At 44.0% G+C, this 104,463-nt stretch overlaps 1 protein-coding gene across 1 annotated transcript; it reads left to right on the top strand.

The window, feature by feature from the left end:
* The first annotated feature begins 28,569 nt into the window (after positions 1-28,569).
* Positions 28,570-104,191, top strand: LRRC1 (leucine rich repeat containing 1). Its single transcript, XM_064145812.1, has 14 exons — positions 28,570-29,125; positions 46,539-46,656; positions 61,178-61,256; positions 64,303-64,392; positions 77,402-77,458; positions 79,465-79,528; positions 80,857-80,931; positions 83,099-83,243; positions 86,981-87,099; positions 88,380-88,463; positions 97,337-97,452; positions 98,887-99,059; positions 100,991-101,127; positions 102,940-104,191. Exons 1-14 carry the CDS (start codon positions 28,967-28,969, stop codon positions 103,096-103,098), a joined length of 1,575 nt encoding a protein of 524 aa, XP_064001882.1. The 5' UTR covers positions 28,570-28,966; the 3' UTR covers positions 103,099-104,191.
* The last annotated feature ends 272 nt before the right edge of the window (positions 104,192-104,463 follow it).

Here is a 104,463-nt window from a genome sequence, read left to right as displayed (position 1 = left end):
CTGTTGTCAAAAAGACCACAAATGGAGAGTATTTCTGTGCCTGAAATTGGCAGTTCAGGAGGAATAGAAACCACTTTCCCCTTCCTGCCACAGTGTGTGTTTTATAGAATTCAGGAATGTTTTCCATCCTGTTAGTGGCTGAGCCCAAGAAAGCTTAGCCTGACTACTCTTCCACTTAAAGGATGTGTGATCTTGCCATTTAATCAGCATCTGTGGCAGGAGGAGAAAACAGTTCTGAGGTGAAGAGTTATCATGCACCCCTACTCAGAAAGCATGTGAAGTTCCAGTAGATGTTCAAATGCTAGGTTAAGTCTTGGGCCAAAGCCAGCAAGGGGTTTAGGATTCAGTGTGGTCCTGGGAGGATATGGAGACCTTGGTGAACTGCTTTAGGTGTGTTGATGTGAGTTATTGCTGTTCCAGTGATCAGTATTTCAGGTGCTGCTGAAGCAAGACACAGCTGTCATCCCTGTCAGCAAGGAGCATGTTGCAGCTCTGAGCATGGTAGTGTTGGCTGTCCAGTACCTGGAGCTCTCTGAGGATTTCTGGTAGCCTCAGGATAATCTCAGTAGAGGGAGAAGAGATCCCTTCACTCTGAAAATCTCAGCCTTGCTATCTGAAGGCTCACAAAAATGTCTTTGCTAGGATTGAATGTGGGAGAACTTTGAATTAATAAGTAGAAAGACATTTCTAAACATGCTGGGTTTGGAGGCAAATCCCTCAAACCAACCATCACACAATAAAAACAACAACAACAAAAACCTCCACAAAACCAAACAAAAAGAAAACCTCACCCAAACCAACAAACAAAACCCCTCAACAACAGGAAAAAAACACACTTGCACACACAACCTAAGAAACCAAACCCAAAGCAAACAGCAAAATCTCAGAACAACCAGTGCAAGTTGCCTGGTTCTTTCATTTGCTGTCTGTTTTGTTTCCTCCTCTGCCCTTACTGAAGATAGGAGAGGTCTTTGAGTGGGTGATTGAAGGTCTTGATTAGACAGCCTGCTGTTCCCCTTGGAGCCAGCTGCAACACTCAGCATAGGTTTCCTTCCTCCCACTGCCAAAAGCAGTATCCTCAAAAGAACTTACTCAGGATCTTTTCCCTGCAGTTGTAACAAGTTATTTGCCCTGGAGGAACAAGTCTGGTTCTCTCCAGGTCTGTAATGCCTGCCTCTGGCCAGGGAAGACAGAGTAGCTTCAGGGAGTAGTTCCTTTCTCTCCTGGTTCACTGTCTATGGGAGAAATGGTCTTTTTCTTGTTTCTTGAAAAGCTGACCCTTACTGTGGATGGTTTGGGGTTTTTTGCATTGTCACAGATCTCCATGTGAGTGATTCTTCCCTCCAGCCCCTCAAAGTACTACTTTCTGCTCTGCCAAGCCTCCTGGGGAAAAAGTTGGTGATGTGTGCTTGTGATTAATCAGCTTTGATCTGCTGCATGGCTGAGCTCAGCCTTTCTTAGTGTCATCATTTGCTTCTGAGGTTGCCACCTCTTGAGGTGCCACTGTTTAGCACTGAAACCCTTTGGATAGATAGGTGCTGGGATCATTCTCTGTAGCTGTGCTGCTTGGCATAAGAATGGGAATAAATATTATTCCTCCTGCTTAATAGAAGGGATGTGCAGTGTAGTGAGATGTATTGCTCTCCACTCTCCTAGAGTTTCTGGTACATTTAATTATTGTGCTTCTTAAATGGTTTTGCACACTTGTGAGCTGCATCCTTACACAACTGTTGGATATTCTCCCTCTCAACTTCTTCAGAGGGCTGCACTACATTTTATTGTGATACAATCATTTCCTTTGGATACATGGGTTGGTTTTAAAACTGTAACCTTAATCTTCAGCAAAAAAAGGGCCTCTCTCTAACTGCACACGTTTTAGAGAGAATTGCAGGCTTTTCAGAAAATAAATATCATCTCTGCAGACTTGGGGTCTAAACCAAACAAACCCAGATGAAAATCAAACATTTCCAAATGTACACAGGAATGTACTAATCCTGGAAAACTTTTTGAGCAGAGAGACAAAATCCAAGTCTCTTATGGCCTAAAACCATAAAGATCAAGAGAAATGCTTCTCTAAGATGAAGCATCCAAGTATCTGAGGTCTAATGGTTCACACCTTGAGTATTGTGTCCAGTTCTGGGCCTCTCAATTCAAGAAAGATGTTGAGGTGCTGGAGCATGTCCAGAGAAGGGCAACAAAGCTGGCGAGGGGCCTGGAACACAAACCCTATGAGGAGAGGCTGAGGGAGCTGGGGGTGTGCAGCCTGGAGAAGAGGAGGCTCAGGGGTGATCTTATTTTACTGTCTACAACTACCTGAAGGGACGTTGTAGCTAGGTGGGGGGTGGCCTCTTCTCCCAGGCAACCAGCAAGAGAACAAGGAGACACAGTCTCAAGTTGTGCTGGGGTAGGTCTAGGCTGGATGTTAGGAGGAAGTTGTTGCCAGAGAGAGTGATTGGCATTGGAATGGGCTGCCCAGGGAGGTGGTGGAGTCACCATCCCTGGAGGTGTTGAAGCAAAGCCTGTCTGAGGCACTTAGTGCCTTGGTCTATTTGACTGGCTAGGGCTGGGTGCTAGGTTGGCCTGGATGATCTTGGAGGTCTCTTCCAACCTGCATGATTCTGTGATTCTATGTGCATTTAACTTTCCTCCACCATGTGACCCTGAACAAAAATGATACTAATAGTAGAGCTCGGAATTGGCAGGGTTATAGAGTTATGTACCTGTCATAGTTTATCAGAAATTAGGAATCAATTACTCAGGAAATTACCAAATATTTTAAGGCATAGAAATGTAGTTTTAGAATCCAAGTGTCTTAGAAGAAACTATACAGGTCAAGACAGTGCAGAAGGTTGAATGGTGGTTTTTTGCTTGCCTTTTTCTTTGTTTTCTTCTCAGATTGCAAGGCTTGAAAATCTCTGCTTTAACTGTGAAACTAGAAAGTCACAAACATCATCATTGTAGCTTAAGCACTAAATGGTGGGCTTGCTATGGGAAGTGCTGTTGGAAGCCTCCAGCAACTTACACTTTATGAACTCTGTTTACAGAGGAGTTGCCTCTTCTTGTCCCTGGTGACAGATCTAAAAATGGCACTTGCTTAGGGAGAGGGTTGAACAGCTCTGGAAAATCTTATGTAGCTCTCCTCCTGCAGAACTGCAAGTGGGTATCCAAGCAGTAGGCAAAGCTCTTTAACACTTCTCTAGGCCCTATCCATTAACGTGTAAGAAACTATTGAGGTTGCAGAAGAATGGATGCTGCTTGCTGAAGCCTGCAAAAGTGGGAAAGTAAGGGGCTTGGGCAGAAGTGAAGAGGGCTGCTGCTTTCCTTTGGAAGAAGGACATTGTCTGCCTGCAAGAGGGGAGAAAGCTGCTGAGAGCCAGATGGGAAGCAATATTCTTTCTTTTTAAGATGCTGAACTCTAAGGAGAATCTTACATTCCTGCCACCTTCTTCTGTGTGTTTCATAAGTTCCATTCATTGGACAAGGCATTTTTCCTACAGATCTTCCCAACACTCAAGGAGTTATAGGCTTTTCTCTCCCATGGATGTGCTGTAGCCAGGTTTCTGCAAAACACATTTCCCCACAGTTACCTGTGTTGATGTGCTTTGTAATGCTTTCAGACCTTTCAGGCTGAAAGATAATTAGTCTGTCTGAAATTTAGATAAACACTGAAGGGGTGCACTGAAGCATGATTTTTCAGAGCATTAGTATCATACTAGAGCAGTGTTGACAGCTGAGTTGTGGCCTTGGGCATTTAGAAAAGCATGAAGAGAATGAAATGTTGTAAAGAAGTCCCAAAGGCCTATGCTCAAAGCAGTTTTTTCAGGTTTCTAGGAAGCTTGAGACCTGAGTTTGCTTCTGCAGCTGAGGGGTGAACACTAGAGACCCTGAGCAGAGGTGCTGCCTCTGCAGGGAAGGAGAAGAATGCTTAGTATCTCTGGAAATGCAAAATCAGTGGATTGGGGAACTCATAAAAAGGAGCAATCTGCCCTATGCCACAATGATTTGTTGTGATCTGGATGTTGGTCACTGGCCAGTTAAATCAACTGGCATAACTTCAAATTCCTTTCTTTGGTTAGGGGGCATTGCATTATGAGGAGGCGAGGCTGACAGTCTCTCTGACCTTTATTACCGTAGCAGAAATGATGCAGTAATTTAAGAAGGGCAGAAACATGAGGACATAAGGGTTTATGTTGCCTCTTGAGCTCCTCCACTTCTCTTTAGGTCTAGGGAAGTGTGTATTTTCTGAAGTCTGTTTTCCCAGTGATTATTTGGACCACAAACTCTTCTAGAACAGGCAGAAACTGGAAATGTAAAGATGTTGCTTGAAGTCCTAATAGGTTCTTACTGACCCTTAGAAGATGCTAAAATTTAGGCTCTCAGAAAGGTACTAGTCCCTAAGAAGGGAAATGTCCCCAGCTTCTATTTAGTTTTCCTGAAGTTGTCTGATCTGGAGAGTTGCATTAAGCTGTACCAACACTTCCCCTGCTGTTTGGTGTAGAAACACATTTCTCATTCCTAAGGGCACAAATCTCTTTGGCCTGCCTAAAAAGAGAGGCTTGGGGGAGACTTCTCTGGAGAAAACCTTGGAGTGGTTCTACTATGAAGTTATTTAATCATGCAGTGTTATCAAAACTGTCAACACTAAGATGACAGCATATCTTCATTCTCTATAATCTGTGGAAGAACTCATGCATGATGCATGAAGCACTTAACCAACCAAGACAAGGCTGAGCTATATTTTGCATACAAGTCAGTGTTAAGCATTGAAAACACAATATAATTATCTTAACATTAAATGCCAATTTAAAGCACAGAAAAGATTTTTCTGAGGATTTAAGGGGAAAAGGAAGGATGTGACAGACCCTGTTTTTGGTGCCGCTCTGACTAGCGCAGTGTTTAACATTCTTCTTCATTCTCAGTAGTTAAAACCCACTGAGATCTTGAGCTTGTACAACAAGTTGTTCCAACCACTATCTTTCTGCTTGCTCTGGAACAGGAAGCTTCATCCCTTTTCCTTCATTTGTAATAACATCTTGAACTATATATGTTAGGGGGAGTGTGTCCAGCAGATCAAAGGAGGTTCTCCTTCCCCTCTACTCTATCCTGGTGAGACCTCATCTTGAATACTGTGTTCAATTTTGGGTTTCCCAGTTGAAGAGGGACAGGCATCTGCTGGAGAGGGTCCAGCAGAGAGCTACGGGGATGATATGGGGACAGGAGGGCATGGCTTATGAGGAGAGGCTGAGGGACCTGGGTCCTTTTAGTCTGGAGAAGAGAAGACTGAGAGGGGATTTGATAAATATTTATAAGTATCTGAAGGTTGGCCAGGAGCTGGGGGACAGGCTCTGCTCACTGCTCCCTGGGATAGGACAAGGAGCAATGGGTGTAAGTTGCAGCACAAGAGGTTCTGCCTCAACACAAGGGGGAACTTCTTTACTGTAAGGGTCCCAGAGCACTGGAACAGGCTGCCCAGAGAGGTTGTGGAGTGTCTTTTCTCTGGAGCCTTTCAAGGCCTGTCTGGATGTGTTTCTCTGTGATCTGTGCTAGATTGTGGGGTCCTGCTCTGGCGGGGGGCATTGGACTTGGTGATCTCCTTGGGTCTCTTCCAACCCCTAATATCCTGTGATTAGTTGGTTGCCTTTTCCTTTCAGTGCTCTGATGTAGATCCTGTTTGCCTGAAGCATGCTTGTACTCTCGTTTCCAGCAAGCAGAATTTGGCAAGAACTTGGCAGCAGAGCGCTAACAGTGTCACCATAAGAGCCCAGTCCTGAGGGTGATAAGAAGTCAGGTGGGTGCTGTGCATCCCACCTCCTGTTCTCCTTGGAGCATGGCTCCTGTCCCTGTTCATCTCTCCCTCTTGGCAGCTGCCCCATGGCCCAGGAGGGTTGGTTTAGAAGGGCTCAAGTGCTGCAGGAAGTGATGTTGAGAACTATGACCTCCTGTCCTGAGAGCTATTTCCTCCTGAGGCAGGGTACGGTTTGGCTATGTAACTCCCTTGGGCTATTACGAAAGTGTGCTGATTTGAGGCTAATTGAAATATTTTACTGAGGGAAATGAAATCCTTAGCTGTGAGAAGAAAGGAACAAAATATCAGTACCCTATATCCCTCATTCTTCTGCTGAGAAACACAACTAGTCAAAATACAGATAAGGCACTCACTTCTCACAAACTTCTCAGTTCTGCTCCTTCTCTCTGGTGGGTCTGTCTGGTTTGCTCTGCCTTAACTCTTCAATCCAACCTAACCCTTTTTCCTCTAACCTCCTTCTCATCTTTTTGGCATCTCACCTCAGATCTCTCCAGATTTATGACATGAGATACATGGGGATTGATCTGGTTATTTCTGAAGGGAGGGAAAAAGGGAGAGTGGAGGAGGTTTGAGTCGGGAGCCTCCTGGGGAATCTGATTGTTCTGGGAAGGGTATGGTGTTTCTGTATTACTTTTAACTCCTATATAACAGTAAATATTGTGTATATATATGCTTTTAAATTGTGCTAAGTTGTAAATATAGCTTCATTCCTTAAATTCCAGCTGGCTGAGTCTAGTCTAGGTGATTTCGTTGTGTGTGGGGGTGGGTAACTCCCAGACCATCACAGAAACTTATGATCCAGTTCATTCCATTTTAACACCCTCATTCCAAGCACACTGACATGCAGCTTAGAGGTTGGTTGGTTGTATTTTTTCTCAAGATAGATGCTAAGCCACAAGCATGGGCAACCTTAAAACTCAGAGAAACATCAGGCTAATCCCAAAATGCAAGACTGAAAATGTCATTAAGGTTTTGGGTCTATCATCCAAAAAGCTAATGTAGCTGGGATTGTTTAGCCTAGAAAAGAGGAGGCTCAGGGGTGACCTTATTGTTGTCTACAGCTACCTGAGGGGTGGTTGTGGCCAGGGGGAGGTTGCTCTCTTCTCTCAGGTGGCCAACACCAGAACAAGAGGACACAGCCTCAAGCTGTGCCAGGGGAGATTTAGGCTCGAGGTGAGGAGAAAGTTCTTCCCTGAGAGAGTCATTGGACACTGGAATGGGCTGCCCGGGGAGGTGGTGGAGTCGCCGTCCCTGGAGCTGTTCAAGGCAGGATTGGACGTGGCACTTGGTGCCATGGTCTAGCCTTGAGCTCTGTGGTAAAGGGTTGGACTTGATGATCTATGAGGTCTCTTCCAACCTTGTTGATACTGTGATACTGTTTGCCTTGTCAGCTCTACCTGCAATGGTGACTTTGGTCCTACTTCTGTTGAAGCCTGTTGTTGTTTCCATCCTCTCTTTAGAAACAAAAGGCTCATTAACCTCTGCTGTGTTGTTAGCCCAACCCTGGCACCACCTCTGTGTGACCAGTTCTTGCAGTCTGTCCTTTTTTATCACAATCCTTTCTCCTTCAGCTCCTAATGCAACCTGACAATGTAAGGCCACATAAAGGATCATCTCTGCAAGATGCTCTTGTGTCTGTTATGCCCTTTTGTTAGGTTGTTGTGTTGCACAGGTGTGCTTTGTTTTTCTCTCCAACTTCTAAGTGTGTTACCTTTGTTCCCACTGATAATATTCTGCTGTTCCTCACTGTGGAAAAAATGTAGACATTTATGGTGCCTTTTTTCTTTTTTGGAGCACTTCTACAGGAAGTTAACTTTTCCTTCTTTCAGAGATGCAACTGTTCCCTGCTAATGTTTCACCAAATCATGAGAATGCTGTTAACATGCTTGCAAATGAACATCTTAGAGTCTTTATTCATACTTTTGGTCTGCTATTTTTTTTTCCACGCTTTGAATTGCTGACTTGTTGCCAAGTGTTAAGTAGGTGCATCTGTTCCTGAAATGAGATGTTTCAGAAAGTCCAGTTTTGATGCCTGTGTTTGGAAATGGGACTTCTTAAACAGAGCTGTTTTCCTACCCAAAACCTGACTTGCTCTCAAGCATTGCTCATTTGCAGATCCACTTACAGGCTCATATGACAAGTGGGCTGTGCCTGTTTGGAAGCAAGTAGATAAATGTGCTGTCCTCTGCTTACCTAACTCTGGCTCCAATGTATTTTGGCAGCTTTTTAAAGAGACATTCTTTAGTTTTCACAGAGGAAAAACTGGTATTTTATCTCATGGAAACAAGGTACTTCAGAGCAGCAGAAGCTGTGCTGATCTTCCTACAAGACCACACATGGCTTAGTTACTTGGAGGTGTGGTGGCCTTGGTGCTGCAGCCTACAAAGATCAGAGATCAACATCTGAGCTCCCTACTTTAATCAGATGTCACTACTTGCCCTTGTTTAAGAGGGAAAATCTTCTTGAGTGCTTTCCAAAAGCCTCCATGCTTTTACATCTGAGCTACATAAAATCTGTCCTCTTGTCACATCAGCCCCTACAGTACAACCCAGTGGCTGCCAGCCACACCACAGCAGGCAGCAAACCTCCAGCTTTCATTCGGGATGAGTTAGCAATTCGCATGAGAGTGCTGCTAATGGCCTGCCACTCCCCACTACGCAAATCTAAGTGTAAAAGGTTGAAGGAAAGTGGCATTGCTTTCAAGATATGCTGCAGCACATTTGTGAGCAGGCTGTAAGGCTTGCTTCTTCTCTTCATGGGGAGCCCAATCAGCTCTTTATACCCATCCTCTTTCCACCTGCTCTTAAATGGCAAACGTCATCTACAAATCTCTTGCTTGCATGACATCCTTATAGCAATAATAGGTGTTCCAGAAAGTTAGAGGAACCTGATGCTGCCAGAAGGCAGATGTGGAAATACTTACTTTATAGGAATGTTAATAGGAGTTATCAACATAAATCCCTCAGACTTTGACTGGAGAATAAATCTGAGTGGATATGTTGACTCTTAACATTGCAGTGGATGGATGGGTGGGGGAAGGCATGCCAGAGTGAACTCAGGAAAACTTAATTTTCCATTTGGTTGGATAATCCCTTCAAAATCTGTTTTCTGAGCATCCTATCTCTTTATTAATGGCTGTGTAGTGCCTGTGTTCGAGCAGAATGGATATCAGCAGATGAGTAGCCATGGCAAATGCAAAGGCTGTTTCCGTACCCACTCAGCAGTGGATAGCTGTGAAGCTGAACCATACAAATCTGTGCTAACACTAACCACTTGGCATTTATTGCAGAACATTTATGATGGAACTTGAGAAATACAGGAATGGCAATATCCACTCAGATTGCCAGATGAATTGCTCAGCTTGCAATATTCACAGTCTGTTAAGTCAAAGAAAAAATTCCACTGCCACCAAGGTGGGAAACCAAAGTTTTGTGGTATGCATCTGTTATTTTTCAGTATGGTAAGCATGGCTGTATTCACTAGGACTTCAAAATTGCAAACCACTCTCTTGGAAGTATAGCTGAATCTCTTCAAAGCACAGTATACATTGCCTCGTTATTTTCAGCAGGAAACAGCCAGCAATTATCTGCCTTTTATTTGCTGTCTTATTACAGACAGCTGGGTTTGAGCTGGATCACTGGCTCAGGCTGACACAGAGAAAATGATGGTGGTGTAGCACCTAGTTTGGTGAAAAGGGAGAAAGTGTAGTGTTTTCCTTGTGCTTTTTATTTGCAGAGGATGAGGTATAGGTACTACAGAACTTTTGGAATGGTTTTAACTGAGTCATTGGCTACTGGAATGGGCTGCCCGGGGAGGTGGTGGAGTTGCCATCCCTGGAGCTGTTCAAGGCAGGATTGGATGTGGCACTTGGTGCCATGGTCTAGACTTGAGCTCTGTGGTAAAGGGTTGGACTTGATGATCTATGAGGTCTCTTCCAACCTTGGTGATACTGTGATACTGTGAACAGTTTTAATGCCACAGAGGTGGGAGGGGGAGTATGTAATCACCTCCACAGACAATCTGAGGTTGTTTCTACTGTCAGTAATGGCTAGTGAAATGTTGTACTTTGGGGGGTGGGAGGAAGTATTTGCTGTGCTTTTTTACTTACAGCACTTAGGCAGCAGTGTTTTTTCCGTTGCACTTGAAGTAAAAAAGAGAATGTTTTTGCCCTTGTGCCTCACAGCTGAAAGCAGGCATTTGAAAGCAAATGAAACACATGAGAAGGAACTAATGTGGTTGTTTTGTCACTTTCAGCCTGCATACAGTGGGTTTTCTCTTTGATAGATGGGTGAAAGGAATGGAAGGATTAATTGCTTGTCACCATATAATCTGTCAATATATAATTTGTCAACATAAGACCTGAGGCAGGCTCTGGAGAAGTAAGTATATGCTTTGCAGCTGCATTCATAATGAATTCAATGAAATGCCTTGTATATGCATACCTTAGAATCATAGAATCAAACAGGTTGGAAGAGACCTCCAAGATCATCCAGTCCAACCTATCCCCCAGCCCTATCCAATCAGCTAGACCATGACACTAAGTGCCTTCTATAAAGGCATTACAATCTAGCCATAAGACTAAGCCAAGTGAAAAGATCTCTCTCCTTCCAGGATGAAGTTCCTGTGCACTGCTAGGGGCTTGACATCAAAACATATCCCAGTGCTGTTGTAGAAAGAAAAGAGTCCTGAAGGTCCTGATATTGATGATAGTTGCTTTGCCAATTTTCTTGCAATACAGCACAGGTTGCAACAGCTCAGGGAGCTCCAAGCCAATCTTCCCCACCTGTCCCTGCCTGTTGTCTGTAATTTAACTGCTCTTCATGATGTGCTGCATGAAGGTTATGTAATTAATTTGGGTGGTTTTTTTTTTTGCAGAGGAACAAAGAGCAAAGTTGGATAATTCACTTTGACTGGGACCCATGGCTTGAGTTTGCTTAGTGCACTGACTGAAGCCTCTATTCCCCAAACAATGTAACTGTTACCAAAAAATACATGCAAATAAGTAGCTGAGTATGACACTAATGACCCAGAAAAGATATATTAATATGAGAGGCAGTGGGGAAAAGACAACCTTATTTTCTCACACTCTTTGCTGCCATATTACAAGTGAAAGGCAGTAGGAATTTATGTACTGTTAGCTAGCAGGCATAACCACTCCAAATGCTGCCTGCCATACAGGAGGCATAAATGCATAATGAGGTTCTCGTTCTGTTCTTCATGTGCCTGAAGCCAGGCAAGATGAATGTGCTGTAATCCTGGAAGTGTCACTCCTTGAAAACTACAGCTCTTCATTCTAGAGAGCAAGTCCCTGGGAATGCCTAGCATGCTCTTTGCTCACCAATTAGATTAGTTTTTTTCTAGTGAACTCTAAAAATAGTTCACAAGTGATAAAGCTGTAAGTTCTTTAAGGTACAGCAACGTGAGCTGATGAGAACTGCCGCTGCCACAGTTTCACTCTCTTGCCATATGTTCCTGGCCTCTTCTTTGCACCAAGCTGAGTGCTTTTTTGACCTAGCAGTAAGCCAGACTGGTAAAAATAGACTCCCAAACTGCTGATCAAACATTCCCACCTCCTTTCTTTATACATGACATGAGCATTATATTTGACTAGAATCATAGAATCAAGCAGGTTAGAAGTGACCTCCAAGATCAGCCAGTCCAACCTAGCACCCAGCCCTGGCCAATCAACCAGACCATGGCACTAAGTGCCTCAGCCAGGCTTTGCTTCAACACCTCCAGGGATGGTGACTCCACCACCTCCATGGGCAGCCCATTCCAATGCCAATCACTCTCTCTGCCAACAACTTCCTCCTAACATCCAGCCTAGACTTCCCCCGGCAAGCAGGAGAGCTTGGCAGAGGAGAAGCAAAGGATAATAGCATTTGTTTCAGCAAAAGCCTGCAACAAGAGAGGTTTAGACTGAGGAAGCTGATCTGAAGCCTGCTGAAAGGTGGTCCAGACAATGCTTGGCTGCAAGAGTACTGGCAAAGCAAAAGAGAATTGTCTTGCTGGGGATTTTCAGGGCTGCACCCTCTCCTTTACTGGTTCCTAACATAGGAACCAAAACACGTTTTTGAGTGAGCTGAGAAGCAGGTTCTATCTGGCCACAGGGGGAGCCTTAATCAGTGAGTGCAACTGCAGACAGCCTGGATAGGACAGCAGTGAAAGCAAAATGGGGACACTGCACAAGTTTCTGCCCTCAGACCTGCATTGTATGCTCTGCACTGAAAAGGACTGGTGGTGGTCTGGAGCACTCTTATTCCTTCTGTTTTCATACTTGGCTTTGGTGGTGCAGAGCTGTCAATTGCGTGAAGTCTACCTGGCAAATCTTCAAGAGATTACTCTGGGGCAGAAAAGAGCAGAAATGCTCTTACCTTCCCTGAAAATTGATTTGAACTGCTCACTGGCCTTACCTGGCTCATCTTGGAAACTGCAATTCAGCACAATTCTGTGACCACCAGCTGCCAAATTAATTAGGTGTCTAACACTGGGTTCATGTTTCTTAGTGCAGGTAGAGATAATGTATGACTGTTACCCAGGAGAGATCATGGCCTGTAAATGTGCAAAAGCTCCAATGACCCATTTTTTCTAGATTCATCCATAGTATCATAGAATGATCTGGGTTGGAAAGGACCTTCAATGTCATCTAGTTCCAGCCCTCCTGCCATAGGCAGAGACAGTTTCCACTAGACCAGGTTGCTCGAGCTCTCATCCAACCTGGCCTTGAGTACACCCAAGGAGGGGACATCCACAGCCTTCCTTGGGCAACCAGTTCCCATGTGTCACCACCCTTACTGCAAAAGATTTGTTTCTAGTATCTAGTCTGAATCTACCTTCCTCTGTCATGGTTTGGGAGTTTCCCTACCCCCCACTAGATTAACCAGACTGACTTAGCCAGCTGGAAGTTAAGGAATGAAGCTGTATTTACAGCATGCACAAATATAAAAGCACACACACACATATATAATAGTTACAGATATGTACAATTATATACAAGTTAGAAGTAATAGAGAAATAAAAAATCCCTCCCAGCCAGACTGCCCAAGAGGGCTCCTGACCAACCCCACTTCATTTCCACCCTTAGAAATAACCAGCTAAATCTCTGTATAGCTCACGTGATGAATCTGCAGAGATCTGGGGTGAGATGTCAAAAGCCAACAAGGAGGTTAGAAGGAAATTATTAGACTGGGTTACACGGATTTTGTGCAAAGGAGTTGTGGTTTGAGTGTTACCTGCCCCCCCACACTTTGGAATCCAGTCACCCAGACTAGACTCAGCTGGCTCTGGAAATTGAATGAAGCTTATTATTTACAGCTTAGCAGAATATACAAGCAGATATTTACAGTACATGCAGTTATAGACAGAAATAGACAAGGTAAAAGGTAATACAGAAACACAACAGCCCTCCCAGAAACCTGAGTCCCCAGGAGGGGCTCTCAACCACCCCTTCACCTTCCCCCTACCCTTCTCAACCTTACCCCAGTCCCAAGGAAGAATGGAGGTTCAGCCAGGGGGTTAGGAAGCAAAGTGGATTAGTCCAAAAAATGGAGGATGAGGTTAGAGAGTAAGATGCAGCTTGGAGCTTGCCAGCAGCAGAAGTGAAAGTGGTTATCTGTGTTTTTATTACTTGTTCTTATACATCTCAACAAGCCTATGAGGGAAGTAGGCATCACCCTTGTTTTCCTTTCACAGCCTGTAATCCAGTTCTTCTCACCAAAGCATTGTAGCCTGCTTCAAACTAGCACAGTGATAAGAGCTTCTAAAACTCACAGCCATGTTTGCTTTCTGTCACTCAATGAAAGCCTTAGAGGACAAACTATAGAAATGTGATGGGATTTGAAAGGTTTAGTAGTTTTTAAGATAACTAAATAAAAGCATGAGCCTATCCTCTCTGGCAAGCAGGGAGAGGTGAAGCAACATTCTAGGTATTACTGGGTGAGACTTACTGAGTGTGCTTCACACTGCTTGTTAACAGCCTTCAGCCCTTTAATTCAAGTGGAATTTATCCCAATGCTGAAGGCTTCTTTAAAAGTCTTTACGACCTACTTCAGGTCTTTGCGAAGGGCAGGAATTTGGCATAACTGAAGAGTTTCTGCCCCAGACAGAAATCCTCCATGAAAGTCCCAGTTATAACGTTCAGCCACTGGATGTCCTCATTTTCCAAGGTCTGCAAAGGTTGAGCAGCTGGCAAGCCGCCTTGTTGACAGTTTGCACAGCCTTGCATAAAAATACTCTGTGTGTACTGTGTATTGCCAAACTCCAAGCTTACCACCCATAAAGGAATGGAATCAGTTTGGTTTCTCAAGCTAATTAAACTCCTACTGGATGCAGAACATGTATTTAATCTGCTGCTTTCTCCATAATTCTCTTTTTTTGATGACTTGACTAATTTATGTAGCAGCTTGTTTTGCAGGGCTCTTGCATTCCTAAGCAGAAGAAGTTGACTACATTTTTCTAGTGCCACATTGTGATGGTTTGGGTGTTCCCTGCTCCCCCACACTTTGGAAAATCACCCAGACTCAGTGGCTCTGGAAATGAAATGAAGCTTATTGTTTTCAGCTTAGCACAATATACAAGCAGATATTGACAGTACATACAGTTATAGACAGAAATAGACAAGGTAAAAGGGAATACAGAAACACAACAGCCCTCCCAGAAACCTGAGTCCCCAGGAGGGGCTCTCAACTGCCCTTCCACCTTCCTCCCATCCCTCTACCTTAGGCCAGACCTTGCCTTATGCCTAAGGTAGATTGGAGGGTCGGCATGGGGGGTTAGGAAGCAGGTGAATTAGTCCCACAGATGGCAGGTTAGGTTAGAGAGAGAGAGAGAAGTTCAGCCCAAAGCCTTGGCAGAGACTGTGTTATCTGTGTTTGTGTTCTTGTTCTTATACATCTCATCAAGCCTATGAGTGAAGTAGACATCACCTTTGTTTCCCTTTCACAGCCTGTGGTCTAATTCTTCTCACCAAAACATTGTAGCTGGCTTCAGACTAGCATACACATTCAGTGGAATTTATTGCAGTTTTTACTGTAGATTCTGACTGCAGCTTGATTTTTTCCCAAGTTCCTACAAGTTCCTAAGAGCACATCCCTCTGTTTGCAGGAATCCTGAGCTGATCTGATGAAGGTGATCACATTATGCATGTAGCTACACTTGCTCAGAGGGCTTCACTTGGCTTTTTCTCAGAAGCCAGCTTCCTCCTGCAGATCATAAGTGATCACCACCTGCCCTTCCTTTGCTGCAGGGTCCCCTGCCTGCACTGGCATGGAGGGTATTTCTCAGCCCAAGTCTCACCTGCAGCTAAAGCTGTCATGCAGCCTCCCTGTTTTTGCAGCTTTGGTGGAATCAGCCACAGTGCCAAACATTCCTGTCTCCTGATTGTGGTTTGACATTACATGTCAGACACTCTCCAACAACTTATATAAAAGTCTGAGCTGCCAGAAGGACTGGCAAAGGGCTGTCTGTAGCTGCATGCTCAGGAAAGGTGGAAAGCATTGCATTGGTGGGTTGCTTTTTGTTTGGCTTTGGTTGGTTGTTTTGTTTTGTTTTTTTTTTTTACCCTCCTGTCTGAACTTCTAATTTAAAAAAAAACACTTCTATTTCTCTTAGCTTTCTGCCTTTTAATTTCTCTAATTTAAACATCTGCTAAACCATGTTGCCTTTTCAGCAGTGAGGCAGCTGGGGCTCTATAATTTCTGTTTGAAATCGTGAATGCAGGTTTTGCCAGAGGACAAACTCAATAGAAAAACTAAGGCTAAACTTCTTTCCTTCTCATGAAGGAAACTTGCTTTCTGGTGTAAATGGGCATACTTACCCTAGATATGTACACTTCATGTTCCAGCATGGTAGTTTCATTCCTACCACACTGGTCCATGAGGCTTACCTTCAGCAGCAGCTTCTGAAGATGCTGAATTCTCCTAGGGTGACTGGGGCGAGGTATGCATTTATATATCTACCTGCTAACATCTCTTTTCAATGGTTCAGCATTGGATGAGTACTTCAGAAAGTGGTGAGCATGTTATCATTCCACATACAGCTCTGCAGGTTTGTTAGATGTGCATGGAGACTTGCTCACCCTCTGTGCATGCCATTGGGCCAGTTGTGGAAGGGGAAGCATGCCCAGAGCTGCCCAGATGGACAGAAGCTTGGGTGCTGCTGATAGCACTCTTGAATCCCGGGATTTGCTCCCATGTCAGTAACCATGCTGGTTTCCAGGCTCAGAAACCTAACATTTAAGTGAGTGTGGGGAAAATTTGGAAGATGGAGGACAGAGTGAAAAACCACTGTAGCAGAACTGGATGGCACAATGCTTGTCACAGCATTGATACCTTAACCCCAAGTATGTGCTGATGTTTCTGTAATAGAGAAAGCTTCACTGTGGTCAGAGCAGGCAGCTTGAGAAGAGGTTGTGTGTTGTAGGAGTTCTCTCACTCTGGGAGTGCTGGCAGCTGAAAAGCTGGCCATGGTTGAGCATCCAAAAAGCTGGCCATGAGTCACTGGAAAAAAACTGTGATACTATCTGGGCTAGGGGAGCATATTAAATATCACATCTCCATCCTGGGAACTCTGATAGTGCTGTGAAATTTGCTTGCCTTAGGCTAATGACACTGATGGTGCACCTAAAATATTGTCTCTTGGAAAATTAATCTTCTGAGCTGCTTAGGGACTGGTGACAGCCTGCAGTCTGCTCAGCCTTTGCTCTCTTGGAGAAGACTTATTGATCCTCTTCTGCCATTCTGAAGGGCATTGTGGGCCATGGTAACACTGGTGGCAAATGTGGATGAAGGAAAAATGGTTTTGGAGTCCAGTAGCTATGTTCTAAGTTTAGCAAATGTGAGGCCCATCTACAAAAAGGGCTGGAAGTAGGACCCTGGGAAGTACAGGCCTGTCAGTCTGACCTTGCTGTCACTGAAGGTTATGGAGTAGATCCTCTTTAGTGCCATCATACAGCATGTGCAGGACAAACAAGCGATCAATTCCAGTCAGCATGGGTTCATGATGGGCAAATCCTGCTTGACTAACCCAATCCCCTTCTGTGACAAGGTGACCCACTTCATGAATGAGGAAAGGTTGTGACTGTTCACTAGATTTTAGTAATGCTTTTGCCCCTGCTTCCCACGTCATTCTCCTGGAGAAACTGGCTGCTTATGGCTTAGATGGGCTTATATTTCACTGGGTAAACTGGCTGGGTGGCTGGGCACAGAGGGTCGTGGTGAACAGTTAAGTCCACTTGGCAGATGATCACAGGCCACATTCCCCAGGGCTCATTTCTGTTTGATCTCTTTATAAGTTACCTGGATGAGAGGGTTGAATTCAGCCTCAATAAGCTTGCAGATGACACCAAGCTTGGTGGAAGTGTTGATCTACTTGAGGGTATGAAGGCTCTACAGTGGGATCTGGACAGTCTGGATCAGTGGGCCAATTATATAAAGTACAACAAGGCCAAGTACCAAGTCCTGCCCATGATACACTACAGACTTGAGGCAGTGTGTCTGGAAAGCTGCCTGGCCAAAAAGGACCTCAGGATGCTGTTTGACAGCTGAACATGAGCCAGCAGTGTGCTCAGGTGGCCAAGAAAGCGACAGCATCCTGGCCTGTACCAGGAACAATGTGGCCAGCAGGGTCATGCCCCTGTGCTTGGTACTGGTGAGGCCATACCTGGAATACTGTGTTCAGTTTTGGGCCTCTCACTACAAAAAAGACACTGAAGTGCTGGAGAGTGTCCAGAGAAGGGCAGCTCAGCTGGTGAAGGGTCTGGAGAACAGGTCTTTTGGGGAGCAGCTGAGGAAACTGTGGTTGTTTAGCCTGGAGAAAAGGTGGATGTCTGTCTGTTCTCCCAAGTAACAGGACAAGAGGAAACAGTCTCAAGTTGTGCCTGGGAAGGTTTAGTTTGGGTATTAGGAAAAAAATTTCTTCCCAGAAGGGTTGTCAGTCACTGGAACAGGCTGCCCAGGGAAGTGCTGGAGTCGTCATCCCTGGAGGTGTTTAAAAGATGTATAGATGTGGTGTTGAGGGACATGTTTTAGTGATGACATGGCAGTACTAGGTTAATGGTTGGACTTGATGACCCTAAAGGTCTCTCCCAGCACAAACAATTCTCTTCTGTGATTCTGATGTCAAGCACTGTCACTTTTCACTCTGGTCATCCATGGAGAGCTGAAGCCCACTTACGATTTCGGAGGAATTTACCTGCTCTTGTTTCTTACAGCTTTTGAAGAGCTCTTTGTGCAGTGTGGGATGCTGCTCTTAGTCATTGTGAAACTGGAGAAAAGAGATTAAAGATTTTGCAGGCAGACACCCCTAGATTTACAGAAAACACAGAGGTTTTTCTTCTGCTATACAAAAGCCCAGCTGCAGTTCAATAGTTGAGCTATGTCCATGTAGAGATACGTCAAAATTCATGCAGCCTATAAAACCTTATCCCTGCATGCACATTTTCCTGAAGCAGCTTGTACTCAGGCTGCCTGCAAACATATCTGCTTATCAAGCAGGCAGCACTCAGTCCCTTCTAGGAATGAGATGGGGCCATCTTTTTCTGCTGGATGCCAAGAGGAGGACTGACAAGACAGATGGAAGCTGCTGAACTGCCACACAGCATGGTAGAGAAGTGCAGAGCTCTTGAAAGCTCAGGGTGCAGCCAGGATTTACCTCTCTCGAAATGGCAGCAGTTTGCAAAGCATGTAGCTTGCTTGGGCAACAAATTTGCCTCAAAATAAGCAGCACAGATGCAGCCTGTAAGGCTGAACTCAAACTAAACCCCGGGTTGTTTTTTTTAGGTGGTGTTTTGGGGTTTTTTTTTATAGCTAGATGCTATAATATGGGTCAGGGCTGAGGAAACATATTGTGGCTCCCATTGGGTGCTCCATGTCCCAGATCACTGAGTGCAGCTACCCCAGTCTGCGGGTCATGCTCCTTTGTTCCCTATATAAGAGAGAAGAATTCCTGCTATGTTAACGACATTCTGCAAGGAATTTTGGTTCTGCTTCAGCTGGTTCATGAACCGGCGTCTTGCTCTGGTGCTGGGCGAGGGAGATACCTCTGCAACACGAGTCATCCTGAGAGCTGCAGGGTCCTGCTGGAACCCCACCGTGGGGAAGAGCCCTGGGATGTGCCCAGGATGTCATCTTCTGCTGGAAACCGAGTTTTGGGGAGTATCAGCCCCCTCTGCCACCATCAGGCCTAGGTTGCATCCTTCCCCAGGAAGGAACTCCTGGTATCCACCTTGGAGTCCAGCTGTTGAGGACACTTTAGGGTCTGTATCTGTGAGGAGTGTGTCCTTGGTGGCAGCAGCCGTCTTCTCTGTCTGTGTCAGCAGGGACAGGCAGGTCCCCTGCCTCAGGCCATTCTGCTGCTCTCGGAGAAGTGGCATGTGAGCAGCATCATGACACAGAGCTGCCTGAGCCCCCAGAGGATCTGGGGAGTTTTAGCTGTTAAATATTAGCTTCGTTAGGTGCACATGCTGCTGGTGAACTCAATTTTTCTTTTCAGAGTAATTTTGGACAGCCTTCACGGCTGTGGCAGCAAAAAGCACACTGGTGACAGGAGGCTGAGCTCTCTGCTCAGTGGCCCTTTGCTTTCCCTTTTCTTTTTTTCCCTCCCCCAAAGCAAATTATCACAGTAGCAAAATTACTGTGCATCTTTTCAAGGTCAGGTATAGTAAATCTTCTGGTGCATTCTTAGAACCAGCTAATGGCTTTTGCTGAAACGTCCTTAAAAATACCTGAGTCTGACTCAGACGTATAAGGCAGAAAACATTATCCTGACAGTTGGAGTCTGTGGAAGTTGCAAGCAAGGAGAAACTGGATCTTATAAAAGGAAGTGCTGGGCCTGCTAACGATGAAGATTATCAGCTCTACCCATCGCTGCTGTTGACAGAAGGAGAAAAGGTGCCCTTCTGCTTCCTAGGGGGGTTTCCAAGCCTAAAGAAAGGGGCTTTGTCTAAGTCTAGGGGCATTTCAGAATAGGAAGGTTAGCAGGAAAATGGACAAAGATAGGAAACCTGCAGCAGCTGGACATCATCTGCAAGAGGAGAAATTGCCTGCTTGGTGCTTTGTGTGTCTCAAGGAGCTAGAAAGCCCAGCATACTTTTATTTTTCACTTAATTTATAGCTGTTGTGTTCTTCTTACTGTTTCCTTAGAATCATAGAATCAACCAGGTTGGAAGAGACCTCCAAGATGATCCAGGCCAACCTAGCATGCAACTCTAGTCAGTCAACTAGACTATGACACTAAATGCCTCATCCAGGCTTTTCCTGAACACCTCCAGGGACGGTGCCTCCACCACCTCCCTGGGCAGCCCATTCCAATGCCAACCACTCTCTCTGGCAACAACTTCCTCCTAACATCCAGCCTGACACAACTTGAGACTGTGTCCCCTTGTTCTGTTGCTGGTTGCCTGGGAGAAGAGACCAACCCCCACCTGGCTACAGCCTCCCTTCAGGTAGTTGTAGACAGCAATGAGGTCCTCCCTGAGCCTCCTCTTCTCCAGGCTGCACACTCCCAGCTCCCTCAGCCTCTCCTCGTAGGGTTTGTGTTCCAGGCCCTTCACCAGCCTTGTAAAGGCAGTTTGCAGCCCATAGGTTAATTCAGACTACAACACTGAGATTCCTACCATCCAGAAAATAAACAGTGATTTCACATGAGGCATGTGCAAGATCAATAGGGAGGAAGAGGAAGAGAGAAAATCAAGGGAAAGCTGCACGGTCTAGCCATATCTGTGCTAGTATCAACATCTATATCCTGGGATCAGATTTCTGTTGAGATTTCACTGGAGGGCAGCTTGTTCTTCCTGCTAGGAAGAGACCATGTGCCACAACATGAGCATAACTCTGCTGGGAAGTTTGGGGGAAAGCAGTATGTAGGAAAGAGGACCTCAGGTGAGCTTAAAATTTCTGTGGAGGGCCCTGTGTACCAGCAGCATTTTCACCTAGGGACAACTCTATCTTCATGGCTCCTAAACCTGAAAACAATGATGTGTCTGAAAGGCCTAAGCAAAGTGAGCTCATGACAAGGAGGGGGATTTCAGATGGATGAGAAGTTAAATCTGTGCCACAAGCTGAGTGCCTGGTGCTGTGCTCAGCAAGGCAGTATGGATGTGTAGGCTGCAAAACTGCAAGCTGTTTCTTGCCAACTATGTGGCTGCAGTGAGCACACTGAGGGAGACTGGGTTTCCCTTTCACCCTGTGCATGGATGAAGCTCTAAAAACTGGGAACAGAAATGCAGAATGAAAAGCTTGAATAAAATGTCCAGATTCAAGATCTGTGTTAGCATGCTGGCTGAAGAACTAGTGGGCACTTTGTAAAGAGACCTGAGCAGTACCCACAGCACATGATGATGCTTCCATGAGAGGATTCCCACCAATGGGCAAGACCAGATACTGCATCTGGTTAGCTATAAGAAGCCAACTAACTGTCCAGCAGTATCACCAGATTCTTTATTGGTCTACACGTTTTTAAGTGGTTTTGGTCACCTCAAATCTTGACACAATCAATTTATTCTCAATATTTTCTTCAAATACAAAACACTCTTAAATGAACACATTGGTACCTGGTGAAACCTCTGCTTTCATAAGAAGACCAAAGAGAGGCTAGAATAGTTCAGATGGCTGAATTCTGCAACAATCATCTAGTCCAACTGCTGCAGCCCATTTTGCTCCAAGCCATGTCTTGCTTTCCATTTACTCCTTCTGCTGGCTTGCAGAGGTTCTGAGGAGGTGCCTGCATGAACTGTGCAGTTCACCACAGTATGTCTGTTTAGCAGTTGAGCTTAAATCCTTTTGAAAACCATCATTTGTGACAACTGTAGCACAGGCTTTCCAGAGCTGAGTAGCTGTTTGATAAATGCTGTGTGACCTGGACACACAGGCTCTGTCTTTTTGTTATCAACAGTACAGGTAGTTGCTTTTCTATTTGGGATTTTTTAATGTTAGTTGTTTTCTTAAACTTTTTTTCTTGTGTTTTGGTGGTTTTTTATTGGTTTACTTTTAATAAGTAGAAGATGTTGTGTATATGTTCTAAACTGGTAGTTTACTTTTCAGTCCTCAGGGTTGAGGTATTTAATTCTGAAGAGAGTTGTGCTTCTCAGTGAATGGTTACATCGTACCTGGTAACTCATTTGATTCGGACATCTGCTTGTAACGTTGTTTGTTACTGTGACAGAAAGGCAGAAAACCTTTTTTACCCTTTTTACCTGATGCAGCTGCATGCTGCAAAGCCGGAAAAAATGCTCGGGGCTCAGAATCTATCCATCAGCTGCTACAGCCAGCTCAGGAAGTGGGAGGGGGAAAAACAAAGAAGTAAGGTAAAACTCCTATCCTGAGCGCCAGAATCTCTCTTCTCTTTACATGCCAGTACCTACCACTTTGTTCTTCTGGCCCATGGAAGTTGGTGTGAAATAAGGAAACCATGGGACACAAAACAACCACATATTACTGGCCACTCCTTCCAAATCAAACTAAAGCAAATAGGATTAAAAGAGAGCAATGCCTCATGTGATTACAGCTCATTGTATTCAAATAAAAGCTGACGTTATCGTGAGCAATTTGTTTGAGGGTGGGGGTGGAGCAGAAAGGAGATGCTACAGCTTTTTCTCACAGTGATTGCTATTTATAACACTGTAAAACCACAGTGAATGTGTTAAACTCACTGCCATAAGCATGTGCTGATTCAGCGTGGTAAGAACTCATTCATAGAATCATAGAATCAACCGGGTTGGAAGAGACCTCCAAGATCATAGGATGATCACAGGATCACAGGATGTTAGGGGTTGGAAGGCACCCAAGGAGATCATCGAGTCCAACCCCCCTGCCAGAGCAGGACAATCCTATCAAACACAGATCACAGAGGAACACGTCCAGACAGGCCTTGAAAGGCTCCAGAGAAGGAGACTCCACGACCTCCCTGGGCAACCTGTTCCAGTGCTCTGGGACCCTTACAGTAAAGAAGTTCCCCCTTGTGTTGAGGTGGAATCTCTTTTGCTGCAACTTACACCCATTGCTCCTTGTCCTATCCCAGGGAGCAGTGAGCAGAGCCTGTCCCCCCCATCCTGGCAGCCTTCAGATACTTATAAACATTTATCAAATCCCCTCTCAGTCTTCTCTTCTCCAGACTAAAAAGCCCCAGGGCCCTCAGCCTCTCCTCATAAGCCATGCCCTCCTGTCCCCATATCATCCCTGTAGCCCTCTGCTGGACCCTCTCCAGCAGATCCCTGTCCCTCTCAAACTGGGGAGCCCAAAACTGAACACCGTATTCAAGATGAGGTCTGAGCAGGGGAGAGTAGAGGGGGAGGAGAACCTCCCTTGATCTGCTGGACACACTCCTCTTAATACACCCTAGGATCCCATTGGCCTTCTTGACCATGAGGGCACATTGCTGGGCCATGGGTAACTTGTTATCCATCAGGACCCCCAGGTCCCTCTCCACAGGACTGCTTTCCAGCAGATCATCCATCTTTCCAGCAGATCATCCATTGCATCTCTTATGTGTGCTTTTATGCTAACAATACGTTAGAATTCTGTATCAGTTATTTCAGACATACAAAAACTTTGTAAATGTACCACTCATGGTGATGTAACCATCATTTGTAACTGTATTTGTAGCTCTGTGATCAATATGGGTACCCTTTGTAGTCACATCTGCCTGCTGCTTGTACAACCCTCTTCTAAAGAGAACCTGAAGAGTGAGTGTGATTGGAGTCATCAGCCAGCAAAACTGAGAAGTATGGCAGTGCTAATTACCTCCAGCACCCTGCCAGGCTTGGCTCTCAGCAGCTCTGCAGGCTGTAGTATGGTTACTGCCGGTTAGGTAGTGTTCCCATTTAATTTGGTCAGCAGGGGTGGGTAACTGCTCTTCCAGCAGCAGTCGAGTGCTGGTTAGATTGCTATTCCCCAGGCTCTGGTACTTGGGTCTCCCTCTCTTCATGCTCTCCTGTTTTGCCCCGGCTTCTCTGTGATCTATAACTGCATCTCTTTCTGTCTAATGAGGCTCAGGAAATACAACTGGGGGAGGGAAGAAGTCCCGAATGCAGAATAAGTTTCAGGAACTTGGTCTGCTTTATTTTTGTCATTATTTATTGTGTTGTGATTCTTTCATTTTTTTCCTTTAGTGTTAATTTTAGTGGGTTTTGAACTATGAGCTTTACAATCTACTTAAACTATGCTGATGCAAAATCTATTTTCTTCCATTCTCTTTTTTCCTCTCCCTGCCCCAAAAGGGAGAGGACTTAACTTTACTGTTAAGTTCTGATGATTCTGAATATTACTGCTTGCTTTGTAGCAGCACTGAAATCCTCTGTCCTCACCCAAACCCGTGGATATCCTTGTTCTTGGGCTTTTAAAAAGAATCTCAGCTTAAAATTTGGTGGTCTCTGGTGGAATTGCCCTTTGACAAGTTAGAAAGCAACTCTGTCTGAAGCGTGCTGAGGAGGGAGAGCTGCAGTATGACCTTGCTGCTGTTTCTTTCAAACAATTACTTCCAGGAATACTCCTGCAATCAGCCCAGGCTTATCTATATTTTACATTTAATTGTCTGAATTCCTTAACAGTCACATAAACCTGTTTTTTTTCCTCAGGAGAACACAAAATGAGGGTATCTAGAAAGACAAATTGAGATTTTGAGCACTGAAGTTCTTGGCTATGTACCCTAACCAGACTAGTAGTGATTGAAAGACAAATGTTTGTTTGGCAGACTCTGACATACTACATTTTTGGTCACAACGTGGCTCCCAGATCTCAACTACTATGTGACTGTGTACATAACTGCTTTCCCTGCTGTCATTCCCAACAGAGAGCCCTGGAAGCATTGATCTGTTCAGCAGGACCTTCCATGCAACACATGCCTGCTGGCAATCTCGTGCAGGACAGCTTGTTCTTCTCCTGTTGTGTATGTGTTGTGCTGCCTATATGGACTTTTAACACTGTTTAATGGGGACAACAGTGACTGCCATAAAACCTGCTGTGAGTTGCCAGATCACAATGTGAGAGCAGACTTTATTTGTTCCCATTTGAGGCAGAGTTATTACAATCGTTCACTCAGGGCTCAAGAAAGTGGCCTGCTGGAAAAAGAAGCCTGAAGCTTCTCCCCACACTCCTTCATTTCTCTTGCAAAATGGTTACCAAATGGCAGTTTGGAGCCAGGTGATCCTCTGCAGAACTGGGAGAGCCATGGACATTGCTTCCTTCTGCACGCGAGCCACACCTTGGCTTGCCATGGAAATGTGCAACACAGCAGGGGTGCTGCTATCAGAGGGCAATCCTTATCCTCCCTCTGGGGATATTATTGCCCTACGTCAGGTATGTGTTAGTACAAACCCTGGCAATTTGCTGTCCTCTGCTTGCTCACAACCTCTCCTGTGTGCCTGGTTATAGATTCTATTTATTCCATTGTATCACAATGCTTCTTTTCCCACCTCTTTTCAAACACTTATCCCACCAAACTTACCTTGATATGAGGTCATTCCTTTGGCCGTACAGGATACAGAAGTGGTCTCTTCTTTGTTTAGGGAAGGGTTATTTTATTGCTGCTATTTGTTAGCATAGTAGAACAATAGAGACTAGTAACTCATTAAACTGACTAAAGCAGAACAGGTTTAGCTGCAGGAAGGTCCTTTTTTTGCTGTGAGAATACTGTTTCCTCAACAAAGATGCTGGTTTGCCTTTTGGCCTCTCTGATGCTTATTTCCATACCCTAGCCTCAGGCTGTATCTTCAGGTGTGCAGTGGGTCAGGGCCAATAGCACTGATTTGATGTCCTAAACTCCCAAGGATTTTATCAAAGACAGTAGCTGTCTATCTCAGAGAAAGGAAAGAGGATCTTTATTCTTACATTGTCAGCTGGTGAAGGCAGATTTCAGAAACAAGTATTAAGCTCTTTTGCCATCACTCTGCCCCCTGGACTCCCTGACACTCATGAGAAGCATGCAAATAGTTTGCCTCATTCTTCATTCAAATACACAGACTCATCCAATAGTCACTGTCACCCTCTTGCTACTGCCTGGACTTGTCACAAGGAGACCTAGTCATGAGACACGTGACAGCATCCACTGAAGTGACACCTCATGCAAAACTTCATGTCCGTGTCATGTAAGAAAGGCTCAAACTGTTTACAAGCCTCTGAGATGGATCAGTATGCTGGGATTTGAAACCCTCTTTGTCTGGAGGGTGTGTTGGGCATTTCTCCAAAATGACACAGAAGACAGTGGGATAGAGAGCACTGCAAACAGGCATGGAATCCAGAGGCCACCACTGGAGCACTTGCCTGGTGTCAGGTTAAGCTGTAGGACAATGTGGATGTTTCTAGCTGAGCAAAAGGCACACAGGAGGTCCTGAAGTACCACTCACAAGCCTATTCTTAAGAGATGGAGCTTGGGAATCAATGCATTCATCCTTTGGTTTGGCAAGTAAGCACGCTACATTGTTCTTCCATTTCAAATGTTTTGATGCAACCCCATCTCTATGGTGCAACCTCATATAGGACTGCATGCTGTATGCATACTGGGGGCAGTCAGCTGCAGCTTTTACTTGTTCACCTCCCCTGAGGCATGCTTTCTTTGCAGTACCACCGAGGAGCTGTAATGATCACTGAATTTAGGCAAGGTAATCTTGGCAGCAGATCTCAGCTAGTCTCTGCTGAAACTGTATTTCTTGTGTCGGGTTCAACACCTCCTGTGTTAGAGCTTGGGTTGGAGCTGTCATGTGAAACTCTTATTTTCTGAGCTTGGGCCCTCTGCTTGCCTTCAGCGAGGACCAGCCTCACCAGCAGCTGGAAGAAGTCTATTGATTGGCCACCAGCTACCACCCATAAAATGTGATGGAGATGGGCCTATTTATTTCCAGCTCTAAGATCTGCTGGCCAGCCTCCTGCATCCCCACCTTTGAAAACTCTGTGCTGATGTGCAACACATTCGTTTGATTTTCTCCTGTCTGGTAGTTATCTAAGCTCCTGCCCCAGGGCTGGGAAGGCCTGAAAGCACTGGTGCATGCCTGCCTCATTTCCAAACACATGCAGATGCATTCATGAACGCTTTCTCTATGGGCACTGTAGGACCTGAGGAAGACTTTGCCTCAAAATAGTGTAGATATGTTGACAAAACATAATCTCTAAACCCTGCTCAGAGTAGCATCAAGTAGTCATCTTCCTTTCAAGTGTAGGATGAAAAAGATCAATCACAGCTTGCTTTATTCATGTGCAACAAACACATCATATACTTGTAGGAGGTGAAAATGATGTTGGAAACCCAGTTATGAACCTCTGAGATGAAATGCTGAAACTTTTGCTCCAACACACATTTCTTAATTATGGCATGGTCAGAAGTCAGAGCATTTCCTGTGGCTTTCTCTAAACTCACTTTAGTTCGGTTAGTATCAGGTCAGTGACATTTACTGTTCCTTCCTTGTGGGCTGGAAGATTTCTTTACATACTTTATTTAGACATGTTGGGAAGTTCCACGTATTTTGTTAGTAATTACTGAAGAAAGAAGCTGTTGCTTTTGATTTTTATTTTTTTTTAAGGTACTCAGAGGAAAAATGGTCAAGCTTGTTGTTGCTTTGTAGGTCAGCAAAGAGTAACAGCTCCTTTTTAAACCCAAAAACCTGGCAGGTCACTGCAGTTTCCACAGAAGTTAAACGAGTAGTTAGCAAAATTGATTAGCTGATTTGAGAATACATTGCAACTTTATAAGATTAAATCTTGCCAGTATTGTGTAGGGACCTAAGAACAGAGATAACTACAATAAACTCTCCCCTCTGTTGCTGGAGCTGCATCTAGTTATTATTATTACGCAAGAAATTAGCAACGTTTCAAGAAGAGCTCTGATGTTATGCGCTTGTTTTCAAAAGTATTTTATGTCACTGTGTAGGTTACCAAATTCCTATTATGCAACCAGAGAGATGAGAGCCTCTTAGACTCTTTTCTGTGGCCGGAGCTCAGCACATCGCGTTGCTTGCAGAGGTACAAGGAGGAGGGTGCTGGAGCCCGGAGCTGGCAGATACTAGCAGAGGACTGCTGGCCTGTGTTTACCTTTTGCTGACCCTTCTGACCTTACAATCAGCCCTTTCTGAAAGTGGATCTGATTTGTATTTATTTATTTATTTAGGAAAGCCTGGGGTGTATATATATCTTCTTTTCAAATCACAGCAGTGTAGCTGTGAGGAAAAACATCAGCAATGAGCACGGTACCTGAAGAGCGCCTTTCAGTCCGTTACTTTGCAGTCAGCCTTGCGTTCTAGCGATTAAAACGCGGTCTTAGTGGGTTCGGTCTGCGCACACACCGGGTCGCAGCTCTTTGCGAGCTTCTCAGGTCAGAAACGGCACGTTCCAAACTAGCTAAAATAGTGGCCAAACCAGTTCACGGCGTTCCAAATCATTCCAAACCGTCTTACACCGCTTGACCGAAAGCAGACCCCGCATCGCGGCCCGCAACGATAGGAAACGGCCTGGAGCGGCTGCCCAGCAGCTGCGGATGCTGAGCCCTGGGACCCCGGTCAGCCGCATTCCCTCTGCCTCCGGGCAGAGCTTTACATTTGCAGTCCGGGCAGCCTTGGTGCCAGTGCGTGTTTCTCGTCGGCAGAAAGTTGTACGGCCGCCCACCTCCGACTGCCCCGGGGAGCCGCGGCGCCGGTGCCGAGGGCGGGGAAAGGGGGATGCGAGTGACTGGCCGCCTCCCAGCGCAGGCCGGCGGGCCGGGACCAGGGCCGGGCCAGGGCGGAGCGGTAGGGCCCGGCCCCGCTGATGTCAGCCGGGACGGGGGAGGGGGGGAGGGGAAGAAACAGGGTGGGGGAGAGAGGCCGCCCGTGTTCCGGGTCAGGCGCGGGAATGCGCGGCTGCCTCCAGCAGCAGACCTGCGCCCGGCGCCCCGCGATGCTGCTGCGGGGAGGGCAGCGGCCCGCCGAGAAGCAGTAGGGGAGCGCCCCTCGCCCCGCTCCGGCTCCCGCCCATTGTTCTCCCGGGGCCGCCGCGTTCGCCCGGGGCCGCTTCCCGCCGCCTGCCGCGGCGCGCTGGATGCAGGTTACCGCCGGCGACTCACCGAGACCCGCGCTGCGCGGCGGCGGAGTGGGGCAGCAGCTCCTGCAGCGGGCGGGGAGGAGGGGGCGGCGGTGAGCGGTGGCACCGCCCGCCCCGTGGCCCCCAGCGGCACGGCCTGCCCCCCCACCCCCCCGGCGGGGCGATGTTCCACTGCATCCCCCTATGGCGGTGCAACCGCCATGTGGAGTCCATCGACAAGCGGCACTGCTCGCTGGTCGCCGTGCCCGAGGAGATCTACCGCTACAGCCGCAGTCTGGAGGAGCTCCTGCTGGATGCCAACCAGCTCCGTGAGCTGCCCAAGGTGAGCGGGGAGCGTGAGTAGCTGGTCCCGGCCCCGTCGCCGGCCTAGGGCGGGGGTGCGCAGGTGAGCCGCTCCGGCAGGTGCCCGTGGAGCTCCGGCGCCGTCGGGGTGAGGCCCCGCGCAGCCCCCTCGGGAGTGCTGGACCGGGCTGCTGGACGAGCGGTGTGCCGCCGATGGGGCCGGCAACCGGCAGCTGGTCGGGGCGAGTCCAGGAAGCAAAGGAAGAGCTGGAGCCCAGAGTTAGCCTTTAGTAGTTCAGGGTAGTTTAATGGTAGATGAGCTCTCACGAGTAAAGCCTGGAGATCCACGTCCTGCGGGAGGAAAAGTACTGCTCGGAGGGGTGAGGCCCCGAGTCAGAGGATGAGCATATATGTTGTGATTAACTCTCACGTCATCGGAATTAGGAGAACTTGGAGAATATTAAACCTTTCCCCCTCTTCCCACTTTTGATGGATGTTCTCCGTACTAAAACAGCAAGACCCTGTAGTGGGTAACAGAGTTGCCGTTCCTGCCTGGAAACTTAGTCATGCAAAACACGAGACGCGAAGAAGCTTTTGCTTTTTCTTGGTCTAAGTCCCACTCACTTGTCAGGGTTTTGCTTCTTGTGCGAAACGCGTGGCTGGGTTTTTGTGCATAACACTTGGTTGGGTATTACTGTCACAGGTGAATTCACTCTCAGTTGAGCGTGGTTTTGAGCTGTCGAGGTGGTACCTGCCAGCGTGGTGTTCACTAGCTGGCACTCGCTGCTGTTGTCAGAGCACTATCAGGGATGCCAGCGAGGCAGTATTTGACTCCGCGGGTACAGAGCGAATGGGAGGCGTGCTTGACTTCTGAGCTGATGAGCTAGGGATGTTTTCCAGTGTTGTTTCTTTAAACGCTGGACATTTCAGGAGCCGTTGTGATTGGTGGAGTTTGTCACTAGAAAGGAGGACATGCGATTTAGAAGCTGCCCCTTTAAAGTGTGTGAATTGCCAGCTTGGAATCCAAGAAACCGAACTCGCTAGGCAGAGAAATTTTCAAAAGCACCTTTGTTATTACCCGAGTCAAAGTTGGTCTGTTCGTACAAAAAGAAAGTAAACACTCTTGCTTTGCTGCTTTAAAAAAAAAAACTTAATTCTCTAGTATAAAACTTCTTATTTCTTAGTTTTTTTTAACACTTAGGTGGTAGGGAGTAATCGTGGCAGGGAGTGATCATGGTGGAGATGTTTTTCTATAGACGGTAGTAAAGATATTCCATTGAGATGACGTATTAAATATGGCTTAAAAATCCTAGGAACAGATTTGCATCTTGTTGTGACTGAGCTCTTTATCCTTCTGAAGTAGAGCAAAACTGGTTTATGTAGCCTCTGTGGGTGCTATTTTTACTTCCAGCAGTTTCTGCTAGGGCACAGACCAGACTTGGAAGTCTCTTTCTTTTTGTACCAGGCTTTTTTTCTTAGTGTTGGCTTTCAGCCTTGTACTCTGTTTATTGCAGGGGCAGGGGTGTTGGATGTAGCTGAAATCCCATTGATTTGCTCTGTGCTTGCTAAAGAGAATAAGAAATCCATTACAGACTGATTTCTGGGTACAAATGTGTATGGTGATGTCTGTTATTCTCATGGTATTTGTTTCTGGAAATAGATTGCAACTGTTGCTCATGGTATTACATAGTATTTAGTTCTGTACGTAGAGTGCAACTATTCCTTGTTTCTTCTCTTCCTTGACCTGTAACATATGAAACAGACTTTTTTTTTGTCGTGTGATGCCTAAAAAGGCTGCTTCTTCCTATGGATTTTATGTGAGGCTATGTTAAGCCACATAGAATCATAGAATCAAGCTGGTTAGAAGAGACCTCCAAGATCATTCAGTCCAACCTAGCACCCAGCCCTAGCCAGTCAACTAGACCATGGCACTAAGTGCCTCAGCCAGGCTTTTCTTGAACACCTCCAATGATGGTGCCTCCACCACCTCCCTGGGCAGCCCATTCCAATGCCAATCACTCTCTCTGCCAACAACTTCCTCCTAACATCCAGCCTATACCTCCCCTGGCACAACTTGAGACTCTGTCTCCTTGTTCTGTTGCTGCTTGCCTGGCAGAAGAGCCCAACCCCCACCTGGCTACATCCTCCTTTCAGGTAGTTGTAGACAGCAATGAGGTCCCCCCTGAGCCTCCTCTTCTGCAGGCTGCACACTCCCAGCTCCCTCAGCCTCTCCTCATAGGGTTTGTGTTCCAGGTGCCTCACCAGCCTTGTTGCCCTTCTCTGGACACCTTCCAGCACCTCAACATCTCTCTTGAATTGAGGAGTCCAGAACTGAGGGGGGTAAAAAAAGTCACCCAGGCTCCTCGGCATTGCAGTGGAATCAAGTTAGAGGATTTTCATTTCTTATGCATTTTAATATTTTGGATCAGGTTACAGGAATTCATAAATATACTGCAGGGATATGTTTGTGGGTTTTCTGCTGAACTAGGAGGACTCAAATGAAATACAACTGCAGAAATGTAGTTAGTATCTGTCCTGACTACTTTGTGCCTTGTCAGCAATGCAAGGAAGGCATTTTTATTAGGGCTTCCTGCAAGGACTTATGAACTCTCCTTGTCAGTATTGTTTTCTGATAAATGTGTGCTGTCATCTCAGGTAACTGTTGACTGTGCTGTCATCTCAGGTAACTGTTGACTGTGCAGGACTTTCAGGGACAAAATTCTAGCTGCCATCCTGGATGCAAAACTGATCTATCAAAGATGGGAATGAACAGTAAGAGTCCTGTTTAACATTTCTAACGGCAAATAGTTTTCAAAGTCCTACTGTAGGAACCTGGCTCAGGAGAGTGGTGGAAGGTCTGTCCATGGAAGGGAGCTACAGGGTACACTGTTCATTCTCTTTACATTAGAAAGGTACTGTGGATCACAGTATCACAGTATCACCAAGGTTGGAAGAGACCTCATAGATCATCAAGTGCAACCCTTTACCACAGAGCTCAATGTTAGACCATGGCACCAAGTGCCACGTCCAATCCTGCCTTGAACAGCTCCAGGGACGGCGACTCCACCACCTCCCCGGGCAGCCTATTCCAGTGTCCAATGACTCTCTCAGTGAAGAACTTTCTCCTCACCTCACGCCTAAATTTCCCCTGGTGCAGCTTGAGGCTGTGTCCTCTCGTTCTGGTGCTGGCCACCTGAGAGAAGAGAGCAACCTCCTCCTGTCTCAACCTCCCCTCAGGTAGTTGTAGACAGCAATAAGGTCTCCCCTGAGCCTCCTCTTCTCCAGGCTAAACAATCCCAGCTCCCTCAGCCTCTCCTCGTAGGGCTTGTGCTCGAGGCTTCTCACCAGCCTCGTTGCCCTTCCTATGCTCCAGCTTGCACCCATTGCCCCTTGTTCTGTACCACTGGACATCACTGAGAAGAGCCTAGCTCTGTCCTGCTGATACACACCTGCTGTCCTGCTGATACACACCCTTCGCATATTTACAGACATTATTAATGCAAAGTACAGATACAGCTCGAGAGAGGGGCACCTCCCCCTCTTCTCTTCCCTTGTGGGACCACACCTGGAGTAGTGCATTCAATTTTGTGTTTCCCAATTCAAGAGAGACAGGGATCTACTGGAGAGAGTCCAGCAGAGAACTATGTGGATGACTGAGGACTTGAACATCTTTCTCCTGAATAAAGACTGAGAGAACCAGAGCTGTTTGGTCATGAGAAGGGAAGGTTGATGAGATCTTATCAGTAAGTGCCATGGTCTAGGTGACTGGATAGGGCTGGATGATCTTGGAGGTCTCTTCCAACCTGGTTGATTCTATGATTCTAAATATCTGAGGGGTGAGTGTCAAGATGAAGATGGCAGTCTCTTTTTGGTGGTGCCCATTGACAGGACAAGGAACAATGGATATAAGCTGGAACGCAGGAGGTTCCACCTCAGTATCAGAAGAAACTTCTTTATAGTGAGTGTGACAGAACACGAGCAGACTGCCCAGAGAGGTTGTGGAGTCTCCTTCTCTGGAGATTTTCAAAACCTGCCTGGACACATTCCTGTGCAGTCTGCCCTCGGTGATCCTGCTTTGGCAGGGGGTTGGACTTGACAGTCTCTAGAGGTCCTTTCCAGCCCCTAACTTTACGTGATTCTGTGTTTATGTAATTGGAAATAAGTACAAGAAGCTGAGGCACACCATATGTTCCGCAGAGAAAACACCATGGGAATCATTAGGGTGCATAATTAACAAACTGTTAGGGCAACATAGATCTTAGTGGTTGTTACACCCTTAATCTGGTATAATGCATTGTATTAGTCTTACCTCCATAAAGCTTCTTCTCTGTGTGCATAAAAGCACTAACGCAAAGCCAAACTGTTCTGGGACTGGGTCAAGAGAGTCAGCAAGTCAGGAAACTTTTATAGCTCTTTCAGCAGCTGGTTTGATTTTTCCTGTACTTGAAGTCCTGAAGTTTGCAGTGATCTGTGATGATTCCTGGTGAATCATCTGTGTAGCACTGATAAGCTGTGTTGCTGAAATGGTTGTGATCCTCCTTACTCTAAAGGCTCACTTTGAAAGAGTGAGGAAGAATCTCCCTTGTAGACTCTGTGACTTGAAGCAGAAGTTGCCAAAATTGAATGGACAAGGAAAACCCCAACTCTGATGCCCTGCTCTTCATTCTACACACTGTTAGTTTGGACCTTATCTCCCCAGATGTCTTTCACAGAAGGCAGGAGGTCTTGCAATATTACTCTTAAACCAGGTAGAGCTCTTTTTCCTGCTTTGCTATGCAGCGAGTCTGAGACAATGATAATGACTTTATCTCTAGACATCTGCTTTCCTTGCACTTCTTTTTTTCATCCTTTCAAATGTAAAGCTTTGTGTGGCATGTTGAAATATGTGGACTTGCTGCCTTTCACTCAAGCTCATGGAGCAACTTGTGTTGGATGCACACACTTGCTCCCTTCTCACCTGTTTCTCCCTGCCCCCATTTCTATTATGTAGCAAAGTTGTTCTTTGGTTGGTTTACTACAACACACCAGTAAAAGAATACACTCCAATACACCCTAAACTCTCTATTTTGAGGTACAGAAGTAGTCTTAGGCTTTGCTTAGTCTGCATTTTTTTTTGCTAGCATACTTAAATCCCCTTTTATGAAGAGGACAGTAGAGCAGGGAGAGCATGGCACGTTTCTTTTTTTTGGTGTGTGTTAGTGAGAAAACCCCATCAGAACAAACTCCAACAAAAATCCCTTCAAAAGACAGAATACAGCTTAAAAATTGCTGTAGGGTCTTGTTGGGAAGGGATCAGCAGAAGGACTCAGCCATACTGCTTCCCCGTGTGCTACAAAAGTCATCTGGAGTATCCTGAGGAGAAAGAAAGAACTAGACCAAAATGATTCTATGATTGAGTGATTCTAAGAAGGACACTTAAATTATGTCAAAAGAGTTACTTTGGTTTTATCTGTGTTGTGTTGGCTGGTCAAAATGCATGGTAGAATTCCTCACCTCTTCCTATGGGCAAAGGAGTAGGAAGAGTTCATCTGGAAAACACCTGACAAGAAATGTCCAAAAAAACAGAGGGAGAAGTTTTTGGCTCTGTTATTTCCACTCCTTCCTTTGTTTGCTTTCTTGTGCATTAATATATTTATATATATGGACCAGGACCAGAACTCAGGTCTTCTGATGACTTTTTTTTGTGGGGAGTCTTTTGTCTTGGGATTTTTTTCTTTCCCCTGAAGCTGTACCTGTCAGCCTTTCAGTAATGCAAGTTTGCAAGATAATAATTTGTACTTCTACAGCAACTTACATATTTTTTAATAGGATTTTTGCCACTGCACAGGGATCCTTCTGGTTTCCCACGTCAGTAAACTGATTCTTTCCCCAGGTCTCCTTAACTGCTCTGCTGGATCCCTTGATCCCTTCTTCCTTCCCTGCCCCCTCAATTATGTGATGCAGAACATGTGCTTGTGTTGACAGCGAGCTTTCTCCACTGTTACCACTGGTGTCCCAGACTCCTTATCCTGCATGTTCATATTTTTCCATCCTCCCACGTCCTTGGTGTCTCAGGATCTTGCTTACTTCCTCTGACCTAAACAGAGACAGTCCTCTGTCTGCCTTATGTTTCTGATTCTTTGCTTTCTCCCCTACCCTTTCTGTGCTGGATTCTCGATTGCACTTGTAAAGAGTGGAGGGTTTTTTGTTTGTTTTCTTTGCACTTTGCTTCTTCCTCTTCCTTTCTTTTGCCTTCTAGGCTCCCTCTTCTGCTCTTACTCTTCCTTCAGGAAAAGCCAGCCTAGTGGGATGTGCCGGAGGAGCAGGCTGTGTGCTATTAAGCTGCTGGTGGTTTTCCACAATATTGAGGTCTCCCAAGCCTTTGCTCACAGATGTGGCTCTTTTCCCACAGAACAGCAATTTCTACCTGTCAGCATGCTTCTCAGCAGTGATGCTTTGCAATACAAATGAAAGAGCTGCACCCTTTGGTCTCAAAAGGAAGGGGATTTGTATAGGGCCAGTGGTGGAGTGGGGTTCTTAACTTGCTTAAATAATTCCTTCTTCTGTGCTGAATCCTAAGTGGCTTCTGATGAACATTTAGTGTATCTGACTTAACTGGGAAAAAAAAAACCCGTAGTATGTGGTCACCAGGGTGCATAGAGCAGCCTAAAAATGCACTTTCAGTTTGGTTTGTTTTATTTTTTTTCCTGCAGCTGGACCATTTTTATGTTTCTTAGGAGTGAAAACTTGAAAGCCTTTTCAGCGCAAGCTGTAATGTGTAGTATATCATTTGCTACCCTTCAAAAACTATACTTCACTGAAGAGTAGGCTTGCTGGCAAATTGCTTTGATGGAAGAAAATAACACATTCTGCATGGTGCATTTCAATAGCTTCTGTAATGAAAAACATCAGCTAAAATGCTTTCAATTCTATAGGTCAGTCTGTAGATGTCGAAGTGTTTCTTACTCCTGTACATTAGAATTTAAGTGTCAATATCTCCTGTTAACAAATTCTCTGCACATGGAATTTGCTGTGCAAAACTGGATCTCTTCCTATTTCTTTTTTTTCTCACCACTGGTAACAAAATAGAAATATCCTAGGAGCCTTTGAATGTGGTATTATGTTCTGGCTTTTGTATTAAATCACTATCATTCTTTGCATTGGTGGGTGGTGGAAGTAATTTGTAACTCTTGTTTTGCTGCTGTTTTGTCTTGCTGCTGCTTGGTTGTTTCACTTAAAGGATAAAGACTACTTTCCCATGAGACTTTTTGCAGATGTTGTTTATGTGAATACTCCAAGGACCAAAAAAAAAAAAAAAAAAAAAAGAATTCAGAATTTTATGTATGCATTTAGTTTAGCTGAAGAGTCTGCTGGGCTCTTCTTTTGGGAATGATTTTTATATAGCGCTTGTAAATGCGATCTGATGCAACTCTGAATTGTTTAACTTATCTGTTGGAGTTTACAGTTTGTATCTGTCACCTGTAATTTTTCTTCTGGGCATAATATGCTAAAGCTTTTCTGTAGAGGTATGTGATTGATGCAAGACTTCTCCTCCTTAAACCATGGCCATCTCCTACGCTCCTGTTCCTGTGTTAGAGAAGCTGATGGTGTGCTGTTGCATGGCGTTTGGATTAGGCAGTGTCTGTGTCTTTATTATATGTGCTGTTGAACTCCAGGGTGCTGTTATCAACTCAAAATCTTGTGAAAGCTCCTTCAGGAAAAATCTCTCTCTTCCTCCCATGCCACACCTCTTTCTCAGGGAAAAAAACCCAACCTTTTAGACTAAATTTCAGTGTTCTACTGTAGTTCCTCCCATTGTGCAACACTTGATCAGTGGCAAACCTGCTGTGGAAACAGGTGATATACTATACAGCTCTTTTATATTATTATAGTATATTATAGTATTATATTACAGTATCATCAGGGTTGGAAGAGACCTCACAGATCATCAAGTCCAACCCTTTACCACAGAGCTCAAGGCTAGACCATGGCACCAAGAGCCACGTCCAACCTTGCCTTGAACAGCTCCAGGGACGGAGACTCCACCACCTCCCCGGGCAGCCCATTCCAGTGTCCAATGACTCTCTCAGTGAAGAACTTTCTCCTCACCTCACGCCTAAATTTCCCCTGGTGCAGCCTGAGGCTGTGTCCTCTTGTTCTGGCGCTGGCCACCTGAGAGAAGAGAGCAACCTCCTCCTGGCCACAACCACCCCTCAGGTAGTTGTAGACAGCAATAAGGTCACCCCTGAGCCTCCTCTTCTCCAGGCTGAACAATCCCAGCTCCCTCAGCCTCTCCTCGTAGGGCTGTGCTCAAGGCCTCTCCCCAGCCTCGTTGCCCTTCTCTGGACGCGCTCAAGCATCTCAATGTCCTTCCTAAACTGGGGGGCCCAGAACTGAACTCAGTAAATCGTGTTTATGGGTTGCAGCCATCCCTTCTTAAGGTGGAAACATTTAGAATCTTTATTGGCAATTTTTTCTTTTCCAAATGTATGGATATTGAAATCACAGAGATGTACTGGGATGTCTCACCTGGCTGGAGTGCTGCACTGGGTAAATACAGGCTCTTTAAGAATGGCAGGCCAGGAAGGCAAGGGCAGGGAGTTGTCTTTTGTGTGAGAGCATTAAGGGTATGTGAAGCTTTGCCTTGGAATGAATGGTAGATCAACTGGGAGCAGGTTGGGATTAGTAGGTAACTTTGATTGGGGTGTCTGCTTTAGGTTGCCTGATGAGGAAGAAGCAGTAATTGGATAACTGGAAGAAGTCTCATATTAGCAGGCCTAGGTTCTTGTGTGGGTCTTTACCCACCCTGACATTTTCTGGAAGGACAGCTCAGTGGGACATAAGCAATCCAGGAGTTATCCAGGGTGCACTGATGATTTCTTAGTGCAGGTGACCAAGGAGTTGATAAACAGAGGTGCTCTGTTAGACCTCATAAGCAAGAAGAAAGCGGCTCAGACGTGAAGGTGAGAATTGCAGTGGCTATAGAGTACACGGTCACCTTGACTACAGTGATTGTGAGATGGAGGAGTTCAGAATCCTGACAGGAGTGGAAAGGGCAAAAAGCAGCATCACAATCCTGGACTTCAGGCTCTGACCTGTTTATGACTCTGCATGTATGTTTATGCTGCCATTCACAGGGACATGTTATGACTGATAAAACAGGCAGAGAAGAGTCTCATGAAGCTCAGTAAAGAGAAATATAAGTCCCTGTATTCACTTGGGGAGGAGTCACCCTGTTCTCCAGTACAGGATGGATGCCAACCATCTGGAAAACAGCTTTCAGAAAAAGGCCTTGTGTGACCTGGTAGAAAAGGTGATGGTGAACCAGCAATGCTCCCTCAGGGCAGAGAATACCAAAGGTATCTGGGCCTGCATTAGGAAAAGCATTGCCATTAGGTGATGTGTCTCCTCTCTCCAGCATTGGAGGAAGTGCCTGGAGTGCTGTGTCCCGGTGCTGGGCTTCCCAGAAGAGAGTCACAGTATCACAGTATCATCAGGGTTGGAAGAGACCTCACAGATCATCAAGTCCAACCCTTTACCACAGAGCTCAAGGCTAGACCATGGCACCAAGTGCCACGTCCAGTCCTGCCTTGAACAGCTCCAGGGACGGCGACTCCACCACCTCCCCAGGCAGCCCATTCCAGTGTCCAATGACTCTCTCAGTGAAGAACTTTCTCCTCACCTCAAGCCTAAATCTCCCCTGGCGCAGCCTGAGGCTGTGTCCTCTTGTTCTGGCGCTGGCCACCTGAGAGAAGAGAGCAACCTCCTCCTGGCCACAACTGCCCCTCAGGTAGTTGTAGACAACAATAAGGTCACCCCTGAGCCTCCTCTTCTCCAGGCTAAACAATCCCAGCTCCCTCCTGCAAAGGGCCACAAAGACTGTTAAGGGCTTGGTGCATCTGTTCAGGGAAGAGGCTGAAAGAGTTAGGCTTGAGAAGAAAAAGGCATGTGGAGTCTTACTGATGTGTATAACTACCTGATGAGAGACTGCAAAGAAGACAGAACAAAGCTCTTCTCAGACTTCCCTGTTAGCATCCCTGAGGTCGTTGAGAGGATTTTGAAGTCTGCTTGTTTTGAAATATTTTCTAATGTAGAAGTTTTTGCAGTCACAGTCAATTTCTGATTTTCATTCTCAATTGGAAGTAATTTGATGGTTACATTTTAACACCTGTAACTTTTTTTCCCTGTAATGTGTATGTTTTTGTAGTAAATTGGTAGCATTCCCCCTTTTTTGTGTGATGTACACAGTTAAGTCAAGGCTTGTGGGCAGAGATTATACATCTGTAGCTCTACAATGAATTTTATGATTGTACATAGAGTTGTTTTTCTAATTATATTAGTTCTAAAAAAAAAGATGTTTCCTCTTGCCAACAGTCTTGTACACTGGAAAAATGGATACTACAGATTCATTAGTGAGATTGAAAGTGAGGGGGTTGTTGTTGTTGTTTGTTTCTCCAAATGGCAAATGCATTTAACTGCAATGAATCCATATTTTGTTGCAGCAGATGGTTTCTGCTCTCTCTTAAAGGCAAAGATAGCCCTTCCCATTGCTGTACTCTAATAGCTATGTTGCTTCTACTTAATCAGTGTAAAAGGGAAAGTGAATGCTTGCCTGCCACAAAGCAGCATGAGGTAGCAACTTGTTCAGTGCAGTACTCGGTAGAGCAGTGCTTTGATTCAGTGCTGCAGTGCTTTTTGAGAGAGGGTAATCTTTCTTATTTTTAATGGATGGTAACAGTTGAAATAAGGACCTGCAGTTGGCCCATTGTTGACTGAAGTTGTTCAGAAAATGGTAGGTGCATTGAAAATAGAGACCAGAAACATAGAGGGTAGATGCTGAATGGTGGATTCAAGTGAGGCATCTGTTACAGATTTTGCTCTGTCTCCTGTAAACCCTTTCCTCACAGCCCTTCTGCCTGAGTGATTCTTCAGATTGGGCTTCAAAGCATCCATTGGAGGGGGAGGTGGCAATTGCAACACCTGGTTCTGTTTAGGGTACATGCCCACGAACTGGGAGATGTGGTATTCTTATTCAAGTTTTGTGTGGATTTCTATTTCAATGTCTGCTGCTGTCCTGTCCTCCAGTAATATTCATGGTGATGTACTCAACACTGATCAGGCCACACCTTGAGTACTGTGTCCAGTTCTGGGCTCCTTAATTCAAGAGAGATATTGGGGTGCTGGAACGTGTCCAGAGAAGGGCAATGAAGCTGGTGGGGGGCCTGGAACACAAACCCTATGAGGAGAGGCTGAGGGAGCTGGGAGTGTGCAGCTTGGAGAAGAGGAGGCTCAGGGGTGACCTCATTGCTGTCTACAACTACCTGAAGGGACGTTGTAGCCAGGTGGAGTTGGCCTCTTCTCCCAGGCAAGCAGCAATAGAACAAGGGGACACAGTCTCAAGTTGTGCTGGGGTAGGTATAGGCTGGATATTAGGAGAAAGTTGTTGGCAGAGAGAGTGATTGGCATTGGAATGGGCTGCCCAGGGAGGTGGTGGAGTGGCTGTGCCTGGAGATGTTGAAGCAAAGCCTGGCTGAGGCACTTAGTGCCATGGTCTAGTTGACTGGCTAGGGCTGGGTGCTAGGTTGGCCTGAATGATCTTGGAGGTCTCTTCCAACCTGCTTGATTCTATGAAGTTGGTGGTTAAGATGCTTCTTGAAAAGAAGTATAGCTTCAACATATTCTTCAAACATGGTTTGAGCATGTGAAGCAATCTTTCACCATTGAAGAAATCTGTAGCAGTTCTGATTTCACCATGGAACCTGTGAAGACAGACTCCTCAACTGTATGGAGCACTTGTCCATGCCACCTAGCAAGCAGACAGAGGTCTGCAAACTGCAGCTCATCACCAGATGCTCCTGCATCTTCTCATGCCTTGAGAAGCTGCTTTCAGTAACACTTTGATATAGAATCAGCAACTGCATGATGGCTGCTGAGATGCACTGTGAATTAGTCGCTGCCTTCAGAAATCATTTCTGTATCTCAGTCCTTTAGTTCAAAATGAAGTGTTTGGCCCAAAGGATCACATGGGATCCCTATTTGAGAAACCATGTTGCCCTCTGCTCTCAGCTGTGCTTACTTACAGGTGAAACCAGACAAAATGACTTGAGCTTTTGCTGTTGATAGCAAGCTTTGTGGAATATGCCAAGCTCATAATGTCCATACTAGACTTCACTAGACTCTGCTAGGACCTCACTTCGTGATTCCAGAACAGGATCTAGTTTCCTCAGCATTTCACTGTGCAACTAATGTGGATGTACATCTAGAGGGAGGTGTCCACTTTAATTGCTGTTGGTGGTCTTCCTGAGTTGTTCTGCTTGTTCTTCTGTTGGGTATCTCTAGGATGAATTTTAGGATGATGATATCAGGACTACATCCCAGAAAGATATGTGGTTTTTTTTGCTTACAAATCAGTTGTGGCTTTTGACTGGGTGTTTCTTGCAGCTTGAGTAGAGGACAGGATGTGCTATATATCATTGTGTTAGTGTGTCCATGGTTCTTCTCAACTCTAGGCTGTATGTCCACTGGCTGACTCAGGAGTAGAAACAATGGCTGAAATCCCATCAGCTGGTTAAGGTAGGGCATGGAAGTGTCCTGTCCTCTTGGAATCTTTATCATTGAGTTTCCCCTGTGGATGCTCTTCCAAGAATTGACCATTGATGAGTTTTACAAAAGGAAATGGAGAAGGACTGATGAAGAGCTTGTACTTTCCTCTCCACCCTTGCTCTTCTGACAGGCAGGAGGGGTGTCTGTGTATGTATGCCTGTGGGAAAGCCTGGTTATTAAGTGCATCCCTGGGAAACAGAACACCTGAATTCAATGCTACTTCTGCCTTACATGATTGAATACTTGTTCTGACCACCTACAAAGAAGTTTGAGCTCTGTCTGTACCATTGCATGGTTTCTTCATGGAACCGTGCAATGGTGCAGACAACACTTTCCATCCCCCCTTCCCCCCTCCCCCAGACCTGCAGGGGCCAAAAGTAAGTAATTCTGTAGCCTAGTAATTTGGGAGCTTGCTGGGGAGCTGGAGAGTGTTGTCAGCTGTACTGCAAGGTTATGTAGTGGATTCGATGCCTTATCTTGTTCACTGCTTTGCTTATCAAAACCACATTGCAGCTTCTGCTTGTGCTTGCCTGAAGAAAGACTTTTTCCAAAGGTCTTTCTGGGGCAGCATATGTATTTTATATATATACTGGTGGGGGAAGATTTGATTTCACTTTGTCTTACCTGGTGACTGAAGGAGGATGTGTAGCTCTTGAATGAAAGCAGACAAATAGAGCAAAAGCTTCCCCCATCGGTTTTTGTTTACAGTGGAGCAGAAGAAAAAGGAACTTTGAAACAGGAATGCAGTTAGGTCTTAAGCTATGTTTAAATTGCTGTGTGCTGCTTTTTAATCCTAAAGAACCAATATCCTTAGCTGCTCTGTTAGAGATTTGGTAAATGGGTGAAGTAAATATGAATGTCCATAGAAATAGGACTTAGGCAAAGACCCAGTGTGTTACTAATTCCTGTTTGGATATAATACTGTCATTTCCTGAAGAAGCCTGAAAAGATGAAAATCCACATTGGTGTCTGAGGGAAACTTGACATAAGAGCAGATACTCACAATTTTTTAACCTGGTCAGCAGCAGTTCAAGTGCCTGCACAAAAAACTCAAGCACCCCCCCCAAACAACCAAAAACTCCCCCAACCCAACCAACCAACCAACAACCCCACAGCCTTCCCTCTCCCCCCAAACACTCCAAACCCAACCAAACAAAACCCCCATCTCTTTCTGTCCTGTGAGGCTGTAATCCTGAAATCTGAGTTCATTTGCAGTTTTCTTCCTCCCCTCCTTCTTGTTCCAATTTGTGCTGCTCGTGCTGCAATCTCAAAAATTAGGTAGTGGATTTCATTAAAGTTCCTAATTTCAATTTTCTTTTTCTGGTAGTAGTGTCCTTTTTGTGGGAAAAAAAAAAAAAGTTGTTAACACAAAATGTTTTGCTACCTGTGCCAAATGGGTTTGGAGTTTGACATGTCTCTAGCACTGGAAAGGCTCTATAAGTGAGACATTGCTTTTCTTCATGAGCTGCATTGGCTGCAGGTGACATCTTCATGTCCTCCTTTGCTTTTTGTTTCAATTACTTATTGTCTTTATCTGTTTCCCTTTTTATTCCCCTCCCTCATGTCAGGAAAGGTGAAGAAGCATTCAGGCAGTGTTCTTGGGCACAGTTTTCATTGCAGGAGTGAACCATTTAAGGAAAGCTAGAAACACGTGGAGGAAATCTTGAGTTTTAGGAATAGCAATAGCTTGTCTTAATTCTGCTAACTCTTATTTGTAGACTCAAGAATGCTAGTTGTGTTGGTATTCTTGTTTAAAAACAAAACAAGCCCCCAAAACTGTGGGATTGCTCTGTCTCTTGATATTTTTTTGGTGAGTCATGCACTTACCTATGTACATTTTTGCCTTCCTCTGGTTGGCATCGATCTAGTTTTCTCAGAATGAAGCTTTAAAAAGATATGTGGCTGCATGCAGGAGAAAGGCTTGGTTGGTTTTCCAGTGCAAGAAGGGTTTTAGTCCAGATGTGTGCTCTGAGAAAATCTGTGTTAAGAGAGACCTGTACCTTCTTTGATAGCAGGAAAAGCTCCAACTGAAAATCGAGACTTGCTGCCACATAGAAAGTTGTAGGCTTCTTTAGTGCTGATGCTCATGGAATCATTTGTCTCGTTGAAGCACTATTAATTAGGCTGGCTAAATTAAGCAGCACTGAAAATGTTGCCAGGATACTTGCAGAGACATTGGGTCTGCAATCAAAACCTTCCATTTCAGCGTGCTGGGTGGGTGTGATGCTCTGGCCAGCAGCCTCCACTGCACTTTGGTTCACGCTGAAGCTTTTAAAGTAGCAGCTAATAGGCTGAGTTAGGTACACGTTGCTGGTTGAGAAGTGTTTAGGAAGTTACAGATATGGAAATATGTGTCTATATATTCACATTTGCTGACCTCTATTCAATAAGCTCTTAATTCTTTTTCTTCCCTGTGGCCAAAGGAGATGCTTGCCTCTCCGGTGCTGTGCTTTAGAGCACCGATGATGTGCCTTGGGTAAAGGAAGACTAATTATGGAAATGAGAGTATTATGTACTGAACTTGCAGGAGTGACTAAGTTCAGTAGTTTAAAGGAAAGAACCAAACAAAAAGTTCAAAGAAATACCTTTCACATCACTACAGTTTCTGATTTTTATCTAGGAAATGTTGTCATTCATGAAAAATTGTTATGCAAACTAGAAATAAAGCTGCCAGATAATTGTTTTCTCTTCAGCAGTCAAAGAAAGAGGAATGCCTTTAAATATGGTGTACTTTTGTTTGTTGCCCATGTGTGCTCTGCACATTCAATAAATACATACAGCACTGGTGTGGTGAGGGCTCTCAGACCTTCCTACTGATAGCTTTTTGACATTCCTCCTGTCTTTTCTCACTTGCTACTATGGAGCATCTCTGGCAAGGAAAACTGCTGCTTATGAGAAGGTTTGTACTAGTAGGCTGAAGGTGAGCCAGCAGTGTGCCCAGGTGGCCAAGAGAGCCAATGGCATCCTGGCCTGGATCAGGAACAGTGTGGCCAGTAGGACAAGGGAGGTTATTCTGCCCCTGTGCTCATCACTGGTCAGGCCACACCTTGAGTGCTGTGTCCAGTTCTGGACCCCTCAATTCAAGAGAGATGTTGAGGTGCTGGAAGGTGTCCAGAGAAGGGCAACAAGGCTGGTGAGGGGCCTGGAACGCAAACCCTATGAGGAGAAGTTGGGGGAGCTGGAGAAGAGGAGGCTCAGGGGGGACCTCATTGCTCTCTACAACTACCTGAAGGGAGGATGTAGCCAGGTGGGGGTGGCCTCTTCTCCCAGGCAAGCAGCAATAGAACAAGGGGACACAGTCTCAAGTTGTGCTGGGGTAGGTATAGGCTGGATGTTAGGAGGAAGTTGTTGGCAGAGAGAGTGATTGGCATTGGAATGGGCTGCCCAGGGAGGTGGTGGAGTCACCATCCCTGGAGGTGTTCAAGAAAAGCCTGGCTGAGGCACTTAGTGCCATGGTCTAGTTGTCTGGGTAGGGCTGGGTGCTAGGTTGGACTGAATGATGTTAGAGGTCTCTTCCAACCTGCTTGATTCTATGATTCAGAACATTAATATTTATAAGCGTCATCATAGTTCAGCAGCTCCACATTGGCTGAGGAATGCTTTTTGGCAGGTATTTATTTTGGGCAGCGTTAGGACAGATTGGGATCTCTTCTGTGTTTTCACAATAGTGTCTTTAAGTGCTTTTTTGCAGCTTCTGATGGATTCCTGTTTTAGTCTTAGCAATAAATATTTAGCACAAAGGGGTGCATTTGGTTTAGAAGATAGAAAAATGTTAATGATATGAAAATGCAATCATGGTTCTTATGAGGGCAAAGAAGGAATGGAAAACACCCCATTTGTGGCTATTTTAGTTGTAATACATGTTTTTAGGCATATAGAAATATGGGATTGTAAATGGTTTTTATGTTTCTTTTAAAATTTCAACTGTTTTCAAAGGCTTTTAATACTGAGGGGTGAGGGTGAAGGAGTGCCACTGACTCAAAAAATGCCTTTGCATTTTCACAGTCAGATCTAGTGTATTTTTTGACTGTTTGGTGTTAGAATGTTTTTAAAGTGCTCTTCTCTTTGGTCCCTAAAAGGTGGTGGAGTCACCGTCCCTGGAGGTGTTCAAGCAAAGCCTGGCTGAGGCACTTAGTGCCATGGTCTAGTTGAGTGGCTAGGGCTGGGTGCTAAGTTGGCCTGGATGATCTTGGAGGTCTCTTCCAACCTGGTTGATTCTATGATGTTAAAAAAAACCCTCCCTCAGTATTTTCTAAGTCCTCAAATCTACCTAACTGCTGCCTTTCTCATTCAGTCATAGGGCACTTAGTGCCATGGTCTGGTTGACTGGATAGAGCTGGGTGCTAGGTTGGACTGGATGATCTTGGAGGTCTCTTCCAACCTGCTTGATTCTATGAAGAAGACTTTGGCAGCCCTTCTGTGTGGGTTTTCTGGATCATCCTTTAGAAGTGTCCCTCTACATTACACACTGAGGTTCATTAGGAAGTTAATTAGGATGCTTTTAATTACCCTGCTGGGTAACCTCACTCCATTAATGATTTTGAAGCAGGCGCTCTGGATTTTGGTAGTGTCTGCCTGCTGTGATCTTTACTAGTGAGCTTTACAGATGTCATTTGGGTGGGGTTTTTTTGTTAGTTTGTTTGGGTTTTGTAATAAATATTTTATGCAAACCAGATTCTGGTCTGTCTACAGGTAAAAATTTAAACCATCTTCATTTGAAAGCAGGTCTGAAGGGTCTGCATGACTGATTTTGAGCGGTCACTTCAGCACCAAGTTTGAAAGTGGCTTTCAGTTATTGCTTATCATTTATCATGCTTGTCTGTGAGTTATGTGAATATTTTCTGACCTGGGGGTTGTTTTATTTCTTTCAGCCTTTCTTCCAACTTGTGAAGTTACGGAAGCTTGGACTTAGTGATAACGAAATCCAGCGGCTCCCTCCCGAAATAGCAAATTTCATGCAGCTGGTGGAACTTGATTTGTCTCGAAATGGTATGCTCCCATCTTAATTTGTCTGATTCTCTATATGGCATGGTCTATAACAGTGGCTTAGGAGGGGTTTTCTGTCTCTGAAGTTGCTATCTACGTGCTGCAGAACGCTTTGCTCTGTAATTAATGGATTTGTGTGTAGTTCTAGGCGGGGAGGAAGGAAAGGGCAGAGGAGAGGTGGTGGTGGAAATACAGTAATAAAATAATGCTTGACTGTAGTTCTGCCTTTCTGAGGGCCTGCTTTATTTTCCAATTAAAAACAGAAGTGATATATATCCTATTTTGTATTTGTGTCTGTCACGGTGTTGATTTCTTACCCCAAGCTGTCTGAAATGCCTAGAATGTAAGGGGGAAAAAAAGGGTAAGAAAAAAAGCTGCTTTCTGTTTAAAAAAAAAAGAGGGAGCCCTATGAGTTAGAAGTCCAGTTCTCTGTTTTCCTCTTTATCTGTGACTAGCAAGAGGCAGAATGCTGGTATTTCTAAGTGTACTCTGGAAGAAGAATCAGTCTGTGTGTCACCTGCAGGGAGAAAAGTCAGAAAAAGGGGCTGGGAGAAAATATCTCTTAAAATGTGTTTTTGGAAACCCATGGGCTTATCGTTCATAGAATCAAGCAGGTTGGAAGAGATCTCCAAGATCATCCAGGCCAACCTAGCACCCAGCCCTAGCCAGTCATCTAAATCATGGCACTAAGTGCCTCAGCCAGGCTTTGCTTGAAGATCTCCAGGGATGGTGCCTCCACCACCTCCCTGGGCAGCCCATTCCAATGCCAATCACTCTCTCTGCCAACAACTTCCTCCTAACATCCAGCCTAGACTTCCCCCAGCACAACTTGAGACTATTGCTGCTTGCAATTGAACTCTTACAGGCTGCCTATATTGTCCTGAGCTGTGATGGAATAAAAACAAATATTGGAGGGTTTTGGTTTTTTGTGGTGGCCTGGTGAACATAGCAGTTCTGCAGGAAGTTCAGGGGCTGGTGGGTCACCTCTAAGCAGCCTTATGACCCAGTGATCTAGAAACAGTGAGTCTGTGTTACCACATCAGAGCAACTGTCAGCTATTTTAGCCTCCTTATGTGCACTGCATATGCACAAAATGCTCTCTGAGGTGTGATGGATGGAGTGGGAGAAAGGTTTTTTTAACCTTGGAAATAACTGAGGGATGTAAATAAATGTTCAAGAGAAGAAATAATGTAAGGAGGAGCCTTACATTTAACTCTGCATTGGCCCTTTGCCACTGAAGAATACTCAGCAGCCTCTTCACTTTCCTGTAACTATGTGGGATTTGGATCTCTCCTTTTTTCATTTGGTGCTTTTCCTGCCATCTTTATTGGAGGGTATAATTAATGAAGTGTAATGAGTCTCCAGGCAGTTGCTGAAAAATTCCTGTGAACCATATCATTTTATGCACATTCTAAACCTTTGTAAAAGAAGAAAACTGGAAAAAAAACCCCAGCAGAAACACATTAGTTAAAATCTGTTAGAAATAAACAAGCATTAATCAGCCCAGTATTTTGGCTACTGAGTTTGGCTGGGTTGGGTGCTCTGTGTGACAGACCTTCTACAAAAGGAAACACTCTGTTGGCTGAGTAATTCTCTGTGCAAATGAGTAACTAACTGCAAAAGAGCTGGTGGATCAGAGCCATGTGAACTCTTGTCAGCCTAACTTGGAAGTTGGCTGGAGAGCTCAAGTGTAAGGAGAACAGATGGTGTGAACATTTATGGCTGGGGAGATGCTTGTGTGTTGTTAGAAGTTACTGCATAGGGAAGTCATTTCTCAAGTGAGGGGTTGGACTAAGGCAGGTGGCAGGGAGCAGTTACTTTCCTGTATTCAAGGATGATTGTTAATGGCCCATTTTATTGCGTTGCTTTCTCTTCTCTGTGGTTCACTGCAGGTGAATGAGCTGCTTTGCTTAATCATGTCACAGTTACTGCACGACTTGAGTGCTGAAAGGAAAAATACACTGTGTGAGGGGACACAGGGGAGCCAAGGCAAAACATACCCGAAGTTACTTTCTGCTCTTCGTTCATGTTATGGTTGTCTCTCAGCTCTTCAAATTAAAAGGCAAAACACAAACAGTCTGGGATGCTGCAGGGGAAATTCTCACCTAAGAGTTTGGAGATTGACAGTATTTTCATTTCTCAGCTTTCTGTTTTGAACCCACTTCCCAATATGCCAGATTCTCAACCTGCCAAAGAGTTTTTTTTTTCCTGTTTGGTGGTTTGTACTGCACCAGTTTTTGTTTTTTTGTAGCTACCAAAGTACTTAGAGGAGAAAAGGGAAAAAAAAAAAAAGCAACTCTTTGTATTCCTTTCAGGCAGAGGAAAACAGCCCAGCTTTTCAAAACGCAGCATGCTGCATGAATAGGAAAGTGTGATGGTGACGTCTGAACTGGGGAAATAAGAGATCATTGTTCTGTGGTTTTTGTTGTTCTAGCTGTCTGGTTCGGTGCACTAATTGCTTTCAGTTCTGGCCATTCTGTTTCCTCAAGAGCTTAAAAATGCAGATATAAATTCATGTAATGTCCTGTGTACAGGAGGCAGCCCTTCATGTTTTAACCTCTGCTCACAGGAGGAGGAGTAAAGGGTTTTGAATGAACAAAGTATCACAGTATCACCAAGGTTGGAAGAGACCTCATAGATCATCAAGTCCAACCCTTTACCACAGAGCTCAAGGCTAGACCATGGCACCAAGTGCCACGTCCAGTCCTGCCTTGAACAGCTCCAGGGACGGCGACTCCACCACCTCCCCGGGCAGCCCATTCCAGTGTCCAATGACTCTCTCAGTGAAGAACTTTCTCCTCACCTCAAGCCTAAATCTCCCCTGGCGTAGCTTGAGGCTGTGTCCTCTTGTTCTGGTGCTGGCCACCTGAGAGAAGAGAGCAACCTCCTCCTGGCCACAACCACCCCTCAGGTAGTTGTAGACAGCAATAAGGTCTCCCCTGAGCCTCCTCTTCTCCAGGCTAACCAATCCCAGCTCCCTCAGCCTCTCCTCGTAGGGCTGTGCTCAAGGCCTCTCACCAGCCTCGTTGCCCTTCTCTGGACGTGCTCAAGCATCTCAACGTCCCTCCTAAACTGGGGGGCCCAGAACTGAACACAGTACTCAAGTACTTCCATTTCTCTAAATTAGTAATAATGTCTTCCTTTCTCCTCCTTTCTCATCCTTTGTTCAGTGTATGAGCTTTGAAGCCCTTTGAGGAGGTGCCTTTATCATATTGCTGGACGTTGGTATGCTTACAGACTCGAGTGTCTAGCTGTGTGCTTTGCAGTGGTGAGGTGCTGCATCTTGAGGTAGGATTGATCTCTCCAGGCAGGATTGCCCCTGACTGTGTAGAGATAGCTCTGGATACCTGTGTAATGTGTTATGTGCTGCATAAGTAATCCTCATTCTTAGGCATGCAGAAAAGGTGAGAAGGGAAACTCTTAAATATGGATTTCTTAAATTCCCAGGTGTTTTAAAAACATAGAATCATAGAATCAAGCAGGTTGGAAGAGACCTCCAAGATCATCCAGGCCAACCTAGCACCCAGCCCTATCCACTCAACTAGACTATGGCCTCATCCAGGCTTTGCTTGAACACCTCCAGGGACGGTGACTCCACCACCTCCCTGGGCAGCCCATGCCAATGCCAATCACTCTCTCTGCCAACAACTTCCTCCTAACATCCAGCCTATACCTCCCTCAGCACAACTTGAGACTGTGTCCCCTTGTTCTGTTGCTGCTTGCCTGGCAGAAGAGCCCAACCCCACCTGGCTACAGCCTCCCTTCAGGTAGTTGTAGACAGCAATGAGGTCCCCCCTGAGCCTCCTCTTCTCCAGGCTGCACACCCCCAGCTCCCTCAGCCTCTCCTCATAGGGTTTGTGTTCCAGGCCCCTCACCAGCTTTGTCACCCTTCTCTGGACACCTTCCAGCACCTCAGCCTCTCTCTTGAATTGAGAGGCCCAGACATGCCCGAGACATGCTAAATATCTACATGATCCTTTAAGCAATTTTTGGTTAATAAGTGAATCTAGAAGCACAAATATCTTTTCAAGTGAAACTTCAGCAGCTGTCAACTTGATGTGTGTATGATTTTGGGTGTACGTGAGAGAAGAGTAGTGGGGAGGGTAAGGTGAGAGCCTTAGTGGTGCAGAAAGATAAGGATTTGAGGAAGGACAGGAGCTACATCTTAACCTTTTTCTGGATTATTTGCATGTTAATGCTAGTTCTTATTCCTCTCTGAGGCCATGTATTCATGCAGATTTTCCAGGAAGCATCCCTACCGTGCTTTTCTAGTCTGGCTGAAGGTGCTATCTGAGCAAAGGTTGAATGGATGAATCGAGCAGGAACATCAGAGGGCAGGGGAGCATTGTCAAGAAAACAGCACGGTGCTTTGAAGGCTATTTGGTAATGCAGTTTATCTCTGCCCCTCGGTCTAAGATTGCTCAAAACCCAGATGTATTAGTTCTGAGGCTAAAGAAAACAGATTCATAGGATTTCAGTGGTGGATGCCTGAGCTTTTGAGTTGCTGATTAAAGCATGTCTGGAACTTGGAGTATTCCCCGTAGCATCTTCTGAAATAGATGCTCAGCTGCAGAGTGTCTGAAACTGCTGCTGATTGCCTAAGACTGTTCAAGCTTAGGTAAGTCTTTTCCTGGATTTTCACATCACTGCTGAATTTTGTAAGGATATGAGGTCACAGGAGCACAGAACCAGGATCACAGTATGTTAGGGTTGGAAGGCACCCAGGGAGATCACAGAGTCCAACCCCTCTGCCAGAGCAGGACCACAGGTCACTGGAGTGTCCATGCTTGACATCCTTGAATTTTGGGTAGGGCTTCTGTGCTTTGCATTGAGTTTTAGTATGAGTCTTTGGTCTGCATGTAGAGGAGAGCTGCTGCTCTAGGTGCAGCCAGCAGCACCTGTGTGCTGTTTGTTTTCCCATAGCACTTGGGTACTCACCAAACAAGTGTCAGAAGACCTTATGATTCAGAAAGGAGTGCAGTCTCTAGAGGAAGAAGGATGTATAGTAGATGAGGTTGTTGCACTTCAGTGCATGCTTGCATGTTTTGCTGTCTCTTTGTGATAAAAACCTGGCAGGCTTCTCTGCTGCTGCTCCTTTTGCTTTTGTTGAATATGCCTACCAAGGACTTGGTCATGCAAAACTGTAGTGTCGATGTAGTTGCTGTGTGCTGGCAGGTTTGTTCTGTCTCTGGTGGCTCTCTATCTGGCAGCAGATAAAGGGATCAGAGTTAGCTTTCTCTTCCATGCAAGTGCTCTGTAACCTTGTGGTTTTGTCTTGTGTCCAAGTCTCAAACCAGTGGAAAAGATGCAAGAATGTGTGCAGTGGGAGAATTAAATGGATTTTGATAATCTTTATGGATGGATTATGCTGCTTGTGATGCTGACTCTGCTCTGAGCAGAGCTGAGATCTGTAGCTTTGTGAACTGAGGAGCAATGGGTTTGCTGTAGCAGCTACAGAAAATCTATGTGTGGGCAGGTCTTGTTAAGCCATATTTGCTGCATGATGCTTGATACCAAAATCTGAATGTGGGTCTTTACTCTGATATCCAATAAGGATAATACCATTTGTTTAATATCTACAACTTCATGCCTGTGTTAGAGATGGTATCTGGCTACTTGATTGCTATGTTAATTACTACCCCTTTCTGTAGTTTGTGATTAAGCCTGAGCTTAGAACTACATTGGTAGTGCAGTTGTTCTGAATGCAAGTCTTGCAACGACAGGATATTCTCCCTCCAAACTGCTCTTGCCATCTCAAGGCAAGTATGCTATAATTTATATGAGAAGAATCACACAATTCACAGAAGAAAGAGGTATTTCTTCAGGATTCCCCTACCAGTAGAGAGGGTTTCTTGGAGGCATCTCAATAGTCATAACATTAGTGTAAGGAGGGAGCTGCTGCTGTGCAAGGCCAATGGCCTGAACAGTGTGCAGGATTCTGGAAGTGGCTGGACTGTAGGCCAGTGTCCTGCATTATAGCATCAACCAGGTTGGAAGCAACCTCCAAGATCATCCAGTCCATGAGCCTTATTTTCACTTTTTTTTTTTTTGCTTCCAGAGTGGATTGTAATTGCAGATTTAAACTTCTCTTTTATGTTGTCTTCAGTTAGCAGAGTACTTTCAGCAACACTTCTTCTTTCAGTTGCAGGCAATTAGATATTACTGCTTTTTATTCAAAGTGTTTATTCCTTTTATCTGTTTTACAACTTGATTAAAAGTCTCTTGAGAGACTTTAGTCATCCTCTGGACACTGCATTTGTTGTGTATTGCATCATAGGTGCATTATATTCAACATGTCATTTAGACCTTCCTTAGAAGGCTGAGTTTGAACACAGCAGCTGACCTGCAGAGCATCAGACCATGCCACTGAAGAGCAGTGTGTAATCTTTGATTTGCTCTCTGGGGCTTCAGCTTGCTTGCTTGTATCAGCGCATGCACACCAGTGCTTTGCCTTTTTAATTCAGCTCTCTGCTCTCAAAGAGGTATCACAGTATCACCAAGGTTGGAAGAGACCTCATAGATCATCAAGTCCAACCCTTTACCACAGAGCTCAAGGCTAGACCATGGCACCAAGTGCCACGTCCAATCCTGCCTTGAACAGCTCCAGGGACGGCGACTCCACCACCTCCCCGGGCAGCCCATTCCAGTCTCCAATGACTCTCTCAGTGAAGAACTTTCTCCTCACCTCAAGCCTAAATCTCCCCTGGTGCAGCTTGAGGCTGTGTCCTCTTGTTCTGGTGCTGGCCACCTGAGAGAAGAGAGCAACCTCCTCCTGGCCACAACCTCCCCTCAGGTAGTTGTAGACAGCAATAAGGTCTCCCCTGAGCCTCCTCTTCTCCAGGCTGAACAATCCCAGCTCCCTCAGCCTGTACCTGCCATCCACACTCTATAATTACTCCCCTTTTGCCCACAGAAATGGTTCACTGTTTGCCTTTTCCTCTCCCCCACCAAAAGCAAGATAACTCAGTGTTTTCAAACTAGAAATACTAACAGAGGAAAAGCTTTGAACGCTTGTTTCAATTCAGCCTGGACTGGTGACCCAGCAGTTTTACAGGGAGGACATGAGCTAATTAGGCAGAAGCACTCTAGGTCTTCTGATCTTGTCCTGCAAGTCCCACATGGGCTGGGGCTTATGGAACAGCTGCTGTCCAATAGCTGCTGTCTTTTGCCCTGTGCACTCTCCTTGTGTCTGGCTGACCACGTCTGCTGCACATCCGCAGTATCTGAGCAGAGACCTCCTCTGTGAAATGCTCCTCTGCCTTTAAATAGCAAAGCCTAGAATGCCAAAAAATAAAAGTGAATTGGCACTTTCTTGCTCAGTGGACAAGGAAAAAACCAGAACCAGCCAGGAAACTGTGCTGTGACACACTAGTATTGGCAGGTGCATCTTTTTTGTTAACATCTGCAACGGTTGGATGCTGGTGGTTTGACTCTTGAACTGGTTTGTGTCCAAGTGAGCACTTACAGACAAACAAGAATTGCTCTCCTCCTCCTCCTCAGTGGATGTCCTATAAGAATGCACTCAGCACAACCCTGGTTGTGAAAGCCGTGGAACATCCTAACTTATACTACTCTGGTGTATATGGTGCTAGAGCACTACTACAGGTGGTCTAAAGATTTAGACAAAGTCAGGACAGTGACTGACTTTGTTTTCTTGTTTGTTTTCTTTTGGTGCACATATGCTAATGAAAGCAAAGCTCCTTTGTTGCAGACTTGGGGATAACAGAATTTTCCACTCATTTGAGTGGCTTCTTTTGTTTGTTTGGTTTGGACATGTCTAGTTTCTGGTGACATATATTTTCTTTGTGTTATCTCCCATCTCCTTACCTTAAAACTTGCATGACAATGGTTTTTAAGTGCATTACACTTGAAGTTTAGGATTGATGTTTGAAGCAGGGGGGGAGAAAGAAACATGTACTGCAAATTGCTTTTAGATTCTAAAGCTCAGCAGGTGTTCAAGAAAAGACTGACTGAGGCACTTAGTGCCAGGGTCTGGTTGACTGGCTAGGGCTGGGTGATAGGTTGGACTGGCTGATCTTGGAGGTCTCTTCCAACCTGATTGATTCTGTGATTCTAATACCACAAACATGTAGAAATTCTTGCTCACTTTGATGTAAAAGTATGCACTTGTGAATCTGTCACTAAAATGAGTTTGGTTTTGGTAAGCTGAATGGAGCAGGAGAAGTAACGTGGGAGAAAAAAAGAATGGACTTTGCTGAACAAGTCTTACCAAGGAGGGGAAGGAAGAAGCAGCAAGTGCCAAAAGTGATTGGGAGATAAGTGAAATCTCATGATGGACTAATCTAATTAGAGACGTTTAGAAGGTGTTATTTTTAAATGGATTACAGAAAAGTGGATTCTTCCATTATGGTATATTCTGCCAGATTTTTTTTTCCTAAGGAAACTTTGCTAATGGACTTGGGCAACATTGTCTGGTTCCAACCTAATTCAAGAGAAGACTATGGATTTCCTAAAGTGTTGTTTAGATTTTGGGAGGGTGAGATGATTTTTTTTTTTTTACTCTTTTGAAAGCAGTAGCATAAGTTGAAGACAGAAACCTTTGCCTTGCAGAAAAGTCAGTTCAAGTATTAAACATCAGACAATCCATATGGGAGTGACCTAAGACACTTATTTAATTGTCTGGGTAATCTAGATTAGAAGTCATGAACAGCATCGTGCAAAGAGGCATTGTTCTTGTATCCATACATTCGCTTGGGTTTTAGTTTCTTTTTTGTTGAGGTTAGATGCCATGTGTGAAGTTACTGAAAAGTTAATCAACTATGTCTGTAACTTTGCTGCTCAAACAGTTAATACACTGCCATCCACAGATTAACAAGGAGAATACTACTTTTCTTCTCCCCACCCTCTTTTTTCCCTTTAACTAGCCTGCTAGCCTCAAGGTCCAAGAAAGAAATCCTTATCAAAAGGTCTCCTATCCTTGTTTAGATCTTGGTTGGCATGTATTGGTAAAAAGGCAGAAGACCTAAATTCCTTGCTGAACTTGAACTCTTACACTTAGCTCACCTGGAACTATTGTTCCCTTGTGATCTGAACTTTGAGCTTTCCCCCTCTCTCCCGCCTTCTTTCTTTTTCCCCTTGTTTCCAATTTCCAGCTCCTGGATCTCTGTTACCATTTCTTCCTGCAGCTGAGGACAACTATCTGTTCAAAAAACAGCTTGCTTTTATTTCCCTCTAGTTTTCTTGCAAGTACATTGCATAATATACATGTATCAACAAAATTCAATTTTGAGAGGATTTTTTTCTCTGCTCCTCTCCTCGTTTTGGAGAAGGAACAGATCCAGAAGCAGTGAGGAGAAGGAATGAGATGTGTACCTTGCTTCAGTTTCTTATTAATTATGCAGTAAGGGATCTAGTTGAGGAAACAACCTGAACCTGTTGGTGAATTTTCCTTAAAGCTTTAAAGAGAGGTCTTAAAAGAGCTGTGACTCTTGTATGCAGCTTGGGAGCTTGAAAAGGGAAGTGTTAACAACCTGTGCAAGAGCCACTTAATCTCAATAGACTTGGCAAGAGGCATGTGACTCCTGTCACACTGTGCCCCACAGATTTTAGCACCTCATCTACTTCAGCCAGATCATTGTATGTGCCATGATCTTCGTGTCAAAACGGAGGGAGAGGATAAGGAACCTTCTTCCATCCTGTCTGCAGAGACAGAACCACTGAGAGCTATACTTGGCTGCTTTAGAGAGGCTGGAGAGATGTGGTTTCCAGCTGGCTTTCCAGCTGAAAAGTGCTTTGCAAAGACAAGCAAGTATTTGTGGCACAAATTCCTTCTTGCAGGGTATTAGACTAAGTGGGCAGCTCGCCTTCCACCCGTGGGAGAAAAGAGAGGAGGTAGAGAAGAAGGCTGGAAAGCTTTCCTAAAACTAGGCTTCCTCTCTGTGAATGGCAGTGGCGCAGTGGAAGCTGCGTGGAAGTGAGAACCATTTGGCTCCCAAATGACTTGATTACTGCAGTGCTTAATGTTTCAGTGGACCTTTTGTGTGTGTGTATGATATACTGTAGGAGATATAGCATGTTAGAAGATGAGGCAGAGGGACAAAATCATCTATGTATTGAATGAGATGGATGAGATCTGGTTTCCTGCTGGTTATCATAGAATCAACCAGGTTGGAAGAGACCTCCAAGATCATCTAGATCATCTATCATAGAATAGAATCAACCAGGTTGGAAGAGACCTCCAAGATCATCCAGTCCAACCTATCTCCCAGCCCTAGCCAGTCAACTAGACCATGGCACTGAGTGCCATGTGTCTCCTGAGGGATAATGTATGGATTCACTGCCTGGAATGGGCTTCCTAGCTATGCATCTGGTAAAAACTAACCAATTGCTGAATACAATTATGAATTACTAATCATTAAGTAGTTAAGATGGTTCACCAGTGACATTGCATGTACCTGATGGTGGGTGTTCCAATGTAATCGTTTAGATAGGACTATTCAGTTGACTTGTGTGGGGTCGTATGCAGTGTGCCAGCTCCAAGCCAATTTGCTGCTTTCACAGCTAGAAAATACAACAGCATCCAGTAGTTGCTCCCAGAAAGACTCGTGAGCATTTTAAGTGCTCTCTTAGGAACGTGGGTGCAACTCTCGGTTCTGAGATGTAGCAAAATTCTTGTAGAGATACTTTTTTACTTTGAGCTAGAGCCAGGAGTTACTAGAGGTGAGTTTGAGTAGCTTTGGCCATGAGAAAGATTTTTATCAGTTTAAAAATAAGATAAATAAGATTGTCTTCTCTGCTGCCCTTCAAGTCATCAGAAGAAGGAAGGTGGAGGAATGGGGGATTGGGAAATGTAGTTGTACAAACTGAAAAATCTGAAAGGAGGAAAGATTAGCACTAAGCAAAAGGATTTATGAAGGTAAGGCAGTGCAGAATGCAAACTTAGCTCCTCAGTCATTTGTACAGGACTTGATAGATCCTTAGCAAAATCCTGTCTGAACTAGGACAATAAACACTCTAGAGATATATTTTGAATGGGGATGAGGAGGGCAGGGGTGGGAAGTATGCCCTCTTCCATGCATGACTGCCCAGCTTGATTTCATCTGCTTCTAGTGGCATGACTTCTTTTTGCTGCCAATGTATTTGTGTTGCCACACGTCATAGGACTTATGCTTGGTTTATAGCTTTATTATTAGCGATGCCGCGCGATCCGTGCGCTCGAACATCTGGGGTGCTCTGGAAATGCAGAGCATTCGTCAGCAGCTAGCATTAGAAGAATCCTGGATATTTAAGTAGGATTTGAGCTGGTTATCCAGCAGTGGCAAGAAAAACACTGAACCTTACTGCTGCTGATGTTGGCAGAGGCGTATGTGTTAATGTCTGTAATGAAATCGAATAGCAAACAGTAATGGTGAAAGCTGCTTAAGCCATCAAGAGACAGAAGGGCTTCTTCATACATTTAAACATCCTCTGTTGCATGTCAGTTGATTATGACAGAGCTTCTGCTATGGAATATCTTTTCTGCTGCAATTATCAGTCTGGTTTTTTTGCCTGAGAAATCTTTTTGAGGTCAAAATGAGTTGCAAGTTCAACAAGGTTGAAACACTGAATGTGTAATGATACTCAGTTCAGAGAGTTACGCTGAATTTTTGGCTGTCTTTTGTCCACTTAGGTGGAGGAGAAAAATGACTCAAGTTTCAGTGGGGGTATTTTCTGGTTTTGTATAGTTTGTTATAGGAGGAAAGAAATTATTAGCAGAATGACTATGAAACTTCACATTATTAGAGGAAATCAGTAGCATGATTAGTTTCAGAAACTTTGCCACCAAGGATTTATCTTCTGATTTGCATGTTGCATTTTTATATGTGTGCATATATACATATTTTTTTCCCCTCAAACCAAATTAAAATAGTTACTTTACTTGAACTTGGATTTTTCTGAGTGGTTGGTGGGTTTTTTTTCAGTGCATACATATGTATGTGTTGAAGTTGTAGAGATGCTGGCTTGGGTTCAAAGAAATAAATTAATTTGAGTTGTCAGAAAATATGGGAATATTGATGTCCCTTTCAGGACTTTTCCAGCTAGAAATGTGTTGTCAAGACTAGATGATGGATGACACTTTCTTCACTTGATGCTGGTTAGCTGAGCTCAGTATCAGTGTTTGTCACTGCTACAAATGCAAGGTGAAAGTAACAACGTCTGGCTGAGCACCTGTAGGACCTCTGTCAGTACTCCTGTAACACCAATTCAGTCTTCTGCAGGCATTTCTCAGTCATGGAATGGGTAAACCCATCTGCTTTACTGTCTGTAAGTGCAAGTTTGATACAGTTTGGGGTTTATGTGTATTTTTGTGTAGGGAGAGCAGCAGGGAAGAAAAAAAGAACAACAAAAAAGTACTATTAGTTTAGTTGTCATCTGCTTTGCAAGGCAGTGCAATGTCTCTGCAGCAGTGTCAGTGTTAGTGACAGGCAAATGTGTTTAAGCAGTTCAGGTGTTAACAAGAATGTATCATATTAAGGTCAGTGTTTAATCAGGCAATCTTTAGGAAACATCTTCTCAATTCTGTTACTTAAATGCACTATTCAGACCTGTTTGCCCCTGCCGTGTGAAAGGAGTAGCCTGAGGTTTTGACTCCTGAAGCAAGGTCAGCAGAAGTGCTTGTGTGTCTAACTGTTCAAGTATCTCCCACTTGTATTTGGGAGCCCTGGGGCTATGATGGTAGTTTCATGGCTACTCCTGAGGTTCTTCATGGAAGAGCTGCTGATTGACCATGCCACTGGCATGTGTTCTGCTGAACTTGGGCTCAGGATGAAACCTATGAAGAGTTTTGAATAGGTTGACCATGAGGCTTGGTTGTTCTCCATCCTGATGCCTCCCTGCACCAAGTCCTAAATCACAACCCCTGCACCTCTCTGGCCTTTGTGCCTCGCTGCAGTTCCACCATGTGGTCTTGTCCATCTGTGAGGGAATTGTCAAAACCTAGAATTGTTTCAGCTGGAAAAGACCTTGAGCATTCACCACTGGTGACCTGTGGGTTAGGAAGATGTTCTTCCTAGCTCTGGGTTTAGTTCTGAGCTGGGAGTCATTCAACATGAATGCATTTGCTCAGATTACCTGGCAAGAGAGGAACCTGATGAGCAGGTATTCTCCTCCCTTCGCCACTCCTCCCTCCATTGCACTACTTTTGAGAGGAGCTGAATAAAATACGTCACTTGAATGAAATTCTTAATTACTCAGCTGGGTAGGAAGAGACTTAGTTTCTGAATATTTTTCAACATGTTTAGACACTGATGGCTCCTGAGGTCAGTGGTGCCACTTGCCTGGGGAAAACCTTTATAGATATTTTCCAACTTCTGTGATCACAACAGAAAGAAGAGATGGAGCAGATGTAATGATCTGTTGAAAACTTGAAAATAGGAAAAAAAAAACCTTGGAAACAAAAGCCTGAGATATACTTAAAGGTTTGCCTTTCTTTTTGAGATCTTTTCAGAATGAATCATAAAAATCTAGGTTGTTAAACAAAGAAAACACTCAATGTTTGTTTCATTTTTGCTGGAAGCTCTTCACAGAGAGAGTGATTTGCCATTGGAATGTGCTGCCCAGGGAGGTGGTGGAGTCGCCATGCCTGGAGGTGTTCAAGCAAAGCCTGGATGAGGCACTTAGTGCCATGGTGTAGTTGACTGGCTAGGGCTGGGTGCTAGCTTGGACTGGATGCTCTTGGAGGTCTCTTCCAACCTGGTTGATTCTATGCTGTATCTTCAAATATTTATGGTCTGATTAAGTGGAATTTTATGATTCTATGATGCCAATGACAGTAAACAAGGACTTAGGTGAAGGACTCTCAGCCTATTCATGGAAATGCAGCTTGATATAAGAGACTCAGAAGAGAATTTCATTTTTTAAGATAGCATATCCAACTTCAGTAGGTAAATATGTTATGTGGAAGATACTTGGAAAAAGTACCTGCACATCTCTGAGTACTTTTCTGGTAATCTGAAATACTGTGCTAGCACTTTCTCAAATTGCTGGGTCTCACATCCCTTCGGATTACTTGGATTTAATGTGAGGGAGGCTGGTTCTGCTCCCATGAGTGTATGTTTTAGGTGGAGAAACTTGCACATTCTCTTTTTCCTCCACCTGTTCTCTCTTCCCATGTACTTTCTGCCACCACAGATGGTGGCTGTGTTTTGATCGAATTACAAAAGCTTCAGAGTTTAATTTTCTTCAGGACAATCCTAGCACACAGAGAGTCTGGTTTCATTGGTTTTGTTTGTTTTGTTTTGTGATGGACAGAAACTGTTAAGTATCAGTCCAAGGACAGGTGAGTAGTCTAGGATTAGGAAGACAAGTGTGGAGCAGGAGGGGGAAATTGGATGTGAGGGAGCACAAGATGGCTATTCTGCAGTAGTTGGCTATGAAGCAATCTTGCATGTTGAAATGTCTTGATAGATACCAAGATAAGTCCCTGCATAGCAAGTCACTGAATGTAATGAGACAATAATTCCAGTGCAGATTCAGTACAGTTGTTAACAGTTTCTCCCTTTCTTCTTTTTTTTCCCTTCTGCAGATATTCCTGAAATACCAGAAAGCATCTCATTCTGCAGAGCACTACAGATAGCAGATTTCAGTGGGAATCCACTGACTAGGTAACTTCCACCTTCTCCCTAGTACTTGCCATGCCACAATTACAGTCTTGCTGTAGCAATTACAATTGAAGATGTAAAAGCTGTGGTCTAGGATCTCGGTGAAATCTTGCCAGCAGCATCTGTCTCTGACACGGGCTACATCAAGAGTTCAATTTAAGAAGCCATGTACTTCTTTCCTGGGAGGGAGTGAAGTTTGTTAGCCAACCAGGAAAAATGTAAATCTGATTGTTTCAAGTAATTTTCCTTGCTCTCCTTTAAAGCCTAGGAAAACCGTGCTCATTCTTGGGAGAGATACTGCATTGGTTAGCACGAATGCACTGGCGCAAATCCAGATGCCTGACGGTTTGGAATAGGCTTTAGATCAGCCGATGCAGATAATGGCTTTTGCTAATGATTAAAGCTTGGACTAGCATTTCATCACCCTCCCATGAACTGGGACAGAATGACATGTAGTAGCATGTGGCAAAAATGTGCTATGTATGTCAGTAGCTGCCCGGGCTGCTGCCAGTCTGCCTTCTGAAAAGGCTGGGATCTGGGGACTACACACACTTCTGGTGTAGGAGAGTTTTGTTTACGTTTCTCTCTCCTGCTTGCTGAAGAATTTGGAGTTTATCTAGTGAACTGAGGCTGGAGATAGCAAGGAAGGGATGAGCTGCTAGTTAATACCTTTGAATACTCTTTGGACAGCCGCTTCCTAAACCAGCCTGTGCCACAGAGCTCCTTTGTGATGCCAGGCGAGTCACATACACCAGCGTGTTCACAGTGGGGTTTGCCGACCTGCTTTGCTTTGCCCTGCTGGGCTAGGAACACTTGCACAATTAGTTGGCTGGCTGGGGCACAGGAAAGGAGAGCGTCTGCAATATCTTAAGCTGCTCCTGTGGTTTTGCAAGACAGCTTCTTCCACGTGTGCAGCTGAGATTCTTCGGAAGTGCCCTTTGAATATTGCCTGTAATGCAGTCCAAGTTCTCTGGAAAGTCACATCTCTGAGCATTAAAGGCATCTGAATCCTTGTGCTTCTGTGTCCCATTTACACAGTGAGGATAATAATACCACAAAAATCCAGTGAAATAAACTGCAGCTGAGCTGATGTTTTGATACACAAGTGGTGAGGTTCACCAAACAGCTTTTTCCCGGGCATCAGTGTGCAGTACTTAAAGCTCAGAGCTGCACCTGGTGGTACTGAAATCAAGGTTGTATTAGTAGTGTGCTAGTTGTCCCTCTCTGTTTTGTGTGCTGAGCAAGGCCTGAGGCCCCACTGATTTATTTCCTTAAGCAGCACTTGTGATGCACAGCTGCAGCTGAATGGAGTTAACAAAAGAATTGAGAGACTTCTTAATAGGGTTCAAATAGATCTCATAACTCTTGACATTTCAAGGGGAGTTTTAAAATGCTTGATTAAGTGGGTTCAAGGTGTATACATGTCCTGCAAAATACCATTCCAAGCCATTCAATAAGTTAGCAGAACACAAATATCAGAAGCTGTTTGCACTTGGCTTGCCAGGTGTTTTCTGTGCTGAAATCCAAAATGCCACTTTTGCATATCTATATCAGCATGTAAGTCTTGGCACTACTTTGGCCCCAGTGGGAAAGTCTAGTAGTGGTCTCCTTTTTTTTGTGTGATATTGCAGAACTTTTTGTATCCATTGATTCTTGTTCATATTTACTGTAAGCTTAAAAGCCAGTTAGAGGTCTTCCCAAATGATGCCCTACCACTACTACAGTATGTTGCCTCATTGTCAAACTTACTTATTGATGAACTTGCAGCATTAAAAGTGGCTAGCAGACCATTTTTCCAGCTGTTTTCAGATGATTTCAGGTTTCTGTTAATGAAAAGCAGTCACATGTATAGTAGATGAGACTGGAAGTCCACTGTGTGCTATAGATAAAGTAATTTTAGATGGCAGCAGCCTACAACTATCATCTGGTTCAACTACCTGTCCACTTCAAGGCTGACCAAAAGATAATCTGACTGTTTTCATTCCAGTCTTAAACCTGTTAGAGACTAAATGGCAATGAGTAAAAAGTGGAGCTCATGTTTCAGAGATAGTGAGCATCTTCTACAGAGTGTAGTAGAGAGCTGAGCACATGAGAAGCACCCACTGCCCTGCATGCACTGTTGTGTGTGCCTGTAGGTGTGCATCTCCTTTTGACCAGCTGCTTGCAGACATACCACGTGCCTTGAGCTGGCTGATGGAGAGAGCAGGAACTAAACCAAATGCTGCACCTTGAGTTTAGGTTGCACACTCTGGGGATCAAGCAAAAGTTAGGGTGCTGGGCTTCTCTTCCTCTAGCTCATTTCCTGCTTTACCCTACCCTCTCTCCAGTGAAACTACAAACTGCGCTGCTTGGGGCCAGTTAGCAGCGAGTAGTGCAGGAGTCTGTCTGAGGGGAGGGGAAGCTGAGCCTTGCAGAAGACTGGCTGGCTGATGGACCTAAAGGCTTTGGGAGCTCCAGGAGCGTTTTGCATAGGGCTGCATTTCTTAGTGTACCAGTGAAATGCTTTAATGGGGAAATATTGCCTTCATAGTGCACAGGTTGCTCCTTCAAAGAGTAGCAACTGAAGAGCAGCCTTAATAGGTTGAACAAAAAAAGGCCATACTGTAAGTGTATATGTAACTGGAGCCTGAATAAAAATAGTTTCATTGTTTTGCCCTATAAATTACACTTCAAAATGATACCAACAAAGTTTCTGTTTAAATTAGTTTGATTAAAAATGAAATAGTTGTTAAACATGATTAAAATCTTCTGAAGCCCTGTGGCTTTGGAAAGTCACAAGTTGGAGGCAGAGAAGAGAGGTGGCAGGAGACATTAATAATATTTGCTGTGCTTCGACTCTGTAGAGTCCTAGGTCACAGGGGTTTTTCATACTATGATCCTTAGACTTTCCTGAGAGTTATGCTGCAGTGTGGGCTTGCCTGCCTCTGTGGTGTGTTTGTTAGGTAGACTCTTGTTTTCTGCTACATGCTCTTTTTTTGTTCTTTTCAGTATCTGTTGCATGAATGTGAATACTTCTGGAAGTCCTTGATTTGAATTAATATCTCCATAGGTTGCCTGAAAGCTTTCCTGAATTGCAGAATTTAACGTGTCTGTCAGTAAATGACATCTCTCTGCAAGCACTACCTGAAAACATTGGCAAGTAAGTTTTGGTAATCTGTTATTACTTTTGTCTTTGCTGCTATGCCTGTTGTATAAATTGCTTGTATAATTGTATGTAACACACCTATAATGTTGTGTGCAACTCTGCACTTCTTTTCTTTTTAATGTTTTTTTTTCTGGTGTTCTTCCCAGTCTGAGGGATCAGCCTAGGAATAAAATCCCTTTGCATTGTCCCTGGACACGCTCAGGCTAAGGCGCAGATTCTGAAGTGTACGCGTGTACATTTTGGCTCTGTTGTACAAGTTACTCCACAGATCAGAGTTTAGGTGCAAAACTAAATGGGGTGTTTTGTGATGCAGATCTGACCTTTTGCTTCCCTTCATTGTAGCAGGCTATTGATCTGTTACTGTAAATATGTCAGATGGCTTGCAGCTTAGCTCAGAACCAGACAGTTGTTGGCACAAGAACAGATGGGTAAAAGCTGGCTGTGATGAAGGTGGAAATTAGAAGGTTCCTAACTGTATGATCAGTCTGGTTCTGAAAGAAAAGAACTTCTTTGGAAGCTGTGGAGATGTTTTCTGAGTTTTCAAGCTGGAGCTGGCTAAGCTTTTAAGTTATGTTTGTTAACTCTGGAAAGTAGAGCAGGATTGCAAGGACAGATTCTAAATTGGAGACACATAGAAATTAAAGTGAATGTTGCTTATTTGTCTCATTTTGTCTGGAATTAATATCCACACTTGGAAAAAGAAAATAGCTCTCCTATTAGTGGAGATATCCCTTTGTGATGGTTTCCTTCCACAGCCTGTAATCTAGTTCTTCTCACCAAAACATTCTAGCTAGGCTCAAACTAGCACATCCTTTCCACTGGAAGGAGGCAAAGTCTGCTCACTTGGATGTGTAAGAATACCTTTAGCTGGTTCATATGAAAGGCTCATCTAGCCCAGCTTCCTCCTGCAGCTGCAGTGAATAGATGCCTAGTGAGGTTCAAGAAAAGAATTGTGTGTTTGATTACTCCCCATCCCATTCCTGACTGATTCTGGTTCAGAGGATTTCCTGGGGATTTTGGTTTGGCTAATTAGTATCCCGTAATGAATCTCTTCTCCATGTACTTGTCCAGATTTCCCTTGAGCTTATGTAGTTATCTTTAGTATTCCCCCATGGAAAATAGCTGTGCTGATCTGTTAGCCTTTGTGTTGATATTAAATTCTCTTCTTTGAGCCTGGCTCTACCTGTCTTGCCTATGATGCCTCCTGTTGGAAGAGGTAGTGAGCAGTTGGTCCCTACCCACTTGATCTGCTGTTGGTGCCTTTGTAGTTGCCTACTGTATCTTCAGATTTTTTGTTCTGGGCTGCAGAATCTAGCTTGCTATCCCAGCTTCAGAAATAACTGTCATTCAACTGAAGGTGTCTGTGCTTTAACTCAGAAAAGATACAGTTAGTTTCTTTCATTGGGAGATGTTTTATAGAATTTGGAATTTCTTGCAGCATGTAGTTACTCTCCATGTTCCCCCCCTCTCTTTTTCATCTGCACCTGCCTCTACGGTTACCTTGTCTGTATCGTTATTAAGTTGCCATGGACTGAACTGCATCCATCTTGTTTCAAAAAGCTATGGTAACTCAGATGTTGAGTCCTGAGCATCAGCAGAGGCCTGTAAATCTTGGATACCCACTTATGAAATTGAATGGAGGGCTCTGCAGAAGGACCTGGACAGGCTGGAGAGATGGCACGGTCCAACACCATGAGATTTAACAAGGCCAAGTGCAGGGTTCTGCACTTTGGCCACAACAACCCCATGCAATGCTACAGGCTGGGGACAGAGTGGCTGGAGAGCAGCCAGGCAGAGAGGCACCTGGGGGTACTGGTTGACAGCAGCCTGAATATGAGCCAGCAGTGTGCTCAGGTGGCCAAGAAGGCCAGTGGCATCCTGGCCTTTATCAGGAATGGTGTGGCCAGCAGGACCAAGGAAGTCATTCTGCCCCTGCACTCAGCGTGGGTTAGGCCACACCTTGAGTTCTGTGTCCAGTTCTGGGCCCCTCATCTTAAGAAAGGTGTTGAGATGCTGGAAGGTGTCCAGAGAAGGGCACCGAGGCTGGTGAGGGAGATGGAGCACAGCCCTACGTGGAGCGGCTGAGGGAGCTGGGGGTGTTCAGCCTGGAGAAGAGGAGACTCAGGACAGACCTCATTGTTGTCTACAACTACCTGAAGGGAGGTTGTAGCCAGGCAGGGATTGGTCTTTTTTCCCAGGCACCCAGTGACAGAACAAGGGGACACAGTCTCAAACTGTGCCAGGGCAGGTTTAGGCTGGATGTTAGGAAGAAGTTCCACACAGAGAGAGTGATTGGCATTGGAATGGGCTGCCCAGGGAGGTGGTGGAGTCACCATTCCTGGAGGTGTTTAAGAGGAGGCTGGATAAGGCACTTAGTGCCATGGTTAAATTAATTAGAACTTGTTAGGTGCTAGGTTGGACTGGATGATCCTAGAGGTCTTTTCCAACCTGGTTAATTCTGTGCTTCTGTAAGTATTTCTAACATGGATTCTTTGAGCAATCAGCATAGTCCCTAATAGTAAACTCCAACTGTTTCTAAACAGAGGAGTCCTGAAGATACCTTATTATTAAGAGCTCCTCCAATGTAGTCAAGTTCAGACTGGCATTGTTTTAGCCACTTCCCATGAGTATGAAAGCTGTCAGCTGGCACCACTCCAGCAACAACAGAGGTGGAAAATGTCTTTTGAAACCTTCCTCAAGCACTAACAGGTACAGCTAATGTGCACCCAGTGACTGTGGCAAAGGCTTACCTAAAAATTGCATGGGTTGGGGCTTTTGTGACTTTCTTCCCTTTCTGTAAAAGTTCACAAAGCTTTTCATGCAACTTTTTTGGGTGCTGGAAGCTAAAACCCAGGCTTGTTCAGACTTTGTGGTTGCTAAAAAGCCAGACCAAAAATTTGGGATCCTGCCTGATTCTGAAAATGAATACAAGCAACATGACAAGCTGAAACTGTTCCCAAATTGTGAGGTGGACTGCTGCTCTGCAGAGAGTAGCTGAAAGAAAGTGCTGGATTACTTGGAAAGTCACTGGCTGTGGTGGCTCTGGTGTATTGCTTGTCTTAGCTGTCATTTGGTAGTGTGAGTGGTGATAGACATTTGCAGAGATGTCAACGTCTCTGGAGCTGTGCAAGAGTAAGGAAAGGGACCTGGGGGTACTGGTAGAGAGTAGGCTGAAGATGAGCCAGCAGTGTGCCCAGGTGGCCAAGAGAGCCAATGGCATCCTGGCCTGGATCAGGAACAGTGTGGCCAGTAGGACAAGGGAGGTTATTCTGCCCCTGTACTCAGCACTGCTCAGGCCACACCTTGAGTGCAGTGTCCAGTTCTGAGCTCCTCAATTCAAGAGAGATGCTGAGGTGTTGGAAGGTGTCCAGAGAAGGGCAACAAAGCTGGTGAGGGGCCTGGGACACAAACCCTATGAGGAGAGGCTGAGGGAGCTGGGGTTGTTTAGCCTGGAGAAGAGGAGGCTCAGGGGTGACCTCATTGCTGTCTACAACTACCTGAAGGGAGGTTGTAGCCAGGTGGGGGTTGGTCTCTTCTCCCAGGCAACCAGCAACAGAACAAGGGGACACAGTCTCAAGTTGTGCCGGGGGAAGTCTAGGCTGGATGTTAGGAGAAAGTTGTTGGCAGAGAGAGTGATTGGCATTGGAATGGGCTGCCCAGGGAGGTGGTGGAGTCACTGTCCCTGGAGGTGTTCAAGAGAAGCCTGGCTGAGACACTTAGTGCCATGGACTGGTTCATTGGATAGGTCTGGGTGCTAGGTTGGACTGGATGATCTTGGAGGTCTCTTCCAACCTGGTTGATTCTATGATTCTACTATTTACCTGTGGCAGTGACACTGTTTCAGCCCTGTGTGAGCTGCTGTAGAGCAGCATAGCTCATCCTCCCTCAAAGGCTGTGTCTGATTCCAGTATTGAAGCTAAAAACCAGGAGTCCTTAACTGCTTCTGGAAGAGCACTTGTTATGGTCAGCTCTCCTGGAGGGCCACACTTTTAGCCATCTGACAGGTTTGCTTTGATCTGGAAAGTGCTCCCAGGTTACTTATCAAGAACATGAAGGTTGTGTCTTTACAAAACCACTTTAATATTAGTAGTGGATATTTGATTGATGCTTAATGAGGGACAGAGAAATGTGTGGGGCTGTTGTCTTTGGCTCAACAGGTATTCATTGTAGGTGGGAATAGGACACCAATGAGAAGGTGATGGTAAACTTGGGCTAAAGATGCATGTTTTCCACTCAGAAGTATGTTAATGTAACATGAGGAAAACTCATGGGGTATCCACTCAAAACCAACGTTCCTGACAGCTGTTGGGGAATGCCTCGTTGGCAGAGAGAGAGAGAGAGAGAGAGACCTTTCTGGTTCTATCTGGAAATGATTGGGAGCTCTAGTTTGTAGCCAATTAGAACTGCAACCTGAAGTCCTTTTGGGTCACCATCAGAATGACCTTTTATCATGTCTTTAGCACTAGGTCTGTAAATGATGGATTTATTTGTGTTCAGTCTGTCTGCTACCAAATGCAGCTCTTCTTTGTTTTCAGTTCACAAAATATCAACCATTCCTTGCAAGTGACCACCTTGTGTTTGATTAAAGCAGAGAAATGCTCTGTGGCTTCTCCAAAGATTGCCTCTTTGTGGTCTTCTTTCCCTTCTCTGTTCTTATCTCTGGACTTTCCAGGACCCAAAAAAATGCTGGGAGGTAGAAATTAAGTAATGCTAAATGTGTCTTTCCTGGCTGAAGTGCCCAAGTTAAGGCTCTCAGAGGTATTTGGATGTGTTTGCAATTATATTACTGGAGTTTGTGTCTGCTTTGGATGCTAATCCATGGTGTTACTTGATGGAACAGGGTAGAACTGTGTCCTCTATGCAAGATCTGTGAAACAGTGAACAAAGAGATAACATACTGGTGATTTTCTCTGCTACAGTTAGGCTTGTTTTGGGAAAAACTTGGAAGTCCCTCTGCTTGCTGCTGGTTCCACAACTAGAGTGTGTGGAAACTTAGGAAAGTGCACCATACATTCATACAGTCTTAGTCTCTTGGCTGTAAAACTGCCTAATTCATCTTCATATAGTACAGTAGTTAGTATGTACTTAGGGTCTTATTTCTTGATGTTAACTTTTTTTTTAAAGCTGCCTTTATAAAATGTTGTTGTTGCACTGCAAATCTACCCTACTGCCATAAATGGGGAAAGCAAGGAAAGTAATGGCAAATATTATCTGAACAGCTGTGATTGGAAGGTTAGTTAGAAAGTTCTCCCTAGGAGCAGATAATTGCCTTGTGGTGAGCTACTAGTGGAAGTGTCTTCCTCGTGGATTCAAATCTCCAACCTGCTTTTCGCATGGCTGGTGTATAAAATGAATCATAGAATCAACCAGGTTGGAAGAGACCTCCAAGATCATCCAGGCCAACCTAGCACCCAGCCCTAGCCAGTCAACTAGACCATGGCACTAAATGCCTCATCCACTCCTCTCTTGAGCACCTCCAGGGATGGTGACTCCACGCCAGTGTTCAACTTCACCATCCCAGGCCAGTATCTGAACTTGTTCAAGCTCTTGATATGTAATTACTGTTAATACTGAGCTGTTCACAGTTCTTTTGCATAGACCTTTAGGATTTCTCTTTTCCTATATGTTGCTTAAAGGAGTATTGTTAAAGGTGTTAAACTGGGTGTTTGAAGAACACAGGCAAGGGCTCTCTTGAACCTTTGTCTTTCTTCTTGCCTGACCTTAGATGTGGTCAGTGTATGTCAACTTATCTTCTCTGCGATCACTTCAGTCTACTTAACCTAGGGCTGGTATATATGCTGAAAGCTTTCCCTTGCTAGATGAAGCGTTCCTCTTTAAGCTTGTATGTAGTTTTAGGCCATGCTAGAAAGATGTGTGTCATGCTGCTTTAGGACTTGATGTTTTAATAGTATCAGTACTGGTTTTTTGTTCCTCTGATTTGTGTTCTCGTGACTAATGGTGTGGGTGCTCTCTGGAGTGAAACAGTGAATGTTTAGCATGTGAGATGTTTTAACTAATAATTAGGTGGGTGCAGCTTTGAGCAGGAGTTGTCCTGTTGGCTAGTTGAACAATTTGGAGAAACAAGTTATGCAATTTGAATTCTGTGGGAGTGTCTTTTTACAGCATTTCTCAGTCTGATGGGAGCACTTCTAATTTCCTTGTCTGTTCTGCAGAACCATTTGTGTCTATGGAGCTGCCCAACAAGAAAGCATAGCCTGTACCTTGCAGTGTAGGTAGCATTTAGGAGTTTCCACTTGCTTCCAGGATTTTTCTCCAGTATTTCCTTATTTATGTGACATCCAAGGCATAGGGGACATGAATTTTCCATGAAATTAAAGAATTGGAGTATTTTAGGTGAGGGTAGTTGGATAAATCAGGGTGTTGGTCTGTAAGGCATCTTAGGGCATACCTTACAGTGGTATGAATGATCTCATGTCTGTCTCTTCTTAGCACCTTCTCTGTCCATATGTGTTCCTTCTGTAGTGTTGGCTTCAGAGCGAGCCACAAACCAGCCCACTGTAATGCTGGCTTTCTACCAGCCAAAAAATTGGGAACTCAGAGATCTGTGCAGTGCTCTTAACAGCTTAACATCTAGAAAGAGAGAGAGAGAGAGATTGTGTCAGCTTTTAATGGTTATTTATTTATTTGTGGTTCTTGGGCTTGAATGAAGCCCAGAGACCTTTTGGAAAGCCTTTCATGTATGTTCCTGATGTTTAAGGTAGCATCAGACTTTCAGATGGGCACTTCACAAGGAACAGGCCCTAGCTGCAACCCCCAGCATGAAATATGCCATTTCAAAAAGACAGATGGTTCATCTGACAAACTCTTTGGGGACAGCAAAATCAACAAGTTTCTTTAAAGGCTGAAGCAATGTGCAGAGCTTCGCTACTGTGCTGTGAATTTATGATGTAAGGCCTGCTGCCCATCAGCACAAACATGGAACTTATATCCAGTTTTCATCTTCTGCTGCTTTTTTTTCAGCAGTCTCATCTGTGCCTGGAAAAGATAAAGATTTCCAAGGTTTAAAGTATGATGTTGTTACTGACTGGCAGGTATAGTGGTTTGGAAGTTCCCTGCCTGAACTCTAACATGGCAAATTAAAAAGCTTTCCTCTACCAGGCACAATCTTTATTCCTCCCCAAAATGTGCAGATGGTTTCCTGCATAATTCCCTCTAAATCTGGAGGATTCAATGCAAGTTGATAGTAATATCATGATTTGTAGTGTTTCCATTATTCACAGCCTCCCCATTCCTTTTTTTTTTGATCTTTATTTCCCCCCCAGACTGCTGCAAGAAAGTAGAATACCTTTATTTTAGCTTTAGAAACTTTTGATGTGGGAATGGGTGAATTACTATAGATGGGAAGGATATCCTTCTGATGCTGATGACTGATGAGTCTGGTTTACCCCCAAGCTGCAAGCAGGCTGAGTGGATCTGTGGACCTAACTACTGAAAGGGAATTATCAGGTAAGCAGAGAAATTTTCCTCTTAACTTCTGCAGCTATCAGGTAGAATGCTGAAATAGGGATTTCATTATGACCCTGAACGTACTTAAAAGAACAGGGCAAATATTACTGCACTTAGGAGCATTGTTTTGCAGAAAGACTTGTTACAGGCATGCTTTTGAAGTGTCAAGTGTTATGGAACCACAGATATCCAGAAATGTCATGTTAGAGAAGCAGTCACTGAGCATTGTGATGGTTTGGGTGTTCCCTACCCCCCCACACTTTGGAAATCACCCAGACTAGACTCAGCCAGCTCTGGAAATTGAATGAAGCTTATATTTACAGCTGGCACAATATACAAGCAGATATTTACAGTATATACAGTTATAGACAGAAATAGACAAGGGAAAAGGTAATACAGAAACACAACAGCCCTCCCAGAAACCTGAGTCCCCAGGAGGGGCTCTCAACCACCCCTTCACCTGCCCCCTACCCCTCTCAACCTTACCCCAGTCCCAAGGAAGAATGGAGGTTCAGCCAGGGGGTTAGGAAGCAAAGTGGATTAGCCCAAAATGGAGGGTGAGGTTAGAGAGATGCAGCTCAGCCAGCAGCCCCAGCGAAAGTGGGTATCTAATGTTTTTATTTCTTGTTCTTATCTCAGCAAGCCTATGAGTGAAGTAGACATCACCATTGTTTTCTTTCCACATCCAGTAATCTAGTTCTTCTCACCAAAACATTCTAGCCTGCTTCAAACTAGCACAAGCATGGTGGGTTTGTGTCAGTTTTGAAGTTTCCTGGACCTTTGGAAAGCAGAATCTTTAGTGTTGATCTGAATAGGAATAGTTGGAGAAGCAAAGGTCTTCAAAGGCAAGGATGGATGTGCTGAGTGCAAAGCATTCAAGCGTATCAGAATGGCATGAACATTCTGCTAATAGATTCCTGGGGTAGTCTTTGTTTTTCTTAGTGTGTGCTAGAGTGCCTCAAGTGTGGATTACACAGCTGGTAGCATGACACAGAATGGAAGATGCTCATGAAACTCTGTAGACAAAGACAATATAATTCTGTTTGAAGGTTTAGCATAATAATATCTAATTAAAGCAGAGTCTTACATGATACCACAAAAGTGATGGAGAGGCTTATCTTGCACATACACAGACAGAGGACTGGCTAGGCTGATGTAAATGGTATTAAAAAGTCTCCCTCTGGCTTACCTGAATTTGGCATGACAAGTAATATTTACAGAGATAGAGTAGGTAGAGCATTCCTTTTTCATGACAGCTGTTTGCTCAGTGGCAAAACTGAATTAAGAAACTTGAAAGTTTGTTTCAGTAACATTAACTGTGTGATAGTGAAGACAGTGCCATCTGGCCTTTAAAGAAGAGATACTGCAGCTTGCATGTTGCACAAGAGAGAAATAGTTAACAATATCATTTTTTTAACATAAAGTACTTGCATTTTTTGAAGTCATTGAAGATTGATGCTATGTGAGTGGAATGGAAGATATTTTGAGAATGAAGCCTTGCTCTAAGTGTGAATTGCCTTAGCCTCTCTGACCTGTTTCAGTAATCTTGATAAGCAAATCAGAGAATGTTCAGTAAAGCATTCAAAAGTAAACAGGCTGAGCTTCACTTCCAGCTCTCTCCCCAGTTATGCCTTTTGAAGGTCTTAGGGAGTTCACTCTTTGCTGTCCATTGTTTTTTGGTTGCTGTTTGTGAGGCAGAGAGAGTAGAACTGATCTCAGCAACTTGAAAACCAATCTTCTGTAGAACACCTTTGACTACCTAAGGAATTCAGAGAATTCCTTAGCTGTGAACTGTAAAAATTTCCTCAGCTTTTAACATTTGAATGGGACTTGTAGTACAGGTTGTGTTCCTTCTTTGCTTCAGATAGTGGCTAATAAGATCCTAAATGTTTTTTTTATCTTTCTGTTTTCATGTGTGGAAGATCTGTATCTTTATTTTCAAGCCAATCGATGGTATTAGCAATTCAGTGCAAGTAACTGACCATGCAAATGCTCTTCCTCTGACCTCTTCCTCTGTATAAGTCTGAAATTATCGACTTTTGTGCCTGTTGCAAACTCAGTCTTCCAAGGTAGGAGTGTTTTCCTCCCACAGTTTCTGACCACTTCTCACAGCCTTATAGAAACTGGCAATTGTTAGGAATATAATACATCATTTCAGATTTTCTTGCTAGAACTGTTCCTGCTAGGATATTGTCCTGCTTGTGTACAACTACCTGAAGGGAGGTTGTAACCAGGTGGGGGTTGGTCATTTCTCCCAAGCAACCAGCAAGAGAACAAGGGGACACAGTCTCAAGTTGTGCTGGGGGAAGTCTAGGCTGGATGTTAGGAGGAAGTTGTTGTCAGAGAGAGTGATTGGCATTGGAATGGGCTGCCCAGGGAGGTGGTGGAGGCACCATCCCTGGAGGTGTTCAAGCAAAGCCTGGCTGAGGCACTTAATGCCATGGTTTAGTTGACTGGCTAGGGCTGGGTGCTAGGTTGACCTGGATAATCTTGGAGGTCTCTTCCAACCTGGTTGATTCTATGATTTTATGCTGTGAAATGTCAGGTTCTCAATTAATTGTCAGACTGCAGCTAGCCATGTGGGATGGGAGTAGCTTAATGGGATGCTGTCATATGAGTGACTAGCACCTGGTAGTTGCTAGGAGTTTTGTTTGGGCAGTGGGGATGGGCTGTATTATATTTAAATATGGCTAGTTCAGCCCATTTTGTATGCTGTTCTCAGAGTACCACAGTTACATTCTCATCTCTTGGAAGACTCTTGATAGACAGAAATCAAGTTTGTTCCTTTTCTGCTTCTGTAACCAGTTGTCATTTAAGAGTAATGAGTAAAACACTTTCTCTCGTTTTATGACCTCTCTTTCAGGCGGATCTACCTTAAACATAATGCTTTGGCCTAATGGGGAAATGTTGGTGGTATAAACTGAATAGACTTGGTCTCTATTATACTTGGTGGGAAGCTTCATCTTGCTGATTGGGGTCCACTTATAGTGGGTATGGACTGAAGACTTTGGAATAATTAGAAAGGACGTTTTTCAAGGGTGGAGGGCAGTGTCTTGGTTTTGTTCCAGGGCACAGTTACAGTTGTGACCATGCTGTGGGCGAAAATAAGCCTAAAATAAGGCACTTTTCCTCCAGAAAGCTGTGTCATTAGAGATGAAAATGTAATCCTGTAGGCAGCTGACTCTCAGAAGAAGAAACTGAGCCTGGGACTGCAGCTGACATCAGCTGGCCTCCAAAATGCGTGGTCCAGAGCTGGATGCAAAGATAGCAGTTAGAGTGTTCCCACAAGCGCACAGCTACCCAGTGAGTCCTCATAGCACTGCTGACTTGGGCAGTATAAATGTCTGCCTTGCACCTTTTTGGTAGCTGTACTGGCTTGGGTGTTTAGGGAGATTTATTCTGTGTTGAATTAGGGATCCACCTTAGTCTTTTTACTAAGTTATCTTTAAGCAGATTCTGTTTCCTTAGCTGCTTCACTGACCTGCCCCAGATTAATGATATGACAAGGATGGTTAAAATGCTGGTTCCCAAGTTCTTGTTGTTGAACATGGTTTTGCTGTCAGAGACTTCTGATTAATCACAGCCAAAGTGGTATTTGATGTAAGAAGAGCAATGGAGAGATTGCACTGTTTTACCCTTCTGTTCTTCAGCCTGATGGGTAGGGAGATCTGTCCATGCAAGCTGATCTGTGAACACAGGATTACCAGGCAGATTGATGGTGTGTGCATCCTTTCTGTGTTCTCATAGTGAATCACAGACCTCATTCAATATAAGCATGAAGTGTCAAGTTCAAAAGAAGATTGGAATAAGTGTCTAGAAAACCTGTTTAAGAAAAAAGAAAGAGGCAATGGCAGTTTGTGGCAGTCACAAAAAAGCAATATGAGTGACAAGCAGACCTGTGCTCCTCTCAGAAATGGCTCTCCATCACCCCTTCCCGCTCCACCTCCGCTGGTTTGGTGTCTGTGAGGATGTTGGATACAGTGTCATCTTGGTTTGTGATTTTTAGTGGTATTTTTTGTGTATGCATGAGAACTTTGTCTTGTGTCACTTGAACAACAGCTTCCTTATTCCATTGTTACTGTCAAATGATTTTGAGTGGCAGTAGCTGAGTTATGCTTGCTTATCTTTTAATTGAATTGCAATAGGTTTCTGTGTAAGTATCTTCACCTGTATGGCATGTTTGAACTGTGTGTTTTTCTGGAGGAATAGAGAACCCTTTGGGTAAAATGTGCTTACTTCAAAGGCTGGAGAGGACTGCTGAGACTACAGTAAAAGCTCCTGGGAGATTTCATTCACTGTTTTCTGAAAGCATTAGAAAGGAGGTGCTTGAATTGAGAATGTGTATTTGAGACATCATCCAAAATCAATCCACAATAAATCTTCTTTCCCCTTTCATAACTCATTACATCACTTATGCTGCTTTCCTTGCTTGAATAATGGTATTGGAGTTGCAATATGAAGCTTGGAATGGGCTGCCCAGGGAGGTGGTGGAGTCGCTGTCCCTGGAGGTGTTCAAGAAAAGCCTGGCTGAGGCACTTAGTGCCATGGTCTAGTTGACTGGGTAGGGCTGGGTGCTAGGTTGGCCTGGATCATCTTGGAGGTCTCTTCCAACCTGGTTGATTCTATCATTTTTTTTCCTTTTAATTTTATTGAAATTACCAGCTGTTTTTTTTACTGGGGTTAATTAACCATCCTGCACTTCAGATGTTGGTGTTTTTTGAAGTGAAAACAGTTTTATGTGGTCTGAGCACATGAGCGAGTTTATTCCTTTTCCTAAGATGTATAAACAAAACCATTTAAGGTTTGAATTTAACAGCAGTTTCAAGATGTTTAATGCAATTCCTTTTTTAATCTAGATTTCATTTCAGGCCTGTCACACTGTCCCCCTTCTCTGCCCACCAGGACAGAACACATTGTGCTGTAGGAAACTACTTATTTGCAGTTACCATATCTGAGTTTTATTTTTCCCTGGGATGCAGGAGGATTAGAGCCGATTAGAGTGTTGGGATAATGCCTGACTCCTTGTGTTCCATTTAGTCGTAAATAAACCCCTGAAAAATCTGAATGTTGCTATGGTGATGTTAGTAAAAGCCTGGGATAGGGAGTAAGCGGGCTGCTTAGAAGCATAATGTCACTTACAGTAATGAGCATGCTGTCGTTAGAACAGCGATGGGCTTACCTAATGCTCTGCAAACGTGGTAGCCCACGCTGGATTCTGAAAGAGTAAGTAAAGGCAAGACATCTGAATAAAAGCTGTTCAGAAACATGCAGCTGCTGACCTTTTAACAACTGGAAATGTGCTTTCCATCTTTTTACTTTCTAGCTTTAACATGTTGAAGTGTCATAAAGAAACAAGCAAGAACTTCTGTCTTTGTACGCTGCCTTTTACGTGACGGTCTGGTTGAATTGGAACAGCAAAGAAATCAGATGGCAGCAATGTTGTTTTAAACTGTGTAAATGTGCACTTTTCTGAAGGATGGAATGTAAAAACATCTCATTAAAGTGTGGTGTGTGTGTTGTGTTTGTTCTTTTTTAGTCTGTATAACCTGGCTTCACTGGAACTTAGAGAAAATCTGCTGACATATTTACCTGAGTAAGTGACGTTACATATGTTTGATTAGATTGACTCAAAATGTTCTTGCTCTTAAAGTATGCTAATGTGAAACTGAGGAGCAGCTAGAGAAAGCATTCAACCTGCATGAGACAACTTTGTTTTAGCAACACCTAGTTAGGTTAGCTGCTTCCAGTTGTACTTGGTTAGTGGCAGGAGCCTGTAGACCGCACTGGTTGGTTTTGCTCTGCAAAAAAAAGCCTGTTTAAAATACAGCAGCGTTAAATATTTCTTCCTGCATGTACTGAACATATCTATTTGGAGTGGAAGTGGTGGCTTGGGTTATTCTCCTGCTGAAATTTTGTAACTGTGAAGGTGGGGCAATAGGCAATAGAACAAGGGGACACAGTCTCAAGTTGTGCCGGGGGAAGTCTAGGCTGGATGTTAGGAGGAAGTTGTTGTCAGAGAGAGTGATTGGCATTGGAATGGGCTGCCCAGGGAGGTGGTGGAGTCACCGTCCCTGGAGGTGTTCAAGCAAAGCCTGGCTGAGGCACTTAGTGCCATGGTCTAGTTGACTGGCTAGGGCTGGGTGCTAGGTTGGAATGGATGATCTTGGAGGTCTCTTCCAACCTGCTTGATTCTATGATTCTGTGATCTCAGAGATGTCTGTTCTGAGCATCTGTCCATTTCATAATATTTAAATAAGTGTTTGTGCTCAAGGCTAAGTAACCAACACTAGAGACAGTTCCATGACCTGGACACAATGCTGCATGTACAGTCTCTTGAGAACAGGGAAAAGTTACCTCTCTTGACCTGCTGGGCTCAAGTTGAACCAGGGGAGGCTGAGACTTGGTATTAGAGAAGCTTCTTTGCTGTGAGAGTTCTCAAACAGTGGAATAGTCTCCCCAGGGAGATGGTTGAATTACCAACTTTGGAAGTGCTTAAAAGAGGCATGGATGTGGTGCTAAGGGACATGATTTAGGAGCAGACTTGATAGAGTTGTACAATGGCTGGACTAAATGATCTTAAAGGCTTTTCTAACCAGAATGTTTCTATGATTCTATTACTCCAATTGGTGGTGTGTGTGGTTTTAGGAAATCCATTTTGGCTGCCTGAAACAAGCCTCCTCTTTTTCTAGTGAAGAATTGCCCATCCTTCAGTTTCTGGCAGCTTCTTGCTGCTGCTTGCACAAGTTTTGATGTTTCCTGTTTTGCCTGCTTAGGTAATCTGATGGATACTGTAAGAGATTTAACTTTTTTTTAATCAGAATCTCTTCCCCAGTCACTTGGGGATCTTTTTCTCTTGTGTCAATCTGCACAGTACTTTCATTGTGGCAGTTCATAGCTGTGAGCCACAAGGCACTTTAAATTCCAGTGGCCAGAAGATATGAATTGCTAACCAGCTTTTGCCATGTGGTATCAGAATGAAGCTGTGATAGATGCTGACATTTTTATTTCTTCTGGAGAAGTCAGTGTCAGTAATGTAGCCAGTGAGTAGCTTTCTTGCTACTGTGGCTTTGCTGAAAGTAGGCAAAAACTCTACAACAGACTGCTTTTGAAGTAGAAGGATGTCCCTCTGTGTCTGTTCATGTTGACAGAACTTCTTTTACATCTACTTGGGATTCTTTCTGTTTGCCTCCTCATATCCAACCTGAAATACTTCCAAAATGGATAGATCAAATTGAGATGATAAATGATGGATTTATTTAGTCTTGAATCACACTATCAGTTGTGTAACTGTAAATTTCCCCTGAAAAGAAATCTAACCAACTAAACTATGTGGCACTGTCTACCCTGAGGGACTAATAGAATAAAGAACAGCGATTTGATTGCCTATACTGAGTTTCAAGTTTTGAGGGCATACAGTTACACAACAAACCAAGTTATTTTTCAGTGAGATATTACTGAAAATAGTCTGTGCCCAGTCAAATAACTCTGTGTGGAATACTCTGTAATTTGGTAGAAGTTCCAGTAAAATAAATTCATGCAAACAACATGGGATTTCTGCTGCTTTGGTCTGATGTGGTTTTGTTTTGCCTTATCTCACAGATCACTTGCCCAGCTGCAGCGACTAGAAGAACTTGATTTAGGAAACAATGAACTTTATCATTTGGTAAGTGAACATGCTGCTGGAAGTGCACACTGAGCTTGTTTTACACATTGTTTTTGTTGTAGGGTTGCCAAAACTGAAGAAAGGAAAATATATGAAAGGAAAGGCTTTTTATAGGTGCAGATGAATTTTGGCATTGAGTCGGTGCTTTCCGGATCTGCTTGGTCTTGTTCAGAACAGTATTGCTTTAGCCAAAAGCAGTCTCTGATCTCTAGAAAATGATAGCACAGCACAGACTTTTTCTGCAGAAAGGCACAAAATATGCACTTGCAGTTGCAAGGCTTCTTTAGGCAGCCAAACCAGCTGGGCACAGTCACAGCATGGATACAGGCTCAGGTATTTCCAGCATGGGAGTAGGAGTCTTTGGGAAAGTGCTGAGGTGTTCTGTTAAGGGTTCCAGTGTCTAACATTGTGGCAGATAAATCTACCAAATGATATGCTATCTCTCTTGAGATGACTTGGCCCAGGTGGCCAAGAGAGCCAATGGCATCCTGGCCTGCATCAGGAACAGTGTGGCCAGTAGGACAAGGGAGGTTATTCTGCCCCTGTACTCAGCACTGCTCAGGCCACACCTTGAGTGCTGTGTCCAGTTCTGGGCTCCTCAATTCAAGAGGGATGTTGAGGTGCTGGAAGGTGTCCAGAGAAGGGCGACAAAGCTGGTGAGGGGCCTGGAACACAAACCCTATGAGGAGAGGCTGAGTGACCTGGGGGTGTTTAGGCTGGAGAAGAGGAGGCTCAGGGGGACCTCATTGCTGTCTACAACTACCTGAAGGGAGGTTGTAGCCAGGTGGGGGTTGGTCTCTTCTCCCAGGCAACCAGCAAGAGAACAAGGGGACACAGTCTCAAGTTGTGCTGGGGGAAGTCTAGGCTGGATGTTAGGAGGAAGTTGTTGTCAGAGAGAGTGATTGGCATTGGAATGGGCTGCCCAGGGAGGTGGTGGAGTCACCATCCCTGGAGGTGTTCAAGAAAAGCCTGGCTGAGGCAGTTAGTGCCATGGTCTATTTGACTGGCTAGGGCTGGGTGCTAGGTTGGCCTGGATGATGTTGGAGGTCTCTTCCAACCTGGTTGATTCTATGACTCAATTAAATGCTGGATTTGCAATAGATTAAGAGTGTTCTTAGTGCATGTCAGGTAGTGTATGGTAGCTTGTAAAGCTATAGCAATTAATTTGTCTGATGGGCTTCTGAAATGCTTACAGACATCCTTGGTCCATTTAGGCATGCTACCTCAAATTGATGCTTGGAGTAAGGATTTGTTTTCTCAGACTGTAATTATGGGGTGGCCATTTGAAGCTCCTATGTAACTTAACTTTGTTATTTTTTATGTTACAGCCAGAAACAATTGGTGCACTTTTCAATCTTAAAGACCTCTGGTTGGATGGAAACCAGTTAGCTGAAATACCTCAGGTAAAGATGAGCTCTACTGACATTGTTTTGAAGATACATTTAAAAGAAAATGGGAGGTTTTTTGTACCTAGAGGGAGGTGATGTGAAACTGATCTGAAACTTTCTCAGTTCACCTTGCCTGACTTGAGTTTTGGATGTGTAAGGATATTCTCAGGTTCCTCTGCAAGGGATTATACATGGTGTCATACACTGTCAAATACTTTCTTGTTAACATTTTGACAGCTGAGTTGTTCCTGGATAGGTACATTGCTCAGTTTGTAGGATGACACATCCTCTGTTTTCAGTCTTTTTTTTCCAGTGATCAGAGTTCTTTGAGTTAACCTTCATCTTTTGTCCCTAAATTGCAGCTTTGACAGACATGAGGATGATTTTTCTGTTTAAAAATCATCTCCTTCCATTGAAACAGTGCTTGCTGGAAGTACAATAACAGAACTGTTGCCATAAATAGAAATTAGGATTTATGCAGGCAAATCCCTCGTCTGATGTCAGTTGTGGGATGAGACAGTCCAATGGAGAGCCGCAAGGCTGATTAGGGGACTTGAGCATCTCCCCTAGAGAGAGAGAGAGACTGAGAGTCCTGGATCTGTTTAGTCTTGAGAAGGCTGGGAGGGGGTCTGGATAATGTCTGTCAAGTGGATGAGGCCAATCTCTTTTTGGTGGTGCAGAGTAACAAGACAAGGAACAGTGGATACAAACTTGAACATAGAAGGTTTCACCTCAACACGAGGGGAAACTTCTTTACAAGTGAGGATGATGGGGCACTGGAACAGACTGCAGAGGGGGGTTGTGGAGTCCCCTTCTTTGGAGACTGTCAAAACCTGCCTGGATGCATTCCTGTTTGCATTATCCTAAGTGATCCTGCTTTTGGCAGAGGGGCTTGGACTTGATCTCTGGGGGTCCCTTCCAACCTCTGCCATTCTGTGATTCTGTGTTGAGAGGCCTTAGCATTTAAAGCTTACAACACTCTAACTTCTCTTTCTCAAGAACTGTCATAACATGTGGGATGGTTTCTTTTCCCTCTTTTTCCTTCAGAGCCAAGTCAAAACCTGTTTTCTCCCGTTCCTTGTGCAGTTTGCTGTTATTTGCTGTATTGATCTCCTTGTCAACAGTAGTCTCACTTTGACACAGTTATAGTTTAGTGGGCTCTGTTGACTTTGTTTTTGGTGTGGCCTAATATTTGTTTTAATGAGCTGTAGTTAAACACTGATAATTATTCATAAAAGCTCACATGTGACTTCAGCAGCTGTTTCTATCGAAGCTGGCCACTAGTGTGTATTTTGTCTAATGCCCAAAAGGCAAACTTGTGAGGTAAGGAGTATGTGTGTGCTGAATAAAAGAAGGGATCTTGTGAATTAGGATCCAGGCTGCCACTGTGTGCTAGTTTCATATTCATACTTCACAAAGTAAAGGACAATTCTGCTCTAGCCATTCTGTTCTCTGAAATGTGATCTGGGTGAGTAAACCCAGAACTATTCTAGAGCCTGTCTAGGAGTGTCTGTATACATGGGGAATGGGAGGGTGCTTTGTTGGCTAGTTAGGGACAAAGGCATTTCTCTTTCAGACTTTAAGCTAATTGGTGGCTTACTATTGTAAAAAATTAATCATGTAATCATAGATGATGGTAGTACAACTTGGTACTGCAAATATGCTTGCTGCAGCAACACTCAGTACCTATTTCTACATTGGCTGCAGTTGGAAGATGTGAAGATAGGCAATCCCTAGATGTCATGACATGTTGCTGTATCAGGCAGGAGAAACTAATCCTAATTTGCCCAGGGTTAATTGGGAGTGGCATATTTTAATTATGTGGATCTTGATAATCTGTGGTTCTGAAAAAAACAACAACTTTGCAGTCTTTGCTTCAGGAAAACTGCAGTTTTGGCTGCCACTTGCCTGGGTGTGCTCAGCACACCTTGTCTGACTACTGCTAGTCTGAATATTAGGATAAGAAACTGGCTTAATCACTTGGTTGGCTTATCATATGCAAAATGTAATTATATACCTTTTTTCATTCACCTTGCATTCAGAGGTCATGTGAAGAATGGCTCATTTAGAGCTCCTACAGAGGATTGTTTTTCTTTCTGGGACTCCATTGTGGGGGCACATTTTTCAGATGACTTTGTTACGTGTTTGGGCATGACTTAAACATTTTTGCCTTGTGTCACAGGAAGTAGGAAACCTGAAAAACCTGCTTTGTCTGGATGTTTCTGAAAATAAATTGGAATGCCTTCCTGAAGAAATTAGTGGTCTGACTTCTTTAACAGACTTGCTCGTTTCTCAGAATTTACTTCAGATCTTACCTGATGGCATTGGTAAGTACGAGGTGAATGCTATCACCTAGAGCCATATAATACCCTGTAAAGTGGATTGTTTTCAAGTCTTCTGAAGTCTGTTTGTGCAAGAGATGAGCTTGTCTCAGCTTTTTCTTTTTTGCTTAGCATGAAAAGCATAGCTCTATTAATTTCACATTTTAATTGCCTGCATAATGATGGCTTCATAATCCTTTTTGCCCTTCACTTCATACCTACTGGAACAAAATAATACTGTGTCTATGATTCTTTAATGCTGCAAAATGAGGCATTTAGTGCCATGGTCTGGTTGACTGGCTAGGGCTGGGTGCTAGGTTGGCCTGGATGATCCTGGAGGTCTCTTCCAGCCTGGTTGGTTCTATGTTGTAGGTCATTTGGTAATAGTGTTTGACAGTATTTCTACAAAAGAAAAAAGGCCATAGGTTTTAGTAGGGTAGTGTAATTGTTTTCAAGCAGCAACAGAACAAGGGGACACAGTCTCAAGTTGTGCCCGGGGAAGTCTAGGCTGGCTGTTAGGAGGGAGTTGTTGGCAAAGAGAATGATTGGCATTGGAATGGGCTGCCCAGGGAGGTGGTGGAGTCACTGTCCCTGGAGGTGTTGAAGAAAAGCCTGGCTGAGGCACTTAGTGCCATGGTCTAGTTGACTGGCTAGGGCTGGGCGCTAGGTTGGACTGGATGATCTTGGAGATCTCTTCCAACCTGCTTGATTCTATGATTCTATGAATATAATTAATCCTGTACCAAACTCAATGGAAGGCTGTTCCAGCTTCAGCCCATTAATCTTCACCCTTAAGTATCCAAACTGCAACCTTTCCGTGGCTGACCCCATAAAGGAGATTTAATAATTGAAGAATGTTTCTGAAGCATTACCTGTGCCTTTTTAAAGGTGAATGTCTTTATCTCTGCAGCAGCAGCTGTGGTGAGGAGTCAGCAAGCTATTGTTTCTCTAGTACTCATCAGCTGTTCTTCTAGAGAGTTTCATGTGGCAGGAGTGTGCCTTCTGCTTAGAATCATAGAATCAACCAGGTTGGAAGAGACCTCCAACATCATCCAGGCCAACCTAGCACCCAGCCCTAGCCAGTCAACTAGACCATGGCACTAAGTGCCTCAGCCAGGCTTTGCTTGAACACCTCCAGGGATGGTGACTCCACCACCTCCCTGGGCAGCCCATTCCAATGCCAATCACTCTCTCTGACAACAACTTCCTCCTAACATCCAGCCTAGACCTCCCCCAGCACAACTTGAGGCTGTGTCCCCTTGTTCTGTTGCTGCTTGCCTGGCAGAAGAGGCCCCCCCCAACCTGGCTACAACCTCCCTTCAGGTAGTTGTAGACAGCAATGAGGTCCCCCCTGAGCCTCCTCTTCTCCAGGCTGCACACCCCCAGCTCCCTCAGCCTCTCCTCATAGGGTTTCTGTTCCAGGCCCCTCACCAGCTTCATTGCCCTTCTCTGGACACCTTCCAGCACCTCAACATGTGTTTTTATTTTATAAAATAAAGGTGAAGGAGAGGGAGGACTTGTGAAACATGAAAAAGAATGGGCAGACCTTTCCCCTCCCTCCTTATGCTGTAAAGTGTGAGTCTTTTTCTAGAAGTTGAACCTGGGGGAGTAGAGTAACTACTGTGAGTCCTAACCTGTGTTTTGTAGGGATGTGTTGTAGCCTTCTGGTTACTGATCTAAGCTGGCCAATAGAGCTGCTGTACATCAGAAATTTCACATCTGGAAAAGAGGAGCTTGTCTGTAACACCAGCTGGTGAATGAGAGGAGCTGCTGCTTCTCAAGAATCCTATTAAAGGGAGAATCTTGCTAGGGAAAGTGATTGGGAGCAGCCAGGCTGCTTTACACCGGGCTTAGTTTGCACATGCATTTGGTAGCTGTTGTTTGTTCTAAAGACAGAAGTAATTGCTACTTCTATCCATACAGTAGCTTACTTGTGTTTTGAGAGTTAGGTGGCATTAGACTTTGTTATGTGAAATTGAGAAAATGCAGTGTTGTGGCTGAAAGCTGAGCTGAGTTTGTCACTGAAGCTTTGGTTGGTTTGTTGGATCTGTAAGCCCTCACAGCATGACTTTCACCCACACCAGCAAGTTAGGTCAGCAGTGGCTGTGTCTCACCAAATCTCTAAAGCCTCTAATGCAGCTGGGTCCAGCACCTCCTGTGCTGTACCACCTCTCAGTGGGGAAGCTAGGAACACCCTCCCTTTGTGAGGACACTGTTGTCTTGCCTGCCACTGCAGAGAAGAGTTTGGCTGTTATCTCTGGAACTGTGTTTCAGGTACATGTGGGCTGTTTCTAGATATATCCTCAGCTGCCTCTTGGTGTAAATCAACAAAGTCATCTCTCTTAGTCTCAGCTTACATGTGCCCTGGCCATCTTGTGCTTTGTGCAGAAGCCCCACCAGCATACCTCTTGCACTGGGGAGTCAAGAGGGGAAGACAGGACAGGACACAAAACTGAGCATAGATTTACAAGTGTGGCTCACTGTGGATAAGATGCAGGAACTGCCATTGATTTGCTGGCTGTAATTCTAATGTATTCCAGCCAGTGTGAGAGTGCACTGCCAGTTCACATTCAGCCTGGTGATCACCAGAAGTCTGGGGCCCTTCCCAGCAGGACCGTGGCCAAACCTGTCACTTGCCAGCCTGTACTGGTGTACAGGGTCATTTTGCCCAGGGGCAGAGATCTGTACTTCAACCTACTGAACCCTGAGTTTCTCTTTAGCTTGCTATCTTACAGTCTCTCAGCTGTCTCTTCCTGATGTAGCATCATCAGTGAAATTGATGTGCCAGACTATTACAGCTTATTTTGAACAGTGTGGGGATGGCTGGGGTGGTGTCAGCAGCTAGTGATGTCTCCCAGATTCTCTCTGGGTCAGCTCTGCTTTGCACAAAACATCATTCTCATACAAAGGAGCAGAATCATTGAACAATCTTGGTTGAAAGGTGCCTTTTAAAGGTTCAACATCCCCTGCAATGACCAGGGATGTATTCAGCTAGATCCTGACCTTGAAGGTTTCCAGGGATGGGGTGTCTACTGCCTCTCTGGGCAACCTGCACCCACATTTCACCACCCTCATTGTGAAACATTCCTTCCTTAAACAAGGGAGAACAAGGTGAGCTTTCTGCTCTGAAATACTATTTTGTCCTTCTTGGATAGAAGACCTTCAAATAAGCTTGATTTCTATTCTGAAAAATGAACTTGGATTTCATGTCTGGCTAGCTAGGTTCTCTGTTAGGACAAGAGACCTTCATCCTGTTTGAGTTTAAGCTGTCACTTTAGAATCATAGAACCAACCAGGTTGGAAGAGACCTCCAAGATCATCCAGTCCAACCTATCCCCCAGCCCTAGCTAATCAACTAGACCATGGCACTAAGTGCCTCATCCAGTCTTTTGCAAGGCTTTCTTATTATGGCTGGGCAGGCAGAGGTGATCTGAAAACTCCTCTCTGAATAAAAATCCTATAATTGAGGAAAAAATAGGTAGTCTTCTCTCATTTTTAGGCCTTTGACATTTATAGGTCATTGACATTTATATGGGATACATTTCAGCCTCCACCTTTAATAGACTTTTATATGCTTAAATAATGAATGTGAATATTTCTATTGCCTAATCATTTGGTGATGCTGTAAACTTGCAAAAGTTGTTAGAGGATTTCAGAAAGGTTTGGAGCAGAATGATTTTCTGTAGCTGCAGCAGGTATGGGAGGGCACTAAGCTAAACCACTGTGATGTTCTTTCTTTCCAGGAAAACTGAGGAGGCTCTCCATTCTGAAGGTTGATCAGAACAAACTCATTCAGCTAACGGATTCAATTGGAGACTGTGAAAGCCTTACTGAGCTTGTCCTAACAGAAAACCAACTGCAGGTAACCACGATCATGACAGCTCAAATGGCTGGTGGGTAGTAAGACCTGCTGCTTAAGTGTTGAATCACTTAGCTTGTAGGGTTACTCACTGTTGTTACCACTGTTAAGTAGCCAGTTTCCTTTAAATGCATCTTAGAATCATAGAATCAACCAGGTTAGAAGAGACCTCCAAGATCATCCAGGCCAACCTATCACCCTGCCCTATCCAATCAACTAGACCATGGCACTAAGTGCCTCATCCAGTCTTTTCTTGAAGACCCCCAGGGACAGTGCCTCCACCACCTCCCTGGGCAGCCCATTCCAATGGGAAATCACTCTCTCTGTGAAGAACTTCTTCCTAATATCCAGCCTATACCTACCCTGGCATAACTTCAGACTGTGTCCCCTTGTTCTATTGCTGATTACCTGGGAGAAGAGGCCACCCCCCACCTGGCTACAATGCCCCTTCAGGTAGTTGTAGACAGTAACATCTTGTTTTTAACCTCTTAAATGAATGCTGAAGATCAAGTTGTGTAGCAATAATCCTCCTTTCCAAGGGCTAAAGCAGTTACATATTCACTGTTGAATCCTTCATGAACAGCAGGAGTGCAGGTATCATTTGCTTTGTTTTTAATGTGGAGCTTGTGTCACATTGTGTTGTGGCAAATTTTCACTGTGCATTATCTGGGTCAGATTTGCTGGACCTGAATGGGAGCCCTGAACACTGCAGAGCTACTGTTCCAGACACATAGTCAATAGGATATGCAATCAATTGGGATCTGAGCCTTTCTGTCATTAGGTGTTTCCTTCCATTATTTTGAGGCTTCCTTCATAGGACACCGATGCTTAGAGTGCTGCTGAAGTGTTTATAACAAACTTGTTTTGAGCATTTCTTAAGTTACATTTGTGCTTGGTTGAGTTAGAAGCTTAAGCCTGCAGGACGGATGCCTGTCCAGAAGTCACTTCACAGCACCAACATTAGAAGCTCTCCATTAACTGTTCAGAGAGCCTAAAGTTAAATGTATATGCAGAACATCCATTTTGTTTCTGTTACACAGCTGCTGTGCATCCTGGTAGCCTCTGAGCTAACTTGGATTAGAAACTGACATTCCTGGATGCTCCTTCTGCTAGATAAAAGCTTGGGTCTCTTTTGGAGGGCCTTATAGTAGTGAAGGCTAACAACACTCCTGTGTTGCAAATAGATCAGTCTGCAAATTAGTTTTTAAAGAGAGATAAGTTTTGCTTGGACTGTGTGAATTTACAGAATCTGATGGTGTATTGCTTTGTTTTTGTTGGCACAGTCATTGCCAAAGAGCATTGGGAAACTAAAGAAGCTGAACAATTTGAATGCTGATAGGAACAAATTGACATCTTTGCCCAAAGAGGTAAGTTTTGTGCAGTTAACTCTAAGCTATGTTTATACAAACAGCAAACTCCTGATTTCAAATGCCTATGAGAAGTAGCATGCAGTTTTGATCCACTGGACATTCTTCCCAAACTGATCACAGCCAGAAACTTGTCTTTTAGGTCTGAACAGCAGATTTGCTTGCTTGGATATGCAAAATGCCTTTTCACTTGAACAAGAAGACTTGGAGCTAATTAGCTGGTCACTAGTAATTCTCATTGCAGGTGTCAGCAGACTGGGAATTTTGGTAGAGTGAATGCATTTAAACATTAAGACACAGCATCTCTATGGAATATGAAAACATTGCCAGAGTCTTTCTCACTTCACTCTTGTGAGCAATAGGAAAGGAAAGGTTTCATGTTGCGAAAACTGATTAAGAAACTGCTGACAGTCTTTTATGTTTTAGAGGTCTCAGGAATGATTTTGCCTTTAAATATGAGGACCTAATGTGACTGAGATCGTAGAAAGTTAAGATCTTACAGCTATGATCTCTAGAAATTCTGTCTACTGTCATGGTCTATGAAATGAACTGAAGCTAGATTTTCTGTTGTGAAACTAAATATAATGAAAGCCTCACATGTTCAGCAGTAAGTTGTGGGAAGAGATCAAGGGAAGCAGCATTTGACAGCTGACAGCATCTGAACATGAGCCAGCAGTGTGCTCAGGTAGCATGGAAGGCCAATGGTGGCTTGGCTTCTGTCAGGAATAGTGTGACCAGTGAGCACGTACTTCTGCTCAATTATGGAGCTTGGACAGCTTGATGTGAAGGTGTGAGAAGAGAGGAATGTGTCTGGGAAGGAGATGGGAAGAGCCAATGATATGAAGAGCAGGGGCGATGCAGGAGCAGAGGATGCTGCTGTGGCCCTAGCAGCAACAATTCCAGTGACCCAAATCTGAGCTGACACAGATTGGTTACCTAAATGGTGCTCCATGATAGCACTTACACCTTGTGATGTTTGGGTGTTACCCCCGCACACTTTGGAAATCACCCAGATTAGACTCAGCCAGCTCTGGAAATTGAATGAAGCTTATATTTACAGCTTAGCTCAACATACAAGCAGGTATTTACAGTATATACAGTTATAGACAGAAATAGACAAGGGAAAAGGGAATACAGAAACACAACAGCCCTCCCAGAAACCTGAGTCCCCAGGAGGGGCTCTCAACCACCCTTCCACCTTGCCCCTGCCCCTCTCCCTCTCAACCTTACCCCAGTCCCAAGGAAGAATGGAGGTTTGGCCAGGGGGTTAGGAAGCAAAGTGGATCAGTCAGAGAAACGGTAGGTGAGGTTAGAGAGAGAGGTGCAGCTCAGAGCTCCCCAGCAGGAGTAGTGCCTTATCTATGTTTAGATTCTTCTTGTATCTCTCAGTAAGCCTATGAGTGAAGTAGACATCATTCTGCTTTCTTTTTCACAGCCTGTAATCTATTTCTTCTCACCAAAACATTTTAGCTAGCTTCAAACTAGCACAGGGAACGAGAGCATCTCACTTATGAAGGCTATGAGGGACTTAGGGCTTTTTATCTTATAGAAGATAAGACTGAGGGATCAGATCAATGCTAATGAATATTTTAGGGATGGGTATCAGAATAGAGCCAGTCTTCTTGCAGTAGTGCCCTGCAAAAGAGGTAGCAAGCACACTCCTCCTTTACAAATTGCCTTGTAAGTGTATGTTTGATGAGAGGGAAAGGTGAGGGAGGGAAAAGAGACAGGGACTTGCTGGAAAGAGTCCAGTGGAGAGCCACAAGGGTGACTGGGGAGCTTGAGCATCTCCCCTATGAAGAGAGACTGAGAAACCTGGGGCTGTTTAGTCTGGGGAAGAGAAGAGTGAGAGGAGATCTTATCAATGTACACAACATCTGAGGGGTGAGTGTCAAGTGGCAGGGGCCAATCTCTTTTCACTGGTCAGCAGCAATAAGACAAGGAACAACAGCTACAAATTGGAACATAGAAGGTTTCACCTCAACGTGAGTAGAAACTTCTTTACTGTGAGGATGACAGAGCACTGGAGCAGGCTGCCCAGAGAGTTTGTAGAGTTTCCTTCTCTGGAGACTTTCAAAACCTGCCTGGATGCATTCCTGTGCCAACTGTCCTAGGTGATCCTGCCTTGGCAGGGAGGTTGGACTCAGTGGTCTCTGGAGGTCACTCTCAACTTCTGAAGTTCTGTGATTCTGTGGTTTTCAACAGCTCTGTCTGCTATGTGTTGCTTAAAATGTCTCTTGAGATAGTATGGTGAGGGCTGGGGTCTCAGACCTTTGTACATCAATCAGTAGTAGTACTTGTACACTGCTTTTCCCCTTCACAGAAGCAGAGTCAGATGCAGAATTGGACTATGCACTACAGATACCTGTTCTCAATGTCTTCCCTTCTTTTCCTTTCCCTCTTTTCATTCCCACTCATTCTTTCTCTGCATTACAGAGTGCTGTAAGAGCTGTACATTTGTTGTGGCCTTCCTTATAAGAAATGTGTGTGGGACTGGCTTTTACTGGTTTCTTTTGGAGAGAAAGATATAGTCTGGAAATATGCTTACAGAAAATCTGGACTCTAATAGGGAGAAGATATCTACCTGGTCTGTCATGTCCTTCCCTCTGGAGTTATTCCTGTAGCAGAGAGCTATTGTGGCAGAAATAATATACCTGCTTTCATACAAGCTGGTGAGATAACGTGTGAGTTGTAGCCTTTTTCTGGTGGGGTGGTGGTTTTTTGGTGGCTAGTTGGGAGATTATTTTTTTTGTGGTGGTGGTTTACTAGGACTGGATTTTGGGTCAACCTGTCAAATGACTGAAATGGCCAGGTTGTTTCAGTGCACACTTGTAAATCCAGTCTCTTTTGCTGTGAGATTTCTTAATGAGGTTATTGAGAAGCTTGTAAGTAACTGCTCCTTTAAAGTTTCCTGGTTCAAAAGTTCTTCTGTATCTGATGCTGATATAGAAGGCAAAATGTGGACAGCACAACGTCTGACCAAGACTTGAGTCACTGTCAGATTTCATCTTCAGTGTCTGGTCTTGCAACTAGATGCCTCTCTCACTGAACTGAGTGGCAAAACAAACTTCAACAAGAGCAGAGAATGTTTAAACCTGTTCATAGTTACAAATGTTTTTCCCCTTAAACTTGAAAGACCTGCCTGGTGACTCTTTGGTATTGAAATCCCACCCTGGCACTGAAATGCTGGTGAAACTGGTGTGTTGATTTTGGCGCTTGGATAAATAACCACCCTGGAATGTTTTCCAGTTCAGGTGCTTTTGCTAATGAGTCTCTACAACCTGCAAAGGTCTGGTAATGTGTTCTCCTTGGCTATAGGTATATTGTGAGAATTACTACTGTAGTAGGTAAAACTGAATGGTTGGTTGTGTGGTTTTTGGTTTGTTTGGTAATAATTGCATTTGACATTTTCATTTTCTTCTAAATCAAGTTGATGTTGCTTTGTTATGTCTGATTTTAACTACTCTCCTGCCCCTTCCCTCATTTGTGTGAAAGTATGAGAATGTGTTTCAAAGGTGAAAAAAGGCTCTAAAGAACAAAATACAGGAAAACTTGTCTTGAGTCAGAAGGCAGAGAAGCTTTCTTGCTGTGCTCCTCCTGTAGCATTCACCAGTGGTTCAGAAGGTGTTGAAGTGAGTTTGCTGAAGGTTTTCCTAACCAATTTGAAATTAATAGCTGCATAATAGTTAATAATAGTGAGTTGGTGAGCTTGTTCTACTTTTAAATGTAGTCTGTGCTTGAAATGAAGCTGGTGTTTTTTTATATGATGCTAAAGAAAATTCTGACATGAATTACTTTGAATTGAAACAAAATTTTACTTTGGAAAAAAAAACCAACACAATAGGAGCTGTATTTAAGTTCTCAATGTGGTTATTGTAGTGTTCTTGATGCTGACAGCTGTATTGAGAGCTCTAGCTAGTCACACACGAGGAAATAATCATAGTATTTATCAGAGTGTCATAGTTTTTTTACATTGCTTCTATCCATGTAAATGATGCAAGCTGATAAAGGACAGCAGAATTGATTCATTACCTTTTGAGCAGTTGATTCATTGATTCATTACCTTTAAAGAGATGTTATTCAGCTAACCTAACTTGAAGGTCTTAAAAGTTTCCCACCTTTAATTTAGATTTAAATCACCAGCAATGTGAGAATGTGCCATCAATGATATTTGGGCTGTGGTGGTGAATAATTGTTACCAACCTCTGGGCTCGAGAGAGCCACAAAGATGTCATCAGCAAGAAAAATCAAATGTCAGCCAGCAGGTTATTGTAATAGAGAAGCAGCAGTTGAGTGATCTAAACCAATCGACTACCTGAAGGGAGGCTGTAGCCAGGTGGGGTTGGTCTCTTCTGCCAGACAACCAGCAACAGAACAAGGGGACACAGTCTCAAGTTGTGCCGGGGGAAGTCTAGGCTGGATGTTAGGAGGAAGTTGTTGTCAGAGAGAGTGATTGGCATTGGAATGGGCTGCCCAGGGAGTGGTGGGGTCACCATCCCTGGAGGTGTTCAATCAAAGCCTGGCTGAGGCACTTAGTGCCATGGTCTAGTTGATAGGGCTGGGTGCTAGGTTGGACTGGATGCTCTTGAAGGTCTCTTCCAACCTGGTTGATTCTATGAATTGCCTTCAAGGCCTGCACTTGGCCTTGTTCAATCTCATCCCGTTGGCCTCTGCCCACCTATCCAGCCTGGCCAGGTCCCTCTGCAGGGCTCTCCTACCTTCCAACTCATCAACACCTGCTCCTAGCTTGGTGTCATCTGCAAACTTACTGATGACTTAGACATGCACAACTCATTTGAGACCTTTTCCTGGTGTCTAGTTCACTATAGAAGACCTGAGTGCCTTCTTGAATCTCCCAGTCTTTGGAACAGTTACTCATGTGCTGAGAACCAAGCACATACTTGTCACCATTAATTGGAGTCTGTGCTGGAAATGAACTGTGTGCTTAACTGTTTAATGGGCTTGTGGTCTGGACTGTGTAGCTGGTGCCTCTGCAGTGGTTTGGCAGTCTGTTGTACGCATGTGATCAAACCCCTGCAAAGCATGGCTCTTTGTCAGTTAATGACTCTCAGCCAAACCAGTGATGTTCTGATCCTGTGTTACTTCATGGTGGTCACAACAATGGGTTCCTTTCAGCATGCTGTTTACTGTGTGCACTGTGCCTCAGTGGCACTGCTTCGTGTTTAGGTCTTCAAGCGTTGGAGCTGATACCTTTCTGCACTGCTGGATGGTTGCCATTTAGTTTTGAAATGATAAAGAGGGTTTCTTTAATTGTCAGCTCGTCATTTTTCTCTGTGATATCTCCCCCAGTGCTGCTTGTTAAATGCTGCCTGTGTTTTGTAAAAACCAGTTTCATACAGAAATTTCAGTGTCTCGCTGTTATCTCCTCTCTTTTAAAACGACCTTCACTACCTTTGAGCAATTGCCTCTTGACTAATAGAGCAAAGTTAAAGTAACTCAGGAGTTCTAACCCACTTTGGCAGTAGAAGAATGTATGTTCTGTCTCCATGTGTTAGCATGCTCTTGTCCAGTATGGATGAAGGAAAATAAATTGAACGTTTCTTGTATTTTCTTAATTGTTAGCCTCTTGGAAAATTATGGGTGAGGGAAATTGATAACCCTGTAAGTATTCAGTCCACTGTTCTACTGTTTCCTTTCATTAAACTGCTTTAAATGCATGATGACTCAGGCTGGCCAGTTCCACTGCTGCATTTTCCCATTGTCAAAAGCATAGAGGTTTGGTCTCATCAGGGCTGCATGGCTTTACTTTGTTTGTTTGGCTATGTGGTTTGGATCTCCATGCTCCAGGACCAAGTAACGCAAACTTCATTTGTGGAAAAGAGAGCACTCTGTGTACAGTCAGGGCATCAGTTGCCAGCTCATCAATGTTCACTAACTGTACCTCTTGCTTTTCACAGCTCCTCATGTCAGATACACCAATTAGACATTTAGTGTGTGTGTGTTTAAATAAGTATGTATAATACTCTTTATTTTTCTCTATGGCACTGCATTCGTTGAATGTGTCCAGGCACATCATTTAAGACCCTTGAAAAGCAGAATCTGTGCTCTAAGAAGTAGTTTGCTCATGATCTGAGTGCTGGTTTCTAAGAGCTTTGATTCATCAGCCAGAATGGCTAACAAGTTTGTACATAGGTGGCTGGGAAGGGTGAAACTGTCACGAATCATCTGCATCTTAGAGTGCAGTGATTTAAGGAGAACCATCCCAGATTTTGTTTTGTGAAGATAATGTTGTACTGTAACGTTGCACTCGAATGGTTTGTAAATCAGAAGCCTTGGGCAGCTGATGGCTGATTTCTCCATTAAAATGTGTTTATGAGACGAAGGAAAGTGAGAGGTATAAATGCATTTTCCCATTTTACTTTCTAAGTCACAATTGGATGCTTTTGAAAAATGAGGTTTTCCTTGGTGAGTAGTGCAGGTTGACTCAACATGATTTTTACTTTAGTAGGGAATGTTTTGCTTGGGTTTGGACTGAACTGTGGGTTTTGCAAAGAAGGAAGTGGCAGTTAATGAGAACACATAGATAATTTTGGCTCGAACCAAGGTACAGCAAAGTGTTAGCTAGAATGTGACCAAATAACCTCTTTACATGTCTTTGACTGTAGATATCCCCTAAATTTTGAACTAAGATCTTTCAGTAAGTTTGCTGTCTATACTTAGATATTAAATCCTCTAAATGTTAAAGCTTCAAAAGGCATTGGGATATTTTGCTTCTAATACTTGGAATTAGAGAATAAACTTCTTTTTCCATTCTCATGGTGAGTTTTTTAACTGGCAGACAAAAGTGCTCTTTGAAACTCATTATGATATTGCTGTATATGATCTACAAGTCAGCATCTTGGCTTGTAACAGAAATAGTTTGACAAGCAGCATCAGGGAAGTGATTGTCCCTCTGTACTCAGCGCTGTGAGGCTGCACCTCAAATACTGTTTCATTTTGGATCCCCTCTCTATGAGAACGACATTGAGGTGCTGCAGCGTGTCCCCAGAAGGGCAGCAAAACTGGTGAAGGGTCTAGAGCACAAGTCTTCTCAGGAGCAGCTGAGGGACCTGGAGTTGCTTAGCCTGGAGAAAGGGAGGCTCAAGGGGGAGCTTACTGCTCTCTACAACTCCCGGACAGGAGGTTGTAGCAAGATGGAGGTTTGTCTCTTTCCCCCAAGGACAAGGGGAAATGACCTCAAGTTGCACCATGGGTGGTTTAGGTTGAACATTTTGAATAGCTTCTCACCAGTAGGGTTGCAAAGCACTGAAACAGGCTGCCCAGGGAAGTGGGTGAATCGGTGTCTCTGGAAAGAGTTAAAAGATGTGTAGATTTGACACTTCATGTCTCAGTTCTAATTGAAATTCCCAGAGACTCAAATATATTTGATAGAACCAATAACAGTTTTATAGAGTGTCCTCCCCTCTTCCCCCTTCTTTCCCAAAAGAAAGGAATTAGATGTAGAGAGAGGAAAGGTAAGCACACCCAAATAAATAAATCTCACTCGATTTGGAAGTTAAAAAGAGAAGTTTAACAATCACTTAGAAAGGTATCTGAGGTAGGGAATTTACAAAGGTATAGGGAAGAGAAAACAAAGAGAAAATGTGTAAATACAACCAGATTTCGTGGGTGAGGGCTTTGTCTGCCTTGTGGTGATGGCCACATGATAAAACAAAGAGCATCAGGAATAGGATGGTGATGCTGGGAGGCAGGGAGCACAGAGAGAGTGTAATAGGAAGTCCCCCTGCTTTTATGGCTCTTAGGAAGGGGGAGTGGGCTAACCATCACCTGGCAGTGTTCAGACCCACCCCTGGGGAGGGGTCAAGACCACCTAGGGTCAGGTTCCAGGTCACTCCCCTGGAGGGTTAACCCTGTGCACTTCAGGACAGAGTTTAGTGGTAGACTAGGTTAATGGTTGGACTAGATGATCTTTAATTCTTTTTCCAATCAAAATGATTCTCTAAGCAAACCAAGGTTAAGTTTTCTTTGTGAATCAGAACAAGGAGGATAATTGAAGCAGCTTTCAAGGTGCTAAAGCAAAAAAATCTCCTTGATGACAGGAGTAGTAATTGTGATCTGGATCAAAAGGCAGAATATGGGGTTGTTTATTCAAAGGTAGAGGGTTACTTCTTCTGAAGTTGTACCTTTGATGCACAGTATGGATGTCTTAAGGGTAAAACTGAAACACCACATCTTTTGCAACCAAAAATTATCTGAGCAATACAGATGCTTTTATTTCAATACCTTGATAGAGACAGAGGATACTAAATTGAATTGACCAGTTCATATGGAATCTTCTGGAGATTAGATGCTTCTAATAAACCAGGGCATTAAAGATGATACTCAAAGTCTTCTGCTTTTTGTGACCTCTTTGTTACTCTTTATGGGCTCAATAAATGTTGGGAATTGATTGGTGTATTTAGCAGTTTGCCTTGCCTACGTCCCCACTGCACTTGCTTATGTCTAAAGTTACCATAAGGAAAGAAAGAATCCATATGTAAAACGTAAAGCTAGACAAAGTTTAAAGCTGAAGCTAGTACTGTTTTGTGAGGGCTGTCTCCAGAGTGCTATCTGTGGTTACTGATCTCTTCCTGGTGTGGAAGGCTCTAAAATGCACCTCTTTGTAAAAAGACACACATTACTCACAGATCCAGATGTTCAAGACACTGCTCCCACAGACTTGCTCCAGGTCAGACTTATTTTAAGCTAACACTTGTTCGTAGCCTGTACCTCTGGGTGAAGTGTCTGGCAGGCATCGTAACTTGAATGCGCTATGACATATTATGTGACCCGTGCTGCATGCCTTTGTTTATGCTGTCATACTGCAACAAAACCAGACTTGTTCTTTTCTTTCTTCCTGCTCTCTACTATAGGTTGGGGGATGCTGCAGTCTCAATGTCTTTTCTGTACGCGACAACAGATTATCGCGAATCCCCTCTGAAATTTCACAAGCCACCGAACTTCATGTCCTGGATGTTGCTGGCAACAGGTAAGAAGTTTTTGTGCAGTCACATTCTTTTCCTGGATTGACTGGATTCTTTCTGACAAGAAAACATTGGAGTCACAAAAAAAGCAAGTAAGACTTTTGTCTTACTGCTGAAGTTGTCAAAATAGTCTTCCCGCTTGGCCCAAAGTAACATAAATTGTGTGTTGTCATGAGTATGTTTTCTGGGTTGCTGTGACCTTGAGGAAAAGAGAGGCTTTCTTTTTTTCAAAGAGCAAACCTCTAGACTTGCATATTTTTGACCTAAAATTGAGAATCTAGGCAATTTGGTAGGGCTCCAGCTGAAACTACCAGCCTTAAGAATGTGGCCAGTAGGATGAGGGAGGTTATTCTTCCCCTGTACTCAGCATTGGTCAGGCCACACCTTGAGTGCTGTGTCCAGTTCTGGGCTCCTCAATTCAAGAGAGATGTTGAGGTGCTGGAAGGTGTCCAGAGAAGGGCGACAAAGCTGGTGAGGGGCCTGGAACACAAACCCTATGAGGAGAGGCTGAGGGAGCTGGGGGTGTGCAGCCTGGAGAAGAGGAGGCTCAGGGGGGACCTCATTGCTGTCTACAACTACCTGAATGGAGACTGTAGCCAGGTGGGGGTTGGTCTCTTCTCCCAGGCAACCAGCAAGAGAACAAGGGGACACAGTCTCAAGTTGTGCTGGGAGAAGTCTAGGCTGGATGTTAGGAGGAAGTTGTTTGCAGAGAGAGTGATTGGCATTGGAATGGGCTGCCCAGGGAGGTGGTGGAGTCACTGTCCCTGGAGGTGTTCAATCAAAGCCTGGATGAGGCACTTAGTGCCGTGGTCTGGTTGACTGGCTAGGGCTGGGGGATAGGTTGGACTGGATGATCTTGGAGGTCTCTTCCAACTTGGTTGATTCTATGGTTAACATCATGTAACACTAGTATTGTGCAAGTAACAATGCCACCTTGACCAAAGCTTCTCTTGCCTCTTAGTTTGTATGCTTCAGCCATAAAGACACATAAACCAGCAAATCATTTCAGTTGCTTAGTAGGATGTTAAATTGTGGAGGGGAGGGAAGAGGAAAAAGCAAATGGCATCTCATCTGTGCAATGTAATTGTCTCATAGGAGCTTAGTTATTTCTGTTCTGTAAACTGTGTGTATGTATTAGGCTCCAGAGCAGAAGCAGATGACTGTCTTCCAGGGCATTTTACTGCAGTAGAGAAAACTCAGCATTCTTTTATCTGTTCTTCACAGGTAGAGAGAATTATGGTATAAAGTTAAGCTGCAGATTAATTTTAAAAGAACTGAATAATTGGATTTGATGACTACTGCAGTGTCTTCCTAGAGGCATTCATCTCAAGCTCATTTATACCAAGTTGGATATATATATACATAGGGGTCAGCCTCATGACCATCTATTAAATCTCCTGAAGATTGCCTGACTTTGTTACTTCTCTTTTTTCAACTAGGCTGACGTATCTTCCCCTCTCACTGACCACCTTAAAGCTGAAGGCTTTGTGGTTGTCTGATAATCAGTCCCAACCTTTACTAACGTTTCAGACTGACACAGACCCTGAAACGGGAGAAAAGATTTTAACATGTGTATTACTTCCTCAAATGCCTTCTGAGCCTGGTTGCCAAGGTAAGTGCCTGAAGTCAGTTTTTCATTGCATGTAAAAGTGCTGTTTCTTCATTTGCTGTGTTGTCTGTTCCACAAAGGTTTGCAAAAGATGCATAAGCTCTAATGGACAAAGTAGCAAAGTCCTGGTTGAATTCTCACTTTTAAACTCTTTTTTTTTTCCTTTTCCTTTTTAAATCATAGTAGTTTTTAGAAGACGTTTAAAAACATGTCTGTTACTGAAAATACAATGACACCAGCCACAAGAAATAAAACACAGACCTGGAAGAGGAAGATTTAATCATGTCATTATTGTGAGGCTTGCCAGTAGACAAAGTAGTGGTGTCCATGTTTGCCTGCATTGATTATACATCTTAAATGCAGACATGTGCAGTGAAAATTGTTGACTTTACAATTTACAATCCCTTCACCAGAAAACAAATGACATAGCTAGTGATTGCAAGTAGGTATTTTACTTTTTAGCAAGCTGATTTTCTTTCCAGCAAAGATTCTGTACAGTGTCTTACAGTATTTTGTAGCAAATATAGAATTGCAGTTTTAAGTTGCTTTCACCTTTTGTGCTGAAAATTGCCTCTGGGTCAGGTAGAACAATAAATTCTCTGGGTTGCTGCGCAGGTAAGCTCTGGATGTTTTTTGTCTTTGGTCTTTTACAGCTCTGTGTGACCATTCAAGGGGCTAACATTTAAACTTTTGTTGTAATCACTGGAGAGTAATTTATTCTACCCAAGAACAGACTTCTAAAAGAAATCATGTGGATTCTTTTCCATAGACTATGCAGGGGGCCTGAGGAGAAGAAACAAACAGCTGTAGACATCTGTAGTGTAGGTACTCAAATTTACTTGGATTAATCCCACTCTTTCAGTACCATGCAACAGGAGCAAATGGAAACTATCAAAGCAGCAGAAATGTAGCAATGGCTTTGGTTGGTGAAATTGTCTGGATTTTAAACAATACAGATTGCACTAAGAATTAAAATAAGTAAACAAATTGACCTCTTGAGACTTACAGCAGAATAAACTAGTTCAAGAGGAGTAACCAAGGTAGATTGACTTTCTCTAGAGACCTTAGTACTGGGAATTAGATTTCCTCCTCCTCAAATAAATCTCATGGGTAGAAGGCTTGAAATTAGGAATGTTGAACATGTATGCCTAGCAATACTGAAGGGATGAGGTCAATCAAAGTGACAATCCTGTGTATGGGATGTCATTTAGGGAACTGGTTAATATCAGATAGCAGTTGTGATTCAGAAGAAAAGTGTATGTAGTGGCAAGTCTCTTAAAATGTATCATCAGTATTCTAAAACTGTCACAAACCTGAAACAGTCAAATATTGAAACTTCTCCTTCATACAGGAACTATTTATTGTGTGTACTAAGAAAAGAACATTTAATACAAGTTATGTTTTCTGTAACATAAAACAAGAGAAATAGCTAATTGTAAATCTCAGGTGAGTGAGCGGTTGGATGTTGCAGTTACTAACAATACAGCATGTTGAGGGAGATGAGGTTGTTTAGCCTGGAGAAGAGGAGGCTCGGGGGGACCTCATTGCTGCCTACAACTACCTAAAGGGAGGTTGTAGCCAGGTGGGGGTTGTTCTCTTCTCCCAGACAACCAGCAACAGAACAAGGGGACACAGTCTCAAGTTGTGCCAGGGGAAAGTATAGGCTGGATGTTAGGATGAAGTTTTTGACAGAGAGAGTGATTGGCATTGGAATGGGCTGCCCAGGGAGGTGGTGGAGTCACTGTCCCTGGAGGTGTTCAAGAGAAGCCTGGCTGAGACACTTAGTGCCATGGACTGGTTCATTGGATAGGTCTGGGTGCTAGGTTGGACTGGATGATCTTGGAGGTCTCTTCCAACCTGGTTGATTCTGTGATTCTATGACTGATATTCTACACTGGCTGTGCATCTTTAGTTACATGTTGCTATTCTAACAGATAACCTGCCACGATGTGGTGCACTAGAGAGTCTGGTAAATGAAATGTCAGATGAAACCTGGAATGAGCGGGCAGTGAATAGAGTCAGTGCAATTCGCTTCTTAGAAGATGAAAAAGATGAAGATGATAACGAAATGGTATGTTTCCCAAGCCTTTGGATGCCTGCAGACATTGTAACTTCAATGTACAACTTTAAAAAGTGCCTGAGCTCTCTTGCTGTAAATATTTCAGCTGCAACTGCATGCTCTTTGTGTACATTTGCTCACCTTGACTGCCACAGCTTTTGATACTGACTTTAAATGCCTTTTCTTTTATGCTCTGATGCAGGACAGTCTTTGTTGTGCTTTGTTTTCCTGTGTCTGTTCAGGAAGCTTTCTTTCCAGAAACAAGATAGCATCATTCTTTACATCTGTGAATCTTTACTGCCTGAAAATATATGGTGTCTAGGATTTCAGCAGTGTGGCATGTGTCTCCATCACATATGCCATTTTTTGTCTCTCTATTTCCATTTCCAATCTCTTTCCTTCTCTGTTTCTTTTGTTTGTTTGTTTTCCCTCCACCATTTGATTGAATGAACTGTAGTGTCCATAAACAGCAAGAATGCAGCTCATTAGTTTCCCACTTAAACAAAGGACGTGGAAACATCTGTCACTGTGCTTACAAGACCTCTCCGTTATACTGGGCTGTGCATGCCCTGAAAAACAGAATGCAACGTGATCTTTAGCTCTACTGACTTTCATTAACAATGTAAACTCTTTGTAAAGAATCAGATTTTCAGTGTTTTTCTCTGGTGGTCTAAAAACTTGCCGGTGGTCTTCATTAGAGCTCAGCCTGAGATACTTCAGGGCGCTGTTTGGATTGCAGCACATGACAGACATGGTCTTTAAAAAGTGGCCAAAAGAATTCTTTGGTAGGGAAACGTTCATTTGAGTTTTCAAGTAAGGTCGTGGCATAATTCAAAGCCACAGAAACTGAATGCCTCTTGCAAGCACAGGCTGGTAAAGTAGTTCAAAATGATGCTTAACTGTGCCAGCTCGTAATGTCCATACAACAGTGAGATTTCAGGTGGTAATGGTAACTGCTTTCAGTTACGGTATTACAACCTGACTTCAAGCATGAGCCTTTTAAGGGGGAAAAGAAGTTTATGAAGCTGAGGAGGAGGAAGGCTGGGTTTCTGGAGCAGCCTTGACCAATTCACCTGTTTATGAGTGATCAATTTCACTGTAATCTGCAGAGTTTACATGTATACCACTGACAAGTAGCTGCATGTGTATACGTACTATACTGATAGGTGTTTGTGCAGCTGTTGTTGGTGTTGTGTTGGTCTCTAATCTGGATCTAACTGGTGTTTTAATTTTTACTTTTTTTGGTTAAGTTTCAGCACAATAATGTTAGACATTTTTGCATGCCAGAGTGGGGCAGAAATGCTCCCTCTTCTTCCTTTCAAGGCATTTGTTTTAAGTTGATAAGGGAACCAAACTGCCTGGTGGGGCTGGAAGGCATACAGGGCTTGACACAAACATGTATTTGACACTGTAAGGAGATCTTGTGGGATTCTTTCAAAACCAGCTGAATGGGTTTTGTTTGAAATGTGACCTTAAATCACTTGGGTGGTTTCTAGGGGAAAACAAAACAAATCCCCAACTGTATTTATGAAAGAATCTTCACTTCATAACTTGTAATTCTGTTTCACTTGAGTGGCTTTCAGATTAGTAAATCAAGAGAGGAGAAAAATTACTCCTAGGTGGTTATTAAAACCTCTTTCACTGTCCTCAGAAACCAGCAGCTACAAAAGTAGTGTTCAGCATAGAGCATCATAGTTTGAAAAGGAAAGAGGAAAAAAAATGAATACCTAATATTTGGTATGTGAATGATAAAGCCTTGAAAGTGTATGTTGTTTTTTTTTAGAGATGAAGGCAAAACCCACTTATTGCACTGTTTATTTTTAGAGAACACTTCTAAGGCGAGCCACTCCACACCCTGGAGAATTAAAGAACATGAAAAAGACAGTGGAGAATTTACGGAATGATATGAATGCTGCTAAAGGACTGGATTCAAACAAAAACGAGGTCAATAATGCCCTTGACAGAGTGACCACTTCTGTGTAGAGTTTCATCTCCAGGTTTTACCTCCTGTGTCTTCCCCTGCTGTTGAAGTGTTCCTGTTGTCTTCTGGGACCTTACTGAGCCCCTTTTTGTTTTTAACCAGAACCTGCTTCATCATCTCCATATCTGTGAAAAGCGCTGCCCGCTGGAAGAAAGTGCCTTATTTCATCCAGGCAGTGAACCAATCCTTTCCAAATCAATATAGTAATTTTATTAGTGCTAGGCTTGTTAAAGTGTAATACACTACTGGATGTGAAACACAATATTTCTTTTTGTCTTAAAACACAGGGGGGGGAAATAATGCTTTTCTTTTCCAGGGTACTGGGAGATCTGTTTCTCAGTGGCTGGATGTGCTGGTGAGAAATAGTTTTGTGGAAAATTGATACACTTTTTTTTTTTCTTTGGCAGCTCAGATGGTGTAAATTTTGAATTTTTTTGTATAGGACTTTGATAATAAAATGATGTATTTCATTTTTAAGAGAAAAAACCTTGAGAGGTACGTATTTTAGTATTTGTGGAAGAGAACAAGTTTCAGAGACAGCTGTGTCCGTTCATTTGTACCACCCATTGTGCCTTATTGTGTCTTGGATGTTCTCTTAGTTCTTAATACAGCAACTCTGCAGGAAAGTGAGTAGGTTTAAACTTGGTCTCCTGTTTTAGATCTCTTTTTTTCTTCTTTTTGGACAGTAATATGTTGGGATTTTTACAGCAGAGAACTTCTATATCATGGGAGAAGCACAAATGGTAGTTTCCTCGTTAAACAGAATTAAGATCGGAATGACCAAACTGCTATTGCTTATCACACGATGCACTCACACTTTAATTGTAATGAAACGTCTTGGTTTGGATGCTGTGTTGCATTGCAGCCACTAGAAATTCATGCTTTGGTTTGGGTTTTGGGTTTGGTTTTGGTTTTTTTGTTTCCCTAAATGTGCCATCTGTAAAATAACTTGAAAAACAGCACGATAGACTTTCAGAAGCACAGTATGAAACTAGTTTTATGTATTACACAAGAAAGCATGGCTCCTTAAAGTGCTTTGGTGGTTTTATATATTCATATAAAACCAGAATAAAAGACTCTTTAAAAGCTTTGGTAGATTTATTGTATCATTGAAGTATCAATTAAAGTGTGGATGAATTCATGCTGGAATTTACTAGCATTGTTCCTGCCTTGCACTTCCAGTGGCCCAGTGTGGCTTTCAAGGTTTTATTAAACCTGTGGGTTCTGCTTTGTTTACAAAGGTAAGTGTGAATGGAGTTGAGTTCAGTAAATAGCACTTTTACTAAAAGACAATGAAGAATTATCTCAGCGCCTCTGGGTTGTGCATGTGATGTGAACTAACAAAGACCACTCGCTGGTTCAGCACA

This window comes from Pogoniulus pusillus, chromosome 7, assembly GCF_015220805.1.
Source record: "Pogoniulus pusillus isolate bPogPus1 chromosome 7, bPogPus1.pri, whole genome shotgun sequence".
Classification (NCBI taxonomy): domain Eukaryota; kingdom Metazoa; phylum Chordata; class Aves; order Piciformes; family Lybiidae; genus Pogoniulus; species Pogoniulus pusillus.
The sequence above is the reverse complement of the archived record's forward strand: the minus strand, read 5'-3'. Positions and strand labels throughout refer to the sequence as shown.

What these genes read in the sequence shown, in the direction of transcription:
- LRRC1 (XM_064145812.1), top strand. Translation starts at nt 28,967, where the DNA reads ATGTTCCACTGCATCCCCCTATGGCGGTGCAACCGCCATGTGGAGTCC. An exon ending in CTGCTGACATATTTACCTGA is followed by an intron (nt 77,459 to 79,464) that starts GTAAGTGACGTT and finishes CTTATCTCACAG; the next exon opens with ATCACTTGCCCAGCTGCAGC. An exon ending in ACAATGAACTTTATCATTTG is followed by an intron (nt 79,529 to 80,856) that starts GTAAGTGAACAT and finishes TTTATGTTACAG; the next exon opens with CCAGAAACAATTGGTGCACT.